The sequence below is a fragment of the Esox lucius genome, chromosome 10 (genome assembly GCF_011004845.1).
Source record: "Esox lucius isolate fEsoLuc1 chromosome 10, fEsoLuc1.pri, whole genome shotgun sequence".
Lineage (NCBI taxonomy): Eukaryota > Metazoa > Chordata > Actinopteri > Esociformes > Esocidae > Esox > Esox lucius.
The window spans coordinates 19,549,666-19,668,562 of record NC_047578.1 but is presented as its reverse complement, the minus strand read 5'-3'; the positions used below and the strand labels follow the sequence as shown (position 1 = coordinate 19,668,562).

Sequence of the window (118,897 nt, the reverse complement as noted above, 5' to 3'; positions counted from 1 at the left end):
GCATCAACAAAATCCCCTAATCTAAATACAGCATATATATTGAGCACATGAATCACCTCAGCATCCTTCAAACCATTTAAGTTGGAAAACAAGACAGAGGTGAGCGATATGAGGGAAATTAAGGTGGGGAAGGTGGGAGCTGGGAGGAAGAGGGCAAGTCATGGAAAGGTACAGGCAAGAAAAATCATAGGAATGAATAGTAGAAGAGGGCGGGCAGGCTACAGGGGCATGCAGGGGGAATGAATGAGGGCCATTGATGAACAGAGAGAGAGAGAGTGGGACTGGGGGATCAAACAGTATTTACACAGGGAGATTCCAGCTTTTTTTTCGTGGGGAGCAGAGAGAGGGGCAGGCGATTGGGGGTTCACTTCAACTGACCTGGTGACTACAGGATGGAACGTTGGTGACACTGTCCCAGAGATGAGTGTGTGTATGTGAGAGAATGTGTCCATCAAGATGATGGTGTACATCTGACTCTGTAAAACCCCAATGGTTTCATGTTGGAATAATGATTGAAATGGTTCCTTCAATGAGCTCCCGTTTCTGCACTGACAGAAACACCAACTGTGACGGGTTCTAGATCGACGTGTCATAAACCACACCCTCAAGGAAATAGGCCATGACGTAGCATCCTTCTACGTGACGGCTTTAGGGTGACTGGGCCATCTTGAAGGATTTCCTGAGAAGAACCTGAAATGGCACGTGTTCTTCAAAACATTTTACATCTCGTTTTCACCTGGGTGGCCGGAGTTTGCTCTAAAATAGGAGCCTGATGGCAAACGGCAAATGACCCACTCAGATGGTGAAAGTGGAGTCAAAAAACAAAGCAATGACACTTGAAACATACAGTGAAGACTTACACTTCTGATCATTGATTGACAGACAATACAACAGCCATTAACATTAGAGACAAATGTACTTTACGTTTTAGAGTGGACACTCGCAAATCTTACATATATGTTAATATTATCTTTGACAAGACAGTGAGAAAGGAACACAGATGAAGACCATACAGCGTTGTGACAGGTAAGGAATTACATTTCTGAAGGGATTTTCTTGACTCATTGTAGTCTAGTGACTTTTCAAGTAGACCTATGGTAATGTCCTCCAAGTAGTCCTGTGGTAATGTCCTCCAAGTAGACCTATGGTAATGTCCTCCAAGTAGACCTATGGTAATGTCCTCCAAGTAGACCTATGGTAATGTCCTCCAAGTAGTCCTGTGGTAATGTCCTCCAAGTAGACCTATGGTAATGTCCTCCAAGTAGTCCTGTGGTAATGTCCTCCAAGTAGACCTATGGTAATGTCCTCCAAGTAGACCTATGGTAATGTCCTCCAAGTAGACCTATGGTAATGTCCTCCAAGTAGTCCTGTGGTAATGTCCTCCAATTGGCTTCTTGCAGGATTTGCCACATTTCTTCTTTTGAATTTGTCTGATTTTGTTTCTCTCAACAGTACACTGAGTTGGCCAATCTAATATCATGAGTGTTCATTTGCAGATTTAAACTCAAAGTAGAGCAGTGTGTGTGGTTATTATCATCACAAAAGATAAAGATTTAGACCAATCTGTAATTTTCCAGGAAGTACAAACCGATATATAAAAGTCTGTTTATATTTCTCAGAATAGAAATGTCATTGATTTTGACCACACCCCAACACTGTTGGATGAAATGCAGTTGCTGATCATGACAGCTGCCAACATGTCTAAAATAAGTCTGCAGACTGGCATTAATGTACTTCTCAAATATTATTTTAAAATACAGGTATATGAACCAAACGTTTTCAATTTAGACATAATTGACACATGCAACATTTTCACACTGACTGTCACTCAATGATTTATAGTCTTTGTCATACTGCAATCTCTATCCCTAAACTTAACCAAACCATAATGCCTAACCCACAATCATTACCCTTAACCAAAGTTTTACCCAAAACCTAGTCAGTAAATATTTTCTTTCCTAGTGGGGACATCCATAATTACTTATTTTCTGGGGACTAAAAGTTAAACACGCTCAGTCACAAACACACTTCAAAAATTATTCAGAATCCCTCACTTTCTACATATTTTCTTATACTATAGACGTAATTTATAATTGATTAAATATATTTAATATTAATAAAACAGGGTGTAGACATGTTATAGAAATCTGTGACTATTTTAGAAAGAAAAACTGAATTATTGAATTTTGCATTACAATCCAAATTCAGCTTAGATCAATCTGACCATCCTTGTGAGGTGTCTAGAATTTAAAAATTTTTGGCAAGTACAAGTGATGGGACATGATTTAGAAAGGAACTCAAATGTCTGTAAGATCCCACACTTCACTGTCAGAGCAAAACCCAGAAGTCTCCAACATGGTGAAATAGAAGAAGTTTGGTACTCCCAAGACTCTTTTAAGAGTTGGCCATCCAGGCAAACACTGTTTACCTGACAGGCTACCTGTCAGGTAAACAGTGACCAAGAATATAATTTGTTATATACTTACACATTAAGTCTATAACAAAAAATATGGATAACTGTACTTACCAAAAGACTTAAAAGCTGTCATTTTGTTATTACATCAAAAGATGTCACAACCAAATATAAATGTGTTGGGGTTGAATACTTGAAAAATGAAAGCAACATATTTCTGTTTTTACACCTCCTACAAAAATTAAGTTATACCGTTATCCCATGAACTGACATACAATTACAAAACTGTTTAGTTGTAACTGTTGAAAAAATAAAGCAGACAGTAATTAGTTCATTTGCCTGTGTTGGAAGTCAACCCCTGCTCTTCAGAGGCCATTCTCACGGTAAGTCAGGGCAGGTGGAGCACACCGTCGTGCTAATGTCAAAATGACCCGCCTGACCTTCCCTCAACCCAGAGGCCAGCTGTCCACTGAAGCTCTGGCCTGGCTGCTGTTTTGGTAACCTCACCACCCACAACCAGTAGCATAGCTTCCAAAGTTCACAAAAAAGCTATATCAAATCATCCATCCTTCAGAATAGAAACTTCAGTTGATTTTTCAGTAATGTTTCACTTATTATCACTGCAAGCTAAAATGATATGTAACATGAAGGGGTCTACACCAATAACAACATAATTGATAACAACAGCGAAGTTATGAAATAACTACAAATGCAACAAGCAAGGATTAATGCTGGGCCTGTTTTTCAGAAGAGGTACTGTTCTAGCAGCCATTTGTCAAAGTGATGGAAAAAATATAGAGACTGTTTGATATCATGATAATGTTTTATAATCTGATATCTTGTTCTTTCCCATTATTTTACCAGGTGTGTTGACTGAGAACACATTCTCATTTACAGCAACAATCTGGAAACTATTAGGATAAACTTATTTGAACAGGGACAGAATTACAGATTTCTTTACCTTGCAAGGCTCTGGGATTTGTTCTAGCAACCTTTCATTTACTGGTCAGATTCTCTACCCACTAGAACAGCCAAGCCAAATATCAAATTGTTCATAAAATTTATATTCTATTTATATTATTAATAATATTTTTTTTGTGCTAGTATGCTATGTGCACCAAAACAGTATATTTCCTTCATAACTTACTCTCAATCTTCTAAAATGGGAAAGAAAACACTTTATCAGCACTTTTTTATTTTCTTCCACGACTGTTTAAAACACATAACTCCCTCTTTTACATCTGCAGTGGTCACGGTGAGCAAAACAAAAGTGTTTGTATAAGATTACAGTAAAACCACAAAATCGAATCACAACAGAACAATAATCATGAGATTTGCAGTAGCTATCGTATCATCCTTTAAGTAGGGTGGTAAATACTGTGTGATGTGGTCCCTGACCATTCCCAGTTCTACTGATACAACCTGAACATCCACCACGCTCCAGAATGGACCACTATGGTTCTGTCCTGACTGAGGTAGAAGTGGTGCTCCGCAACGGGACAGGTCAACACGGAATGCAACGGGGGGAGGAAGGGAATGTACCACTGGGGTGTTGAGGAAGGGGGTGGGGAGGCAGGAGAAACACAGGGGAAACAGAAGGGCCTTTTGTGAGACAGGAAGCAGCAGAGACAGGCCCATTGGTACAGTAGAGCCTTGGAGGAGGGCGAGGGCAGAGGAGAACTGTGGAGACTTCATCCTATGTAGCCTTATCCACAACCAGCTGTGCACCGGAAAGGTTTGGAATTTGTCCATTTACATTTTAATAATTTTAGAGATGCCCTCATCCAGAGAGGCTCACAGTTGTGAGAGCAGACATTTCTTAGCTATTTTCTTTTAGTACAAGTCCCCCATGACTATCAAACCGAAAACCCAGGCTTTATAACGCCCTGCTCCACCAACTGTTAAAACCAGTTTTCACTCAGGTGAAAAATGTTCTGTTATTACCATATGGGACTTATCGCTAGCTAATTGAAGGGGAATTCCATGGAATGTATGCAACTTAATAGTGTGTCCCAAACCAATCAGGGGTGTAGTACCAGAGAAAAGATGTCAAATACTTGTCAGTTTGTCCTTTACACGATTTGAGGAAACAGAAAAATAAAAAGTTGGCAAAAGTATTAGAACTGTTATACCTGGTCAAATAGTAAATATACAGTCCTAAGAAAATATATTTTTTATGAGACCAGGTAACATCCCTAACGTATACAAAATAACATACTCAGTACCACAAGCACCTGAGGTCCATTAGTTTCAACACTCCTTTTCAATCGACAAGACATTCCACTTCCCATAGATCTCGTCCTCCGTCGATGACCTGTCAACAGGATGGGATCCACAGCTTATGATTGAGACTGATGAGGTGTGTAAGCAATTTTACAACTTCTGAAAAGGCTAGATGGAGCAATAACAATGTTTTTTTATATACAATATTACGCCAGAAATCTTTAGGGGTTGTGCACATATGGGCGTTTGGATTGCGCTCAGAAGCTAGAAGATTTAGCATATAAGACGAATCTTGGTTAGTGATCATCATATACACACTGGTCATTTTCAGCAGCGAACGCTACATAGTACTTTTGCCCATGCACAAGAAATGGCGCCCTTTCTCATTGATTTCTAGTTACAGTTTATTCTCCAGTTACAGTTTCTTCTCCAGTTTTCTGATTGTCTCAGAGCTCGCAATTAGCGCCTAGCGGTTGAGCAAGGCCAAATGCTGAAGGTTAAGCGCTAGCTGTGGGTGGTCAACAAAACGCAGCATTAGGCGAGTTAGCGATCTGAGGTAAAGTGAACGCCAAGTGATCGTAAAGCCTACAATTGCTACTGTGTGCCCCACTTACAGGCCACCAGAGAAATGTAAAACTATGTATCTGGCCACAAAGTGTTTATTTGCTTGTAAAAACACTACATAACATTAGAATACAAACACATTAATACAAATTAAAAATATTTTCTTGCTTTCACCAAAATAACTTGAAGACAGAAAATACAGGGCCCAAAATGGCCTTCCACTGTAATTCCCTGAGGGACAGAGGGGTAGGCTATCTTGTGAGGTGATTTCTCAGCAGCTTGGCACAGTCACCTGGCACCAATGTACATGTTTCAACTGTAAAAGGTCTTGCAAGAAATGCCTGTCTTTGTGACATTTTACCAGAAAGCAGTTGTTATGGTTTATGAGGAAAATACATTTTCCTGGTAGTACAGTCCCAGTGAAAGCTTTGGACACACTAAGCCATTCAATGGGTAAAAGAGCACAAAAATATTCTGCAAACTAAAGCCACGTTTGAGGTCAGAATTCCTCAATGTCTGCCTCTGGGGAGAGATCAGAAAGTATGTGATCAAGAACAAATAACTACAACGAAACAGAATAATAATCCCTCCACTTCCTTCCTGTCTGTGCTATTCCAATCCCTTCCCCATTTTCCCTAGGTTACATTTCATCCCTCCCACTTTAAATCCTGGTGAGTACGCCTTTGCAGATGCCCTCACTTACCTTATTGTGACTGTGCCAAAAGACATATAGAACAAAAATGCAAATGTTCACTTATTCAAATAAATCAGATCTGAAACAAAGACTAATGATATTTGGTTTCTCTTCAGAATTGTACTTTGTGAGTGAAGGTACATAAGACTCTAGAGATGTTCTAACTGCGATGGTGATCAAGTCAAAATCTGTCGGCCAGTGATGTTTTCCATTTTCTGTAAGAATAATAATTATGATCATAGCTTCAAGACATTGGACGGTACGGGATGTCTGATGTTCTAGTCAGCCTCTAACTACTGCTGGCTTTGTAATGGGTGTACTTTTCTTTTTGGAGCAGAACGTCTTTCTCTCAGATCTGGAATTACACACTATATGGACTATGTTCTATTCTCATTTTGCCCTCTTAACTATTTTCGGAGGCTTCTCCATGTCCACCAAGTATACATTTGAATAGATGTAGTTTACATGCTGCTGTGTTTACGATGAAATGCTGAAATCCCATTGTTTCCTTACCCCATCTAAATGCATCCTAGTCACTATGTCTCTCCTTACATAAACCATACAATACAACCTACTTTACATACTATAAAACCTACTTTATGTACTATAAAATGTACTTCACATGCATAGAAATACGACTTTACTGCTACAATTGTCCATGTATATTGACAACAGACATCAAACTATTGACATCAAAACAATGAGGCAACAGCGTTAATGGATTTTATGCAAAAATGGTTGCATGTCTTTGGTGTAGCTGTTATGACTACTGCATAATGCCCCCCGCAACAGCAGATACTAATCTTAATAACAGTCAATAACAACATAGTCATAATTTGTCACAAAATACATGAAAAGGGATTTTTATGATACATTATTTATTTAGAGCTTATTTTAAGTCTGTGAAAATTCAGGTCCATGGAGTTTGGTATAATGTAAATATTAGGTTTGCACACTTCTAGTAAACATGGAGAAGTGATAAGGTGTTTTGTAATCACACAGGCCTACCAACTCTGGGAAACACAGACATGCCATCCAACATCCTAAAACACAATCCTTAGTCTCATAACAACGGTACACATTCATGTGAGCAATAACGGGTTGAGTTTGGAGAAGAAAGACTGGGTTCAGGAAAGGTTCAACTCAGGGCATTTGACCAGACAGAATGAAGATGGAGATCAGAGAGGAGACACTTTCTTCAATGGAATCAGTCAGATGTGACTGAAACAACATGGAGGCTAAAAAACACAATGTAAAAGACTTAACACATAACAGATGAAAATTGAAGGAGCCTGACCTTTGAACCCACTGCTTTGCAATTTGTATGAATAACGTCTGAAACCCACTGTGCTCTAAGGTTTTAGAAATTAAGTGTTTTCTAGTTAGTGATTAAAGCACTTAAACAGTACGGGGACGGCTTGATCCTCTACATCTTTCCAGATGTGAATTTCTGCTGTGTTACAATAATCAGTACACAGGTTCAATCAGTTTCTGGCCACCTGCAGCTAGGAATGGTAGCTCTCACACCAAAATTGCCCAACAAAATATTGGCAAATCACTTCAAACACATATTTTAAGTTCAGATTCCCTAGCAATAATATTGAGAGAAATCAAACATTTGAAGCACGGGTTTAAAACAGAACTTGAAAATTCCATCCCTGCATAAGGGCGCCTTTATACCAGCCTCTAAAACGTAGGGGAACAGGCTGGGAGGGGGGGAGGGAGGGAGGGGGGGGACGGGGGGCCAGGTGGGAGGAGAGGAACAGGATTGGGGAGGGAAGGAGTTTGGAAAGAAAATGTGTTGAAAAGACCCTGAGAGAGATGAAGAAGCCATCGCAAGACAGTCCTACTAGGTGTGAACAGCAGGGAGCGAGGCTGACTGAGAAGTGAGACAATGTATATTGGGGATACTGATAAAAAATGAAGTGTCATTTTCTATAGAGGCAACTTCAGTCCTGGTGGGACAAAACCATTACACCTTGTTGTTTCTAGCTGCTTTCACTCTTCTGGTATCCAAGGTCTAATTTTGTCACTGATTAGGAGATGAAAACCAGAAGTGTTTGTCCTCCAGCCAGGACTATAGGTGTCAACCCCAAGTAAAACAATTTCCACTGATGAATGTAAATTATGTATGGACTTGAATAAAAGACATGAGTCCACACTAAAAGACATGAGCCTAAAATCCAACAGAACTACTGCTTGACATCAAGCTTATCCATGTCTGTTTCCATCAATAGAGGTCGTTGTATGTTCTCCCTCTGCTGGATACCACTGGAACAACAGACGTAACGTCTTAGGCGCTACAGTACACCGCTTGTGTTAACAGGTTCCGTTTAGGTCAACTTCCACTCACTGATAAGAAAGCCGCAATTAGTCGTGTGTATTCCATGTGTAACGTAAAGTTTGTTTCGGTATACGGCTGAATAACACGAAAATTACACAAGTAAAGAGGAATGCTTATTGTTTTTCTGCCATTATGCTATATGACAAAGTTACTGAGTTCCTACACTAACGTTAAGTGGCTACTTGCCATTTTTCAATAAACTAGTGTTGTCACGTGGCACTAACCTACCCAAACTGAACTCTAAACAAGAACAACTTTAAATGTTTTACCATTTAAAACTATTTTCTATCAACTCAAAACGTACTGTCCATTTTCACAATTCAGGGAAACGTACACAAAATGTGGACCGTGAATAAACCAATGAGTCAGACCTGGGGGAGGAGACATGGGCGGGGTGAAATAACAAAAAACTAACCAGCAGAGAGAAACGGTCATTACCAGACAGCGGCGACCGACGGACGGACACTCCACAGTCGGTACAGCGGGCTGGTGGAAAATACACAGTGCAGTTCAGTGAATAGGCAGACATAAGTCGGCGCTCCCTCTGGTGGATTGATCGCTAAACTACAGCGCCACTGGTCACTCGAGGCCCGGGGGTCCTGCTGGACTGAGGACCAAACCATTCCATTCCTTGGCACAGGGGACCACAATGGCCAGTTGGGACATTCCATTTATTGGAAAACAAGTAATTATTTGTACAAAGCCTGAAGAATGTGTAAACGGATTTATGTTAACTCAGAGCATTAGAAAGAATAATGAAATAAAAATGAATCCAATATTTGCTGATATGGCGGTCAAACAAGTCTGTTCTTCTAATGCCTATTTATACATGGACTGGAAAGCATAGATACAAACAGAATCCACCGAGACAGGAATTGGTACAGTATTAAAACCTTTACTCTGACATAGTACAACAAACAGAAACAGATTACGAATTAATGAAGAAAAAATTATCATTATTTATATTTTTCTTGCCTTCCCCAAAACACACAAAATAGTCAACCATTTCCACATGTATTCTGTAGTCAGAGATAAAAACTTGACAAAGTAGACATAAGAAAAAGGAAACTGAAGATCCCATGTGATAACAGTTTTTGCATGTTTAATACTCCTGAATACACAAAGATGAATAGCGCAGTCAAACAGACATAGAAGCAGTGTATTTTGGTGGGAGTTAATTACAGAAAATCTCTAAATCTAATGAAAAAGAAAACAGACTTTCTTGATCAACATCTGATCAAGCAAAAGTTTCCCACCCTAAGCAATTCCTCTTTTAATGCATTCTACCAACTGGAGCACAGTCCCCTCCTAAGAGGGTATGGTGTCTGCCATGTTGAGTTAGCCCCTCCCCTCAAGTTGAGGCGTGACTTCAGCTTGAACCATTGGGCTCTATGGCAACACTTTTTTTCCGAAGCCAAGATTTGCTGGCAGAGTTCCACGCATATTTTTCTACGTAAACACACTGTGCGCACTGGACACGGAAGACCGAACCCTGATCCAAATAGCAACTAGAAAACATTTTCCATGCAAGTCCCTAGCTTTTAACTCCGCCCTCTTGGCAATCACGCAAGGGCGAACCCTTTAATAAAACGTAAAATAAAAAAGCACCAATGCACAGAATAAGCACCCGAGGGACGTCTGGCCTCTGACCCCCTCTCGACCAGTGCCCTCCGCCCTTGCTGTGACCCCCTTGTTATAAGGGGCCCTCTTTTAGTGAGCAAGCATACCACTCTGAACACTCAACAGTCATGGGACCCCAGCGCAGTGCAGCGCTGACGCTGGCCTTCACACCTCACTGGCAGTGTTGCATCATCACAGGGGTGGCGTGAGGCCTTTTCATCATGGCACAGTGGACCGCTGCCTCCGGGCGCCTAAGTATCGCACCCCGCTGCACAACAACAGAGTACAGCTCACAGAGTCCCCAACAGTTGAAATAAAGTGTTTCATTTTATATATTTAAAGCAAGTGATTTCAAAACTAACCAAGAGGAGATACTGTATGTAATTAAAGGTCCAGGCTTCCGCCTTGAGTGCACGCGGTCACAAGGGACACGCATCTTTGGGCTGCACATGGGCAGTCCGCCTCCAGGGGGCGACGACTGCCAGCGCACTGCCATCAAGTAATACCAATAGGGACATTGCACTCCGCTGGCGAGGGAAGAGACGGGGCCGGGCGACGTACAGTATTTGCCAATTGACGCCCACCCTTTGCTTGCCCCTTACTCTCCTGTGCATCTTCTGTTGAAAACCTCTCCGTGCTGCAGCCAGCCAAGCTCACTGGCATAACCAGAGCTTTTGTTGTCTGTAGTCAATGTACTCGCATATAAACAAAGACAAGCACACAGGCAGAAGAAAAAAATACAACAATTGACCATTCTTCTGAAACACTGTCTGAAACAACTTCAAAAAAATGCTTAGCTTATGGAACCTGTAGAATTTGTATAGAGCTGTTATACGTAGAACGGTACTGTACTAAATAATCTCTGCAAAACTAAATTGTATAGGATAAGACACAGCATAGCAAGGGATTCACTGTAAATGCATTGTTTGTAAAGAAACGGGACATTGACAGGCATTCACATTCAACTGAGGAAGGTCCAAAAAAAAAATAATAACACCAACAAAGAACCATAAGAGGGAATTGCAGGACCTGCTGTTGCCAGCATGGAGGTGTGAATGGATCATTGTTCACATGGGGGGGGTGTTACACATAACTCTACTCTGTGGGACTACAATTTTTTTTTCCTTTTTTTTTTTTTTTTTTAACACTGACCTCGAGTTTGACTCGTGAATTTCATTCTGCAGCCGCTAAATCTGAATTAGATTCAGAGGTTCTGCTGCGAAGGCGTGACCGGCGGCCCATCCTCTTCTCTGTACATACGCCGTCCGGACACCGGAAGAAGGGCTGGGTGCCGCTCACATGCATAGACATAAACCCAGAGGTGTGTAACTGGTCTATGGCGTCGCCTTTCTGTACGGTTTGAGCAGGGTACCGTGTTAGACACGCATAATCCTCAATATCCACACGGGGGAGGCATTCCTCTCTTGCACAAGGGCTGACTACAAGTGACTGGGGGATTGGCTGAGGCAACCCTATTCTGAACAGACCTCTATTTCAAGAGGGGAGGGGCAGTGTGTACCTGCAACCCCGACCTTGTGTAAGGGTGGGCGTGTACGGAGTTTGAATGAAATCGGTTTTGGCGACAATTACACACGAGGTCCAGCCGAAATGTGACTTCCGCTTTTAATCCAACCCTTCCAAACCGGAGGAGCACTGGGGGGGCGGGGCTAATGCGTTAGGTGCCTTTGGAGCTATTAAGATTGATTGCCTTGCGCCAATGGCAGAACGGCAGTTTTGTCACCTTATGGGCTTGGGGATTCAATGAGGCAAATGATTTGGTTACTGGCCCAATGCTCCTGAGCGCTAGGCTAACTGTCATAACACGGTCTGCACTGGTGGAAACACGTCTGTAACTGAAAGGCCATATCACTCCAACAGGTTTGAGACAGCTTGTCCAGTAACTTTAAACAGCAACTTCTATTTTCCATCCTTGGTTTTGGTCATTTATACCAATCTCTAAATATTCAGAAACAACACACGTAAATCCTTCCATTCCCAAAGTATGGTCACAATTGCTACGCATTCTCCGATAATACTCACATTGCTTGTAATGATTCTCTTTATAATATGCCCTAAAGTTCGTGTCTAATGAGTTAAAGTCCAGTTCTGTTATGGGGAGTTAAATCAGCCCCTGGTGCATAGTTCTGTGCAAACGGACCACGCATTAAAGTGGCAGTAGAGGACTGGCACGTCATCCACTGAAGCCGGCCAATCAGCTGCACATTATTGTCAGAGGCTGGGCAGCCTAAAGGGGCGGAGTCTATCCCCCTACCCGTGACACTTCCAAGAGTGGGCCGGACGAACGGCATCACAGAGTGTGATAGCACCACTAGCAGTACTAGTGGGGGAGGGACAATGAGGTGGCTTTTCAAGCTTACAATCCAGTCAATTCGTAAAACCCTTCAAGTTTTTTTCATTTATTATTGTTTACAGTACATCTTGTTTCACTGTGTGTGCGCTAACATGCTAGCTAACCCCTGCGTCTTCCCTACTGTATGCATAGATTGGGATCACCCTGTCCTATTCTTCTTCTTTTATAGAATGTTAACGTGACTTGAGGCCGCGAGCCCCCGATTACGCAAAAAAAAAAACAAAGCACCGCAATCAAAATCTTGGCTCTAATAAAGACAACGTGTGCTTCGGGGAAGGGTTCATTCTGGCTGCCGCGGTTTCTAAAAGATGGGGTTTCTGCAACAAATGTTTACTTACACAGTAACGTTTCACAGAGTGCAAATATGACCATCAGATAGGGTATCAAATAAAACAAACCGATACAACAACACCTTAGAACGCAGTGCTCTCGAACAAGCTCCAACTTCCTATGCCCAATGGCCCTTGTTTGGACTTAAGACCAAACGCCAATATTAAACAAAAGAAAAAAAACATAGTCATTTTTTTTTAAAGCCTGGTGTGCGCTTTAAGAAGGGCAAACCAATGTGCCCCTTATGTGGATTTCAATGCCTTGAAAAGGTCTCATTTAATGAGTACAGTACTTTAAAAAGGATTGAGCATATTTAAGCGTAAATAAAACATTGCATTAAAATCACATTCCTATTGGTCAACTGAGAGCAGATAGAGGTCTCTCGAACCAACAGACGTGGGGGGACATATTTTTTTTTTAAATATTACATGATTATGACAGATTTCGGATTAACCCAGAGAGTAAAACCAAAAGACTGAGAAACCACTCGTCATCTCCATGCCTATGGCGATATATCTGAATAAACGAACCCAACAGAAATCAGGAAGGTTGACCGGATTGGAAGAAGCTTTAACACTCAAAGCGAAGGGCTAGAACCTGATAACTTATGATAAAATGTGTATATGTGGTTAAAAAGGAGATTTTCAATGTGTCTTAACCCCTATTTTGAAAAAGTGCCCGTTTGTGAGTGTGTATGTGTTGGAAAAAGTGTGTGTGTATTATTTATTATCTTTTTACAGCATATGGTCTTTCAGAGCTGTATCAGCTTATGGGGGAGGGGGGTTGGATACGAATGAGCTGGACACAGTGAAACCCCATAACCAGAGTACCGGTACTAGAACCCCTGGTGTAAGACCGGAGCAGAACCTGGTTCTTAGGTCAGCTGATGGGGCGCCTCCAGCATCTCCATGAGGAACGTATCGATCGGGGTGTCGCCAATCAGCTTGAAGAAGAACAGGTGCTCCAGGCACTTCAGGCCAATGGAGCGCAGCGCTGGCAGCCGGAGGAGGAGCTTAGCGAACCTGGAGTGGCGGGAGGGAAAGAGTGAGGTGAATTGCGGAAGTAACATTGGCGTAACGTGTGTGTTAGTGTGCGTGTTTCTCCTGTACCTGCCCTGCTGGTCGGGGTATCTCTGTTTACAGTAGGACTCCAGAGATGCGTACACTTTCTCCCTCAGCAGCTCCACTTCACTGGGGCTGGACAGGCCTTTGGCATCTGAACGGCGGAACACACAGGCATCGTACGACACCGGTGAGAACAGCTAGCACGTGGACTCTCCGACGCCATGCTACGTCGGGGCTAAAATCATCATCTGGTCTGAGACGGTCGGTCTTGTCGGAAACGGATTACCTGGGTTGAACAGAATGATGGCTCGAAGGCAGCCCAGTTCTGTCTTGTCCATCTGCATGTCTCTCATCTTACTGACCAGCTCGGTGAGGACTCTGCCGGCAGGGGGGTGGAGGGGGCAGAGATGAGAGGGCGGGAAAACAGAGGTTAGCGTCTGCTCTGGAGATGGCAGCAAAAACCATGCAGCAGTCTAAGACAGAATGTAACATCATTCCAGGTGCCTGGGATACACGCATTTACAATGTTACCACTTTATAGAGGAAAGAACGTTAAAAACACAACATAATCCATCTAATTACATCCAAGCACTAGCCAAAACCACACTTGTTATTTAAAGACAGAAGACTGCACTTTGGGGAAAATGCTGGGAGAGGGATATACCACGGTAAAAGACTAACACTGAGACTCAGATGTGTTTACTTTAAAAGTAAAAGACACCATACAACTACACACATGGACACCTTTAAACAATGTACACTTATTGATAAAACATATGTACTTGAAGGACAACAAACACTCCAACTGTGGTAAATGACTGACAACAACACACATCATACATTTCAAAGTGACACATCGGAGCCTCAGCGTATTTCCGTTAGCGTGGAATCCCCCGTAATTCAATGAGGACAGAGACAACACAGAGCGAGGAAAGAAAGCCGTCTATCTGTTTGTCGACGCTGCGCCGGTGACCAGTTGAGCCTGCGCTCCCAGACAGGAGAGGAGAAACAGCACACGACACTTTTCAAACCCGCGCAGACAAGACGCACACAGCCCGCACGCGGGGCAAATCACATGACTTTCATTTGACGGGATCTCCAGCTATACAACCGGGTTCATGTATTTCTCTTTCTGTGGCATTGTTTACTGGCTTTGTGTTTGTTTGATAGGGGAAGGTGGGTGTGCGTTGCGTTATTACCTGTCAAATATGGCCCCAACCTCTGCATTGTGCGCACTCTCCCTGTGTTCAATCACAACGTGTTATGACAATGTTATTACACAGTTACATTGTTATGACAAGTCTGTCCTGCGTGGGTTTGGGTCCAGAGGAACAGATAGGTTAGACTCCCTGGTGTATTTTGGTGCCCAGATCCACTTCTGGGAGTAACAAGCTACAGGCTCTTGTTAAATGACTTGGCCTGAAGAAAATGGTTCAGATAGCACTACGGCTAGGGGAAGTAAAGCTGGAGGTATGACAAAAATACAAAGATGTGACTGAATGTTACATGGAATCAAATAGGTTGAGACGTTTGACCACAGACAAGATCTAGAGAACATTTTTAAACTGGGTCAGATAGAAATTGTTTTATATAGTAATACCCAAGAATATCGCTCTTGACTACTGTAAGCGCTTTAGGCATATGTTATTGAGTCTGCGATAATTAACATACTACAACTTCCTGGTATGCATGTTTTAATGTACTCGTGTATCCAAATCAGCACAAAGGGGTTATGGGTATTAGCATGAGCCAGTGACAGGAGAGCAGATAAGCAAGAGCCAATAGAGCAGAATAATAGTATTCAATAAAAGAAACAATGCAGAAATATGATCAGGGCAGTTTAATCAGTTTAAGAAAATCTATTTGGAATAAATCATAAATGAATACTAAGAAAATAAAATTTGTTTCTGAAATGTGATGAGAAAAAAAAAAGAGCAATGAGAACAAAAAAGATTAAAAAAACATTAACTGGACCACACTGAAGCAAGGGTTTCTAGATTGCGATGAATCTGAAACAAAAGCCTGCAACTGGTTAATCCGAGAGATGCTGTAGTTTCTGTTGGAATTTGGAGTCCTGCAGCTCATTATCTACAACGCCGTTACTGTGTAATAAACAATGACTTCCCACCATGTGACATCAGGACCCAATCGCGTTGAGATGGGCACGTCCGTTCCCTGAGAGGGTTGGACTCAGGACAGGTAACCGCGCCATTTGGTTTAGACTACGCTACTCAAGGAAATACTGACGTTTGCCAATCCAAAATGTAGCGTCTATTGTGGTGTGTGGTTTGCGTGTGTGGCTGTGTTTGGGGTGGCAAGGGGGTTATCCTAGTGGAATCCACAGTGACATCTACATGAAGCATTAGTCCCCAGCATTCTGGCATGCCGTGCCCTTCTACAGGCAGACCTAGCAGTGAAGCCTCAGCCAATCACACCAGACAGCAGAACCCATCGAGGGGGGGCGGGGTGGGGGTACGTTAGGCTCGTCATTCTCACTTCAGCCAGACAAATTCAGAACCCATCGAGGGGGGGTGGGGGGGGGTGTACGTTAGTCTTGTCAGACAAATTCACCTCATTTCAAAGGACACCAACTGCCACCTCATTAATAAAAACCTAGTTGGCTACCAAAAAGGCCCAGCTGGCTACCGTCTCAACGCGGCAATGGATGACTATGACTGAAAATGTGAGTGTTTATGATCAAATAAAACGGCCGTTACAAAAACAACATGGAACGTGCTTCGTCTTCCACACACTTAAAACCGATGCAGAATGCCTAATTGCTCCCGGCGCTCTGAGCTGGTGGATGAACACGTGGAAGGCTGTCCTACAAGCGTCGCCGGGGTCCGTGGCACGCCCCTCTGGGTGTGGGAATTACCTGTCGAAGATTGCTCCCACGCCCGCGCTGTGGGCGCTGTTCCTGTGCACGTGCAAGCCAGTGGCCAGCAGGATGCCGTCCTTCACGCTGATGGAGCGGTGGGAGAAGGAGGCGATCAGCAGCTCGTTCCAACCTGGGAGGGGACATGGATTCAGCCCACTGTCTGATCTCATCTTTGTATCAAAATGTGGATTTTGCATTTCCCTGTTGGTACTGATGTGGCTGTCCTTGATAAAACAGAGAGGGTACTAGATACTAGCTTTTACAGAATATCAGGACAACGCTAGTTAGCTAGTCTTTTTGAGTTTATGAAACGATCACAGCTTCGGATGCATCCTCACTGAAAGAAGAGCTGGAAATCAACTTCACCCTTAAATTCAGGATATTGAGGGTTGCTTACAGCAAAGGAAATGCAGATGGCCCTTATCTACCAATGAAATGCAGAAACACTCTACATTTTCTAAATTTTGAAGGCACATATGTGAAAATTAGATTTGAACTGAGATATATTAATAAACTGACCAGCAGTGGAAAGTATCTTTAATGAGGTCACCGCTGAGTAGGGTCATGTTCAGTTGGACATGCCATAAAAACAGCTGCATTGGAGTGTGTTCATTTTTTGGGACATGCCAAGGTAACTCAGGTTCTAGAATTTTCTTGAGCTGTGACCCAATTTTGATAATTGAATAAATGTATTTAATAACCAATGTTTAGTTTCTTAATTTGAGCTACAATAGTGAATAAAACAAACATCTTAGACAGGTTAGCATTAACTCAGTCTGAAGAAAGCAAGGTTTGAAATGCATCAAGGAAGCTCATCAGGCATGTATGAGAAGACAATAACATTATGACTGATGTTCCTTCTCCCCCCGTCTGAAATATTGCCTAGTCCTGTCCAGTGTGTTCTGACACACACATGTTCCTGAGAGTCAAGTTTCAAGAATGCAGCTGCAACTTTCTTTTTTTTTATTACTTAAAATCGATAAAAAGTTAGTACCACAGCTGTAGGAAAAGAAAGAACCTATTTATTATAAACCATATTTGCAGTTTTCAGTGCAAACAACCTCACGTTAGGTCACAGGCCGGAGTTTGATTTGGCAGCCCGTCCCTGTGTTCAGTTGGGTCCAGATACACATGAAAGGGCAAGGCTCTTACCGGCACGTAGCAGGATGACCTGGTCGTCCAGAGCCAGCTCAGAGAAGTGGGGGATCCGCTTGGCCCACTCCACCAGGGTGAACAGCTGCTTGTCGGCCGCCTGGCAGATGTTGGTAACCGGGTCGTTGGGCTGTCAAGACAGAGAGAACAAGGGCCTCAACACAGGGCCCAAAACAGAGACCAGGCATTTGGATCCACTCAGAAAAACTGGTATTGTTACCAGTTTGTGTCACTTGCATGAATTGATTGTTGATAAACCAATGCGTCAGTAGTAAGAAGTCGGTACAACTGTGGGCAAAAGTATTGGCACCCTTACACTTACTCAAATAATGCACCACTTCCTATAGAGAGCATTTGATGTTCAATCATGAAAATCTCTCATTTGTTTGAATAGAGGAAAGCATAAAATATCTTGTTTTGGCACTGTGTGTACCACAATGAGCTTGGCAAAAAGCCTTGATCAACTGCCACATAGATTCAAGCTGACCTTCAGACAGAAGGTACGTCAGATTTAACCATCCATTGCCAACTCGGTGAAAGAAGGTTGTATGGCAGGAGAACCACTGCTGAGAGACAAAAGAAAGCCTGACTGCAATTTACCAAAACACACCTGAACGGGCCACAATCCATCTGGGTACAACCTCCAGTGAAGAGATGAGACCAAATTAGAGCTTTTTGACAAATAATACCATCTCAGTGTTTACATAAAACAAAATGAAGCCTTAAAAGAAAATAACACCTTCCCCACAATCAAACATGGAGGTTCGGTGATCTTTTGCTTTGCTGTCTCTGGGACTGGGTGCATTGAAAGTGTGTGTGGCATCATTAATCGGGAAAATACCAGGGCGCGAAGCCAAATCCAGTTTCAGAAAGCTGAGCCTCCGTCAAAGGTCATCAAACAGGACAACGATCCCAAACACTTCAAAAAGCACGAAAAGCTGGACTGTTCTGAAGAGGTAAGCAATAATACCAGAAGGATTTCTATTGAAACCCTGTGGAGAGTTGGCAGCACCCTTTTAAATGGAGCGGTTTGCACCAAACTGTGGTCAAAACAGCCAGTACAGAGGTGAAGGAGGCTCATCCATAGGAAGAGATGGCAGTTATTCTGGCAAAACACTACCAAATATTTAGTCTTAGGTCTCAACAATATTATCAATGCCACTTCTGCTTATTTTCTGATTTAAAAGAATACATTAGGTTCTGAATAGAAAATAAAGGCTCTCTAAAGATAACAGTGAAATGACAAATGATTTGAATGAAGTGCAGGGGGTGTGACACTCACTGAGCTGCCTCCGGAGCTCCCGTCAGCATGCAGCTCCGTCTTCTGCTCCACGGCCATCTCGGCCTCCAGGATCTTCTCGACGGGCATCTCCTCGTTGACGGCGCTGGTGGACTCCACCTCACTCTCCCGCTCCTTGTTCCTTTGACGCTCCTCCTGCACGGCTGCAGGGGCACAGGAAAGGTAAAGGGAAGGAGGAAGAGAGAGTCGGGGGACAGGGAGAAGGACACGGGGGGGGGGGGGGTTAGAAAGGGTGCCAGAGAGACAGGGGTAGGATGAGGGATGGAGGACGACAGAATGGGAAAAAAGTGCAGTAAAGAGCAGTGAGAGAAAGAGCATAAGGTGAGAAAGGAAGAAAATAAAGAGAAATAATACAAATAGGCAATGGGGAGAAAGAGGGTGAAGTAAAGCAGAAAGAGTGACGTATGAAACAAACAACGGTAGAGAAATAGAGACAGAGAGGTACACAGATATGTACATTTCCCAGTTAGTTCAAACAACTCTCATGCTTTCTTTACCAATCATACCAGGGATCTCAAACTCTAGGCTTGGGTGCCACAAGGATTGCAAAATGCTTTATTGTGGCCCCAAGACATAGTATCGGACTATGACAATAGTCATAGTCAGATACTATGTCTCAGATACTATGTCTCAGATACTATGTCTCAGATACTATGTCTCAGATACTATGTCTCAGATACTATGTCTCAGATACTATGTCAGACAATCCCCCATAATGACAAAGCAAAAACATGTTTAGAAATTTGAGCCAACTTATTGAAAATGAAAACCTGTAATGTACATAAGTGTTCAGACACTTCAAATGGAGGTCAGATCCATCCTGCGTCCTTTCTCTAGAACTTTATTAGAGCCCTCCTGATGTAAATTCAATTGATTGAACATGATATAGAAAGTCAGACACCTCTCTATAAGGCCCCACACATCACAGCGCATAACAGAGCAAACACAAGTCATGTTTAAGAAAACTCTCCCTAGTCTAAAGAGAAAGAACTATGTCAAGGCATAGATCTGGGGAAGGACAGACAAAACAGCTGAAGTATTTTAGAAAGTTCCAAGGAGCACAAAGGTCTCCTTCACTGTGAAATTGAAGAAGTTTGTAAGTCCCAAAACTCCATAGACTCCACCTAAGAAACTGTCCCTACGGAGAGCCATGACAGTTTGAACATTACTCTACTGGGATGCTTCTCAGCAATAGGGACTGGCAAAGATGAACACAACAGAATACAGTGAGGTCATTGAATAAACTGATGGAGGAGACACACCTTAGAATGGGGTGAAGACTCATCTTTCAACATGTCAACAACCAGAAGCACACAGCCAAGACAACGCTGGAGTGGCTCAGGAACAAGTCTGTGAATGTCCTTTAGTGGCCCAGCCAAAGACCGGACAGAAACCACATTGAACATCTGTGGCTAGACCTGAATATCACAGTTGGCTGACACTCCCCATCCAATCTGACAAAGATTGAGAGGATTTAAAAGGAAGAATGGGAGAAAGTGCTGAAATCCAAGTGTACATAGCTGGTAGAGGCAATCTGAAGAAGACTCAAAGCTGGGATCGCTGCCCAAGGAGCTTCTACACAGTACCGGATAAAGAGTATGAATACTTACGTACTGAAAACATTAGTTATCTAATTTTTATAAATTGGCAGACATTTCTAAAAATATGCTTTAGTTTTGCGGTGGGTACTATATTGATATATGTTTTTAAATTAAGTCTATAATACATCAAAATGTCTGAATATTTTCCAAAGGCACTGAAGATGGTGTAGATATTTGAGTCACCCCATACCGCAAAAAAAGGCACAACAATCCCAAAGATCGGTGCTCCACCATCAGATGTTAATAAGCCTCTATAACCACTGACATAGGACGATAATTCAATTTTCTTTTTTAAAGCAGTCAGATGTACTGAGAACTGCTGTTACCAATGGCTATTTCAGTTTGAGAACCCTGTTTCCCACCAATATTTTCTTAAAGTACCTCACAGAGAAATGGAACACCACGACAAAACAACAAAATCTTGTTGTTTTACCTTTTCACTACGATAGAAAATGTATTAAGGAAGACGGTTCCTGTCTTGCTGGCAAGAGAGGGCCATCTTCCAAGTGGTATGGTCCATTTCTGAGCACTGACATTAAACTAAATAACAGGTACTCATTCCTTCCCCACCAAATGCAGTGGCATTCTCTCCATCTTACTCGCACACACACCACTCCATCCCTCCCTCCCTCCCTCTTTTCTCCTTACATCTCTGTCGTTCATCTTGGACCACTACAGAAGAAGGGAGAGAGAGAACGAGAGGAAACAAAAGAGGGGAGAGAGGGGGACAGGGGTTAGTGTTGACAAGGCGCTCCCTCTCCCTCTCTCCACCTCTCTTTCTCGCTCTTTCCATCCCAGTGGATTGCAGTCAATAGTCTCCCCGTCGAAAAACATGTTACAATAGTCAAAGAAACTCCGTCACTCTTAGACGCTGTTTATTACACATACATATTCTCAGCACTGACATTAAACTAAATTGAAAACAGCAATTGGAAGTGAGCGACCAATTCACTTGTTTTGTCAACAACGTCAAAGAGTAGTATTTCATGAGGCGGTTGGTGTGGGTCTTCAGGTTGGGGTGCACCTGAAACCAGTGGGCCACCCCAGTATCCATCCTTAACCTTCTTCCCGTAAAATGTCTCAACCAATATCAAAAGGAAGCATCCTAGCCCTCCCTCACTAAGTCTTTCCCAAGCCTCTCCCTTCGCCTCCTTCTCTGGCCCTCCCTCCACTCCAAGCCTTACCTGATGCCGGGTGTTGCCCTGTAATAAGCCTGGGAGTTGGGAATAGCAGACTGCCCCCCCCCCCCACTTACCTTCCCTCTTCATGCCACAGGCCAGACACTTCTGGTAGCGGCAGTACTGGCAGCGGTTCCTCTGGCGCTTGTCCACCAGGCAGTCCTTGTTGTCCCGGCAGGTGTAGCTCAGGTCCTTGCGCACCGTGCGCTTGAAGAAGCCCTTGCAGCCCTCACAGCTGTACACGCCATAGTGCTTCCCTACAGAGGAACACGGGGAGGGAGGGAGCGCAGAAACCAGTGAGAGAGAGAGACAAGTGCAGAAAGACAACAGTAACCTTAAAAGCGACACGTTCAACAGAGACGAATAAGGAGATGGCGGGAGGAAAGAGAATAACATGAATAATAAAGCGCTTTCAATAATTCAGACACAAAGAGCAGTTGTGGTAGAGAAGACTCACCGGAGGAGCGGTCGCCGCAGATGGCACACAGGCGCTTCTGGGAGAGCATGGGGCCCCCCGGGCTGTGGCCCCCCAGACCCTTCAGGCCGAACGGAGGCTTGACGTCGTCAGAGCTGCTGACCGCATGGAGACCCGACATGGACACAGTTGAGTTGATCTGGAGATCACAGGGAAGAGGAGGGGGGAGTGAGAGGGGAAACCAGTTGTGCATGAGTCACTGATGTGTCCCGTGCAGACAGCACCTCGGTTCGGTTACTGAGAGAGATGCGCACCAAGCAGTCTTATTTCAACTGGTCACATGTTGCTGTACCTCCACAATCATGCATTGCATTTGAAGAGCCCCTGTCTGACCCGTCGATGCTGCATGTAATGGTAGATACATTTTGACAAGAAGTGTTCTGAATGCTAGTTAGTAACACTGAAAGAAGAAAACCAGGAGGGAAATCCCGATCTTATTTGGCCAGAACATTTTTTTATTTCATTGGTTTGCCGTGGTGCGAGGCTTCACTGATTTACAGAAGGCATATACATTTCATATGTACTTATTTTCATGCACCTGACAATCACACTTTGACAGTCATCTTTTGAGCTGTCGATTCGATAAGCATTATTAACGCAATATTCCATTTTCTGCTTGTGCACCCCGGCACACCTTCCTCAATTCAATACATGACCTGGAGTTCACTTCTAATTCACCGACGATCATACCACACACAAGGTTTATAAGGACACTCACTTTACAAATTCTAACATTCAAGTGAATGTAAATGAATGACTCTATGCCTGTCTGCCTAATATATCTAGAAGCAAGCTACAGCCATGTGACTCCTTGTCTGTAGGACAGATCTATTTTAGAGAACGAGTGATGCTACCAATAAGCTGGCCACAGAGTGTATAGTGGGCCTTTTCTACATACTTTTAATATGGTATTAGTTCATTTCAGTCTTCACTGCGGGAAACCTACCAGCAACCTGACTGGGACTGCAGTCCTTACAAAAGATGAGGCCATTCAGGCGAGGTAAAAAAATTTAATAACATTCACTGTGTGTTTCTGGAGGACCTTGGCAATTTCAGTGAGGTGATTATGTGACCGCAGCGCAACTCTATAAAATGACTCACCGGTCCGGCCTAAGCATTTACATGGCATCAGTCAGGCCACAAACACAACGTTCTAATTGGTTCTCATGAGCTACTATTGCAACGCAGCATTTCTTTACACGCAATGTTAACTATCCACCACTGAATGGCTGTAATGGGTAATGGATGATGGTTGATGCAGGAACAGTGGTACAACAGTGTTTAACTACCGGTCTGGAAGTCAGGACTCACCTGGGGGCTGCTGATGGGGCCGTAGCCAACTGAGGGTGTCCCGGGCAAGCAGGGTGACCCGAGGGAGGAGCTAATGACGGAAAAGGGTGAGCCCATGCTGCTAATGGGGCTGTTGACGGCCGAGGTGATAGGCGGCAGGGATGTCATGGCGGCAGCTGTGGGGGTCATGGGGGGTGAACGCTTGCCAGAGGGAGGGGAAGACACAGAGGAGCTGTCTGGGCTGTGGGAATCTGGTAAGAAATGACAGGGCAGTGTTATGACACCCCACACATATCAAGGCCCAGAAAACGTGTTCTTTGAAATAAAAAAGATCCCCTAGCTACAATTTTTCTAAATGAAGTTTATTTAGAGTGTTAACTTTTGCAAGGGTTAGGATTTATATCAGTTAGTTTAAATAATAACTGGATAATAAAGTAGGGACACCAGTAACTTATACCTTGAGCCAATGCAAAAAAAAAAAAAAGCAACCCCAATTCATTTGCTATGTTACCGAAAGTTAAAACGCTAACGTGCGTATCTAGCGAACGTACTTATTGAGAAAACATCGATGACATTCTCTTACCTCTGCTGTCGCCCATGACTGCCTCCTGGTGAAAATTACTTTCTGGGACACTGACAGACGTGCTGTAATCACACCCTGCTAACCAACTCAAGACCGCGGACTTAGGCCCGGGCCAGAGTCGCTTTAGATGACCAAAAACAGGGCTGAAATAAACAGAACAAAATAATGTATGAGTCACATTGTCTATAATGTGTATCAGGTCCGTTTGTTAAAATTCCCAGAAATGAGCCCAACATACTAATCTGTATTTATCCTAGCATTTTAGGCAAGACGCGTGTTGTTGTTTATTGCTTTGCCTAGCTGTTAGCAATGTAAGCTAATAAAAAAAAGCTAGCTAGCTTACAGTGGCTGGTTAGCCATCTTTCTAGCTAGCCTGCTATAGAACATTACTAACACACCAGCTAGCTACACCTTTTTTGGAAACATCTGTTCCGGTGACCAAAACACGCATTTTCAGTATAGCGCAGCTACAATTTGGCCACCTAGTTAATACGATTTGTACAAACAGTGTCGACAATATATTGGGCTGTTACGTTACCTAGACAGTGCAGCTACCCACCAAATATGTTTTATGCGTTACAGTACTGTACAGTAGCTCGCTAGCTCTTGCAACCTATCGGGAGCTAACGACGTTAGCAACAGCACTAGTTACAGTTGTTATGTAAAAGCCGTACAAAACTTGCTAATTATATTTAGTCATTTTTAATTTGCACAATGATAACATTTAATGATTAAAAAAAATTGTTTATGAATAATAATTATATTTAGCTACTAACGTTCTTGACGGTGCAGTTTCTTCGCATGAAAAGATGTGGTCGGGGCCCGAGTTCTGACTCCCCTGGTCTATTCGTCTTCCCACTCTGCCTCGTCGTCAGCCCTCCCCTCTGCAGCCCTACTGCGTGCCAGTAGTTGAGTAGTTGTTACTGTACATTCATGTGACCAACAGTGAATACATATGTATAGTTTCTGGCCCTGTAACACTCAACACATGTCATGATAGTGCGTGTGAAGAGGATGGGGGTATAATTTAGGTCACCACAGCAATTACCTGGATGGGCCTGTGTGTCTGCAGCCAACCAGCTAGGCAGTATTCTAACCAGCCTTATCACTGACTGAACATCCACATTTCAATGTAAGATTTCATAATACAAGAATAAACTACAGCTAGCCAAGCTCCCTTGTCGTGTTCCTCATCTAAGTCGTCAAGAGTCAACATTTCAATTTGATTCAAATGTACGCAAATGTTATTCCAAAATAATTGTTTTATGGTAGGCCTATTTATTAATTATAAAGATGTAGGGTTATTGCCTGCTTATGGATGAAGTTTTACACTGAATCCACCCCTACTGTGTGGCAAAAAGAGATAAATTTTCATGTCATCAAACAATGCCTGGAGTTTGTTAAACAGCATTGGCATTTGCATTGGAAAAAGATGACTTGTTAAACAATCTCTCTCTCTGAACAATAGTATAAGTATAAAATAATACTAGTCATATTAATTTCATCTTTATCAAAGTGATGATTCCCTTTCAATCTCATTATATTTTTCCCCTAATAAGAGTCTAACATAGTTAACTTTACATAACTTAACTATATAACTATGTATAAAAATGTCCTTAACTATACAAAGCGCTTTCGAAATGTAGAGTTCAGCTGGGCTATGCGCCACAGCAAACAAAGGATAGGAGAGGTGCTGAACAACAATGACAAAAAAGGCCTAGTTCGAGGCAAGGGAATGTATTGCCTTCAAAAGGTATTCACTTTCTCCACATTATGTTGTGTTAAAGTGTTGATTCAATATTTTTTGCCATAAATCTATATAAAATAAATTGACCCTATGCTATGACCCTTTGCCATGACACTCCAAATTGAGCTCAGATGCATACTGCGTCCTTTGATCATCCTTGATGTATTTCGAACTTGCTTGATCAGATATGATTTATATAATGTCCCACACCTCACAATGCTTTTCAAAACAAAAAGCTAGTCCAAGGATTTCCAAAGTGTTCTTGCTTTGTCATTATGTTGTATTGTGTGTAGATTGATGGCAAATATTTAAAATGTAATCAGTTATAAATTAAGTCTATAACACAACTAAATGTGGAGAAAGTGAAGGGGCCTGAATCTTTTGTGAAGGCACTTTGTAATACATCTCTCTATGATCTATATTGTTTAGAACATTATCCCTAAAACTATTGCATCTAATTTATCAACTGATGGTAACTGGCAGTAATCCTATTCAACTCCTATTACAATGAACTCTAGCTGCTCTACCCTTTGATACTGACGGGCGATTTTAGTACATTTGAAATAAGTTCCTGGAGAACATAATTTCTAGGAGGCTGACATTATGGCAATAACTAAGAAGATTACCACTTGTGTTGGTCATTGAGTTTAGATATGACACATTTCTGTCTCTATCATCATTTTAAAAGATCCCACTACCTGGACAATTTTTTCCTTATACTGTGGCCCTTGGAAAATAACTCTCTTGTCCATAGAGACCAACAAGGGTCTGCTCACCACATCAAGCCACCTCCAAACTATTAACTGCTAATACCTACTCTAAACCACACTTAAAATTACACTGGAATTGTACATTTATATAGTGGGGAGAACAAGTATTTGATACACTGCCGATGTTGCAGGTTTTCCCCCTTACAAAGCATGTAGAGGTCTGTAATTTTTATCGTAGGTACTCTTCAACTGTGAGAAACGGAATCTAAAAATCCAGAAAATCACATTGTATGATTTTTAAGTAATTATTAGCATTTTATTGTATAAGTATTTATAAGTATTAGATGCATCAGAAAAGCAGAACTTAATATTCGAACATAGCACACAGAGATGTCTGCTCAGCTGTAACTTCCCACATTGCATTACTGAAGTGCCAGCTTTTGGGTGACAGAAAAATGACGATGCTTGAGGAAAGACAAGACAACTGGTTCAAGCCTTGATTGGTTCAAGCCTATGATTTTTAAGTAATTAATTAGCATTTTATTTTATGACATAAGTATTTGATACATCAGAAAAGCGTAACTTAATATTTGGTACAGAAACCTTTGTTTGCAATTACAGAGATAATACGTTTCCTGTAGTTCTTGACCAGGTTTGCACACACTGCAGGAGGGATTTTGGCCCACTCCTCCAGGTTTCGGAGCTGTCGCTGGGCAATACGGATTTTCAGTTCCCTCCAAAGATTTTCTGTTGGGTTCAGATCTGGAGACTGGCTAGGCCACTCCAGGACCTTGAGATGCTTCTTACGGAACCACTCCTTAGTTGCCCTGGCTGTGTGTTTCGGGTCGCTGTCATGCTGGAAGACCCAGCCACGTCCCATCTTCAATGCTCTTACTGAGGGAAGGAGGTTGTTGGCCAAGATCACACAATACATGGCCCCATCCATCCTCCCCTCAATACGGTGCAGTCGTCCTGTCCCCTTTGCAGAAAAGCATCCCCAAAGAATGATGTTTCCACCTTCATGCTTCACGGTTGGGATGGTGTTCTTGGGGTTGTACTCATCCTTCTTCTTCCTCCAAACACGGCAGTGGAGTTTAGACCAAAAAGCTCTATTTTTGTCTCATCAGACCACATGACCTTCTCCCATTCCTCCTCTGGATCATCCAGATGGTCATAGGCAAACTTCAGACAGGCCTGGACATGCGCTGGCTTGAGCAGGGGGACCTTGTGTGCGCTGCAGGATTTTAATCCATGATGGTGTAGTGTGATACTAATGGTTTTCTTTGAGACTGTGGTCCCAGCACACTTCAGGTCATTGACCAGGTCCTGCCGTGTAGTTCTGGGCTGATCCCTCACCTTCCTCATGATCATTGATGCCCCACGAGGTGAGATCTTGCATGGAGCCCCAGAACGTGGGAGAGTGACCATCATCTTAAACTTCTTCCATTTTCTAATAATTGCGCCAACAGTTGTTGCCTTCTCACCAAGCTGCTTGCCTATTGTCCTGTAGTTCATCCCAGCCTCGTGCAGGTCTACAGTTTAATCACTGATGTCCTTACACAGCTCTCTGGTCTTGGCCATTGTGGAGAGGTTGGAGTCTGTTTGATTGAGTGTGTGGACAGGTGTCTTTTATACAGGTAACGAGTTCAAACAGGAGCAGTTAATTCAGGTAAAGAGTGGAGAACAGGAGGGCTTCTTAAAGAAAAACTAACAGGTCTGTGAGAGCCGGAATTCTTACTGGTTGGTAGGTGATCAAATACTTATGTCATGCAATAAAATGCAAATAAATTATTTAAAAATCATACAATGTTATTTTCTAGATTCCGTCTCTCGTAGTTGAAGTGTACCTATGATAAAAATTACAGACCTCTACATGCTTTATAAGTAGGAAAACCAGAAAAATCGTCAGTGTATCAAATACTTGTTCTCCCCACTGTAAATCAACTGTAAAGGCTGTATGTGATATACTCTGTGCTCATATAGCAATATTTTATATGCTTTCTGCCAATTCTAAAGTATGTAACTGCATGCAAACCAAATATTATGTGTATTCTTTATGTTAACCACTAAGAGTACTATCACACCAAATACATTTCTAGGTATGTGTACATTTACACACAGAGGAGACCAAGAATCCAATGAATACTCTGACAGAGCTCCAGAGTTCCTATGTGGTGATGGGAGAAACTTCCAGAAGAAGAACCATCTCTGCACCACTCCACTAATCAGGCCTTTAAGGTAGAGTGGCCAGACAGAGGCCACTCCAGTGTTGTCTGGTTGGTTAGGGATGTCCTGTGGGAAGGTGAGTGGACCTGCCAGAGCCCGGACTTAAACCTGACCAAACATTTCTGGAGCGACCTGAAAATGGCTGTGCAGCGATAGAGCTCAAGAGGATCTGTATCAAACCGGAGGAGGCCAGATAGAGGGTGCCGGAGCAACCACCAAAGCTACCTCCGGCACCCATTCCTCCCAAACTCCGACCTAGAGGCCACTCCAGAGGTGACGTTGCCTCCCCAAGATTAGGGTTTGATTTGATATACAGGTGCTGGTCATATAATATAATTTCATTCAAAAAGTGAAACTTTTGTATTATATTCATTCATTGCACACAGACTGATATATTTAAAATGTATTTCTTTTAATTGTGATGATTATAACTGACAACTAATGAAAATCCCAAATTCAGTATCTCAGAAAATTTGAATATTATTTAAGAATATTACTCAAAATAATTATTTTTTGAAATGTTGGCCAACTGAAAAGTATGAAAATGAAAAGTATGAGCATGTACAGCACTCAATACTTAGTTGGGTCTCCTTTTGCCTGAATTACTGAAGCAATGCAACATGGCATGGAGTCGATCAGTCTGTGGCACTGCTCAGGTGTTATGAGAGCCCAGGTTGCTCTGATAGTGGCCTTCAGCTGTTCTGCATTGTTGGGTCTGGCGTATCGCATCTTCCTCTTCACAATACCCCATAGATTTTCTATAGGGTTAAGGTCAGGCGAGTTTGCTGGCCAATTAAGAACAGGGATACCATGGTCCTTAAAGCTTTGGCACTGTGTGCAGGTGCCAAGTCCTGTTGGAAAATGAAATCTGCATCTCCATAAAGTTGGTCAGCAGCAGGAAGCATGAAGTGCTCAAAAACTTCCTGGTAGACAGCTGCGGTGACCTTGGACCTCAGAAAACACAGTGGACCAACACCAGCAGATGACATGGCACCCCAAACCATCACTGACTGTGGAAACCTTACAAGCAACGTGGATTCTGTGCCTCTCCTCTCTTCCTCCAGACTCTGGGACCTTGATTTCCAAAGGAAATGCAACATTTAGAGAACATAACTATGGAGTACTCTGCAGCAGTCCAGTCCTTTTTGTCTTTAGCCAAGGCGAGACGCTTCTGATGCTGTGTCTTGTTCAAGAGTGGCTTGACACAAGGAATGCGACAGCTGAAACCCATGTCTTGCATACGTCTGTGCGTGGTGGTTCTTGAAGCACTGACTCCAGCTGCAGTCCACTCTTTGTGAATCTCCCCCACATTTTTGAATGGGTTTTGTTTCACAATCCTCTCCAGGGTGTGGTTATACCTATTGCTTATATACTTTTTTCCACCACATCTTTTCCTTCCCTTTGCCTCTCTATTAATGTGCTTGGACACAGCTCTGTGAACTACCAGCCTCTTTAGCAATTACCTTTTGTGTCTTGCCCTCCTTGTGCAAGGTGTCAATGGTCGTCTTTTGGACAGCTGTCAAGTCAGCAGTCGTCCCCATGATTGTGTAGCCTATAAAACTTGACTGAGAGACCATTTAAAGGCCTTTTGGGTTAATTAGCTGATTAAAGTGTGGCACCAGGTGTCTTCAATATTGAACCTTTTCACAATATTCAAATTTTCTGAGATACTGAATTTGGGGTTTTCATTAGTTGTCAGTTATAATCATCAAAATTAAAAGAAAAAACACTTGAAATATATCAGTCTGTGTGGAATGAATGTATACATTATACATGTTTCACTTTTTGAATGGAATTACTGAAGTAAATAAACTTTTTGATGATATTCTAATTATATGACCAGCACCTGTATATACCCAAGCGGAAAATTATAACTTTCCAACTTCAAAAGTTGTAATTTTTCCTGCACAGTTGGACATATGGATATGTAATCTTCACTTCAACACTATTGACCGATAAAGGAAAACTAATTTAACAAATGACACGGAAAGTTTATACTTTGCAATCATTAATACTACAAAAATCTAAAGAGAAATGCATTTTCATAGGGTGGGGAAAAAAGTACACCCCAGCTTTTTTGAAAGATGGCCTCACATTCTCCTCAAGAATTCTCATACAATATGGAATTCATGGTTGACCAGATGATGGTAAGTTGGTCAGGCTACCAGGCAACGCCAAACCATAATGCCATTCGCCAAAAATTGCCATTACGACTAAACTTCCACTTTTGAGACCAAACTCCACTTTTGAGTTATTTTACCAAAGCCCATTGTTCCAGTTGATTTTCTTTCCCCTGGTGATGTCTGACAAATGTCCAACATGTCTTGACATTCTTTTTTGAAAGCAGAGGCGTCTTCCTTCCTGACCTCCCATGTAGGCCATCTTTGTGCAGTCTTTCTTATAGTTGACTCATTTACCTCAACATTTGTTGTGGCAAGAGAAAACTGTAGATCCCTTGATGTTACTCTGGGGGTTCTTAAAGACTTCAAAGAGCATCTTTTGGCCACATCTAGGGCTGAATTTGGCAGAACAACCTGGCCTATATTGATTGCCAGTGGTCTGGGCCTCACTCTATTTGTAGATCTGTTTTACAGTGGAATGATGTGCTTTGAAACGTCTTTGTAACTCTCAGTCATGAGCATTAATAATCTTTCTCCTGATGGCTTCGGATAACTTTTCACCTTGCCATGATGTGTTACTAGACACCCATATGGTTAAGAACAAAACACGCCAGATGTCTAATCATTACAGAAGGCCATCCCAAGTTATTTTCTGATAATTTGAAACTGATTCTATTTTTAACATTTTCATGTGGTGTAGGTTAAGGTGTACTAACCTTTCCGACAAAGAAATTGCATTTTTTCTTTTTATTGCAGAAAGGTTTATGTTTTGTTTAATTGGGTCGTCTTAATCAGTGAATGGGGATGGAATTTATTTCAAATATCCACGTGATCAAATATGTAAAGAAAAAGCCAACTTTCCAGGGGTGCACTTTATCATGAATAGGGTGAATATAAAACAAGTTTACTTGACGCCAAGATAAATATTATGACCCTATGTCATTATCTGATCATGATTCTTTATTTCCCCATAAAATAACTACACATTATTAAAAAGCAGTCCAATCAAATAAGAATGTATGTCAAACAATGTGAGAGAAATGAGACAACGTTGCACTGTCTTCTTAATTATTTTAATGAAAAATGAACCAAACCCAAAGTAACCAAGATTCCACCCACATTCTGCTTCCTCAATCAACCACCCACAACTTTCACACAAATCGTTAACTTGGTCCCTGTTTGACTCAAAGGACTGATTCCAAATCAAGCCATTGCACCCCTCTATAGGCCAATGTTGACACCCTGAGAGAACTGTCGTTTTAAGGAACACATTGAAAGGATACGTACCACATACGTCTAGGTAGCGCAGCATACTATACAACAGTCTCAGATACAAAAGGAGTCCACAAGGTATTAGGGAAAGGGACAATGAGTAATCAACTTGGAATCAGCCCAGAGAGGATACAGTTTTGTACATAAAGAATGGTTTAGGACGGGGCTATTCTACATTGGTCCTGAAGTGCTGAAACATGTCTGGTACAGACCCAGTTTTGGGAGACTAGGTGAACACACTTAACTACCATGCATTAACGTGTAAATGTATACCAGAAGTGTTTCTGGACTGGAGCTGAACAGCCCTGGTTTATGAAGTTATTCCGAACCACATCACTGAGTGCAAAAATACTTCTGATTTTCCTCCTCTCACACTCATCAGGTGAGGGCTACTACTCAGAAAATAGGCAATGGAGGTGTTTCAGCCCTTCAGGACCGGAGTAGACTAACTCTTAGCAAGAGAGCTGATTGTTTAAATGCGGTAAGGCCTACTGTATTCTTCAAAAGAGTGCAGGGAGAGCAGACACATTTGGTGCATGTTTGAATGCTGGACACATTTCAAAGCACTTGCAAATCTATTATATGAATAAACATTACAGTTAAACAAAACCTGATTTCACAGTGGCTTATGAACACTAAACAAAAGTGGTTCAACATTAATTGGTTTAAAGATAGATCAAACATTAATTCGTTCAGACAGACATTTAAACTATTAAGTAGGGTTGAATATTTTTGTGTCGTGCTTGTTTCCTGTCCCAATTGACAATCGGTTCAGTTTTCACTCGGAAAACCTGCCTTACATACTATACTGTACATTCATTTACTGTACTTCCAAGTCATGCAAGTAATTCATGTGCAGGGTGAGGAAAAGACCACATTCAAAGCAATGACTTTACTACCGTAAAGGGAACCATACACAAATGGTCCTCCAAACATAGCTTACCCCTTACCTTTGATTTCACAACTCATGAAAGCCTCCCACCATTATTAAAACCGTTTCAAACAAGTATATCTCCCCCTAGTGGCTCAGTCAGTAATTACGGTGTAGACATCTAGTGCAGCATACTCACCTAATCTAATAGTTGCCAATCTGGAAGCTGATGACTTTTCATGTCCGTATCAATGTCAAGTATCCAAAATGGCTGCTTGGGGACCTGCTTTATGGACTATACATTACAATGTCATGCCCTTTTTATTCAGGAATGTTAGTTATGTATCGATATACTTAGATTTTCCTAACTGGGCATTTTACTGGATTGAAAAGCGTGATTATAAATCCAGAAAAATGCGCTTAACCCCTTAAATGTCAGAAAGAAAAACAAAACATTATAAACATTGGTGCATACGCATTTCTTGATTTTGTTTCTTTAAAGTCTATATTTAACCCCTACTTAACTGTAAACTGTTTTCATTTACTTTTTTGTGACCAAACACTTAAACGATAATATACGATGGACTACAACTCCCATGTCACTGGCTCTGCTAGCCTCAGTATCTCTTTGATGACTTGGACTTTCACACAGCGACCGCCCTGCCGTTGAGGACTCAGTAAAGTTCAGTTCTTCCCGCTCAACACCCTCCGTTTGGTCAATGGTTAAATTCTACTCCCTGTCCTCTTTCGAACGTATAGTCCAGCCAAAGTCCTTCAAACCAGTCACTTCTCATCTCTCTCCTTTAAACTCCATCTGATTTGTTCCATCCAGTCGCAATTGTATAAATTCATCTCTATCATTCAGTCTGTCCTCTCACTCTCACACTCACTAAATGCCTCCCTCTCAATCCCTCCCTCCCTGCCTCCCTCCCTCTCCTACTGCTGACAAGCGGTCTCACTCGTACTCGGCTATCAGCACCATCATGTAAATTCCGACCAGCATGGCCATGATCTCCATCACCGACTGGCCTAGGCTGGAACGCCCCACCAGCAGCTCCGGCAGGACGGTCACCGTGGCGATGTAGACAAAGCCGCCGGCGGTGAATGGCAGGATCCAGGCCGTGGCGGCCGTGCCCACCCCCTCGGCCAACAGGGAGCAGGACGTGCCGGCGAGAGCCCCCAAGGCGGTCAGCAGCTGGAGACACATGGCCTGGCGGGGAAAGAGCGCACGGTCAATGGACGTCACTAACCGACAAGCACTTTCTCGCACATACTGTGGTCGGGACGAGGCGCTGAGCGTGCTTTCAGTACACACTCCAGAACGTTTCCTTTAGGACATCAAATTATACATTAACGTCGATAGTAATCCAATAATTCCACTTCTTTCCGAAAAGCTCCAGCACGTGCCCTACCTTCTTCTTAGTGCAGCCGGACTGGACCAGGATGGCGAAGTCGCCGATCTCGTGGGGCACCTCGTGCAGCAGGATGGTGAGAGTGGTGACTGCGCCTATTGCCGGGCTGACCAGGAAGGACGCCCCGATAGCCAGACCGTCTGTGAAGTTGTGCGTGAAGTCAGCAGCCAGGTTCAGGTAGCCCGATACCTTGATGTCTGCATTTGAAACGGGAGAGTGGACAGACGTCATTTAGCAGATTCCCTTACCCAGAGCCACTTACATGAGCGAGTGCAGACCGCTGTTGTAACATACTGCCCCTGTGTTCTAGGTTGTGTGCCCTCTGAGGCATTACTGGGATAAAATAAGAAGAAACCATTTTCAATAAAAACTAAAGAGATGAATTGGCATTCATTCAACCTGCAGTTTTCACCACCAATTCTTTTGGACACTTCTCATCTTTGCTTCCTTTTTCATTTTTATTTCCCTCCTTCTTCTTCGGCTTTTCCTCCTCCCCATCGCTGTCCTTGGCCTTAGTAGCAGCTGAATACAGAAAATGAGGGGAAAAAGGGCAAAATAAGGATTAGTGGATCCTAGTTGAGTGATGCCATACTGACGTCCTTAAATGAATGACCCACCATGGGAGTGAGAGTGCCCGTGTCCATGTCCTCCCTTCAGGAGGCGAACAAATTTCTCCACCATCAGAAAGGCCACGATTCCACCAAGGACCCACATCCCCACGGACATCATGTGACCGTGGGCGGCGCCTACGGGTTTGATAAGGAACAGGTTGAGGAACGCCCTGTTTGTCACGAGTGGCAGAGGAGGAGTCACTGGAAGTTTGACTTTCATTGTCAGCTTTCTTAAAGGCACTGGTATGTCAGGCACTGGTATGTCAGCTGGATAATATGAATACGGAGAATATTAGAGAACGAGATGTTGTAATACCATGTGAATGGCCGTGCTCCTGGGATGACTCCTCACTCTCATGTGAGTGGACAGGTACCTTGTCTCCAAGGGGAGAGTGGGGCTCTGTGGAAACAAACGAGCAGGGGTATAAGAGACAGACAATGAACAACAGACTGGTGAAACGGCTACCATTTAACGCCCCACTAGGGTCAATTATCACTCGTTCTGACAAAAAACTGAAGCCCACAATTATTCTGAGAACCATGAATTCTATGAATGAGAAAATATTCATTTTTGCAATAGAATAGAGTTGATTGAGAACTACTAATGGATTGTCTAGGAACAAGGGTTGGGGGAAATGGTTTGACATGCACTCCCTTCACTCAATCACCCACCCAGAGCGTGAGGAATGAGGTGCAGGAAGGCATCCCCCAGCAGGCCACCTGAGGCAAAGCTGAGCAGCACCTTCAGGAGGTTCTGGTGCTGGTCTGTATTGGACTGGACCGGGATGAGGAAGAGAATGAGGAAGGGAGCAGCGCTGATCATCAAAGTGGCACCGATGGCCTGACAGGGTAAGAGAAGGACAGAACACTGAAGTGATCGCGGTTCATTTTAACTGTGTTAAGGTACAATTCACACTTGAATCTAGCTGTGTTGAGTTCCAACGCTATCCAATCAATCCAAAAGAATCAAATAAGAACGGGTTATTCCCAGTCTACAAAAGCATTTGTGGTCTAAGACTTTCAATAACTGAATTGGATACCAAAATTAATACATTAAAATTTCGGTCCAACTAAATTGGCAGTACCTAAAAAGGAAACATGTTAATAAAGGTAATAGAGTGTCCTACCTAAAAAACGAGTTAATAAATATGGCAATTTAATAACAGAGACTGCAGTCAAATCCTACAGAAACTTACTGGAACCAGACTGGACAGAGGTAGTGCCAGACTGCAGTGAGGTCCAAAGCCACATTGGTCAATACACAGAACTCGACACCAAACTAATTAGCAACAGACTCACTGCTGGGACATTTTTGTTGAAAAGCAAAAGCAGCCATTTTGTTTGCTTGTGGAGAGAAAGGTAGCCAGTTTACACAGGAACTAAGGAGGAAAGTCAATAGCTGATTTGACTGAAGAGGAGGGACTGACAGGTGCCAGCTGACAATGATATAAAATCAAACATATTTGATTTAAAGGAATGACCACTAACAGTAGAATATCATATTGGTTGTATCAATATAAACACAGCCTTGTCCAGTCATTCATTCACACCCACTCCACTGATAATACCTGCATCCAAAGTTCCACTATGTCCCTCTTTTCCCCATTGACTTCCCTCTTCACCCTCTCCTTTCCGTGGGCGTGATCATGACCGTGTCCGTGGTCATGACCGTGTCCGTGGTCATGACCGTGTCCGTGGTCATGACCGTGGTCATGTCCGTGACCGTGGTCGTGACCGTGGTCATGTCCGTGACCGTGGTCATGTCCGTGGTCCGACTCCTTTTCTGTGAGAAGGTTGGCCTCGGCACTCCACTTGCTCGCCCCATGGTGCAGTTTCTGACCGCCATGGGAATGACCATGGCAACCGCCGCCACCCCCATGCGAGTGGGCGTGCCCATGGTCATGAGAGTGGCACTGAGACACAGTCAGAAGGGCAGCTAGCATCAGAACTGCTCCTGAGAACAGTGTGAATGCTAGTGGACGTCCGTGAATCATCATCTCAACTGGGACAAATACAGAAAGGGAAAATGTATTCTCACAACAGTCTGTTAGTACAGAAATACTACATTCCCTATATCAACCCTTATTTCATTGTATTGTACGTAGTTACAGTGGATTTCATTAGCTAGCTAGTTTAAATGTAATAAAAATTTGGCCAATGTAATAACTACGTAGCGAACTATCTAGACACAAATAGACGTGATGTACTACAGTACATTACAATTAAATACAATCCACTCCACAACCATAACATCTGCTACACACCTAATTAACAACATACCAATGGCATGAAACGATTGCCCTTTGCTAAAGCAACAGGCCCAACAATTTTCTACGGGAAATGTTGAATAATCACGAGGAAAGCTTTGCTAACCAACTTAGCTGGACTGTGGCTTGAAAGTGATGTTGATTGTTGTAACTAACGTTAGCTATACTGTAGCTAACGACGTTATCACCTGTTGTTGGCCAAGCAGCTAGCCATCGATAAACAACAATTGCCTGCGAATGGAGTTACGGCATCTACATCTACACGATATTTTCACGGTACAAGTAATTACAATAGAAAAGTACAAAAGTAAACAACAATGGTCAAATTAACACTAGCTGGTGTTGTAGCTGGCTAACGCGTTCTAGCGCCGGTGACGACAACATCCTAGTCTCACATGATGCATTGTTACAGTAAAGCGAAAAGCTTTACCGCCATAAACTATTTATGCACTTACCGGTCTGCTGTACTTAAGCAGCGATTAACAGTGTTTAATGTTGCGTTTCAATTACGATACTGTATTAGTAAAATGTCCCCCCGCCTGATGAGAGGGTCTGAAAGGTGTATGTTCTTTCTCAGACGTGGCATTTAGTCAAGTCATTTGAAACATCGCGTGATTCCATTCTCTGTTGTAAAATCAAGAAGACGGAAAATAATATCGCGATGGTTATGTTTTTGTAAACTCATCCTGCAACAAAGCAGGATGCTGTTTAAACTTTTTTTTCCTGGGGATGATTGCAGTTTACTTGGCAAAGGCAACCACCAACACTGGCATTACGATGTTTAGGAGAGGTTTCAATGCTCTCAAACAATCCACTAATGCTCTCAGACAATCCACTCAAAGAATGTGCAAATATCTGGTAATCCTTGAATAAGGATATATGTGTATAAGGTCAGGATTATTGCCTGTTGAAATACACCTGAGAAATCTAATGGAATTCCATGTAAAATGTGTAGAGATAGGAATAGTGCAACACTATTTAATAAACTATTTCATAAACAGTTATGAATCCAATTAGAAATGTAGAGATAGGATTTTTATGGTCCAATATACCACAGCAATCAGCCAATCACCATCAAAGTTTTTTATAATTTAGATTAAATACTTGTATTAGGAATTCAGAGGATAAGCCCTATGTGAGTGGTCATCCAGCATGTCTCTTTTCCTATGTCCTCACCCAACCTTGACCCTAACAGTAACCCAAACCATAGTTTAATGTCCACATTCTGGTTCAACCCTGTCCCTGGCCTCAAACACAACTCTTAGCATTGTGTCCACACCCTGTCTCAGTCACAACCCCAAACCTAGCAATAAGCTTAACCGTATGTTCAAACCCCAGCCCTAATTTTGTTTTGTTGTTCACTACCTTTCTCTTTGGACACACCCAGGGCTGGAGCTCAGCACTGCCTGTCTCTCCCAAGTTGCTGAAGGCTGGCTCTGGATACCTCTGGTTCAAGTTAACTACTGCAACCATACAACATCCCCTAATCTAGTCTGGGTATCTTCAGCCTCTTTAAGCTCTCTTTAGTTATACATTTCATCCACTGTGCTAAGTGAAATATCTCTGGTGTGAAAGGAGTGGCAAAGGGCAGACAGTTAGCTGAAGAGACTGGTACTCTATGTAGACCAGCCGCTGGTTAGTGATAGATAGAAAATACATTCAATTCTATGCAACATACAGCATATCACATTTCAAGAAAGTATTATGTATTCCCACCAAAGCAGCCGGCCGATGACTTCAGATTCACATCGTTTGAGATGCTGCTTCTTCCATGCAAGGGAAATTCGGTTGACCCGTAAGCCCAAAGCAGGAAGGAAGGCCTATTGTATTGATGCAAATCAGGGGCACCAATTTAGCATTCCACAATTCGATTAGACATCTGCATATTGAGCATCTGCCCCCCAAATCTGCCAATACCCCCCTGACTCCCCGGGTAGCCTCTACGACCTTAGGGCAGCCTCTGTCCCTAGTTCCCCTCCCCCCTGACCCTGTCAGACCCTGGCACAATTGCCGACCCCGCCCAACAGACAGAGCAGCCGGAGTTCAAGGTAAACGTCCTTTTCTATGACCGTCTGCGGCCTGCCCAGCCCTGCCCTTGTCCATAATCATATGCACCGCTCTTTTTACTTTCTCACAGTTCTGTCACCCTTTGGGCTAGACATGACTCTGCCCTGAAAACGAAGCTTTTCAGTTCTAAATCAATTCCTAAAGGTCTTTTTAGTGATCTCAATGAAAGGTTTTTCTTTTCTAATTTGGACCTCACAGATTCCTTTTGAAAGGTGGGGAATGATACAAAGGTATGTCAGAAGTTTAAGGCATCTTGCAACACATAGTGCAAATTGTCATATTAAATCATAACTGCCACAGTAAACACATATAGAAATAAAAATATAAGATATAATATAGAAAGACAGTTAAACAAATGATCTATTAAAATATCTTTGTTGTACAACATTTTATTGTTGTTACTGTCATCACTTTTCAAGTGGTGGGACAATTCTCTCTCTCTCTCTCTCTCTCTTTAATATGATGATCTTGAACTGATTAGTTGTCTGATTCACTCTACAACTTATATTTCTCAACCCTCAACATGCTGGCTGTTACATTCTGGTTAGAAAACTGACCTTTTTCCCATCAGGCAAGCATGAACACATTAAGCGTGCAATTTAAACAAGTGTCAAACATAGGTATTACTGATTTATATAATATACCTAAAAAATGACCAGTGAATGGATTACAAATGTAAAGCTTTATATACATTCTGTGCGGTAACTTATTTTCTAACAACCATCTGTTTATAGTATTTAGACATGTTTTCATGAGCAGGATAGGATGAAGAAGACATCAAAATAGCAGTATGCATTCCATGGAAGTTCACACATGTCCCAGGTCTTTAAAGAAGATTCTATAGAACTACTATAACGTTTGTTTAGGCTGTTGTCAAGTGCACTTTTTCTGTCCAGGTTATTAGGCAACTTGATTTTCTGACCTTATTACAGTTTCACACACACACTTAAACTGGTTCTATAAGCAATATCCAAACAACTATTTTGTAAAGTTCTAGAAGGAAGACCATTTAATTTAACCCATAAGCAACTCAAATCATTGCACTTCGAAGACAGTTGTCAAGATATAAATGCTACAAGCAGAATTAGTGAACAAGCAACGAGGAAGTAGCTATGAAAATAACCACAGGTAAACTCACCTGTGTGTTGGAACGGTGAATGACAACGTCAGAGAGAGCGGTTGAGGAAGAGTATGAATGAGGAAGAGGTGGGTTAGGGAAAGGAACAGGAAGAAGAACAACGGTCTCTAATGAGATTTGTAATACTGTACTTAATGTTATTTTATGACAATGAGGGAAGCCGGGGTGTGGGTACCTCCAAACCTGTGGTGCTTTTCCCTGTAGAAAATACTTAAATTATGGAGTAAAAAAATTCATAAATTGAAATACTATGGGTAAGTAGGTGAACATTCCATACAATTGAGGTTTATTATTCTGTGTTAATGGCTGGGAAATGTACTCTCCTTTAGATTGTGTTCAATTGTATTTTCATGCCATTTAAAATCAACTGTCAACACAAACTGTTAAGCTTCAACAAGGCTTGCAGAGGTACTGCATCCAGTCACTTAAGCATGATGAGACAAGACAACTAACATCAGCAATGAGCTACAACTCCATTCCTCTGATAGGCTGACACCTCAATATAATATTCAAAATATAATCGCTCCCATTAAAAAGGGTTCCTTAAGCAGTCGCACTGAACTAGCAAAACCAGTCCATGATGACCAGGATGACCATGATGACCGTGGTGACCAGGATGACTGTGATGACCAGGATGACCGTGGTGACCAGGATGACCATGATGACCATGTTGACCAGGATGACCATGATGACCATGGTGAATATTAGTCCCAGAATGCCCCAACACCTCACAGAAACAAATTTGAATAACTGCTAAACCAGTAAGATATTCAAATGTGTACACCAAAAGTATGTTATTGTTTTGACATTACACTATAAGTTAAACTAGACATATGGATTCATCACCACAAAATTACTGTCTTCTGTAACAAAAACACATATCATGCCAGATATCTGCAATGAGGAATGAAATTGGCTTAAAGGGTGGAAAGAACTTGGGACACATTTTTTTTAAACTCTTTGGACACAGTGCTGCGGTCAACATCCACTAACAATTTATTTTGGTATGTTGTGTCATACCAATCCAACCAGTACAATGTGTTATAGCCTAGAGTCAACTCCAACTCAGTAATCCTGGCTACAGATTTATTAAATGGGCTTTGACACAGAGGAAGATAGCCAATCACTTTGAAGACTGTCCGTTTGTATCTTGGCAGCAAGCAATATCACAGAAGTGTAAAATTAAATGTTTGGTTCTTTTTCCCAGCCATCATTATGTGCGACTACAGAGGATCAGAATTGCTCTGTATGGCACTTTATTATAGCAAGAGATTTATAGTTATTGCCCAGGGAACCATTTTGGAGAGAGGTATCTCAATGGTATAGGAACAATTCATGTGGTAATGGAATGCTGCATATAGCATGACCAGCAGCCAATAAAGGGTCATCTAACTTTCACTCCACTCAGATCTTAACTGAGTTTCCATTTGATATCAATGCATGTGCTATTTACAACAAAAAAGTATATAGTGTGTTCTTATGAAATTCCCTTTTTAGAATTAAGTAAAAGTACATTTGAATATTTTACTTCAAATGGTAATCATGTGACTGGAGATGTACTACATCCTGCCTCAGGTATAATGAAACTAAGATGAGACTCAATCTATTGATCTAGCAACTTATTGAATGTTAGTTGCTCTGTACATCAGCTGAATACCTACAGTAGATTGTCAAATAAAACATATTGCTAAAAAACAAGTTAATTGAGTCCTCAAACTACACAAAGGTGTCAAATATGAATATTTGTCAATTAAAATGTGATGTGGCTAAGAATGAAGTGAAACCGGAGATTGAGCTGTCAAATCTCAGGATCTAATTTTGTCTGTCGCAAATCTTGTGCCCCCCCCCCGCTTTCCATTTGGCTCTATCTGAAGCTACAGCACAATGTTAAACGCTTTTGTCCCTTATCTTCTTGCTCTAAACATTGTTTCTGGCGACTGACAAAAGGTGTCAAACGGGGGCATTGGACTTGGTCTGCCATGTACTCCCATGGCTGTGTTTAATCCTATTACTATCGGCCACAGCGCATGGATCATGGCCTTTTATCCTCCTCCCATTAGGGTCTGTGGGCTGTGCAAGCTGTGCTGTTTACTGGGAGAGTGGTGGCGTAGCTTTAATTTCATTGTGAGCTATTCACCCCATCCGTGTGTCATAAAGTGTTATCCTCTGATTCAGTTATTACCCACCGTTTGGATCGCAGGGCTGAACGGTTCTGCTGTTGAGGCGCTGGGGCCATTTCACTCTTGATTTCTTGCCATGTCGGTATTGACTGTTTCCAACTTAAAACTTCCGTTCTGTAATATTTATATCAGAAATACGGGGTCAAAAGCAGCGATTAAAATGATGGAAGGCGTTTGTTTTTTAGCGAGGTGGTTGGATGGTAACCAACATCAGAACTGTTTCAATAAAAAAAAAAGTCACCAGAACGAAATGTCTCAAATATGCAATTGTCACTGAGTATCACTGATCTAGGCGCACACACGGCCCACCATGGCTCTCAATAGCCACATTTGCGTGAACATTGACCAAAGTCAATTGCCTGTCAAATGTTACGCACGATTAGGCACCAGTGGATATTGGGCGTAATGCGGGGAGCGTCTCCTATAGCCCCGATAGTGGGGCCCCTCGCCCTCCTCTTCCCCTCCTCTTTCATCTCCCTGTTCAGTTCAATGTTAACGTCCAGCTTGGTCCAGTCGGACGGCTCCCGCGCAAAACCCTCTCCTACCTCGTTTCTCACCGTCGTCTCCTCGTGTGCTGTCCAGCTGGCTGTGACCTCTGACCCGGAGACCCTCACTCCTGACCCTTGGACCCTTTCCCACGCCACACCCTATTGTGTGGACCGTGCCATGGCAACGCCCCGGTCACTGCTGCCACGGTAACAGATGGACACGGCCCTGGAAATAACTTCATTCAGCCGAGCCGCGGACAATCTGCCCCGGGTAAACCCCCCCCCCAAACACACACCCCAAACCCCCCACAAGATCCCTCCTCACCTCCATCCCTGCACTCTGTGCCCCACAATTCCTTCGATTCATTCCACTGCAGGGCTTCTGGTCAAATGATCAGATAAAGTCATTACCACAGCAATCTCAGATTTATCCTGGCATGTGCATTGAAAATGTACATAGGAACACGAACAACATCTTGTCGATGCTGTAAGCCACTAACGTCCCTAACAAGATAACCTAAATATCCTATTTCCCAGTGCTGGTATTTATGGTTGGGTGTGGGTGTGGTGTCTTTACTTCATTAGCTAGTTGTAATTATTAGCTCAACCTTTTGTTTTGTTGGCCCCATTGTTTTCTCACCTTCTCCAAATGGGAGCTTAAAGCAGAGTTGTAAATACAGATTGGAGCAATAGGGGTTTGTTTGCAACTCAAGGACAAATAGAAAGAACAATGGTGTCATTAACATACGCAATAAGGTGCTTGCAAAAATGAAGAGAAAATGAAGTAGCAGTAATTACTATTTGACTTGGCCAATTCAATTCATTCTGTGATAAAACACTATGTGTTGAATAGGCCATAGCCATGTTGCAGTTGAATAGGCAGTTGGATCTTCAGTGCCATTTCACCTCGAACACAGAGTAAACAAACAAACAAAATGGAACCTATTAAAATATTGTTGAATCCCTCTAAAACCATCAAATTAAACTTGAAAAGTATGATTTTTACAATATATCTCATCTGGTCTGCTAAGACACTATGCAAAACAATCAATTAACTACACAAGAATGAAACATTTTATTAGTTCGTTTATACAGTTAGTTGGAGCTTGAGATTCAAAAGTGTGAGTCGTTTTCAGCTCAACCCAAGGGGCGCCAATGGTGACCCCTAAAAGGCTGACCATTGAGACGAAATCACACAAGCGCAGCCACTTATTAAATCTTGGATTTTTGTATCCCCCGTCCCGCATCAGCATCACTATCTTTCCCTCTCAACCCCCCCCCCCCTTGCTGCCCGCAGCCCCCTCACACACACCCCCCCGCCCCCCTGCCTCTCGCCCAGTTCATTGTACCAAAGGAGATTTTCTCCATTGAGGCCCTGTCTCTTAGGTAACCCCAGTGCTGCATGAAATGAGGAGAGGGAGAGAGGCAGAGAGAGAGAGAGAGAGAGAGAGACAGAGAGATAGACTAGAGAGAGAGACTGATAGAGAGAGACTGGTAGAGAGAGAGACGATGGGGGAGGGAGTGAGCGAAGGAAGTAGAAAGACAGAAGAAGGAACTGCCAGAAAGGGCCGGAGAACGCGAGGGAGAAGGACGCAACAGCATTAAAGGCATGAGCAGAGGTGCTAAAGTAGGACAAGTCATCAGGCTCAAACCAGAACCCATCTGAGGGGAGATCAGACTGAAAACCATTTCAGGACAAATTTCCTTTGAGCAGCCGTGTTTGACGTTTTGAATAGTTTTTCTGCGGTTTTAGGCCTCAACCTGGCCTAATCGTTTTTTGTCTTTAAGGTACGCTGGTGTATTTTAACACGGCTGGGGCACATTGGTGCGCCAATATGACCACAGCTGCGCTTTAGGTGGTCAGCAGTGACCTGCCGAGGGCAGTAGGCAAGGCTGAATTCAGGGCTAGAGGTCGTAGGGCATCTGTGGCACGGAGCCATGTCATACCAGATGCATCGGGGCTCACTGTGGATTCCTCGCCGTGTCACTGGGACGACTTAACTGCGGTGGCACCACAACTGCTGCTTTCAAGCCACTTCTCAAGACGAATGGGTAAAATGGGTTACTTGTGTTTTCTATCCATGGTTGAAAAATAAATAGGGAACAAGCTTTATCAAACTTTGTAAATAATTTCCATGGGGAAAAGTTGACAAAGTACTTATTTACTATTTCATATGTAAATAGATGGGATTGCTGTATTTTCTTTTGCTAGCCCCTTTCTTTCCTGTAATGAAATGTTTCACTAAAAGACCACATTCTAAAGCAAAGCTTTGAGCAACTTTTAGCGATACTTAATTTTATACTTCAGATATTTTTTGTTAAATGCTATCCACAGAAGCAATTACTCTGTACTTTAACTTCAAGGATATGGCCTCCATTAAATAATTTGAGGGGCATGCTGCCCTGAGCTTCAATAGGCAACAGCAAATGGAGACTCAATGAAAGGCTGAGGCCCATATCATTTGAATTGAGACAGCTCACATAGAGACAAATGTTGCATAGAGCAGCCCAGTTCGGGAGGGGAGGGGTTGGCCACCTTTGTTTCAGAATTCTCACTTCTTTCCTTGCGCCTGCTTACCTTGGCTGCTCATGTGTTAACACTCGGCTACACTAAGTTATCATGGGGAGCTTTTGTCTCTTCGATCCGTGTGACCACGGGGACCCCTTGTCCTGTTGGTCACATTACCGCTGCATCGGGATGCTGGCCCGCGACGTGACCCTTCATTCATCACTGTGTCACCCACGCAGAAAAGGTGGATGAGTCAGTGTTTCGGAGGACTTCACGCCCCTCCATGTCCATCCGTGCCCGCCGTGACCTGACCCGTGGGGGGTCCGGAGCTGATTGTCCAAACGCAATTCTTGTGTCTGACTCTGTGAAGCCAGGAGTTGTGGATGGACATCAAGCCCCTGATCTCCAGAAATCTCCGGTAAAAGCTGACATGGAAGGAGAACAAGGAACTATTTAAGTGTGAAGGGCGAACATAGGAGCTTATAGCACGTTTGGTTAATTCCTCACAAATATTCTTTCTGAGGTGTGACTCGCGATGTCTGTAACAAACATTGTGAGAGGACAACATGACAACATAGTACTTGTAATAGCCGGTCAGTGATGTTGAATGGGCTGGGCTAGCACTTCATTCCTTGTTTTCAAAGTTGTTTTCCCTCACAAGATATGCACTGCTAGCAAGAAAAGGAACGAGGGCTATGCGTTTTTTGGCAATTGTTTGTGTTCGGCAAAGTTCAGGGGCCAGGCTACGAAGGTAAAGGGAAAACAAGAGCAAATGTAAAGCAAAGGACTGGAAGATTTTAGGAAGAGAGGAGGCGTTGGGCGACAGAGGAGGATTATCAGGGAGAGAAATATAACAATGGAATGAAGGAGGAGAAGAGGGTAAGGGGACATTTTGGGGGGGAAAGACCAGAGAATGAGGAAGAGAGACATTTGTAAAGACGCACCAGGCCCGAAACTGAGCGCAGAAAGAGAGGGCGAGATGTGCAACATACTGAAGTTGAGAAAAGAAATGGCCGGGGAGGAAGTTGGAGGGAGACTGGGGAAATATGTATAGAAAGAAAAGAGAAAGAGTGAGCAGGGGGAAAGGAGAGCGGCAAAGAGAGAGAGAGATCAAGAGGGAGGCAGCATTAATATGCTAATGGGCTGGCTGAATGCACACCAGGCACACTGACCAGGCTAATCACGGGTGGACACACACCGAGGCTAATCCTTCATGCAGCCTTCTCACACACGCCCCCCTTTAGCACACACACACCCACGCACATATACACACCACAGCACATACACACATTTAAAACCGCCCACACATATATTTGCAATGGCCGAGAATCACACTTTCTGACCATGCTTATACAACAAATTTTTCTCACACACACACACACACACATACACACGGTTGTCCAGCTACTATCACCATGGTTATTGAGCTCTCTGAAACCATGATTGGACTCTGTGTTCAGAATGTGTCCTCTGATGGGGTTTCCAGCAGTCGTTTTGTGAGGGTGTTCTCTTCAGTGCCCTGAGCTGATGTCAATGAAGCCACTAATATTTACTGAAGAGATTGGCAGCCATCTGTGAGTCTAACTCAGACTAAAGAACCTGAAGATTTCAGGGGTGCTCAGGAAAGTGGTTCAAACAATGCCTGTCACACATTTCTATAAAAAATACTGTGTTCATGCTTGTTATCCTTTTTAAAGTTCTGTAATATTATGTTTTATTGTTAAATAAATTATTAAATGTAGGTGATGATATGTCATGTGTGGTCTCCCACGGTCATTAGCGGTAACCAGATACAAATGGAATAAAATTTCAATTGTATATTCACTTGTGTCTTTGTTATCCAACCCAGGACATTTAACAGAAAACACAATCACACTAGACTAATATGATAAAGCTGACGTGCTGTGACAAAAACTAGGGCTTAGATATTGTAACTTGAGCGGCCAGTTGGCTACTGAGGGTAGGAACTAGGTAGTCCTCCAATGTTTAATATTAGAGCAGAATACATGTTGTTGTAGCATGTCTTATATTGTTCTGTCTGCCTGGTTCAATTAAATAATATTAGGTTACCTAGCCCTACTCTGTCAACCGACCATAAGGCTCAGCATGGCCCTAATTTTGATCACAAAGCTAAGTCTAGCCCTATTTTATCATCTGGTCATAATGCTCGGCAACATTACACTAATGCTAACTTTGCTCTTATTAACTCCTCTGTCTGGGAACAATGACAGCAACGACTACAGGAGAGCAGGCAAAGACATCTACTTAAAAAGTCTGTTATTCCATATTTTGCTTTCAACACTCTCTAGATAATATGATATTACCCTCAGAAATAAAATGCGATACCATCAGAAATATCAAAATGCAGTTAAATCATCATAGTATTAATGACAATAAATCTGGCTGAGTCTGGATCTGGGTTGTGTCGGGATTCGGAGAACGCGTGGAGGAATGAATCTCACAGGGACTGTGGCTGAGAGGAGCAGGTGATGGTGAAGCTGTGTCTCCTGAATACCTCTAGAGAAACCTGGTGGCCCCCAGAGACACTGTCCTTTAAACTGCTAAAAGCGGTATCAGGTTCAATTAGATTTATAACCAAAATGTTATTAAGTTATCTACTCTAGGCATAATTCTCAGAACAATGATAGTTAATAGGCCTTGTCAAGTTTTGGCACTGCCTTCAAGATAAAACATTATATGGAATTTACCACATTTGAGGAGAAAAGGTGTGTTGGGAAGCACTCTGCCAAAGGATGATTATTTAACACGACCACATGAACTCCGTCCAAACAGGTAGGCCATGTGATTCTGCTCTGCAATTTTGTTCATTGGTTATCATTGGCTTGGTTTATAATCACAGTTTATTTCTTTCATTTGCGTTTTTAAAATCCATCACTGGTGGCCAAAATAATCGCAGGTTACGTTCGCGCGGGTAAATCTTATTTCTATACGGGTGTTCAGATGTTCAGATAAAAAGTCAGATTCTGGAAGATCGAGGTTTATTGGATTAATTGGAATGACTGAATATCTGACAGACTTTTAGTGTGTAATGTAGAGATGTAGCCTATTCATATTGAAGTAAAAAGCAATGGTTTAGAAACCAATTTCCAAAGACACTGTAGCCTACACAACCCATAAGGTAAAATGTGAATTCCAGTTTTGGCTAGCTTTGTACACTCTAACATTGATTGATCCCGCAAAAGGTGTTCAATTGGTTATAATAATTACATTACTGAGTTTGAGTAATCAAAAAGTTACGTTACTGATTACAAATGGGAACAGGTAACTTGTAACTAATCCTGGTTATTAATAAAAGTGGAATAGATAACTATTGCAATAGTTATAAGTAACTAAAGAATAAGTACTAGTAACTTTAAAGTAGTTACTAGTACGTTTATTGGATTAAATGTTAAAAGTTTTGCATAACGTTTGGCGCTCTGTTACAAAATATTTGATTTCAACTTTTTTTACTTTGACGCCTCGTTATTGCTTTCAGAACTATTATTTTTGATTGAAAAGTGAAAAGTTTTGCTCTCAGCATAAAGACACATAGGCCTCCATAGGTCTCGTTTATGCTTTGGATTTAACTTTTGTTGCACTGATAGCAAACATTAGGAAAATAGCACGAACTGCGCATCACCAAACAACAGGGCAAAATGACTTTCTGAATTTGTAGATGTCCGGCAGGATATATCAAAAAATCTTATTATCGGATACATCATCTGAAAACGTCGTAAAAACCGTTGGGCGTCGGATCAAGCGTAGTGACCACAGATCTCGGAGTGTGTCAATCAATATGTGAAATATCTACTGTATCCGACATTATATAACCAGAAAAAAATTGCTGATAATATACATGATATTTCACATTTGCTACTCTTTGCGGATGCTTTGGTGAAATTTTTTTGAGCACCCATCCCTTTTTTCCGCATATCTTCTGGTTTGACTGCCCGAACTATAACAAAATGCAAGAGAAAAGGTAACTTTCATTGCCAGACAAGTTGAAAAAATGTTGGCGGGCCTGCGCGGGAGTACAGTAGAGCAGGCATTTTCTGTACCGTACGAATTAGTGGACACTTTATTTGTTATGTCAAGGGTTAGCTTTTCTATAATTGTCTACCTTATCGTCTTGTTTTATTGTTTTAAATAATAAAAAATCTGTTTTGACTTGTTAGAGCCAGGCATATATAATATCAATTTAACAAATATAGGCCGTATAAACAAAGCATGGAAGTCAATCACCTGCCAGTACGCAATTCAGAACAAAAACAAGAATAAAAAAAGTTACATTTATTCTATTTTATCTTAACATTTTCCGGAATTCCGCAGCTGGTAGTTATTATAGTTACAAACATTTGATAGAAAAACCCAATTGTCTACATCAGAGGCGTTTCTATGGTCACAATATAAATGTCAGCGAGGTAAAGTTAGTTTTATAATAGATATTTGGTGGATATTCATTTTCTCTTGTCAAGTAGCTATGAATTATTATATGTTGCCCTGACTATGAAAATTACAGATTTGGAATCGGAGAAGAACTGATTACAATTCACGGCTTTCAGTTTTTTTCAAATGATACATTTCAGAATTTGATAAACAATTGAACATTCATAGCTGGTACAAGAAGTGTGCCAAGAACGTAAATAAGACATATCCTTTACAATGTGATTCTTGAGTACAAAAAGTAAATTTAAACTTATAAAAAACGATATACTGTCAATTGTAATCCATCCTCCCCTGATTCAGAAAATGTATTTTTTGTAGTCATGACACACTTCCGATAGGAGCTATAGAATTTCAAATGTTTTACAAAATTCTAAAGTCAAAGCTGTGGATTGTAGTCAATCCTCCCCCAAGTCAGATTAGGCACTTTTTATAGTCATTACACACTTTTTCTTGGAGATATTGAATTGCTTTCAATATAAATTCTATTGAATTTAATTTCTTATCACATTTTGAAATATACAATAAAAAAACAGCCCTGGATTGTAGTCCATCATTCCCCCATTCAGAATATGTATGTTTTATAATTACAACAATATGCAGGAGCTATTGAAGATTGAAGTCAGAAAAATAAGAAATGGCGTGGATTGTAGTTCATCCTATTCCAAATCCAAATCTGTAATTTTCATAATCTTGCTGATAAAGTCACGAAAATATGGGGAAGGCCGCCAGGTAACACAGAGCAGACAGAGGTACAATGTGTTTGATTTTCAGACATTCAAAAGACATTTGCCAAAAGCCAAAAAACAATTAACTAACTAATTCAGTGATTGTCCAATAAACATCAAACTAGATCTGATTTATTTTAAAAAGGTGTGCCCTACTTTTACAAACTTTGTTTTGAATCACATTTCTACTTAGCAACGATGTTGGAGTTTGCTACTGGGGCGAAGATGGTGCAACTTCTGGGATTTTAGGAAACCCCACCATTGATTTCCTCCTCCTAACAAGAGGGAGCCTCGCTGGACAGCAGAAGTACCCAGACGCGAACACGCATGACACTAAAGCCCCCTCTTTACAGTACCTACACACATTTTTGGTAATTCATGGCCTCTGATATATCCAGGTACACCTCACTGTTGATGTCTATGATCTGCTCGCTCTCTAAAGTGAGCAGGTCATGGAAGACATGGAAGACTCCATGCCAGGCGTCCCCTTGCTCTATCCTCTGGTTGTAAGTTATCCTCCTGCTGGAGCTACACCTCTAACCACCCCTGAACTAGCCTACTCTGCGAAGGCACCAATGTTGTTATTTTCACCATCCAGTTCACATCCGCCCTCCATAGCTAGCTCCATAACCACCTCAAATAACTGCATGACACTGGCGCTCCTATTGCTGTCAGACGCCTATAGAAACGCCACAGTCCACCACCTAAAAATTAAGAGAAACTTTAAAATTCATGCTATTCTGTCTTTTAGCTTGTAAAATAACATAAGTTTCATAATTCGTTTTTATGACTGTAAAAATTTGAATGAGTATATGCACTTACTGGATAAGGTTATGGCTGCCATCAATGAGCCACCAAGAAGTTGGGCCGGCCACTCCGTTTTGCCTCCGTTATACCCACTGCTGCATGGATCGCTTGGCAGCTCCCTAGGGGTTGACAAGGATAAGACTACATCTGATCCTCCCTTGCTGTCCTTGAAGACCTTCTCCGCTTAAACACAGATGCGGCACGCAGCTCTTCACTGTGCCCTATTGTATCTTTGATCACCTGACCAAATTCAACATCAGACAATGATGAGAAGGAGCTCTTAATTTCTGTATGTGAATAAAAATGACATCAGGAATGTTATCAAACCTAGGGAGTCTAGTTGGGGGTGTGACAAGTCATACGGCAAAAACATACACTTCTGTAAGTACCTGTGTAAAAATGCTTTATTAAGTAACAACTTATCTCATGCATCACTTGACCGCAGGGTGAAACACAGCGAGAACATTTGCACTTTCTCTGATCTATAAAGAACACAATATGCTCATTGGTGACCTGGTAACACCTTTCCAACAAAGGCACTTGAAGAAAAAATAAATGAATTTACACCTTTCCAACAAAGGCACTTGAAGAAAAAATAAATGAATTTATGACAAAACATCCTCTAAAAATAGGAATTATATTCTTATTTATTCATTAACATCAAAGGAGAGTTGACAAAGAGCAAGCACATCTATTGTTTTTTAATGTAATAATTTACCATTTTGATGTTCCTTCTGTTGGATATCTTTTGCCTGTTTCAGGTACTCCTCTGCAACAGCAATTAGACTGCCACCCTTCTCTCCATCTATTAAATTACCACTTGCCAACTGAAGACTCAGTGGTGTTAGAAACTTTTCACTTTTGATCCATGAACAAAATAATTAAACTGGAAAATCAGGAGACCTCTTCATTAGTATTCCAGATGTTACCTTCTTTAGATATTACATTGTTCTCCAATTGACAAAGGATGACATATTATTTTATGCCAAAATAAATAGGGGGGCGGTCAATGATCATATCTATTGGTTCTCCGACCTATGGTCTGGACATCTTCCAATTATATACAATGCAATGCACGTCATTGTATGGTCCAACCTCCCTATGGTCTTGTATAGTGCCCACTTTGTGGAGCCAATTATTGGCTCCACAAACAGGAATTATAGACAGGATGCATAGACATGACCTACACCAATCAGCAATTCAAGTATGACCACCTGCCTAATACTGTGTAGGTCCCCCTTTTGCCACCAAAACCGCCCTGACCCGTTGAGGCATGGACTCCACTAGACCGCTGAAGGTGTGCTGTGGTATCTGGCACCAAGACGTTAGCAGCAGATCCTTTAAGTTCTGTAAGTTGTAAGGTGGGGCCACCATGGATCGGACTTGATTGTCCAGCACATCACACAGAGGCTCGATTGGATTGAAAGCTGGGGAATTTGGAGGCCAAGTCAACACCTTGAACTTGCTGTTGTGTTCATACCAAAGACAAAGAAAATCATGCTCACGTATACAATGTAGGCGCTTTCGGCAGTGGACAGGGGTCAGCATGGTCACCCTGACTGGTCTGCAGCTATGCAGCCCCATACGCAACAAACTGCGATGCCCTTTGTGTTCTGTCACCTTGCTATCAGTACCAGCATTAACATTTTCAGCAATCTTAGCTATAGTAGCTCATCTGTTGGATCGGACCACACAAGCCTTCGCTCTCCACGGCATCAATGAGACTTGGCCGGCCATGACCCTGTCACCAGTTCACCCCTTTTCCTTCCTTGGGCCACTGTTGATAGGTACTGACCACTCCAGACCGGGAACACCCCACAAGGGCTGCAGTTTTGGAGATCCTCTGTCCCAGTTGTCTAGCCATCACAATTTGGCCCTTATCAAAGACGCTCAGATCCTTACCCTTGCCCATTTTTCCAGATTCTGACACATCAACTTTGAGGACAGAATGTTCACTTGCTGCCTAATCTACCCCACTCACTGATTGGTGCCATGATAACAAGATTATCTGTGTTTTTCACTTCCCCTCTCATTGGTCTTAATGTTATGGCTGAACGGTGTATGTGTCAGCTATAAAATAAGTAGGACAACTAGATTTGAACTTTACAAGTAAAGTTACTGGGGCTTGCTTTCATGCTTTCAAAGTAATTTTGGCACAACAAAAAGTGATCAATCATATGTTATTAAAATATAAGAGGTCTTTGAGGGCTAATATTAAAGTTTGTGCAAAAGTTGCAAAAAAGTCCAGTTGCTATGGTTACTTGCCGTATTTTGAGTTTGGTAAAATACTCTTTTGTAAATTATTTCAGATATGAATAGCTGAGAAGAATAGCTATACTCTAGTGAATCTGTTTTTGTGTATGTCATTCAAAAGTACAGAAATTTACAATCTTTTTTATTGATCACTGGTTAGTTTTGAATTCCCTTTACCTGGTTACTTAGATCTTAATTAGATATTTCCCTATAGTGGTGAACACAGCCAAACCCAGTTGAGTACTTTTACTTTGTACACCTCTACTTCTATGGGATTGCTGTGATTTTTATTTCAGTTGCCAAGATGCACTGTTGACCTGGGGGATGCTTTTGCCTGGGCAAATGCCAACATGGGCCTCTTCTGAGAACGGTCCTCACCCCTGATTGATGAGGAAATACAGGGTGCTGTGGAGATGCTCAGAGAGGCCTCAACTCTAGAGGAAGAACAAGAAGCTTTCTCCCCATTCATGTTTTTGTTTAATAATTTTGAAGACACTGAATCATTCATGGATGAAATAAACAAAAGAGGACTTAGTGATAATTTTGAGCTTCTCTGTTAATTATTGTTATTGATGAGGATACCTATTAACTGCCATTAAACCACCAGCTAATGCTGGTTTCCACACAACAAAAATGACAAGATCCAGAAAACACAAGAACCGAGACAAAGAGATAAGAAACATCAGTTGTTTAGCAAGAGTAAACTGGACAGTGTTTTGGAAGTGTTCACATGACCATACAACATGATAGGATGAAACCAAAGCCTACAGAATCTGGGCAAAGCTGAATACACAGTACATGAAGAAACAGGTTAGTTTTGTCAGTGTTGGAATGTAATGTTTTGAATATTTGATCGGGTGATTAAATGTTTAATTGTCTAACTGGCATCATCATTACATTTTTTCTTTTTAGGTTATGCCATAAACTTCATGCTTTTGGACTACATTAATTGACTTTCAGTAATGTGGAAATATTATTACTGTAAACAGATGTTGAACATGATGCAAATTGAAACGTGCTACCTTTCTGCAACAGGCTATAGAAAATTCAACACTTCCAGTTACCAATTTCAACTTTCTAGAAGAATGCTGTCAAATAGAACAGTGCAAGTCAAAGGAAGGAGAAACCATTATAAGGATTTGTATGAAAACTGGTCAGATCTACACAGCAGAACCGACAGGTCTCCGCAAAGGAGAATGATGGTGCAAATCATTTTAGCAGGCGTTCTTCCTTTCAAATCATTCACTATCACTTTTTCACACGATAGGAACTAGCCAGTGTTAGCCAGCAGGTAAACATTATATTTACATTTAAATAATATAAAAATAGTATTTAAATTAAATATAAAGGTAAAAATATATTTAGCTAGAAGAAAGCTTATATTTTATCACGTTCGTTCGTTGAATCGTTATGAAAATGTGCTGACGTTTATAGTCCTTATTGAGAAAACGTGTAACTACAGTAATCCACTTAGCCAGCCTATACATATTGCTTGTCATGGAAGAATGAATGACAATGTTGAAATTGCTCGCGACCAAGACGTCCTTTTTTCAAAATAAAGGTATTAGAAAAAAGCATTTCAGAGGGTGACTATTTAATCCCGTTTCTAATATTGAGGGGAACGCGTCCCCCCAGCTCCTGTCCTTGGTAACAACAACAGCGGATCCGAGGGGTGGCCAGGGGTGGCTGTGCCCAATTGCCATTGCATATTCAGGGATTTTTTTCATCTGACTGAAACATATTACAAGTGGAACCATTTTAATGCAACAGGAAAACGAGTCCCCTCGACTTTCGAAGTGGTACCGCCCATTTGCTGCTGCTGCTGAGTGGCTGGCATCACAACTATTTTGCTGAATGCTGGCTCACATCGTAGATCACGCTTGTATTCACGTTACGGAACAGCTGGTTTGTGAAAACCAGTGAATACAGGTGAGCAAATAAAATAAGAAGGTTTCCATTCCACGAATGTATGATTTTATCGAATGTAAATTAGTTAGGTTTGTGTTACATTTTTTAATTTTGACTATCTAGAAAAACACGTTCAACACGTGGAAAATGATGTAGCTAGCTAGCTATCTAAAACAAAGTAGTTACAGTAGTTACCTAACTTCGTAATTCACCATACATTTTAGTTTTGTGCATAATAAAATACAACAGCACATGATTTTAATAAGCCCAAATCATTTCAGATTTCGACTGACGTTAGCAAGGATTTTAAAACGGTAAATTTCAACAGCTTTGGGATTCTATTTTGATATATAGTTAACCAACTAGCTAGTTTCTACAGTAGCTAGATATTGCTTTTTTTTTTACCACATGAAGCTATGTGGCTAGATACATTATGATTAATAAATCATGTGCTTATTTATCAAACTGATAGGACTGGATATAGTCACGGTAATTTTAATATATACTGCGTGTGTGTATGTCATGGATATCAGACAGAATGAAGAGAAAGTCTGCAGACATATCATCCTTCAGTCAGAAGTTGAACAGCAATAAGCCAAATGAAACGGAGCGGAGTGTTGTTAAGACAGAAGAGAGAGAACATGATGAGGCAGACTCAAAGAGTGAGATTGAGTTTCCGTCAGTGAGCACTGGCCCGAGTGGACCTCCAGGTATACCAACTCCCACACAGCCTACACTTGGCCATTCGAGTGTTACATTATGCAATATGTCACTGCATTTTATCTTGTATGTGCCTTAAACAGAACATTTATACAACCTTTTATAAAAAATAAAAACAGATTCACTGCCTTAAAACCAGACTTTTTTTTTTTTTAGGCATTTCCCAAATTAATGGACCTCAGCTAGAGCAACAGGCAGACTCAAAGATCACACAAGAGGAGACCTTAGTGAGCATTGGCCCAAGTGGACCGTCAGGTAAGCACACAGTAAAATTGTCCAGTATCAGCCTAATCTGATATCTCCATGAATGTTTAGAGTTTTGTTTAACAAGAGTACGCATGTACTGTTCTTCGCTAAATGGATCCAATCTAAGGGCCAACAGGCTGTAGAAATGGGAGGAAAGGTTTAACCTAACAGCCAAATTGTTTTCCCCCCAAACTTTATTTCAACAGACCTGGATCTCTGGTATGGCTGTGCCCTGTGTAAACATGTTGACAATGTACAGTTCTAGGCACATAAACAAAAACCTTTATAGAAAGAGAATTTCAAAACATACAAAACAAAGACATACAAATGAACAGAAATCAATCACAGACATCATAATGATCCTCTATAAAATTATTACACCAGAATGTCTATCTTAAGTTAGATCTGCAGTTTGTTCCATAAATAATGTCAAAGGAACTGAATGGCAGTCCTACCAAACTATGTGGCGACTGCAGGAGTCCTTACAGTAATCCATGTCTGTGATCTGGTTTTGAAATTAGGACGTCTGGTGGAAATGAATGGTGATATATACGGAGGGAGTTCTAAAATAAGTGCTTTAGAAATGAACAAGAGAGCAGTTTAACTTGTCTCTCTTAACTTGTCTCTGCTGAGTGGCATAATGAAGTAGCTTTTGACAGAGTTGTTTGACAGTATCTCCTTCCTACTTGTTTCCGCCAGACATTTCCAAATCTAGAGGAGATGGACCTATGCAGCCACACCTGAAACTCTTCCCCAGGACACTCCAAGGTGACAGGCGGAGGAGGTTCAGAGCCTTGTGGTACACTGTTCACTCATGGCTAGAGTATTCTCACAGCCAGGACTCTGCCTACTGTTATGCGTGCAGGCACTTTGGCCCTCTGATTTCTAAATCTGTGTTTACTTCAGGATTGGGGTATAAGAACTGGAAAAAGGCCACATTCAGAGATGGGGGGTTTGCTGCCCATGCAAAGTCAGAGGCACACACAAATGCTATGATTGCATGGAAAGAATTTGAAAAAGAGGAACAATCTAAAGCACCCTTGATAAGTACCTTACCTATAGACCACAGCATGTGGACACAGGAGAATAAACACTATATTAAAACCATAGCTGATGTGTTACTGTTAACCGCAACCCAAAATATTTCTCTAAGAACACATAGGGAGACAATGGAATCAGACAACAGGGGGAACTTCCTAGCTATATTAGACCTAATTGGAAAGCATGATCCAATAGTTCAAAAGAAATTGACCGGAGATCACAACTCCAAATACACCAGCCATGAAATTCAGAATGAAGTATTGGATACTTTAGCAGAAATGGTGCGCTCCTCCATCATAAAAGAGGTACAGGAAAGCAAGTTCTTCAGCATTTTGGTAGATGAAATGACAGATATGAAGAAGAAAGACCAGGTCTCATTAGTCCTTAGATACTATTACAATGGAGCTGTGAAAGAGAGCTTCTTGCACTTTGAAGCAGCAGGTTGCCTAAATGCTGCAGGACTGACTGAGAAAATTACCCAAATTCTTGAGCGATATGGCTTGGAATACAGGACAAATCTTGTAGGGCAGGCTTACGACGGTGCTAGTGTAATGAGTGGGAAGCACTCTGGCGTGCAAGCCCACATCAAGGAGGTGGCCAAGCAGGCCTTCTGTGTCCATTGCAATGCACACTGCCTTAATCTGGTCCTTGTTGACACCGTTAAAGCAGTCCCAGGAGCTGAATGCTTTTTTTCTTTTTTGCAGGCAATACATGTATTTCTGTTAGGTTCTTATGTTCACTCAAGGTGGTTAAACATACAAAAAGAAATGTATGCCGGGCCACCCATGGAGCTGCAAAGGCTGAGTGAAACAAGATGGGCCTGCACACATATGGCTTACCATACTATAATGAATCGATTACCTGCAATTGTCCGTGTCCTCCAGGAAATCATTGATGAAAAGGGGGGAGAAATATCTGTTGAGGCTTGGGGCCTGCTTGCCCAAATTGACCTTCAATTCATTGGGCTATTAGTGACCTTTGCTAAAGTTTTTGGTGACACAAGAGGTCTCTCTGACCTTCTTCAGTCTCCATCTCTCGATTTAGGTTCAGCTGTAGATCTTGTTGAAGCCCTTGTGAAAGGTTTTCAAGATTATAGGGATGAGTCCTACTTCAAAGAACTCTGGAAAGAAGTGTTAGATATTGCGGAACAATGCAATGTTGAAACAGAACCTGCTCCAAAAAGGAAGAAAAAACTGAGCTCAAAATTAGATGGACTTAGTGTGATGTCCCCATTAGGTGAGAGACCTGACAAGAGCAGGGACACCTTTCGAACCAGTATATTCTACCCTATCCTTCATAACATGCTTAGTGAGGTAAACCGAAGGTTCTCCAAACTAAATTGTCAAATAATGAAGGGTATCCAAGCCTTAAACCCTAAAAGTACCACTTTTTGCCAGGAGGAAGTCCTCTTTCCATTTGCGTCTATTTATGAATGCAACATTGAAGACCTCAAACATGAGATGCATCAAATGAACAGAATCCTAGAGAGGAAAATGGAAGCTGGCCTACAGAAACCCTCTTGCATAGTAGATCTCACTCTGTTCATTGAGCCATATAAAGAGGTATTCCACGAGCTCTTCAGATTGTGCAAAATTGCTGTTGCTATACCTGTGAGTACTGCTGCCTGTGAACGCAGCTTTTCGACTCTCAAGCTTGTTAAGACTTACTTGAGATCCACCATGGATGATGATATGCTTAACAATCTGGGTGTTTTGAGTGTTGAGTCTAGACGAGCCAAGTCAATAGACTTAGATGATTTTGTAGATCGCTTTGCTAGAAACCACAATAATCGCAGAATACAGCTGTTTTAAAAAAATTATATGACAGGCATGCCAAGAGAGATGAGATGTATAAATGTGAATGTTCACTATAGGAAAATAAATCTTTTTTTTTAAATTAAATACACCCAGTTGTCTATCTTTCATTATTGTGATTGGGGTGCACTTTTAAAAAAACAATTTAGCCCAAAGCCTGTTTGGATGAAACAATGACTCTGAACATACCATTGTATTTATTGGTTATAAGGTTGACAATCTGATAGGGACTCCTTTATATTATCTGTTTTTCCAACTGGCTGTCTTCATCTCTTCATAGAGTAGAAACATCTCATGGTCCACCAGGAGTAGTAAGTGACCTGAACATCAGTGTTACCTATGAAAACAGATCTGTTGTAGTTGAGCTTGTTATGTCTCCAGGGATTGGGACTGTCAGATGACACATTAAACCACTGTTCTAATTGATTAAATAGGTTCTTAAGGGTGAGCTTAAGTGTAATGATTTATTTGAATGGTGGGTGGTAATGGCTTTTTTGGCATCCTAAAATAGCCCTTGTTTTCTAGTTGAATACATTTAGATTTTCATATCTGTGCCATCCCAACATGACTACTTGTCCCATCTCGGTCACCCCATTGAAAACTTCTTGGCTCCGCCACTGTGTAGCAGGCTTCTAGGTCCAGAGTTGAGTTTAAGGCATTTAGAAGGTTGGCAATATGGGCATGGTAGCCCTACATATGGCAACAAACAGTTTTTGACTGCACACGATAGAGTTGATGCTGCATCCATCTGTCTTTAGATGCACACGAACATGGGGTCAACGAAACATAGATTGCCAGAAAAAATGTTTAATGTTTCTGTCTTAGCAGAAAACATTGAGATTGAAATTGAGCTTGGAGCAAAGTGGTGGTGATATTTATTTTCTGGTTTAATTCCAATAAAAGGAAAATATCATTTTCTTCACATTAAAGAGTGTCCTAATGTAGAATGACAATCATTGGGCAATTTCAAATCACAAAGGTCTACTTCATAATGTAATTATATTGATATGATATAGTAATTAGTCTTATATTTATTCCACAATGTATGCTATAACCTGACAATATATGACAAAGTGTTGAAAAAGTGGAAGAAAAAACTTAAGTTGAGATAATTGGCAAAGGACAGATTTTGTTGGCTTTAAGATGTCCAAGTGCACATGATATGCATTTGGCGGACACACTTTTACACACTAATAATTATATCAAATATTAATAAATTATCTATACAGGTGTGTGAAAAATGGAAATTGGTCATGCTGCTGACCTGGATTATGGTTTACAGACTCTGGACACAGCCCACATGCATTTATTAATAATTACAATTTGTACTCATGTTCACCTGGCACAGCCAGAAGAGGACTGGCCACTCCTTAAAGCCTGATTCCTCTCTAGGTTTCTTCCTAAGTTTCAGCACATTCAGGGCGTTTTTCCTAGACACTGTGGATCAACCCTGTTGTTTCTTGCACTTTCGGGTTTCAGGCAGTGTTTGGTAAAAGCACTTTGTAACAACTGCTTTATACAATACATTTGATTGATAAATATGATTTCATACGGTCTCGGTGACTGCATTACCCCTAATAACTACCAGGAGGCGCTATAACAAAGCTATTTGCAAGGGAAATTGAAGTTGCTTCTTCCACACATATCCGGCAAAAAAGATGGCTACAGACGGATTCAAAGGCTGTCGTCTTTGATTATTGTGGTTATTCTGTATGGAAAATAGCGGTAGTATCACCCCACCAACATACATCGTGGCGGAAATAAAACTCCGTCACACAGGTTGTCATAGTGGCACTTTGAAAGTCTATCGTTAAAATCCAGTCTTCGTAGCAAGCTACAATAGTTGTGCTGCGTGCGGCTAACCTAGCCTCCAGCCAGCTGTCCGTCAAATTTATAGGTAAGTAGCCACACTAGCTAGTCTAGGTATCTAGCTCCCTAACTAGACTCGCTAGGCTAACTACACAATTGTAGTGTGATAACAGTGAGGCATTACAATTCCACCGAGGTCTGACAGTTTGCATAATGCATGAATGTCATTATGACTAAAAACTCGTTCAGAAAAGTATGATTAAACAAAGGACATGCATGGACACTCCCTCAATGTTCATGACATCAAGGAGAATGTAGCTATAGATTCTCTAAATGCATTCATTAATTTATCATACTGTTCATAACGAACTAAACTCAATTAAATTCTTAAAATAAACTCGAATAAATTCCCCTGTGTTGTCTGTTAACCAGTAAATACTTGATTCTCATTTATTCATCACTTGTTGTGACGGCTGGGAAACTGGTTTGCTCGGTGTCAAGATGTCAAGGTAATTTAATAAAATCAACTACAGGCAGTGCTTGACTGGATTGCCAAAAAAACAAAACAATAGCCAATTACAATTAAAGAGCTGTGGAATTTTTGGGCATTTGCTCTTAGAATTCAGATATTGTCAGATATTTGAGAGGCACTTAAATATGTTAGTCTCTCAGACCAACTGTTTTTTATTTTACTATTTTATCCCCTCGGTTTTGATATTTTACTCTATCCGTTTGCTTGCTTGATTGAAATCTGACATTCACACCAATCTCACCAGTCTATGAATGCCTAATTACCTGAACTGAATGTATTTTGTGTAATATTCTTGTTCAACAATGTGTTTTTATAGGTAGGTGTCTTAAAAACAGAAAATGGCAACTCCAGTCAACATCCAAAACCCCAGTAAAACCTGGGAGCTGAGCTTATATGAGCTGCACAGGAGCCCACAGGTAAAGGCAGTAACATTCCACATAGAAATTCCAAGTCATGCATCCCAGTGAAAGGTTATAACTGCATTGTTTGCCAAACATAATTTCAGTCCTTTTAGAGCATGTAACAGTGGATGTATTGGTGTATTTAAATGGTGCCATGCATAATCAGTTTAAAGAGTCATGAACTCACAGATGATTTTTATCTGGTTTTATGTGGAGATGGCTACTGCACCTGGAGACTTTATACAAGTGTGACTTCCAGCAAGTGTATTAAGCTCACTTAAATGATTTTCAATTCACTGAAGTTTTATATGCATGGACATCAATATTGGATCCATGAGTCCATAAGTCTCAGGAGTAGGTTAAGTAGAAAAACAGCCTCACAGTATCTCTTAGGCCACTGCTATTAAATACTGGAGTACCGAAACACTTCATTTTTGCTTTTACCTAGTAGTTAATTGCAGTCGCTTAGTGTCCCAGGTCTAAAACAGTCCCTTATTAAAAATGGAGAATGAAAGACTGAAGTTTTTGGGTTCCTCCCGAACCAGAGTTGGATAGCCCTGCCTTAGACGTATCTGAATTTCTGTTGACTTACTGACACATTCCCCTTTCTGCCTATAGGAGGCGATCATCGACAGCACAGAGATCGCAGTGTCCCCCAGGAGCCTCCACAGTGAGCTTATGTGCCCCATCTGTCTGGACATGCTGAAGAACACCATGACAACCAAGGAGTGCCTGCACCGCTTCTGCTCCGACTGCATCGTCACGGCTCTCCGATCTGGGTGAGACACACACACACACACACACACCCCCACCCAGGAGTGTAACCATTTTTCTACTGGAGTGTGCTCTGGGGAAAACTCAGAGGAAAACCTCCATACTAAAAATAGTGTTTCTGTGGAAACGGTCCGTACCAACGGTATGAGCACACCCTCGTTCCTCTCCTCAGTAACAAGGAGTGCCCGACGTGCCGAAAGAAGCTGGTGTCCAGGCGCTCGCTGCGCCGCGACTCCAACTTCGACGCCCTCATCTCCAAGATCTACCCGAGCCGGGACGAATACGAGGCCCACCAGGACCGGGTGCTGGAGAGACTCAGCCAGCTGCACAACAAGCAGGCCCTCAGCTCCAGCATCGAGGAGGGACTCCGCATGCAGGCGCTGCACAGGTATGGTAGGAGACGAGTGGGGAGTGGGGGGGGGGGTCTGATGTTTGTCAGACATCCCAACTGGAAGATTCCCGGAACCAGGAAGTCTGTCAGACCTACTGTGTGGACGACGGAACGACCAACAGGTCAGGGGCAGTCCCTTTTGACCAGACCTGGGCAAGATAAGGCCCCCGGGCTGGATCCGGCCCGTTGAGTCATTCTATCCGGCCCGCGATACATCCAAAACCTTCAAAATAATAAAAAATACCTGACGAGGCCCGCAGATTACGTTACTTTATTTACTGTGGCATATTTATTTTCAAATTAAAAGTCCCATGGCACTCCCAGTAATAAGTACAGCAGTATCATACTGTCTGTTTAAAATACCTTTAAGTTGAAACAAGGTATTTGCGTTGCTATGATACGTAGGGACCAGCACCACAATCCACGCGCGGAAGTTATCATTTGTACGTACTATACGCAACTGATGGCTAGTGATCTCTGGAAATGAGCCTAAGAAAAGCTGATAACGAAAGCAGGGTATTTAAAAAACTATTGACAGGAAAATATTTATATTGCATGTCGCAGGTAAAGCAACTTGCTTAATATGTTAAGCTAACGTACAAGAGTACAATTTGCAGAGGCACTTCCAGAGCAAGCATGCAGCGAAATACATAAACTGTGACCCGATGCTACAATTCAACAAGTCCAAGCGTAGATGCAGCCTCACTAATGAACATTTTGCAGTAGTACCGCACACTTCTTCATCAGAACCGCACACTGCTTCATCAGAACCGCACACTGCTTCAACAGAAATGACTACTGACTTCACCTCACTTGTCAACGCCCATACGAGGCTCTCCTGTTCATATTGAGTGAGTAGCCCTAAAAGTAGATTTCTTGGGTCTGGGCTGCTGGAAACTGTCGTTAAAAGCACGTAGTACAAAAAATGTACTGTATGAAGTTAGATGATGGCAATTATAGCAACATTTGCTTTGAGTGGAAATCTTCAGAAGTGATTTAATTGACTTATGTCTGTCCTAATAACTATTATAACTGTTATACACTATATCTTATGTAATGTAGCTTACTCTGTTGAGTTGAAAGTTAAGTTTTAAGGCAAATATGTGTTGCAACATTTCTTTTGAGTAATAACCCAGAAAAGGGATTTTTTTAGGCCTTTGCCTGCCATAATAACAGTTGTTAACAGAAAAAAAAATACAAATACGTTGTTAAAGTAAATTAAGTTCAATTATGAAAATGGTGTTGCATGGAAAATAAATATGCATAAATATAATATACAAGTTAACAGAGTTAGGTATGTTGTGTGTTTTTTAGGCATGTTGGTTAAAAAAGTAATCTGGCCCCCCAGTGAAAAATATTGCCCTCCCCTGCTTTAGATGAAGGGTTGGGAGTGTAACATTGCCCCTCGCTCTCTGCTCACCTTTGACCCCTCAGAGCCCAGCGGGTGCGCAAACCGGCGCAAGAGAGCGACAACACCACATTCAGCGGCGGCGAGGAAAACGGGGACGCACGCTCGCACCTCTCGCACGACTCGGCGCCCTCCCACGCGCCCCTCCCGCCAAGCCACACGCCGTCCGAGGCGGGGCCCAGCCGGAACCCCAAGCGGCCCAGGGTGTCGGACGAGTCGGGCCCGGAGGCGGACAGAGGCAGTCCCACGCCCCCTCTCAGGCGCCACAAAGAAGGACCCGGCTCGGAGATAGAGCTTGTGTTCCGCCCACACCCCCTGCTGGTCAACACGCAGGACTACAGTCAGACCAGGTAGGAGTGGGTGTGTGTATGTGTGTGTGTTAATCCAGAGGTTCCATAGTTTTTGCTTAAATTTCAGATTTTCCCAACCTTGGTCCAGTCTTTTTTTATTTAATTTTTTTGTCACCCCCTCACATATCCTTGGTTTCCCGACGTTCTTCAATATTTCCAGACAAAATTCCATGCAGCTGTAAGGTGTTCAGTTATGGCTTTAAATGATGGAAATGTCAAGTCTGAATGTATTCTGAAAGGTTCCTGTTTTTGTTGTCCTGTTTTTCTCATGCGTGGTTCAGGTATGTGAAGACCACAGCCAACGCCACAGTGGACCACCTGTCTAAGTACCTGGCTCTGCGCATCGCCCTGGAGGAGAGGCAGAGAGACACCCAGCCAGACGCAGTTGAGAAGGGGAAGGATGGAGGCGAGGCGGGGGCCAAAGGAGAGGAGGCGGCAGGAGAGGGACCCAGCCTGAAGAACGTCAGCGAGAAACAGTACACCATCTACATCACCACGTCAGGGGGACAGTTCTCTGTGAGTACACACGCTCACCAGGCCTGTGTTGTCAGGGTGGGAGCCATTTTCAATGACCGTGTTTACATGCACATAGTAATCGTGTAACCGTTCCTCTCCTGTTTCTTTCATCCTGTCTGCCTGTCCGGTCTGCCACTGTGTCAGACTCTGAACGGCTCCCTGACGCTGGAGCTGGTGAACGAGAAGTATTGGAAGGTCAGAAAGCCCCTGGAGTTATACTACGCCCCCACCAAGGACCAACAGCCTCAGCCTGCCCAGCCGCCACAACAGAAGTCCCCCCAGCCCAAAGAGGGGTGAAGACGAGTCCTGCATCTTCAGCCTTCAACAACCCCGTCACTGACTAGCAACTGATTATTTGAGACTTCTAGATCTTTCTGTGTGCTGAGTGTAGCAGTTAAGATAGTTATGGGAAACATTCCATATATAGGTCTCAACATAGTCCTTTCCTGTTTTCCTGTTTTCTCCCCCCTTCGTAGCTTTAAATCAGACCTGTTTTATCTCCAAGAGTGATTTTGAAGGTTATTTATAGAGTTCTTACACATTTGGGTCCGGTTTTCCCAAAAGCATGAACTTTTACAACCTTCGTAGGAACGTTGCTACTGTGAGCTGTTTCTAAGAAAAAAAACAAATTGCTGAAGTTGAACCTAAACAGTACCTGGACCACCCGTAGAACAGTTCCGTGTGTCACTGTAGCCTCCTTGCCCTTCTGCGTGACTTTATATACCGAAGATTTCAGATGGCCATAGAATCAAGACGTTTGTCCGTCTCTGAGATCACTTCTCGCCATTCTTACAGGAGAAGTGATAAAAAGGTGCTTGAAACGAAACCAGAGACATCTGTCTTCAGTGAAAGATACTACAGCACAGGATATTGGCTACTAAGACCTACTGTATATAGTTTAATCATATTGAAAGCAATGCAATTATTTGCTTCCTATATTTAATGTCTATCAATAGGTTGATGTAGCTTAGCATTAGAATAGATATCCTCAGTATTAGCAGCCCTAGACGGTAAAGGCAGTCTAGGACCTAGAAGCTCAATGTCATTGGACATGGCTTCATTTAAATGCCCTCGGTATCGCATGCCTCAACGATGCAGTTGACAGACTTTATCTCTGTGGGTTTTGGGAAGCACAGGAGAGGTTTTTCAGCAGCGGTATGAAGGACGCTTCATTAACACACTTGGGAGTCTTAGCCCAGGTTACTTTGATCCTTATTCGTTTTCCTTCAATCGAAAATGTTATCCGACTCATGCGCACCAGCAACCCCCAGGCTCGCGTAGTCCACAGCCGGCAATCCCATTGCATTGTTCCTTCTGACCTTTAAACCACCAAGTATTGATGCTTGTCGTTACGTGACGTAATGTCGCTGGCACATCGTTGACACCTACTTGATTTTACATTGAAAAATGTTTTGTGGAGATGAACCTAGTTTGACTGGAGATGACCTCTGGTTATAAAGGATGGTTGAATTGAAGATTATGCAAGAATATACTGCTATACAGCGGTAGTAGATGATTAGAACTTTTCTATTCTGAATATGGCTTGCTTTGAAATTAGATTGTGACTATATAAATCTATTATTTAATTTCTCTTTGAAGATGTGACTGAAGCACAATGCCGCCTTCAGAGGATGTCTGTAGCAACAGCTGTTCTGGCTAATGAGTTATTCTGACTTTGACACACTTGCTGAGATTTAAAAGGCACTAATTAGATTTTTGTCAAAGTAAAACTGGGCTGCCAGTTTAAAGTCATAGCGGATTTTTCCACGTGGCTTTTTCCTAAAAGTAGCCTCATCATAGCTTTCACTCACTTTTATCAAGTTATACCTGATGCACTTTATATGTTCTGCTGGCATAATGGGTTTTCTTACCTGTTTTTTGTATTCTCTTTCTAAAATGTAAGGCAATGTAACTCACTTGGAACTATGACTCAGCTAATGTTTGTATATATTGCTTTTCCTCTTGATGTTTCAGAGCCTTATGACCCATTCAGCACAATAAACCGCAAGGATGGCATTGGTATAAAATGGATGTCGTGTGATTAATGGCTTGTTTTTGAGTACTTTGTATATCTGACTAGTCATCAGAATAAATTGTTAAAATAATTTGACCCATGAAGATAAATGTTAGTTTTTTTCTTTTAATGATACAGTTTGTGGCTTCATTCTCACATTTTGGACTAGATGTGTAATGTCTGTACAATCACCTGTAGTCAGTCATTAAATTCCAAGTTTGAAAGCAAGTGTTTTTGATGACACAGCTTATAAAAACATACATTGGGATATTGGTGCTGTTGAGCCAATCTATAGCATTAAATCCCAGAATGCATCAAGAGAATTTGACTGACTTGAGTTAACAAGCATAAGGACATGTGGGCTGTTGTAATGCACCACACTAAGGTGGTGCTTTCATGCAATTAAAGACTGGTCAGGGACCAGTTTCAAGTGTATAAAGGCTAAGTTAATTGTTAACCTGAATGGGTGTTTAGTCCCTTACAAAAGCAGATAAATTAACTTTCATTTAAGTATTTAAATTGCAAACCCTAGGCTTATATGAAGTAATATTCAGATCTAACTCCATTTTGCCAATTGTAAGCCATTTGCTTCAATACATTCCACATTCTTCTGAACTTTATTGGATAATAGTGAAGTATATTTTGGACTGGGGAACACTTAAATACAGCATTGACCTGTAAGCAATGAAGGTTAGCTTTTGCTCAGGAACCGCAGGTGTTCCACATTGTTGGCTCACAGATTCCCATCTAACCCAAAAAAACTATTTGAAAGTGTTGATCCTTCGCTTCATGTGCTGAGCCCAGAAAAGAATACACATTCCCAGTCACGTGAAATCCTTACATCAGTGCCAAATTCCTTAATTCCTTATGTAAACCTTACTCAGGAAAATGTTATTGTAATTTCTCTTCAGTTTTAAGTTCACTTATTGGTCCTATGGTAACTGCTAGGCTTACTGTTGGGCTGAATGGAAGACATTGACACCTGGAAACTTAAGTTCCATAATTATTAAACCGTACCAAGGACAAATCCATGTACCATGAGCAGAAATTAGAACCCAAAAACGGCCTATTCACACAAATGTTGAAATGCTTACTAACAGGGATGTAAACATCTCCAAGATAACTCACCTGACAACTGAGGAAAGTGCTGCATTTGTCATTGTACCCAAATATAAGAAATACCAGAACTTTCAGACAAACCACTTGGTTTAGAAGACTAGGGCAAAAGCCTGTCTACTCTATGAGGCTTGGATCAACGGAACCTCAAGCTCAGTGAAAAATACCTTTGAAACATTAAACTGCTTCGGACCAAGGCGGCAACCGGAATAGACCATGCAAATACAACTGTACTAAAGCTAGAAAAAAAAGAGATTAGAAGCCAGGTGTGTGAACTGTAGCATTTATTGACACAAGGGGCGAAGGGAGACAGTTTACTTCTTCTTGGACACACCCACGGTGCGACCACGGCGCCCGGTGGTCTTGGTGTGCTGGCCACGCACACGCAGACTGAAAGAGGGACAGCAGAACAGTCAGGATTAACGAGTGGGTTTAGTACAGTAACTTAAATGTTAACCACATTAATCGCCCACAATAACCGTGCTAACAGGGCATAATTACAGAGGATTTGTGCAAATCTGTTCTACTGCAAGACCACCAATATTTGCCAAGATCCCCTCACAACAACTACACTAACATTTCTGTACAGAGCATTTAGGACTGCTTCATAGACATGGCTTCCAATCAGAGATTCTAAGCGGACAGGGCTGTTTTTGGAAAACCTTCCTAAAATTCAACATTCAGTATGCAGCATTTTTCACACACCATCAACCAACCAAAAAGCAGCATCTTCACTAACAAAACAGCCCTTGACTGAAAACTGGGATTTGCCTATAGAATATCCATGCAACACAGCTACACAATGCTTACCCCCAGAAGTGCCTGAGACCACGATGGGCCCTGATCTTCTTCAGCCTCTCAAGATCCTCTCTCAGCTTGTTGTCCAGACCGTTAGCAAGGACCTGTAACACCACAAGGACAGTTCTAAGGATGGACTCTGGAGACAAACGCACATTTTGCTTTCCCGTGTGACCTCGATTGGTTGACAAACTGGTTCATATGAATAGTAACCAATAAATGTGGTGGGACTTCAACAGAAACTGTAGACAGGTCTCGAATAAGGGGTGTTAGTCTGCTGCAGGCATACCTGGCTGTACTTGCCATCCTTTACGTCCTTCTGTCTGTTGAGGAACCAGTCAGGGATTTTATACTGGCGAGGATTCTGCATAATTGTCACCACCCTTTCGACCTGTGGAACAACATGTACACATCAACCAGTGACACACGAAGCAGATACATGTTCCCAACCAGTGTTTTAGTTAAAAGCTTTTCTTCAATGGAAGTGACAAAACAGTGAGGGACTGTTTCAAGCAGACTGCTACACAAAACACAGGTGGACCCCTTCCCATTTCATTCGGTTTACCTCAATTCAGTGAACATTCTGCAAAAAAACATCTTGATCAGCAGGATTAACTGACCCCAGTTGTAACGCAAATAACCATTGCACGACCCAGTCTCAGATAGGACTTGATGTTAAGAAAAACAAACCCCATTCAAGCTAATTATTCCTGTTACACACCCATCAGCCAAATCCAGATACGATGGTCTCTGGCGACTGAGGGTGCTGCTGTCGGACTCACATGTTGATTTATATCACTGATGGCGATTTCTAAAGAGATCAATGGCATGTTGGACAGCAGAGATGTTGTCCATCCACCTTTAGTGATAAAGGCCAGATGAGGTGAACTTTTAACAGGCCAGGAATTAGTAGCACACTCCTTGAGTGCACACTGACCAAAACGCAACCGTTCACGAACTTTGGTGCAAAACGGTAGATTGTGGTTGGCGTTCATTAGAATGAGCAATCGTAAAAGGCCAGGATTGGTTTGTTTATAAAGCTCCTTATACAAACAGCTCCCACAGTTAACTGCAATTTAGAATATGCATTATTCCCACCTCATCATCGGTCAGTTCTCCTGCCCTCTTGCTGAGGTCGATATCAGCCTTCCTCAAGACAACATGGGCATATCGCCTACCGACACCCTGTGGAGGAAACAAGAACCATTACTTTGTTACCTAGCTAGATTAAAGGCTAACAGTGACGTGACTGCCTGATCCAAATGACCCCCCCCCCCCCAAAAAAAAATTTAGATTACATTTGCAAATACGCAGTATATTTTGGAGGGATAGGAGAGACTGCTGTCTTTTTCAATGGATTTAAGTCATTTGCCACTTCGGCTTTTAAATCAATGATTTGTTGGTTGGAATGAGGAATTCTCATGTGACTTGTTCCCATCAGAGGAAGACATCAAATGTTACATAATTCAGCAAAATGAATGTAGGATAAACTTACCTTGATAGCTGTGATGGCAAAGGCAATCTTCCTTCTTCCGTCAATGTTCGTGTTAAGAACACGGAGGATGTGCTGGAACTTCTCAGGAATGACCAGAGACTGCAGAAAAGCGACAACATGGAACATGATCAAGAGTCATTTCGCAAACCAATCTTCAGTACATTGTTGCAGGCTATTTGGTATTGAGGCCAGGTTGGAAGTGAAAAGTTTGATTGAGACCAAAAACGTCTGCTTCTACATAAGCTTATAATAAACTTATTTCACACGAATCAAGAGTTTTATACTAGGTTGGAGACAATCAACTGGCTAAACTATGCGTAACTGAGGCTAGTTCTCACTTAGCATTAGCCATGGTTAGCAGCAATGTTTATTACCCGTTAGTGGTTACCAACGTTGACGCAAGATTGGTGGGCTAATACCAAATAAAAGCCGAACAAACAGATGGAAACCATCAATTTTGATGACAAAATTCTCCAAACAAAGGCTATAATAGCCAAGACTTCACCTCCATGCAGTGTAGCGTCTGCGCGGAATATGGATTTCAGCATTGGCACTTGGACATGTACATCAATATATGTAACATAAATATAATAAATACAGACAAAAATGTCTCGAGTATAATGTTACAAATAATGTCATAGTTGCACAAATTACAAACCGCCCTTAACAGCAACGATGAAAGCAGATACTTTAAATAATTTTGGTAGCCTAATTCGGTACTCACCATCTTGGAAGCAGGTTCCGTTCAAAGAGGAAATTCAAGGGCTCTCGCGAGGACTTTTGCGTTCTTTTCGAGAGTTCACTGAGGAAGTTGTTCCATTGGTTCAACTTGTCCGCCTAGGAACATGGACTGCAATTAAATAGATTTTAACAATACACTGAAAAAAATAAAAACGAATTAGATGTGCAATTGTGTTAGTTAGTTTTATTTTCGTATTCAATTATTTTCACCTAAAATTATCAATAGTATTTTTTCCTAAGTTGCATAATTGCCGGAGACAATGCTGAAACTGGCTGCTTTGATGGGGAGAAGCACACACACGGACTAGCTAGTTTTTTTGGTTTGGAAGATATGGCGGAGGGAGCTGTGACTGGAGCTGCATCTGATGTAAACACAACTGTCAACTCGACGGCGAATGCCATGGCTTACTTACAAGATGAGGTAACTAGCTAATGACTATTGCATATCGTGTATGATGTAGCTACCGCCATACAGTCGATTGTTCGACCCGTTCCGTCCCCATCTGCGTATAGCTTAGTACTAGTTCTGTAACTAGCTATATTGTTAACACAACGAGCTAAAGGGAGGCAGCTAAATAGAGCTTTGGAGCTTGCTTCCTTTCCATCTGATCTGTTTAGTTCTTGTTAGACAAGCTAATCGGATCTAGCTACAGCTCAATGTATGATGATATAACAACGTATAGTAACTCTATTGGTTGCGGTGTGTTTTGCGGTATTGTTGTGTTTGCGTTATAGATACAGCTAGATAAGGCTAGCTAACAAGAGTCTCTCTTGTCTAGGGGCTTCGTTCCTGCAGTAAAACAGCAGAAACAGCGTTTTAGGACCGTGCTTATCTGGCAATGCCGGATGTATCCAGTACTTAGAAAGAATAATTATGTTTCTATGGATGTGTTTTGTCTTCCTTAAACCAAAATAGCAGTATGATTAGCATTGTAAGACAATTAGCAAAATTGTCATATTACTAATGTCATTCTGCAACAGATGAAGCCGGACTCAGATGCCATGGCCCCCCTTAACCTGGGAGACTTGGATTTGACCACAGATGAGTTCATTTTGGATGAAGTGGATAGTAAGATCTTCAGCTTTGTTTTTTTCTTTTTATTAATTCAGTCGCTTTATTAGTCGAGTACACACCAGGAATGTGCACACACCAGGAATTTCACTTATTGAACACAAGGCACTGATGCCCAAATAGAATGTAGCTGTAGTTGGCATAATAGCCATACAGAATATGTAAATACAGTACAGTACCATATCTGACCATAATATTTGTTTAGTCAGATCTGGAAGAACCAATCCGTATGTTTTCAAAACTGTTTTGCTCTACTTTCTCAAGTTCACATCCAGGCTAATCTTGAAGATGACTTGGTGAAGGAGGCATTGAAAACGGTATGGTTTCTATATTAACCACACCTCAATCTGCTCTGAAAATAACTTTAACATATACAATTTACACCACAGTGTTTATATAATTTAATTAATCATATCACCAACTACAGTGTTATTTTCTGTGAATCTTCATTTATTATCAGGGAGTTGACCTCAGGCAATACTCAAAGCAAGTTGAGGCTGAACTCCAGCGGATTGAACAGGCTTCCATCAAAGATTGTATCCCAACATGCTGCATTTCTGATACTTATTTGTAAAAGTACCCCTGGGAAATTCCAGAAAGATTTAGTTCACATTGAAAGGTAGTCCTTGATTTGGTTCACTCTGACAGGTAGTCCTTGATTTGGTTCACACTGACAGGTAGTCTTTGATTTGGTTCACCCTGACAGGTAGTCTTTGATTTGGTTCACCCTGACAGGTAGTCTTTGATTTGGTTCACCCTGACAGGTAGTCTTTGATTTGGTTCACCCTGATAGGTAGTCTTTGATTTGGTTCACCCTGACAGGTAGTCTTTGATTTGGTTCACCCTGATAGGTTGTCCTTGATTTGGTTCACCCTGACAGGTAGTCTTTGATTTGGTTCACCCTGACAGGTAGTCTTTGATTTGGTTCACCCTGACAGGTAGTCTTTGATTTGGTTCACCCTGACAGGTAGTCTTTGATTTGGTTCACCCTGACAGGTAGTCTTTGATTTGGTTCACACTGACAGGTAGTCCTTGATTTGGTTCACCCTGACAGGTAGTCTTTGATTTGGTTCACCCTGACAGGTAGTCCTTGATTTGGTTCACCCTGACAGGTAGACCTTGATTTGGTTCACCCTGACAGGTAGTCTTTGATTTGGTTCACCCTGACAGGTAGTCCTTGATTTGGTTCACCCTGACTGGTAGTCTTTGATTTGGTTCACCCTGACAGGTAGACCTTGATTTGGTTCATCCTGACAGGTAGTCCTTGATTTGGTTCACCCTGACCGGTAGTCTTTGATTTGGTTCACCCTGATAGGTTGTCCTTGATTTGGTTCACCCTGACAGGTAGTCTTTGATTTGGTTCACCCTGACAGGTAGTCTTTGATTTGGTTCACCCTGACAGGTAGTCTTTGATTTGGTTCACCCTGACAGGTAGTCTTTGATTTGGTTCACCCTGACAGGTAGTCTTTGATTTGGTTCACACTGACAGGTAGTCCTTGATTTGGTTCACCCTGACAGGTAGTCTTTGATTTGGTTCACCCTGACAGGTAGTCCTTGATTTGGTTCACCCTGACAGGTAGACCTTGATTTGGTTCACCCTGACAGGTAGTCTTTGATTTGGTTCACCCTGACAGGTAGTCCTTGATTTGGTTCACCCTGACTGGTAGTCTTTGATTTGGTTCACCCTGACAGGTAGACCTTGATTTGGTTCATCCTGACAGGTAGTCCTTGATTTGGTTCACCCTGACCGGTAGTCTTTGATTTGGTTCACCCTAACAGGTAGTCTTTGATTTGGTTCACCCTGATAGGTAGTCTTTGATTTGGTTCACCCTGATAGGTAGTCTTTGATTTGGTTCACCCTGATAGGTAGTCTTTGATTTGGTTCACCCTGACAGGTAGTCTTTGATTTGGTTCACCCTGACAGGTAGTCTTTGATTTGGTTCACCCTGACAGGTAGTCCTTGATTTGGTTCACCCTGACAGGTAGTCCTTGATTTGGTTCACCCTGACAGGTAGACCTTGATTTGGTTCACCCTGACAGGTAGACCTTGATTTGGTTCACCCTGACAGGTAGACCTTGATTTGGTTCACCCTGACAGGTAGACCTTGATTTGGTTCACCCTGATAGCTAGACCTTGATTTGGTTCACCCTGACAGGTAGTCCTTGATTTGGTTCACCCTGACAGGTAGACCTTGATTTGGTTCACCCTGACAGGTAGACCTTGATTTGGTTCACCCTGACAGGTAGTCCTTGAATTGGTTCACCCTGACAGGTAGACCTTGATTTGGTTCACCCTGATAGCTAGACCTTGATTTGGTTCACCCTGACAGGTAGTCCTTGATTTGGTTCACCCTGACAGGTAGTCCTTGATTTGGTTCACCCTGATAGGTAGCCCTTGACCACTCTTGTGTCAGATATCAAGGAGAGCCAGAACATTGCCTCTCTGCACAACCAGATCACCGCTTGTGACTCCATACTGGAGGTAAGTGGAGATGCCCTCTATTGTGTATCAAGCTTAAAGGATGCACATATATTTACTGCTGGCAGGTCTTTTAGTGTATATGCATGTAAACCCCCCACCCCTCTCCAGCGAATGGAAGGCATGCTGAGCGGCTTCCAGAGTGACCTCTCGTCCATCAGCAGCGAGATCCAGACGCTGCAGCAGCAGTCGGTCAGCATGAACATGCGGCTGAAGAACAGGCAGGCCGTACGCAGCCACCTCAGCCAACTGGTGGACGAGCTGGTGGTACCTGGAGCCATGATCCAGTAAGGCAGTGTGTTTGCTTTCAGATGTGAACCAATACGCAACCTGTATGTATTTATTGATTATTATATGGATCACATGTTATATTGATGTTTGTAAGAAGACATTTGCTTGAAAGAGTCTTTGTGATGATGTTAGTGTTCCTGTGGGTAAACGTGTGATCCAACGTTTGTTACCTTCATTTTCTCAGCGACATCTTCTCCCCTTTCGCAGGATAATCCTTGAGAGCCCGGTTACCGAGCAGGAATTCCTCGAGCAGCTCCACGAGCTGAACAACAAGATCAACTTCGCCAAAGAGCTCAGCTTCAGGGAGACTCTGGCCTGTTCTGACATCCAGGACATTGTGGACCGCCTCAAAATTAAGGTGAAGGATGAAACAATGGGATGAAACAGAGGCATAATCATTTGAAAGGTAACCAAGTGAACCTGGCTTTTATTTTGTTCCACAGGCTGTAACAAAGATCAGAGAATTTATCCTGCAGAAGATATATTCCTTCAGAAAGCCCATGACCAACTATCAAATCCCTCAGAATACTCTCCTCAAGTACAGGTAACGATGTAGGATTAAATAAAGCAGGATGCCTCAAAAGCACGGACGCAAAAAGCATAACCATTTGGATATATTAAAACAGACCAAAAGGTACTGAAAAATAATTTCTGCTAAGATCCATTCATGTTCTTCACAATTTAGGTTTTTCTATCAGTTCCTCTTGGCAAACGAAAGGACGGTTGCTAAGGAGATCCGGGATGAGTACGTAGACACCATGAGTAAGATCTACTACAGCTACTTTAAGTCCTACAGTGGCCGGCTCCTCAAAGTCCAGGTGAGTGAATGACAAGGAGCTAAGGGAGGTGGTTATATCTTTGAGTTGCCGAAGCTTGGTTCCTACTATAGGGCTGACATGTTCCACCACAGTTAATGTCGCCACTTTAAATAGTTTTTGGAAACCCATGCTTTTCAAAGTGCAGCTAGAATCTTTGTATAATTTTTAGCAGATCAGTCATTAATGTCAACCAAGTCAGGGGTGAATTCTGTCATTATTAGCATAATTTCTGCACATTTCCCTTTTTTTCCCTAATGCATAATTTCACACTCAGTCATACAAACTCACACAAAAAAATACAGACAGACAAACACAATAAGGTGTCCCTTGCTTTTACATCCAGGGGATATGAGGGAGAATCACAAAAACAATTGGCACATGGGTTGGTGCACCAATTTTGAGTGAGACTGTAACAATGTGTGCAGTTGGGAATCCAGTGCATTTGTCTGTGTGACACTCGACAACTTCCCCAGACCTGGAAAGCACCATATGTTCTTGGTCTAGTCATTGTGCCATTTGTTTAGCAACAGATCCTTTTTCTGGGTTACGTACACATGTGAATTGTGACCAGATGCACGACTGTGCCTGTCTTAGGTTGTGCCAATATCACAGTTGGGCTCTTACCCGTCATTGGCTAACCAGCCCTCTTCACTGGCCACACTTCAGGTCAGATGGGGGAGGATTGGAGGATGTAGTATATGTCACAAGAATAGTTCTCGAGCAGCCCGTGGCTCACAGCAGGTGTATCATGCGTTACAAGGAAAATAAAGGTGCACCACCCACACGCCTCAGCAGCCGAAGTCCCCCAGAGCACGAGCCAAAACCTTGGTGTCCCTGTTCAGACACACTTGCATAATGAAAGACTTATCTTCCAGAGATTACCAGTGGAATCTCAATGGGATGAATCCATCATTTCTATTCACACAAACACACATACATACATCTACACATATGCACTTATTTATACACTCACTCATTTTATTCCAGTAATTACTTTGTGCCACCTCTCTAGATTCCAAACAGGCAACCATTTTTCCCAGTAGACTCAAATCTTTTCATTATCAACAGCAATATATGTCTTACTATGATTCTTTACAACATATCTGAATCTGTCGAGGCTCAAGGGGTCCACTGATGCGGTCTTGAAAATGAATGTTTTACCAAGGAGAAGAATCATGTTTTCAATTGATTGAGCATTGCCTCTCAGGTCACACAATAGGACTCTCTGTAAACTAACTTCCAGGGTGCCTCTGGGACACAATAACCAATCTTGAACTTGAATTCCGAATTTTGCCACTATAGGACAGTACCAAAATAGATTATCCATTGTTTCTGTTTCGTCCCGACTGCTCAGTTCCCCATAATCAAAGCTTTTTTGGGTCACTAGAATCTTGGGGCCATTTTGTTCATGATGGCATTTTCAACAGTGCCGGGTTATCGTTAAAATTCAATGATAGTATTTCCTACTGTTTTTGTAATAACTTTCTTTGTCTTTATGTGGTCAGTATGAGGAGGTGGCAGATAAAGATGACCTGATGGGAGTGGAGGACACAGCCAAGAAAGGCTTCTTCTCCAAGCCCTCCCTGAAGAGCAGAAACACCATCTTCACCTTGGGCCAGCGGGGGGCGGTGCTGAGCCCTGCCGAGCTGGAGGGACCGATCCTCATCCCACACACGGCCCAGCGAGGGGACTGCAGGGTGAGTCAACAGACAGCGGCGTAACCGGCGCACCTACCCAGTGTAATCATCCAGAACCGTTCTTACTCCCTCCAACCGGCGCACCTACCCAGTGTAATCATCCAGAACCGTTCTTACTCCCTCCAATCGGCGCACCTACCGAGTGTAATCATCCAGAACCGTTCTTACTCCCTCCAATCGGCGCACCTACCCAGTGTAATCATCCAGAACCGTTCTTACTCCGGCCAACCCGCACAGCTTCGCGTTCAGTCTCACATGGGCACATTGATTCTGCAGAAGAAATTACATTTTAGTTGCACAATGCTTCTTTAAATTTACAGAACAGGGGCTTTCTTGAAAACATACAGAATTTGTCAAATAGGAAGTCTGTTTGAAACTTTGGGAAGTTGCATTATTTTTTTTGGCAGAATGAATAAGCTGACAGATTACCCGAAGCAAGCAGTGTCAGAGTTTATCTGAAATGATTATTGCATGGGAATATTGCACTTTATTTTTGTGTTACATGGTTGGTGATGTCACCCAGCCAACCCTCCCTGTTCTCTCAGTATCCCTATGAGACCCTGTTCCGAAGTCAGCACTACGCCCTGTTGGACAACGGCTGTCGCGAGTACCTCTTCCTGTCCGACTTCTTCATGGTGGCCGGAAACTCCGCTCTGGACCTCTTCAACAGCGTCATGGGGAAGACACTCAGCCTGTTCCTGGTAGGATAATACTCATGCACCCATTGCTGTATTGACAGCTAAAAAAAAAGCAGCCTATGGCGGGGTGCGTTTTTCGGCAAATTGATGATTGTGTCATTTCACGCCACGGTAACTCCTTCACCCACCTCTCCATCCCTCCTCTCCTCCCTCCCTCTCCTCCCTCCCTCTCCACGGTCCTCCTTGCCCCCGCAGAAGAGCATGTCCACGTATGTTTCGGACTGCTACGACAGCATCGCCGTGTTCCTGTGCATCCACATCATCCTGCGTTTCAGAGCCATCACGGCCAAGAGGGCCATCCCGGCCCTGGACAAGTCAGTGGACACAGTGACACCCCCGTACACGTTCAACCCAGAGCATATCGCTGCGTGCCGGCCAGGTCGTAAAATGATCAGCCTGTCTTAAAGACAAGCCCCCCAAAAAAAAGAGTCTATTAAACAAGGTAGACAAATTCCGAGTGTATGCTCAACGAATGGGACCGGTGTGTTCCCTCACTAAAAAAAATGTTGGGTGAGAAAAGATCTCGGCAAAACAAGGAAACTTTTCTTTTTCCTCACAAATCTAGATTTAACACAGAGTCGACTCTAATGGACGCTAACGTCCAAATCCTCATTGGTCATTGCTGGTGGTTTCTCTGTGGGGTTCCAGATACTGGGAGGCAGTGCTGGAGCTCCTGTGGCCCCGCTTTGAGCTCATCCTGGAGATGAACATTCAGAGCATTCGCAACACGGACCCGCAGAAACTTGGCCTGCTGGACACCAGACCACACTACGTAGGATGGCGCACGCAGTACACACAACGGATGTCTTTCGTCTACATGTTTCCGACAAGGCCAGTTGCCGACAAGAGTTGTTTTCATGTTTCAGATCACACGCCGATATGCCGAGTTCTCTTCTGCCATCGTCAGCATTAACCAGACATTCACCAGCGAGCGAACCCACACCCTCCTTGGCCAACTGCAGGTGCACAACATTAAAAACGGCCTACAATTAGTGTGAACATTAGCCCCGTCCTGAACTGTTGGTGTGCGTGACAAAGCTACCATGGTTGTTGTTGTTTTTTGCTCAGATTGAGGTGGAGAACTTTGTGCTGAAGATGGCGGCGGAGTTCCCTTCACGCCGGGACCAGCTCATTTTCCTCATCAACAACTACGATATGATGCTCAACGTGCTCATGGTGAGGAAAGCCACGAACTGTTAACTTATTTACCCACCAAAAGGGATTTTCCCATTCAGTCTTCTGAATAGGCCGAGCTGAGATATGTCATGCTGTTTTTTTCCAATAGGAGAGGGCAGCCGATGACAGTAAAGAGGTGGAGGGCTTCCAGCAGCTCCTTCAGGCCAGGAGCCAGGTAAATCATCAACTAATTTAAGTAACTAATGTAAGTAATGTAAATATTTTTGTCACGGAACCGGCAAGTAAGGTTTTTTTTTTAGCTATCCCACCTTGTGTAACTAGTTCATAAGACAAATACCACTTGATACTGTTTTATTTGACACTAGTAATTGTCCACTATTTTACACTTCAGGAATTTATTGAGGAGATCCTGTCGACTCCATTCGGCGGCATGATAGCGTTTGTAAAAGAGAGCGAGGCGCTGATGGAGAAAGGGCAGCTGGATAGACTGAAAAACGACGAAGGTTAGCAGCCCGAATTTTTGGCGGACTTTGCCCCTCGCCCCGTTTTTGCTGCTAATCATTTAGTTTCTCCCCTCCTGACTCATTCAATACGTAGCGCCGTGTTTTGAACTGTTAGGCTTGGAGGCTCCAGCGATATCTCTAACCGCCCTATTAACTGTCATTTATGTCTCCCACGCATTTTCACACCATGTTCTGTCTGCGCCTCTCTTACCTGCTCTCTGTACTTTTCCCTCATATTTACTCATTACATTCTCTGCCTCAACCGTCTCCTTTCCACCGCCTCTCTTCCTCTGTCTCTCAGCCCGCATCACCCAGTTAGTCAGGGGTTTCTCAAGTACATGGAAACAGTCGGTGGAGGCACTGAGTCAGGATGTCATGAGGTCCTTCACCAACTTCAAGAACGGAACTGGCATCATTCAGGTACAGCCCTCTGGGTTACTCACCCTAGCTGTAAACCAGTATTGCACAACTTAAGCCTGTAGGCGTCTGCTTCGTCTGAAAGGGGTCCCGTGAATTGACAGCCGTATTTAAATCCCTCCCGGTCTAAGCAAGCATAACCCATGAGCTGTTGCGAGGTTGTCTTCTCTAAAGCGTATGGTTTAACTTTAAATGTTTTACTCCCGTCCAGGGGGCTCTCACCCAGCTCATCCAGTACTACCATGGTTTCCACAAGGTGCTGTCCCAGCCCACCTTCCGCAGCCTGGCCGTGCGCTCGGAGCTCATCAACCTGCACCATCTAATGGTTGAGGTTAAAAAACACAAGCCCAACTTCTAACCGGGCACATCCAAGGCTAAAGAAAGTGGAATGGTAGGTATGTGACGGGTTGAACTCTTGGAAACACGTGGAAATGTGTCCACTTCAGCTTATGATGTAACCTCACTAATGGGGTCTGTGAAATCCGCTGTAAATATAGTTTGCGATTTGATGTTGGGTTCGGTCTTGGGGGAAAGTTCTACCTTTTACATGGGAACTGGGTTCTTTGTTTTTGGGGGAGGGGATGAATGAGGATTCTGTAGTTATGGTTATTCACAGGAGAGATCAAAGAACAAAACCTGGACAAGGACAACTGAGGAGATTCTAGTCCAACAGCCATCAAATTCACTTCACCCTAACACATAATTGATCAATGACTGGCGTATGAGGGAACTTGCCTGTTTTCCAGGTAGAATCCAATCTTTGTTAAAAGTCAGTGATAGACAAATAAAAACATACATTGAAGCCCTCAAGGACCAGAGCTATGCATGGGCAGTCTACTCCATTTTGAGACAGGGAACAGGTGGTGTCATGAATGTTCTGTGAGAAAGGAGAGGGGCTAGTATGTGTGGCTGACCCTTTTGTTTTCTCCTGATGTGTGTGTGTGTATATACTGTACAATATAAACATTTTCAATGTAGATCTGTACAAATAGTAAATCCATTATATTTAATGTAATCACAAGGCTGTAAAATGATCACATGGCTGTTGCTGTCATTTTTAATGCTTTAATGAACTTAATTCCACATTACAATTAAATTAAACAACAAAAACAACAATCACATCTTTGTCATTTTACATTACATTACACAAGAGTCTTAATAATTATATATTACTATTGTATGAGTCATATACTATTAATGAAGAACACTGCACATAACATGGTGATCAAAATAAATGGATTTCTAACCACTGGGAATCAATCAAGCTTCTTGCTCTTATTTGACTATGTATCTGTGAAAGCGTTTTCTGACAACTGCAGATGTAAAAAGGGCTTTATGAAATGCATTTAATTGAAGGATTAAAGGCCTAATTAAGAGTGTAGAATGTATTTGAAGCTAGGTGAATTGCAGTTAGAGCAGTTCACTTTCAAACTAACCCACCCCATCCCAAGCTATCCACTGAGGTTATTGCTTTACTTTCACTTTTGGTGCACCGGCTGCACAAAGCTATACTTCAAAGAGATTTCACAAATTTAGATGAGAAAATGATTCCCAACTTTTTTTCTTCGCATGAGAATAGTCAAGACAAGATGACGACCATGAGGGGGTTTTACGGTCACTGGTTAAACTTTGTCCCGGACTAGCAACTACTTTCAAAGGAGATTGTCCATTGACCAAGCTTTTCAGTTGAGGACTATAGTTAAACTGAATGCGGAAAACTGGTTCAAACTTTTATTTAAGGTTAAATATTTTGTTCAACACTTTCATTACCTAGACTACAACCAACCGTTAAGTATTGCAAGGGGCAAGCTCCATAGCACTGAGCGGGTTACTTTGCTCAAGTGTGACAAATAAATTGCTGAACTGTCACTGACTCTACTAACAACATCCTGTACCAGGGTACAATGGCTGGCGGGGTTCAATGGGCTGGCGGGGCTTTTGATTATAGTGGAATTATCTTAAAGTGCAATGAATGAAAAATATAGGTTTCATTTGGGGCTGGGATACAGGCTTCATAGGTTTGAACCCAGTTAGTGTTGATATTGAATCAGGAGACTGATTTGCAAGACAAATATGATGAGCAGAATGGAGGACCTGTTATGAAATGATTTACCTAGAGAGGCAGAGAAGATCAAAAGAACAAGTTCTTAATCGACTGTAATTAATCATCAATATTCTACAGTATTATGAACTTGGTACATCTTTATTGCACGAGTAGTTTTAAAATAAGATTGTCTCTTACCCACAGCTTCCTGTTTTTGATGGATCTGTGAGAGAGTTTGAGTTCCAGCAACTTCTGCCGGATACACAATTTAAAATGTTAGTGGTTAAACAGACACAAACACTGAACGAGAGACGACTAGCGCTTGAGAACAATGCATTACCTTCCACCATGAGATTCACAGTGTTCACCGACCCCCCGTGGAAATCCAGCACTTTATATGTCCCAGAGTGGTCCATCCTCAACCCCTTGATGACCAACACTCTCTCAGCCTCCTTGAAATGATGGTTGTTGGCCTTGTCACCTCTCACCCACAGGACCGTCCACTCTTTACTGCTCCTTTTCTGAAAGACCACTCTCATTGCCTTGGGAGTGTAGAGCTTTAGATTCATGTCTTCACCCACGCCCAAAGACACCTTGGACTTGTGATCTGGAGAGGAAAGGAGAAATGCTGATCAGTCCAAAAATGTGACACTACCAGAATTTTCCGGTGATAGATCCACCCTTACCATAGACGGAGAGCTGGACGCTCTGCAAGAAAACCCGCCTCTTTGTCCCTGCACTCTCCACAACCACAAAGCTCTCATAAAGCCCCACATCTCCCAACTGCACATCATGCACGATCAGGGAGCAGTCACCTTCCTGGAGCTTTTCTTCAGGAACCTCCACCCTCCCCTTGAACTCAGGGGCCTGCCAACGTTGCTCCCCCTTCTGCTCAAACACGGTGTCATCGGGGGTCTGCCACTGGATATGGTGAATTGGTACATTGTAAAGCTGGGGCATCCAGTTGCATGGAAGGATGGCCTGGCTTCCCACAGGGTAGGAGATGGAGACAGGCTTTGAGGGAATGGAGGAGGAGACTGTAATAGAGACCATAGTTTAGCAAATATTTTTTTATTTCCATTGTTCATTTTCTAATTGTTATAGATGAGGATTTGCTCATTTATGCTCACCCACACTGCTGATAATAAACATACAATGGAAACGTATGAAATGTCTAAAAAGAAAAAAGAAGAAGCAACTTTTAATGGGCTTTTGAGACACAAAAGCCTATATACAGAGGCCTGCATAATTACACTGGTTGAATGGCTGGATGAATGGCACAACAATGGGGCTCAGGATCTACAGTGGATATAGAAAAGAATCACCCCCCTTTAAAATAATCACATTTTGGTGCTTTGCAGCCTGAAATGAAAACGGACAAAAAAAAAATGTTTTATTCAGCTGTATTTACAACTTATAACATCCAAGTGAAAAATATAATACCAACTTAAAAAACAGAATCACCCCCTACTAAAAATGACTTGTAAACCCAATCAGGTGTAGTTAATCACCTTCTCAATAGCACACAAAGCCAATTGATTTTCAACTGTGATCAGCTGTGGTCATTTTGATTAGCTCAGCATGAAACAAGCTTTTCCTGAAGCATTTCAGTCCTTGGTAGTGCAACTGAAGAACACAATCTACTATGGGTGGCAAGGCATTGTCAAAAGATCTCCGGGAAAAAGTTGTGCACAGGCACAAGTCAGGAGATGGATACAAAAATGTATCAGTGCCTAGAAGCACAGTGAAGTCTATTATTAAGAAGTGGAAGGTATTTGGTACCACACAGACCCTCCCTGGGTCAGGACGTCGCTCTAAACTGGATGAAAGAGTCAGGTGGAAACTGGTCAGAGAGGCTACCAAGACAAATGTGGCTTGTATGGGAGGGTTGCAAGAAAAAAGCCACTCCTCAAGAAAGGCCACATGCAGTCACGACTGAGCTTTGCCAAAACGCACCTTGAAGATTCTAAGGTCACGTGGAAAATGGTGTTATGGTCAGATACTAAAATTAAATTATTTGGCCTCAACGCCAAACGATGTCTGGCAAAAATCCAAAACAGCTCACCATCCAAATAACACCATTCCTACAGTAAAGCATGGAGGTGGTAATATCATGTTATGGTGTGGTTTCTCTGCAGCAGGGACTGGAGCACTTTTCAGGATAGAAGGAACAATGGATGGGGTAAAATACTGTCAAATTCTTGAGGAAAATCTGCTGTTCTCTGCCAGAAAGTTGTCAATGGGAAGAAGATTTACCTTCCAACATTACAATGACCCAAAGCACACAGCAAAACTGACCACACAGTGGTTTTAAGAGAAAAAGGTGAATGTCCTTGCATGGCCTAGTCAGAGCCCGGACTTAAACCCCATTGAAAATCTGTGGAAGGAATTGAAGACAGCAGTCCACAAACGGTCACCATCAAATTTAACTGAACTTGAGCAGTTCTGCAAAGAAGAGTGGTCAAATATTGCAAAGTTAGTAGAGACATATCCCAAAAGACTAAAGGCTGTATTTAAAGCAAAAGGTGGTTCAACAAAATACTGACACAAGGTGATCCTTTTTCCAACTCAGTGATTGTTTTTTTGTTTTTTTCTGTTGGTGTTATATCTTTCACTTGGATGTTATAAGTTGCACTGAGTAAATACAGCTGAATGAAACAAAAACTGCCTGTCGTCATTTCAGGCTGCAAAGCAACAAAATGTGAGGGGGGTGGTTCTTTTCTATACCCACTGTGATCACTTAGTTCGGCCTCACAATCGTCCTTTCAGAGCCGCAACAAAAAACTTTATTACTGTCCAAAAACGGACTGCACATAGCATTCTATACCACTCCAAGAGAGCAGCTGAGCCTTCTATAATGACTGATGAGGTGGGGTAACAGCAAGGATCTGAAACTATCAAGAGATCCAATCGTGATATTAAAAAAAAATAAGAAAAAATCCCCAAATAATTAGTTTTTTATTTAAACAATTTTACATAAATTCAACATTATATTTCATATTTTTGTGTGAAATGTTTTTACATAACCAGTTTTTGTCCAACATTTCTTAATTATATTCTAGTTAACATTTTGGTTAACATATACGTTTTAAATTGCATTTTAAGAATATATTTAAACAATATGCACACGACCCTTTTAACCGCATTCAGTTTCGTTTCTCATTCTGCAGGTCTTTTAAAAATCAAGCGCAGTGCGTCTGTTTAAAAGGTGGTCAGTGGCAAGGAATGACGTGAAAACGAAACTAAAGAAAATATTTACTTAAGTCATAAAATATTGGGGAAAATATTTTTGTACATACATGACATCCACCAATAACAATAAAGTATGCATCGCATCATTTAAATTAGTTAACCCTGAATGAAATTATAGAAACAAATACATGAAAACAGTGTCAGACTCAGGATACAATTGTATTTTTATATTTCACTCTCATAAAATATCATACAGCTTCATACAGTTCTACTTGCATACGTATCTGTATCTTACCTGTCTCTGGCTATACCATACATTGTAACACTGCGATGAGTTGACTCCACAAACCTCAGAGTGGGATTGAACCTTTAGTGGTGTCAGGAAGGAACGCAAGCCCAGCTGAGAATTCAGAAAATGAAACTACCCTGCTAACTCGTTTCAATATTAAAATCACTGTGACTTTGAGGACTGTGGGATGGAGCCATTTCAAATGAAGCCACAGTAACATATATTGAAACAAACTACATCACACTTGCTGGTGAACACAATTAAATCAGTTACCTAGACTTTCTTCTGTATTCTTGGCTTGTAACTTGTTAGAATCCTGCTGACATGAAGAAATTCCTGTACAAACTTATTTTCTTTTGTAAGTATATGCATGGGTGAATGGAGACAAACAGTAATAGATGGATAGATTGATGATAGTGTAATCTGTTGTTTTACAGGATAAAAAATGATGGCTTGCAAATTAATTTCCCAACTGTTATGCTCTGTTTTCTAGATGTTTCCGGGCTCCACATTTTGTCAGCATCACCAGTGGTCCATTTTGTTCAGTATGGGCAAAATATCTCTCTGCCGTGCAACCTCACAATCAGCCAAGAAGTGACCTGGTTCCAAATGCGCTCAGAGGAACATGTTACACTTCTAACTGCAAGGTTATCAAAACTAAACGGGACTGACACTGTTGTACACAACAAAGAAGACTTGAACCATTTCAATGCAAGTGGAGACCTCCTGACCATGCCCATCAATTTGACAATCATCAAGGTGACAGAGACTGATTTGGGACTCTATTACTGTGCTGGCCGGTATGAAGGCACAGTGCACTTTGGAAAAGGCATCCGTTTATCTTTTTCAGGTAAGTTAAATATGCCATTAATCCAAGCTAACAAATACCTTCATTAGTGCATATGCAAAATGTGTAATAGTGTCTCGGGACCCAGTTTCTGTTTAGCTACAGTACAGAGTATTTTCTGATTGATAAAACTAAGATGCCTTCATATTAACATTACTGGATATGTGATTTTGTTATTTTGATAATAATCCTATATAATATGGAACCGTAGAATTTAAGAAAACACAAAAGTAAATATTTGGCACTAACCTGTCAGCACTCAAATGTACGTACAGTGGGGAGAACAAGTTTTGATACACTGTCGATTTTGCAGGTTTTCCCACTTACAAGGCATGTACAAGTCTGTCATTTTTATCATAGGTACTCTTCAACTGTGAGTGACAGAATCTAAAACAAAAATCCAGAAAATCACATTGTATGATTTTTAGTAATTAATTAGCATTTTATTGCATGACATAAGTATTAGATACATCAGAAAAGCAGAACTTAATATTCGAACATAGCACACAGAGATGTCTGCTCAGCTGTAACTTCCCACATTGCAGTACTGAAGTGCCAGCTTTTGGGTGACAGAAAAACTACGATGCTTGAGGAAAGACAAGACAACTGGTTCAAGCCTTGTTTGATGGAAGACATATTTAACATGTAGATTTAAAGGGGCGCTGCATAGATCCCTGTCTCCAAACAATAACACAACAATCCTTCTGCCTTACCAAACTAAATCTGGAATAGTATTACGTAGTCCAGGATGGTCTAGGTTGGGATGGATAGTTCTGTATAAAGCGATTATAAGGAGATTACAAGTCATGTAAGACGGAAAGACGGACTGGCGAGCCCCTTTAAATGGAGAATATCTCAGGCACTTGGATCAGTTTTATAGAAAGAGATTATTTGAAACATAAACTTCAAAGATCCACTGCAGATGTCTACTAGTCATTTTTTATTGCGTTAATGCTAGTATCACAGTAAAAATAGTACATATTGCTCCTTTGAGTTATTCAGCAGAGGCTGTTATCCATAATGACATCAACGGGGTCATACATATTCATACTTATTGGAACCCCCTGGGAATTGATTCCATGACCCCAGCATTGCAAGTTTCTTGTTCTAACAATTCAACTACATGAGACCAATCAGTGATTGGCCTACTCAATAAGTAGGATGACATCCTTTACAATATGGTAAATGTTAAATGATGTCTTGCTTTTCAATAGAAACTGTTTTTTCTAGAGAAATGCATTTTGTGACGGTCACATGAGACAACAGAGAGGGGCACAATGACAGTTATAGATCTGGTGGTTTATACATCAGACAGAGCTGAGTCTGGAATATGCACTTCTTCACAGAAAACTGTTGAATGTCAGTACAGGCTAAGCCCATCTTCACGGTTCAAGGTTTCAATTTCTTTTCAGCTACTCTCCCACAAAGACCCAATCTGTGGGGCTTGTCGGCAGTGTTGGGTAACCACTGTGCAGTTCTGTGTTTTAGAAATGGAGGTGACAAAGGGGGAGGTGGTGTTGTGTTGGACTCTCCTGGCCTCTGTCATCTCAGTGTCCGCCTTGTTCAGCACTCTGTGTGTCTTTGGACTCTGTTACCAATTGGGTAAGTTTCCTGTCTTAATTTTACAAATTCAATAGGACACTTATACTGATTTGTAAGCAATGCATCAAACCAAATTGATGCACATAGTGCATAATATTCATAACACTAGAAACCATAGTTTAACATAAATAAAACGTATTACATACTACACTTAAAATATAGAAACACTATGATACTTATTAATCATCTTAGTCAACGTTTGGAAAATAATTACCCTAAGCATATCACTGGGTGGCAGTGTAGTACTGTATATGGAAACAGTAGTGCTGTAAAGAGGCTGTGACTGTCCGTGTTCTCCAATGTCCAAGTCGAATTATGGTATATGTGCTTAAAAAGCACTCCATTACCAACATACTTGAAAATATGTTGTTGGTTAAGGCAGAGGGAATGAAGTGATAGTAACATGTAAATAAACAGTGCCTTCTTATTTTGAGTTATTTTAATGGGTTTAGAGAGTGTACAATTTTCGTCAAATAATTGGTTGTGCTTCCTTTATCACAATAAAATAAAAACGATTTTAAACTTAGGACTGAAATAAATGAAACCAGACATTTATTGACCCTCCAGTTCCCCTTTTCAACAACCATCCACAGCTGCTTATTTCATGTTCATTCATTACCCTTGCGCACATGCATAATAGATCTACTTAACTCTACATTCACACTGCAAAATCTCGGCCTATGACAATATAACATACTCAGTTGATAAACAATCGTACGGCAGTTGTCACTGTAAAAACTAATTTATTATTTATTATTATTTCGATCATAACATGTACATGTAACATTATAATAACATATTCATGCCTTCTTATATTTTACTTTCAACATTATCTGCTTGAATTACAACACCTCCTTAAGCAGCAGACCGTATGGGCGGATGGAGTTTTCAATGATAGCCCTCTCCTGAACAGGAGATGATCCCTCAGGCACATAGACCAGCCAGTAACCCTCCCTGCGACACTGGTGCCTTCTCTGGGGGTTGATTCGATTCTGTAGCAACACCTTGTAAGTCTTGTTATCGAATTTGGACGTGAATGTCTTGGAGAACTTCTCTGCTATGCTAATGTCCGGTGTTGAGTAGACTCCTCTCCCCAAAGTACCCGCAGATCCATTTTCATCATCATCATATCTGATGATGCCCTGGGATCCATCCATAGCAGGCCCATGGTAGGACACTGGCCAAGCTTCGTCTCCGGTCTCCAACCATCCATCTCCATCCCTGTACTTTTTTAAAACCTTCAGGGCAACGCGGTTCCAGCCACAGGGTCTAACGTACGGCTCCTTTCCCCGTGTAAACACTGCTTCCCCATCCTTAACGTTTGTAAAATCGTAGTCATATCGACTATCAAGGAAATCACTCAAATTGACCGAAACAGTGGTTTGTGGTATGGGTGCCGCTGATGTTGCAGCTGGTAAAGCTAATGCACTTGTGATTGAAAGCTTCCCCAAGCTTGGATATTCCAACTCCAAAAGGCCCTCTTGCGCGTAGAACTCTTTAAGTGCAACGACATTGACAAAGTCTTGTGGAGTGAGTGAAAGTGTTCCGGTGCCGGCTGATTCCACATTACAACCCGAAACAGCCGATAAAGCTTCCAATATTAGATTTACGTGTGGCATCTTGTATTAAAAACTTTTTTTTCCAAAAATAGTCAACCCCACAAAAAAGATGAGATCCCAAGTAAAAGCGTCGACTCTTTCTCTTTCGGTTGTGTTAAGTTGTTTGTACTTTTACTTTCTGTTTGCACTGGAGAAGAGTAATGGCTGTTTCGGCTTTCATTTTTCCAGGAGATATTGGCTCATACGCGACTACAAAGATTCGTAGACAATATTTTGCTGCATGGAAATAATGTTCTTATATTCAGAAGGGCATCTATAAAACTGTCAATCTTTAGTTACATTATACATCAGAGGCGTTGATAGGAACACAATATACATTCAGGGCTTAGCCCAGGCCTAACGACGCCACTGTTGTACATTATCCATTTGAATCCTATATTTTACAATAATTTTAGCAAGCTAACCACAATAGGGTTATTTTAACCTTCAAAATAAAAGTAACCATTTAAAGTAATCAACATCTATTCAAATATATTTGAAGCATGTTTTAATCAATTTTACTAGATAATTGTAAACACATTTGGAATTTGAGTAGGATATCAGCCTACCTGAGGAATGTGTAGTATATATTATTTGTGGTAACCTCTTGAATTCTACATCGGATCGTTAAGTGTCTTCCCTCCCGCTTGCTGTAGCAATGTTTCTGTCAGCAGTGAGGGAAATTAGTATATATTTGGGTGTGTGCTGAATCACATTACATTATTGTATTTTTCACTGAAACAACGAAGGACTGTATCCATTCTAGCCATGACGGATGAATACTACATATGCATATCTTTGATCAAAATAATTTGTTTCCCCATATTAATTTTAATGTCACAAAATATAGTTTCTGGGGCTGTGTAGAATACAAGTTTAAAGGGTTTAAAAATATATTACTATTTAAGCTAATTATAGGTCTTTGAAATGCTAGTCCACAGTACGCATTTTGTTATTAACATACATGAAACTGTACACTTTCATCAAGCACAACAAATTAGGTTTATTTGATCTTGTACACCAACGAAATTTTTTTTTTCCAGAAATTAAATCACAAATACACTGACACAGGATGGGGATCCAAGCGCAGAGTGCTACAAGTTTTAATAAACACACACTCCACAATACAAAGACAGGGTCCCAAGGCGGGCAGTTGATCGGTACACAGGTGAGCAATCAACGGAAGCAGTAGTACACAAAGGGCTAGGCAGAGACGAGGTTTAAACAACCAAGAAATAGCAAAAGTGTGATACACTTTGGCACGCCACTGAGAGTAGTAAACTGGAGAGCTTAGTAGAGTCGTAGAGACAGAACTGAATATAAAGGGTAACCAAGGGACAGGTGATAATCAAACACAGGTGATCAATATTCGGGGGATGAGGGGTGTGGTTAGACAGGTTGGCATGAAGGAGTGGTGACTGATGGCAGGGAGCCAGTGGACGGCATGACAACTACATGGCACATTTCAGTCGTCTTCCATGTACAGGGAATCTACTGTGTAGTTGATTCAACCAGAAATATAGAAAAATCTGAAAGAGAAAATGTGTTAGTATTGAACAAAAAAAGAAGAAAAGATTCCCTGCAGCCAAGGGCGTAGGAGCAGAGGGGGACAGGGGGGACGTTGAAATACACCATTAAATTATTAAATCTACTGAAATAATGATAATTTTCCATTGGGAAATACAATGTATTACTATGAATTATCATACAGTTATTTAAAAAAATGGCATCATAAAAAAATGTCATAAAAATTGACCACTTAATATGATATAATACATCCTGTGGTCCTCGATTTACAGTTGTTCTCATAAGTTTGCATACCCTGGCAGAAATTATGAAATTTTGGCGCTGATTTTGAAAATATGACTGATCATGCAAAAAACCCTGTCTTTTATTTAAGGATGGTGGCTATTCAGGCAGTGTGGGGAAGTGCCGGCTTCTCTCCCTGAAGAACTGAACTCTTTCTATGCTCGCTTTGAGAGTATCATCCCTGGCATGGATACTCAAATGGACCAGGATGGCTGCCCTTTACAAATGACCAGGGCAGACGTTTGCAAAGCACTAAAAAGGATTATCACCCGTAAGGCTCCTGGACCAGACAACATCTCAGGCCGGGTTTTCAAGGTCTTTGCTGACCAACTGGCTGATGTCTTTACTGATATCTTCAACCTATCGCTACATCAGTCAGTGGTCCCAAGCTGCTTCAAAAAGTCCATAATTGTTCCTGTGCCAAAAAAAGCAAAAGGTCCTCTGCATGAATGACTACCGCCCTGTAGCACTCACACCAATCATCATGAAGTGCTTTGAGCGGTTATTTAAAACTCACATCACAGACTCCATGCCTGTAACACTTGACCCGCTGCAGTTTGCCTACAGACATAACAGATCTACAGAGGATGCCATTGCTCCTCACTTTCTCACCCGGACAAGAGGAACACATATGTGAGAATGCTGTTCATTGACTACAGCTCAGCCTTCAACACCATTGTCCATAATTCCACCTTATCAAGCCAAAACAACTATTGCCTTTACCATTAGTTTCAATCAGAAAATATTTGACAATACTGACATAACGATTCTGAATATTAACAAATACACTTACCATTGCGACAGTGCTCACTAATCTCTGTTCTTGTCACTGTCAAATATTCCTCATACTTTTTACTGATAGAGTGAAGATAAGAAAATGAAGTTCATAATTTCTTGAACTTTATCTTAATGATATATGAAAGGGGGGAAACTAAAACATGGATAGCCACTTATTATGTATAACAACTCAGTCACCATCTAAAGTCCAAACCAACTGTGGAATGTGTGTTTGGAAAATAGTTTTTCTTGAAATAACAGGCAGCCCCTTTAAAACATACCTAAAATAATATTTTCTACTTTTTTTCATTCTTTTAGGTAAACCCACATCCATGTGCACTTCCTGTGTGAAAAGGAATTCCAGTTTAACGGTAAAATAAATGTTTCCCTCCATAAAGAAGCTGAGGTTAGACTCAATGATCTGGAGTCTTGATTGCTTTACATCAGGTTTAAGAGAGTTAAAGATTGTGACGTTTCATCTGATCAATGTCTTTCCAAACTGTTCTTCTTATTACACTTATGTTATCAAATTAAAGTTGTCTGACACTTATGTCTGTATTAATGGTTCAGGGTGAACCTTACCTTACATAGATCATATTTAATCTTTACTGGTCTAGGGTGATCCAGTGGTTGAGGCCGCTGCCTCCAGTTCATATGTACTGCTGCAGCATAGGTTCGAATCCAGCCCACTACAGGCTCAGCAAAAAATCTCCTCTTTTCCCACTTTCCTTTCAAATAAAGCATGAAAATATCAGACTATAAATATTGAATATTTACTCTTTAACCCTGATATGTTTTTTTTATAGGAGGATAGTCTGCACTATGCCAGTCTGAAGCACATCAAGGGGCGTCTCACCACCCAGGGACTGCCAGGATTGGCCCAGGGAAATGTTACCTCATAGATGGTTATATATCTGAGTAAACATGTTCCAGAATGGACATCGTCATTGATGGCATTCACCATTTTATTGTAGTCAGTTGGGTAGGCTTTAAAATTTAATTGGCCCTCCGGTTAGTCAAGTGAAAACTCCAAATGGGTAATCAGGACAACCCTGCTGTTGCAGGAACAGATGGAACAGATACTCTTTCTGTCTCTATGTGTTAACTTTATACATGAATGGAAAATGACTAGAACAGAACCAATTGGGGTAGCAGGCTAGGTCTGCATGTAATAACTGAACAGGAGTGTGAGAATGGTGAACTGTTGTCAGATTGGCTTCCCTTTTGCCAGTCACTCAGAAACAGGAACCACTACATTTTCTGAATTCCAATAATAAATGTACAGTTGTGCTCAAAAGTTTGCATACCCTTGAAGAATTGGTAAAATATGTAAAAACATTTAAGAAAACATGAGTGAGCAGGCAAAACACGTCTTTTATTTCATATAGGATTAATATTCAACTGCAGGTTATAACAGAATGGCACAATCATAAAAAAAAATGAACTGACCCCTGTTCAAAGGTCTGCATACCCTTACTTCTAAATACTGTGTATTGCCACCTTTAGCATCAATGACAGCTTGCAGTCTTTTGTAATAGTTGTCTACGAGGCTCCAAATCCTTGCAGTTGGTATAGTTGCCCATTCGTATTGGCAAAATGCCTCCAGGTCATGCAAAGTCTTTGGTCGTTTTGCATGAACCACGTTTGAGATCTCCCAAGAGTGACTTGATGATATTAATGTCAGGAGACTGTGATGGCCACACCAGAACCTTCTCCTTTTTCTGCTGTGACCACTGGAGGATCAACTTAGCCTTGTGCTTAAGGTCATTCTCGTGCTGGAACGTTGTGCAGAAGAATGCAAATTGCATGCCAGTATTTTCTGATAACATGTTGCATTCATCTTGCCATACATTTTTCCCAGATTCCCCATGCATTTAGAGCTCACACCCCCCCCCAAAACATCAGTGAGCCACCACCATGCTTCACAGTGGGATGGTATTTTTTTCAATAATAGGCCTTGTGACCCCTCTCCAAACATAGTGTTTATGATTGTGACCATAAAGCTCTATTTTGGTCTGGTCAATCCAAATTACAGTGTGCCAGAAGCTGTGAGGTGTGTCAAGGTGTTGTCAGGCATATTGTAACCGAGCATTTTTGTGGTATTGGTGCAGTAAAGGCTTCTTTCTAGCCTTTTTGTTAAGTATCGTCATATTGAGCTCCTTGAAACAACCACTCTTTCTCCAGAGCAAAACCTGTGGCAGTTTTGGCTGAAACCTTTCTTGGTCTACCTGACCTTGGTATCAAGAGATCCCAGAATTTTCCACTTCTTAATAAGTGATTGGACAGTACTGACTGGCATTTGCAAGGCTTTGGATATCTTTTTATATCCTTTTCCATCTTTATAAAGTTCCAATACATTGTTACGCAGGTCCTTGACAGCTCTTTTCTGCACCCCATGGTTCAGTATCTAGCCTGCTCATCAGTGCATCCATGTGAGAGCTAACAAATTCACTGACTATTTATACACAGACACTAATTGCAAATTAAAAAGCCACAGGTGTGGGAAATTCACCTTTAATTGCCATTTTAACCTGTGTGTGTCACCTTGTGTGTCACACACAGGTTAAAATGTATACTTACCCAAACATTCAAGGGTAAGTATACTTTTGATCCGGGCCATTTGGGTGATTTCTGTTATCAATATGATTTAAAAAGGAGCCAAACCACTATGTGATGTTAAATGGCTTCATATGATCACTATCCTTCAATAAAAGTTTTTTTTGCTTGATCATATTTTCAAAATCAATGCGGAAATGTCACAATTTCTGACATGGTCTGCAAACATATGAGCACAACTGTACATATCAATAAAACAAATTCATATTGCAAATTTTATAATGTAGTTTACATGAAAAGGTAATTTCAATGTGGGTCTACTTACCCATATCTGTTAATACAGTATTAACATACCATATGGGACATAAAAATTGTACATTTCTATTGTAGTAGAAATATCTCAAACAGCAAAAATTGGGTTTTGAAGCACTTGAGCGAACGTACTGTAGACGGACAACTTACCATTATTAAGGTTTCTCTCTCTCTTCTTTCTCTCAACAACACTTGAAAATATGTTAAGAACATTTGTTTTGGGAATTACGTCATAACATCATACAGTTAACACCGCGGAATATACAGTGCCTTCGGAAAGTATTCAGACCCCTTGACTTTCTTCATGTTTTTGTTATATTATAGATAGTATAGATAGTAAACTTGATCAAATCCAGGTATGTTAAGTGTGCGCTCTTCTGAGAAGAGATTTGTGCACAACGTTGTACAGTTTTGTTTGGCAGTTTCTCCCATGGAATAGCCTAATAGTCTCAGAAAGAGAATAGACTGACATCGTTCAGAAGAAAGTTCTTTGTTTCTGGACATTTTAAAACTTTGATTGAACCCACAATTGCTGACGCTCCAGACACTCAACTTTTATAAAGGCCAGTTATTTTGGTTCTCTAGCTGTGTTAAAATGATGACAAAAGGTTTGTCTTATGATGAATTAGCCTTTTAAAATGATAAACAAACACATTGGAACACAGGACTGATGGTTGCCGATAAAGTTGAAATAAAGTTGTATGTATTGTCAAAGAGGTTATAACATTTGCAACCAAGATGAACTAGTGATGCAAAGGTTTTCTGGGGATGCATTTATTGATTAATTTGGATGGATTCAAAAGAACATTGTAAGCTTGTAAAAATGACTGATTCTCTTCAATGTGTTGGAGCTCATGCAGGAAAATAAATGGCTGTATTGAAGAAACTATTGAAAATTGTTATTGATAGTAATTTAGATTAAACAGCTTTAATAAATTAAAGGCAAAACTTTTTTATTTACCAGTACAAAGATCTAATTTTGCTGGTGGATTTTCCACTGAATAATAAAATGTTCACACATATTTTCTCGAACAAAGTTGAGTACTGAATCCTTGTAGTAGAACCCATACACAACAAACTAGATTCATTTCATCTTGTACATCATTATTGTGCGCCACCTGTGTGAAATGAAACTCTGTATTACATGCTGCCAGCGGTAACTAACATGGTCCACATGTTTTTTTATTTAATACTTTGAGTAGGATAGCAGCCTACCAGAGGAATTTGTAGTATGTCATACTGTTTGTGGTAACCACTAGATATCTACTCGGTGTGTCTTCCCTCCCACTTGTTGGAACAATGCTTCTGACTGCTAAATCACATTACATTATTGTATTTTTCACTAAAACAACAAAAGCCTGTATCCGTTCTAGCCATGACCGGTGAAAAGACCAGTGTGAGTTTGACGTCACTTGGACTAAAAGCTGTATACTTTTGATTCATTTTCAAGTATTTAGTTCCCTCAAATTAATTTAAAGTCTTCAAAATAAATATTCTTTCATGCTACTTCTGGGGCTATGCAGAATACAAGTATGAAGGGTTTAAACAAATAATTGTATTTTAACTCTAATTACAGGTCTCTAATTATAGCTAGTCCACAATAAGCATTTTGTCAATTATTAGTTATTAACATACATAAGACTGTACACTTTCATCAATCACAACAAGCCAGGTTTATTTGATCTTGTTCACCAACAAAAAACATGAGTTCCAGAACTACGTGGCAGATTTCAGTCGTCTTCCATGAACAGGGACTCTACAGCGCGGTTGATTCAGCCAGAAATATTGAAAAATCTGAAAGAGAAAAAGTGTTAATATTGAACATGGAGAAAAGAAGCCCTGCAGTTGCCTCTACAAATACTATCTTATCCAGAGATGTACCCTAACTGTATCTCAACACACATAAGTGCATAGCTGTGTAGTAACAATTACAAGGACACCTGCGATAACTATGTATGTTCATAATTAAGCCCACTTTCAACTTTGGATACATATGGTTCTGGCAGAGCTACACAGTAAATGAATAAATGCCGTTTTTCTTAGTTTCTTAGTTGCCCTCAGCCTTCCTCTACCTTTCTCCCACATTTACCTTTGCATTTGGCTGGTTTTGTCACCTTCAGTTTAGGATCTTGAAATATCTTTAACGTTGTGAAAGCGTCTATTTCTTGCTGCTTTTCCATTGGCGCATTAAGGAGTTTCAGATGGTTTTCTATCCTTTTCTGCTTTCGTCTGGATTTGTGTTGGTTAATTGTATTCCTCAGTTTGTCAAGAACTGTTTCAGACTTACACTGCCTGTCAGGCTGGTGCTCAGTTTCCGGCTTGCTTAAAAAGCCTGAGTTGATAAAGTCCTCACTGATATCACCAAGGAGTGCTACATTTGTCCTCTGCATCTCCTCTTTGCCATCTTTGTTGTCAGGGTGATCAGTCTTGTATTTTTCTTGTGTGTCTACTTTTTTCTTTAACTTGTCATATGCTTTTGTTTCCTTCAGATATTGCCAGGTTGTCTTTGACTTGTGTTTGGTTTTAACATCTGATCTCCAGTTCATTATACCCACATCACTACATCTCAGTACTGGTAGTGGTAGGGTAGACAAATCCATGTCAGTCTTTTCCTTCAATAGTGTGCTTGTGTTGTTAACATACACTTTGGCATTTTGTTCCTTTTGACGTTGGTCTATTGTGTTCTTTGGTTTGTCTTCCTTTTTAAAATGTCCTTTCCTGTTTATTATTCTGACATTCCCATTTCGCAGAAGCGGTACCACTTGAATTGACAAATCCTTGCCCCCATCCATGTCATTTTTGGGGTGCTCAAGATCTTGTGGTAAAACTTTAAGGTCAGCCTCGTTACTGGTGGGGTCCAACGTTGTGGAATGATTAACCTCTGGGAGTTCTTTCATAACGTCTGTCTGTCTATCTTTTCCCTTTGTTTCTCCTACACTCTCTGGCTTCATTCCGCCATCCATGTTATTATCCAGATGCTCTAGGTCTTGCATTAAAACATTTTCATCCACCTGTTTAACTTTTATGTCCTGCTTTTGGGAATCATATTCCTTTGGACACTCTATTTTAACATTGTCCCTAACTCTTTCCATAAGGCCATCTTCTCTCATGCTCTGTTCAAAGTCTACTTTCCTCCTCTCGGCCTCAGTCTCTCTCTGCCTCTCTTCAAGGCTCTCTTTTCTCATGCTGTGTTTACTGTCCACTTTGTTTATCACAGAAGCTCTCTCAGTCTCCCAACTATCATCTCCGATTATTACTTTCTCGGTCTGAGTTTCTTTACTCCTCTGCTCAGATTTTGTCCTCCTTTTCTTGTCCTTGCTCCATTCCTTGTGAAATCTAGAGAACCTTCGATCAAGTTCATTCATTAAAACCTCCTCAAGGTTATGGAGTCTCTCCTGAATCCAAATCCTCTCCCTTAAGAACATGTTCTCCACTGCCTCCCTGTCCAACCGTGTTGTCATTATGAACGAATTCTGCAAAAGAAAATGATTTGATTAGCCACCATTGGTTTAAAATATGTCACTCATATTAACATACTGTACTATCTGTAAATCGACTCGCCCAAGGCCATGTTTGCACGCACAATGTAATAAAAAATAGCTAAATTTTATGGGAAATGGGAAACCATCCCACCTGGCAACACTCGGTGAAGCTATTGTCGCTGGATTTGCCTATTAATTTACAAAAGATTGCACCCCGACCCGGCGTCACCACGCTACGCCAGTGCTCTGCCGTGTGCAGGATAAACGTACTTATTACATAGTGGATTTGCGGCCTTTTACATTATTATATCCCGTATATCAGAAATGAATGTCCATTCTACTGTCCCGATATCAGAAACCAATACGCATTCTAGAACTCATTCTAGCTAATCAGAAAAGAAAGATTTCAAAAGAATCCTGATGAATCCACATGAAATACATTCTGTCTTGCACGCAATATAACACCTGTTAATTGGGAATTCAGACAGCCACCCCTTGGATTATTTTGGAACTGCTTTAATTTACTTTTACTATGGGATTGCAGTACTTAACGTGGTGAAATGCAGAGCTCCAGTATAGTTCAGTTGAAAAACGTTTCCAAACACTCAACTACTGTACTGTCAAAAACTTCGTCTCATTGACTCATAGCTAATACTCTACTGTACGTTAGCTATTGTATGTTAGCTATTAAAAAAACTAGCAAAATTTGCAAGTAGCCTACATTATAGCTAGCTAATTAGCCCAATGTAGATTAAAGTCAACATGTTGAAATGTTACTTGATTCTGTCTTGAATGTTAATATGAATAGGCTCTTCGTAAGAATAAAAACAGTTTTTTAACATAATACTGGTGAAAATGCGTACCCCAGGATCTTGTTTTTTCTCTTTCTTGTCCTCTTGTACAACAATGAACAAACTGCTATTCTCCCGTGTGCGCCGTTATCATTGGGAGGAATCAAAAAAGATTTAAAGAAATCAAATTCGACTCGACCTAGTCGCTTATTAAAGACTTTTGAGCTTCATTTTTCAGAAAGTCGCTTGGAAATATTGGAATATATTTTGGGCTTGTTTCCAAACTGCACATTCTTATTTGGGCTAGTGTATTGTTATGATCACGATGCACACTAAAACGAAGAGCGAGTTTAAATAAAAGCTGCATGGGCGATATTTTTGAGCATAAGTAGAATGATAATTACACTATAATCATGAAATTAATAGTTAGAGAATTATACATTTTTAATTGTTGTAGGCAACTGTAATACATATAGAGCAGAGCGAATCACTTTTCTTGACATAATTCCACTTTATCAAGCCAAAACAACTATTTCCTTTACCATTCGTTTCAATCAGAAAATATTTGACAATACTGACATAACGATTCTGAATGTTAACAAATACACTTACCATTGCCACAGTGCTCTCTAATCTCTGTTCTTGTCACTGTCCAATATTCCTCATACTTTATACTGATAGAGTGAATATAAGAAAATTAAGTTAATAATTTCTTGAAGTTTATCTTAATGATATATGAAAGGGCGATATACTAACACATGAATAGTCACTTATTCAGTATAACAACTCAGTCACCATCTAGGCTACAAACCAATTGTGGAACGTGTGTTTGAACAACCAAGCTCTTGAATGCTCCTGTATTTGTGACGTCATAAAGACTCAAAGATGTCCAAGTTATAGCCTACTGCAGCCTTTTATGACGTCATGCCATCTCCATTAGGGGCCATAGCTGTTAGAACAGCACACCAGTAACCAAAATGGAAAATGTGTCATTCATGGTTCATGTAGAAGGGATATTTGCCCAGTTGTGAGTCTAGGTTTGTATTGCCTGCTACAGGCTGTATAACTCAGAAAGCCCCGAGTTTGAATGTATTTCTTCGCCATGACCCTTCGCTAAGCTACATACCGTAATGAATGTGCGTGCGCGTTCACGGTTCACGAACAAAAACCTGCTGAGGACCTGAAAGTAGCGTTCTATAAATAGGACTATTCAGTCAAGAGTCCGCGCGCCTGGGAGCGGAATATTGATTCGGGCAGGGCTGGGCAATGCGATTTGATCTTTGAAACGGACAGTTTGGTTTCTTTTAGGCCTATCATTATTTGATATGGAGGACATTAACTTAGGGGGGGGATTAGTCTGTAAAATGTGAATTCAATGGTTTTCTGTGAATATATTCTTTGTTGGGAAATACGTTGATGTAGTTGTGTTAGCATTCTCAGCCCGCCAACATAGTTGGGCCAACATAGTAATGGGCCAACATAGTAACCCGCGATATTTGCTAGCTCTGTAAATAGTACTCTTTTGGGTATATTGGAGAGAAACATCACACTCATGCTGCAATTTCGATTTAATGCAAGTGTTTTAGAAATGTTATCAACATAATGTGAAGTAGGATGGCCCATGTGTTTAGTCACAGTTATATAGGTTATACTTCATGAATGCGTGTATAAGATCAAAGTGACCGCATTCGAGCTAATACCTTTGGCATACAGTACGGTGTTATGGGTAGTTTAGTTTATATCCTTATCCACCTGTCATGTAGGGCTATTATTTGTTCACTTGTCCTGCAATTCATTTTATTTGAAAGACAAGTAGTTGACATTTCTGTATGCATCTTTTATAGAAAAGCTTAATATTGGTGCATCAAAGAACTTCTGCTTGTTCCTATTCATATGATTGCAGGTACTGACATTTTATTGTGACATTCTAATTGATATATTTCTGTATACCCTTTGTACCTTTTTTAAATGCTCAGTCAAGTCATGATTGAGAGAAATCGAAAAGCTTAATATTGGTGCATTGAAGAACTTCTGCTTGTTCCTATTCATATGATTGCAGATTACAAATTTCACAAATAAAAGCACCAAAAGGGCAGTGGTGTCGTGTGGTCTCGTAGCAGTCCAGAAATCACTACAATTGTAGTGGGTATAAACAAAGCACTTCTACTACTAGTATCAAGTATGTCCTTGGTATCCCCTAGGAGGTTTTTATGAATGTATTTATTGTATAAGTTATGTACCAATAAAGACTATTGTTATTCCATTGTTGTTCTCGGCCTGGTGGTGTGTATGGGGAAAAGCAGTCTTTTACACCGGACCAAACCGGGTTTATCAGAGGTGGTGGCAGCTACGCTATCCTGTTATTCCAGTGGCCTTACCACCATCTACGGTTGGTCAGGAGGGTTTTATTACACCAAATGAAAAAGTGTCTCTCTGATCTCTTTTTGTTGTTGAAATAACAGGCAGACCCTTTAAAATGTAGCTATGACAATATTTTCTGAATTCTTTCCGTTTGGGTAACCCCACATCCTTGTGCACTTCCTGTGTTAATAATTCCAGTCTAAAGGTAAAATAAATGTTCCCCTCCATAACGACGCTGAAGTTAGACTCACTGACCTTTTAGTTGTGCATCATTGTTTGTGCCAGTAGTGTTGTGCCTTGGTTCATGGTTTACCTCTCCTTTTGTTGTTTCTTGTTATAATAAAAGGATGTTTCCTTTTTTTGCCCACCTATGACAGTGACACTTGTTATCAAACGGAAGTTGTCCGTTGGTTGCAACACTTTCATAATGGTTCAGGCTGAACCTTACCTTACATAGATCATATTTAATCTTTACTGGTCTAGGGTGAACCAGTGGTTGAGGCCGCTGCCTCCAGTTCATATGTACTGCTGCAGCATAGGTTTGAATCCAGCCCACTACACGCTCAGCAAAAAATCTCCTCTTTTCCCACTTTCCTTTCAAAATAAAGCATAAAATACCAGACAATATATATATTATTTACTCTTTAACCTGTTAGAAATACACCGATTAGAACTCTTACTAAGGAAGGTAAGACAGATCAAATGCTCTTAAACACAAATACGTTTATTATATAATATTTGTAAATAGAGACAGAAAGACACTAACTAATTTCTATAACAAACCCTGATATGTTTTTTTATAGGAGGATAGTCTGCACTATGCCAGTCTGAAGCACATCAAGGGGCATCTCACCACCCAGGGACTGCCAGGATTGGCCCAGGGAAATGTTACCTCATAGATGGTTATATATCCGAGTAAACACTTTCCAGAATGGACATCGTCATTGATGGCATTCACCATTTTATTGTAGTCAGTTGGGTAGGCTTTCAAATTTCATTGGCCCTCTGGTTAGTCAAGTGAAAACTCTAAATGGGTAATCAGGAGACATCAGCCAATGTATTGTAACAAAGTTACAAGGAGTGTGAGAATGGAGAATTGTTGTCAGATTGGCTTAGCTATTGCTAGTCACTCAGAAATACAGGCGCCACTGCCAGTGAGTGATGAAGCACCCAAGGACATGCGGTCAAGTCATGGCAGAGTAGAAACTTTCAGGATAAGTTGGGTGAATGGAGGAGAGGAACAGAAAGAGGGATTGAGCTGTTGGTATAATGGTACACATGATGTATTTTTGATAGTTTTTTGCAATCCTTCTCTATTTTCATAGATTCTGTATGTTGGTGTGAACAATTGCCTGCAAGCTTGTTTTAAAATAAAACTCCAGAGTTAAGGGAAAAAGACAAAATCTTATTATGTGCAGTTATTGTGTGTCCCAATGTTCTGACTCGACCTTCTGACCTAGGGCACGAAGTTGGCCAGAAACTTAATTATGTAAATGTGATATCTCTTTTTGAAATTGTTTAATAAGTTTGCAAGGATTTCTGAAAACCTGCTTTTGTTTGGTTATTAAGGGGTATGATGTGTGGAGTGATGAGTAAAAAATAAATGTAATTCATTTTAGATAAAGGTTGTAACATAAGAACATTTGGAAAAGGTGACGGGGAACTGAATACCTTCCAAATGCACTCTATTTTTTGCAGTAAAAGGAAAGGTTTCAGGGGAGAGAATGCCTCAAAGCAAAAACAAGTTGCATGGGACATTTAATAGAATTAAAGTAGCTCACATATACTATGTTGTAGTTTGTTTTAGCTCCCTGTTTTGATGTCAGCCCTAGATATAATTTAAACTTTATCTCAACATTTTTATTGTGCTGCTGATTAAATGTTTTGAGCGTTTCGTAAAGCCTCGACACAAATGTTTCGATTGTCTCAGTGTTTTGGAAAGCGTCGTTCTGCCTATCACTAGTAAGCCCTAAAGTCATTGACTATTTATACAGACATTAATTGCAATTTAAAAAGCATGAAATTCAAAAGTGGGAAATTCACCTTTAATTGCCATTTTCACCTGTGTGTGTCACCTTGTGTGTCTATAACAAGGCCAAACATTCAAGGGTAAACGTTTGATCCGGGCCATTTGGGTGATTTCTGTTATCAATATGATTTAAAAAGGAGCCAAACAACTATGTGATGTTCATATAATCACTATCCATCAGTAAAAGTTTTTTTTTGCATGATCATTCATATTTTCAAAATCAATGCGGAAATGTCACATTTCTGCCATGGTATGCAAACATTTGAGCACAACTGTACGTTATAAGACAAATTCATGACGGACAACTTACCATTATTAAGGCTTCTCTCTCTCTTCTTTCTCTCAACAACACTTGAAAATATGTTAAGAACATTTGTTTTGGGAATTACGTCATAACATCATACAGTTAACACCGCAGAATATACAGTGCCTTCGGAAAGTATTCAGACCCCTTGACTTTCTTCATGTTTTTGTTATATTATAGATAGTATAGATAGTAAACTTGATCAAATCCAGGTATGTTAAGTGTGCGCTCTTCTGAGAAGAGATTTGTGCACAACGTTGTACAGTTTTGTTTGGCAGTTTCTCCCATGGAATAGCCTAATAGTCTCAGAAAGAGAATAGACTGACATCCTTCAGAAGAAAGTTCTTTGTTTCTGGACATTTTAAAACTTTGATTGAACCCACAATTGCTGACGCTCCAGATACTCAACTTTTATAAAGGCCAGTTATTTTGGTTCTCTAGCTGTGTTAAAATGATGACAAAAGGTTTGTCTTATGATGAATTAGCCTTTTCAAATGAATGGAACACAGAACTGATGGTTGCTGATAATGGGCCTATGTGGATATTCTATGAAAAATCTGCCAATTCCACCTACAATAGTAATTTACAACATGAACAATGTATACACTATATTTCGGATCAATTTGATGTTATTTTAATGAACAGAAAATGTGCTTTTCTTTCGAAAAGAAGAACATTTCTAAGTGACCTCCCTCTTATGAAAGGTAGTGTACATTGGACCTTATGGATTCAAGAGAATCAAGTACACATGAAAGGCTGTGTATTTCTGATTGGTCTGTATGAATGTAGGATAATTATGAAGTCTTCTGGTTTCCCCTTTCTCAGTCCCTTCAGAAACATCCAGTGTTTGGGGTCAATGCACTTTGTTCGCCCTATGCCTTTAGAAGTTAGGCATTCATTTGCGTGAGCCATCTTGATGCCACCGAAAGCAGTGAATGTATCAAAGTCCTACCTTTCTTTTATTTAATTGCTATCGCCAAGAAATAGTTAACAAGAAGCCAAGAAACCAGGCATTGTTGTTGAAAATTGTTCCCCTTTTTCCCGCCAACATTTTCAAACAACTCAGGAGTTAAGGTAATAAAGCCGTGCTGATCTGCAGAGCAACCAACCCAATCTTCCAATAACCCTCTGGGATCCGCCCCCCCCCAAACCACTGTTGGAAATATTGGTGGTGTGATGTGACGTGATTTCTCACATTCTGCCAAGAGACTCAAGTACAAGCCACAGGTCCTTCTGTCCTCAATATGATATAACAATAACCACTCATTGCACTGACCATGGGAACAGTAATTGTGCACATTTAACAATTAAATGTGGAAAAATCTAAGACAATTAGACTGTATGGGAAAATAATATGAGTCCTGGTTAAATGTTTTATCAATTAACACTCAATTAATATACAAGTGATCACATGAGATGTTCTTTCTACTCTTCATCTGGTTAATGTGAAAAAACAACATTTTATGAAAGTATCCCTACAGCAAGCCTAGTTCAGCCGGACCGCAATAGAAAGTATTGCCCTCTTGAGATTTCGAACCTGGGTCACCCACAGGAAAGGCTGTGTTGCTAAACACTACACCACAGAGCTCTAACTACAAAGCATCTCAGTATAGCCTCTATTCTGAACAAATCCTTGTTTGCCACTGTCAGGACTCAGCCCTCCTGAGCCCTTCGGGACGTGTTTTTCCCTTTCCTTTTGTGTCTCTCCCTGCCTCTGGTTGCTTATGTGTGCGTTTTGTTTGTTTCTATGTTTGTCTGTCATTACATCTCCCCGAGTACCAGTCTCCTTGTTCCCGGCACTCCATGAAGGCACCCCTGCACCAGAGCACCCGTAATCACCACTGATCCTGAGCACCTGCACCAGTCTACACACCTGGGGGGCTGATTGCCACTCTCCCTATAAATGGGAGAGGTCTGCTTTCAGTCACTGCCGGATTATTGTACAGCCACGTAATTATTACAGTGTTCTCTACTTAATTAAGCAAGCTATCTGCATTCCCAGAGTATCCTGTTTTTGTTATCTTCTGCTCACCGTGTTTTTTCCATTAGTTTCCAGACCCTTGTTCCAAAATCTGTCCTACACCTCCCTCCCAACTACCTGGATCACCTATCTGCCTTCCCGTTGTCGACCTTCACCTGGACTGACTCCCCGCTCTGTTGACCGAACCCTGCCTGACCTTCTGACCATTCTTGCCTCCCCGACTTCGTACCACTGCTACCCACTATCCACCCTCCAACAATATATTTATACCCGCCTACGTAATTCTTACGTATCTCCACTGTCATCTCAAACTACTACAGTAAACATCATAATTGTCCTTTTACCCCTGTGTCTGTATCTGCTTCTGGATCCTACCTCTGTCCTGAGTCCCGGGAGTCGTGACAGCCACTGGCCGTTTTAGCAGCTTATTAGCCAGAAATTGGCTTTACTAGTATCGACTAAATTACTGTAATAGTCATAGGAATCGAGCAATTGCTAGCGAGTCTGCCAAAGCTATTTCATTTCAGGGCATAAGAACGTATTTTTTTCTTTCATGGCATAACAACATACATTTTTCTTTCATTCGTGAATGACGTTTATACAATAACTATCAATAAAGGTGACGATAACTAACTTTTCATCAAGTGAAACGAAGAGAGAATTGTGTTAATAAAATGAATAAATGTCTGTGTTCACAACAGATTTGAACTTGAGCCTTCCATGTAAGAGGCACTGTCTTTGACCATAATGCCATGGCATTACGCATTTCACCAGTCGCTAAACACTATTGAGCATTGTGTTAAACTGACTAACGTTTCTTATGTACTTTACCTAGACCAGAAATTGTGTCTGAGTTGTTAGCTTTTGCCACTGGCCGTTTAAACAGCTTATTAGCCAGTAATAGGCTTACTAGTATCTACTAACTTCTTAGGAACAATCATAAGAATTGAGCATTTTCTAGTGAGACTGAAGATGAACTTTTCATTGCCAGAAACAGTCGCAATATAATCGTATACAATTTCAGGTTTCGATATTAGCCAGCAGTCTTCGTCAATACGGAATAATTCACAATGCGTACTTGCTTTGGGACCTATAGTTCACAAGTCCGCTTCTCTAACCACTACGATATTTAACAAGGGGTAGTCAATCAGTCACTCAGTAAGAGACATTCACTCTTCTTAACTCTGCTTACCCGGTCCGGCAAAAACTATTACTGCTATGGAGTATTCTTTGATGTGTGTCTATTGTGGACTTGTAGGAATGCACACAACACAATAAAACATCATTTATATACAAAAATGTAACAAAGTAATGCAATTTATTCATTGAGAGCCGAGACTTTTGAAATAAAGTTGTATGTATTGTTTTTTTCAAAGAGGTTATAAAATTTGCAACCAAGATGAACTTGCATTTATTGCTTAATTTATCTGGATTCAAATTTCAGGCTGACCAATCCTTAGCCCACTGGGAAGCACTATATAAACATTTATTACAGACTATCAGTTCATAAAAAAACAACATTGTAAGCTTATAAAAAGTACTGATTCTCTACAAACACTGTTATTGTGTGCCACCTGTGTGAAAAGGAACTCTTTATTACATGCTGTTAGCAGTAACTAACATGGCCCACATGTTTTTTTATTTAATACTTTGGTAGTAGGATAGCAGCCTACCAGAGGAATTTGTAGTGTATTATACTGTTTGTGGTAACCATTTGAAATCTACTCAGTATGTCTTCCCTTCCACTTGCTGGAACAATGCTTCTGTCTGCATTGAGGGAATTTAGTATAGCAAATATTTAGGTGACTGCTAAATCACATTACATTATGGTATTTTTCACTGAACCAACGAAAGCCTGTATCCATTCTAGCCATGAACGGTGAAAAGACCAGTGTGAGTTTGAAATCCCTTGGACAAAAGCTGTATACCTTTGATTCATACTCAAGTATTTAGTTCCCACAAAATAATTTTCTGTTCCCTCAAACTAATTTTAATGTCACAAAATAAATATATTTTCATGTCACTTCTGGGTCTGTGTAGAATACAGTCCCTGACAAAAGTCTTGTCGCTTGTGTACAAATTGACCAGAAGTGCCGCTGAAATATATTTCTAATCAAGATGTCTTTACAAGAAATGGCTCATTTTAATCCCAACAGCTTTTGTAATAATGTTTCAGTGCAAAACGAAACTGTCAAAAAGTATTCTAATATTCACAGCTTGGTAAAGCCCATCGAGTCAATTTTTGCAAAGACATAAGTGTTGTCGCCTTGTCATATGAGCTTCACCTGTGACTAATAATGGATCAATTAGGTCTCAGGTGTGTATAAAAACAACCCCAGTACACTAGACCTTCACATCAACTGAAACTAGACCTCTGCAAACATGCCTAAGATTCACCCTGAGACCAAAGTTTTGATTATCAAGAGGCTGAAGATCAGATCCACTGCTGATGTGGCAGACACCTTCAATGTGTCTCAGCATCAAGTACAGAGGATAAAAAAAACATTTGAAGACACTGGAGACGTTTTTGAGAAGCCCAGGTCAGGCAGACCCCGCAAGACAACTGCTCGAGAGGACCGTTTGTTGGCTCGAAAATCCAAGGCCAGCCCCTTTTCCACTGCAGCAGAGCTCCACGAGACCTGGTCAGCTGAAGTCCCTGTGTCAACCAGAACAGTTTGTCGGATTCTGTCTCGAAATGGCCTCCATGGTCGAATCAGTGCCCAGAAGCCAGCACTAAACAAAAGACAATTGAAAAACCGTGTGGCATTTGCCAAGGCCCACAGCCTGCTAAAAGGATGGATGCTGGAAAAGTGGAAGAAGGTGGATTTTTCAGATGAATCTTCTGTTGAATTACACCACAGTCGCCGCAAATATTGCAGGAGACCTACTGGAGCCCGCATGGATCCGAGATTCACCCAGAAAACAGTGAAGTTCAGTGGCGGAAAAATCATGGTCTGGGGGTTACATCCAGTATGGGGGTGTGCAAGAGATCTGCAGGGTGGAAGCCAACATCAATAGTCTAAAATACCAAGAAATCTTAGCTACTTCTTATATTCCCAACCATAAAAGAGGCCAGATTCTGCAGCAGGATGGTGCTCCATCGCATACTTCCATCTCCACATCAAAGTTCCTCAAGGCGAAGAAGATCAAGATGCTCCAGGATTGGCCAGCCCAGTCACCAGACATGAACATCATTGAGCATATGTGGGGTAGGATGAAAGAGGAAGCATGGAAGATGAAACCAAAGAATATTGATGAACTCTCGGAGGCATGCAAGACTGCTTTCTTTGCTATTCCTGATGACTTCATCAATAAATTGTATGAATCCTTGCCAAACCGCATGGATGCAGTCCTTCAAGCTCATGGAAATCATACAAGATATTAAATTTGGATCTCACAGCACCACTACTTAATTTGCTGACATATTTTTGTATTTGCAGTAAATATGTTAAATTTCTGTATAGGCGACAAAACTTTTGTCTTGCCAAAATTTGACCTTTCTGTCTTGATTAAATGATAAATCTTTTTTCAGTGAAACTAATTTATTTCAGTGCATTAAACATCATTTGGGAGGGTTTTAGCTTTTCATATGAGCTATTTCTAACACCAATTGATTAATTAAAAGTCAGGTTAATAGCAGGTGTTTCTAAAAAATAGATAAGCGACAAGACTTTTGTCAGGGACTGTACACGTTTGCAGGGTTTAAACAAATATTAGTATTTTAGCTCAAATTACAGGTCTTTGAATAGCTAGTCCACAATAAGCATTTTGTCAATTATTAGTTATTGCCGGACCGCGTAAGCAGAGCCAGCTAAGAAGAGCGAATGTCTCTTACTGAGTGAGTGACTGACTGGCATTATGAATTATTCCATATAGACGAAAACTTCGCTGGCTAAAACTGTTAGTATCTACATTATAGTAAGCCTGAAATAAAACAGTTTACAGTTATATTACGATGGTTTCTGGTGGATTTTTGAAGTACGCATCTGTGCATGCGTTTTGGGTCAGGTTTGAAAAACACATTTGCTGGCTTAATATACAGTAGTTACGTTATACTATGCCTTAACTGAAACTGTATACGGTTAAATTGCAACTGTTTCTGGCATGGAAAAGTTCTTCTTCAGTCTCACTAGCAATTGCTCAATTCTTATTACTATTCCGAAGAAGTTAGTAGATACTAGAAATCCTGTTACTGGCTAATAAAAGCTGTTAAAATGGCCAGTGGCAAAAGCAATACAGTTCATAGACGCTATTTCTGGTGGAGGTAAACTTAATATGAAAGGTTAGTCAGTTTAACACAATCCTCAATGGAGTCAAGCAACTGCTGATATGTGTACTGCTGTGGTGTAGTGGTTAAAGACAATGCCTAAGCTCGAATCTATTGAGAGCAACAATGTTTATTATTTCTAGTAGATTCCACGATTCTCTCGTCTTTTCACTCTATGAAAGTTAGTTATCGTCACCTTTATTAATAGTTACTGTATAAATGTCATTCACAAATGAAAGAAAAAAGTATGTTGTTTTGCCATGAAAGAAAATAAGTTATTCTGCCCTGAAATGAAATAGCTTTGGCAGACTTGCTAGCAATTGCTCAATTCTTATGACTATTCCAGTAAATTAGTAAATAGAGGTAAGCCTATTACTGACTAATAAGCTGTTAAAATGGCCAATGGCTTAATACATATAGTTCATAGACGCTATGGCGGAGGTAATCTAAATAAGAAACGTTAGTCATTTTAGCACAATCCTCAATGGCATCTAGCGACTGCTTAAACGTGTAATGCTGTGGCGTAGTGGTTAAAGACAGTGCCTCTCGCGTGGAAGCCTTAAGTTCGAATCTATTGAGAGCCACAACAATTATACATTTTATTTTTGGGCTGCAATAAAATTGTTTACAGTTATACAGTATTGCGACTATTTCTGGTAGATTCCACGATTCTCTTATCTTTTCACTTGATGACAAAGTTAGTTATTGTCACCTTTATTTATAGTTATTGCATCAATGTCATTCTCGAATGAAAACAAAAAGTACGTTGTTATGCCATGAGTGAAAAGAAAACGTTCTTATGCCTTGGCAGACTCGCTAACAATTGCTCAACCCTTATGACTATTCCAGTAAGTATTACTGGCTAATACACTGTTAAAACGGCCAGTGGCAAATGCCACACAGTTTATAGACGCTATTTGTGGTGGAGGTGAACTTAGAAAGGAACATTAGTCAGTTTAACTGTATTAATAAAATTCACGAATGGCCAATTAGCTGTTAAAACGGCTAGTGGAAAAAGAGGATTTTTTCAGGGTAGACACAAAAGAGTCTAACTGAAACCCATCTAACGTACAGCTCTGTGGTGTAGTGCTTAACGACACAGCCTTCTACTTGGCCAACCTGACTTCGAATATCCAGAGGCCAACGCATTCTATTGTGGGCCGGCTGAACTAGGCTCGCCTGTTCAGGATGTTTTTATGCGTTTTGACCTTTCATCCACATGCAAACTGGGTTTTAGCCATCCTGAGTTTGTGGGACTGCAGCTGGATGCCTCTCAACAGTGGTGCCATTTTTCTTAGCCTACTGGAACCGGTAATCACTTTTTCAGGTTTCCGATTGGCCAACATGGCTTTCGTCGCCTGTTGGCTTGGCATGCTCTTGATAGCGTGTGATAGTGTCTGACAGCGTGTTTTGGGGTTTTCATGTGGACACCGATTCTTTTTAAAACAGTGCTTGTATGGAAGGGATTTTTAAGAGCGAAGGAGAAAAACACCTGTGTACGCGTGGACTAGGACTTATTCAGGGTTTCAGTTTTGAGTGGACAGCTGGAAAACACCAAGGCCCTTCATAGGAACAGCCTGGTTAGTGCAGTCCAGCAGGGAGGGAGATTCTAAACTGGAAGAAAAAAGATGAAGGAGGTCCAAGCAACTAGGCTGACTTTGCAAAATAAATGCCACCGGCTGAGAGAAGAGCAGTCCATGGCCTCTCAGATGAATTGTTCTATAAAACAGATGGAGTCAAAGCATAGCAAAGAGGAGGCTGAGACCAGAGAAGTTTCTGACAATGCCAAGAACAGAGTGGACCATGATGAATGCAGGACCACTCAGTTAGCCAGTACTCTGGAAAGGATGAAGAATGCCCACGACCAGACAATAAGTAATCTGGTAAAACCATACTGCAGAAGATGGAGCTGGAAAACCACCTGGCCGAGGTAAAGCTCGATTTGGAGACCTTTAGGACAGTTTGCGAACAGCTGCGACAACTTTGTTTGACCAGCTCACGGCGGAGCTGGAAGGAAAGATGGCTGCCTTGGATAAGGAGATGTTAGCCGAGAAGACTTCCTGCAAGAATGAGCTGGCAGAAGCTGAAGAGAGAAGGCTGGCTGAGAAAATTGCCTTGGAAAAAAGCAACACTGAGTTGGCCAAAAACCTTTCTGAAGTGGAGGAAAAGCTCCGGCACTGTTGCAGCCCAGCGTCAGGCTGAGGAGGAGCGGGGACAGGCCAGGGCCAGCCTCCTGGATCTGGAGAGGCTGAGCAGAGGTGGCAGAAAATGGAGGTGTTGCGGGCAAAGACGACTTCGTTTGACCAGCTCACGGTTAAGCTGGAATGAAAGATGGCTGCTTTTGAAAAGGAGATGTTGGCCAGAATGATTAATGGTTCATTGCTGAATGAGTTGAATGGGCAAGAAAATAGATTATTTTATATTTTGATATACCAAAGTTAGGTAAATACTGTATATTGCTGTATGTTTTCATTAATTCTACATTGAAAATAGTTTTATATTCTCTTCCAGATGATTGACAGTGGCAGGGGATTTTTCAGCCTAAAATGAAAAAGAAGATGAAAGAGAACAAGCTTAGGATCAGCAACTTGGAATTCACTGGCCATGGTTGTGGCTGCATTCCCCTTGCTGGCACTGGGTTGCTCAGTCACACTCAGTCAATTACTAATGTCTGTAGTTATTCCACAAAGGTTCTATCATTCAGTCGACTGCTTACTCACAGTATTTTTCATGGAGGCCAACTCTACACTTAGGCGATCAATCATACTAACCAGACAAGAGACATCAAGGCTATTAAAAGTCACTGATGGTAAATCATCCAAGTAATAGGACACAAAGTGAGGAGCATTCTCACCAACCTCGTTCATTAGTTTTAGACAGCTCTTAACATTGTTGACATCTTTCAGTTGCCCTTTGTGGGCTACACATAGCTGCCCCATACCAGGACACAGTTCAAACAGGACCTTCTTGGAGTTTTCAATCCACTCAGATCCAAAGTGATTTACAGCCATCAGGATAATGTCATCCTGATGCACTGTCTTCAATTTGACAGAAAGGAAGCTCAACAGTTCATTTTCTATAACTATAGTTTTGCCATCAATAGTGGTGTAAATCTCAGGTTTAATCCTTTGTTTGATAACATGCCATGCTGCTCTGTCATCGACGGCCATCTTGAGATTACCAAGACAATAAATTGCATGAACTAGATTTATTTTTATTGTCTTCTTCAACCGGAGCTTGCTGGTTTCATGTTCTACCTCATCATTAATCGCACCCACCTGGTGTCCCAGGTTTAAATAAATCCCTGGTTAGGGGGTTGCAATGGAGTGGAACTGGCTTTGAGGGCCTGAGTTGAACACCCCTGCTCTACCGCACACAAATGAGCAAAACAGCACCAACATTCCGTTACAAATATTTTCTTCTGTTTAATTTTGAAGTTTATTTTTAATGTAAGACCAATTGCTTTTTCCTTCACAGTAACCGGTTTATTACATTATAGATCATATCAATTGTCACTTCACTGTTTAGATTTAGCTTGAATTTGAATATCATTGACCTCTATTGTTTTGTGAGATTATTTACAGATGGGTGACAAATGAAAGGAAAATCCTGAATGCTTGACCCCTACAGTGAGCGGGTCGGAGGCTCCCTTATGCCGTGGGGACCCAAGCCTGCCATGGTGTGGGTCCACTCATCCCGTTAGAGGGAAGGAAGTGTCACAGCATATAATTACACAACTGTGATCACCTTTATACTATGGTCATACATTTCTATCCAGATGGGAGTGTCTCTTTCAGGTTGACAATGCCCCCATCCACAAGGCATGAGCGGTCAGTGAATGATTTGATGAGTATGAAAATGATGTAAATCATATTCTATTGACTTCGCAGTCACCAGATCTCAACCCAATTGCACATCTATGGGAAATTTTGGACTGACATGTTAGAGTACTCTCCCCCACCATCATCATCAAAACACTAGAGAATATCTTTTGGAAGATTATTCCATCCCTTCAGCAAAGTTCCAGAGACTTGTCGAATCAATGCCAAGACACTTTGAAGCTGTTCAGGCTGCTTGTGGTGGCCCAACACCATACTGAAACACTTTGTTTTTTTCCTTTAATTTGTCAAACGTCTGTATGTAAATATTTTTAACAGTTCAGAATTTAGATCCTCATTCCTCGAAGTAGCTAGGACTTCAAGCACTTTTCTGGAACAGAAAGATTAAACAAATTAGTGATATCACAAAATGCCTCAGATATCATCCAACAAAACTAGTTCTCTCAGGGCCAATCAATTAAATTATTCTCAGAATGCTGAGATTAACACGGATGTCTACTGGTTGAGTCAGCACTGTCATTTATAATAATTTAGCTTTATGAGATTCCCAGATATTGTATATTCCCTTCCAACATAGACACTGACATTCATTTTATTTATTATCTATTATTTATTCAACCAGGTAATTCAACTGAAATCCAATTTTAATTTACAATGACAAGTTGGGGTATTCAAATCTGGCCCTTGAAGCCTGTTCCACTCCATTTTGCAACCCTCTAATCACGGACTTATTCAGATTTAAGACACCAGGTGGTTCGGGCATCTGGTAAGGATGCCCCCAGGACGTCTCCCTAGGGAGGTGTTCCAGGCACGTCCAGCTGGGAGGAGACCTCGGGGTAGGCCCAGGACCAGGTGGAGAGATTATATTTCGACACTGGCCTGGGAACGCCTCGGGATCCCCAAATCAGAGCTAGCAAATGTGGCTCGGGAAAGGGAAGTTTGGGGTCCCCTGATGGAGCTGTGTGCTCAATGCTAAGCAATTTACATAATTACATAATGCAAAACCTTTTCCATCTGACTCTATACTTTTTTAAAAACTGTGTCAAATGCGTAGGTCACCAACCATCTTGGTTGGGCCCACGGTGGTTCAGCAGTGGCTTACAACCAAACTGAATAAATGACAATGGTGGCACCAAGGCATCAATGTAGCTGGAATGTGCTAAATTGAATTTATTTGTCACTTAATTTAGAAATGGATATAAGACAAATTATAGATTTCCCCATTGATTGTTGTAAAGCATACAACTTAATGAAATGCTGAAGTTCAAGATCACCATTACATAAATGAGAATATAATAATGCAATTAATTAACCAAAATGTTTGTTGATACTTTAAGTCAACACAACTTTTCGTTGGGTACACGTTATACTGCCAACCGATCTTTATGTCAACACATACATTAACTACAATGCTGCGACTTACACTCAGTCAGGCCAACGATGGCAAGACAGTGGATTTCCAACCGCAACTCTTACAACCAATGCAAACTTACGTTGGGCCAACACATCATTGCTACTTGGGAATGGAGTCTAACGACTACTGATACGTGTAATGCTGTGGTGTAGTGGTTAAAGACAGTGCCTCTTATATGGAACACCTAAGCTCAAATCTGTTGAGAGCAACTATCTTTATTAATTATTTCTAGTAGATTCCACGATTCTGTCATCTTTTCACTTGATGAAAAAGTTAGTTATCGTCGCCTTTATTGATAGTTATTGTATAAATGTCATTCACGAATGAAAGAAAAGTATATTGTTTTGCCATGAAAGAAAAAAATATGTTCTTATGCCATGAAATTAAATAGCTTTGGCAGACTCGCAAGCAAGTGCTCAATTCTTATAACTATTCCAGTAAGTTAGTAAATACAAGTAAGCCTATTACTGCCTAATAAGCTGTTAAAATGGCCAGTGGCAAAAGCAATACAATTCATAGACGCTATGGTGGAGGTAAACTTAATAAGAAATGTTAGTCAGTTTAACACAATCCTCAATGGCATCTAGCGACTGCAAAAACGTGTAATGCCGTGGCGTAGTGGTTAAAGACAGTGCCTCTCATGTGGAAGACCTAAGTACGAATGTATTGAGAGCAATGATGTTTATTAATTATTTCTGGTAGATTCCACGATTCTCTCATCTTTTCACTCAATGAAATAATTAGTTATCGTCTCCTTTATTGATAGTTATTGTAAAAATGTCATTCAGGAATGAAAGAAAAAAGAATGTTGTTTTGCCATAAAATAAAAAAATACATTCTTCTGCCATGAAATAGCTTTGGCAGACTTGCTAGCAATTGCTCAATTCTTATGACTATTCCAGTAATTTAGAAGATACTGGTAAGCCCATTACTGACTAATGTTAAAGTGTGACCTACACTTCCCCGAGATGGTTGATGAGAAGAGACACAAAGGCGACAAAGACCATTAATACAAGCAATTTACCTTTACTTGCCCTTCACAATCAGATACATGTACCTGGAGACACTGTGGCACTCAGTCCAACAGAGTCTGAACACTACTTTAGTAAGCAGTATTTATACCTATTCTCACTCTATGTTTGGCTTGCGTTATTTACCTAATTCCTGTTTGACTAGTTCAAACTGGTTCTGCGTAACGACATACAGCCCCTGAGGTTGGGATGAGGTCAGCCTAACTTAAATCGTTGCCTCCTACACACTTCCCCTATATCTATTCTTGCCCCACTAACAAAGCTTCTTGTTCTGCCCTACTCTGCTTATCTTGTTACGCAGCGTCTTTTACACACATGAATCTTATAGCATATATTGTCTAGTGCATGCCCCATATCCCTCTTACACTTAAACCCCATATCATATAATGCATCATATGTATCCATCTCACACTAATAAGCTGTTAAAATGGCCAGTGGTTTAAGACATATAGTTCATAGATGCTATGGTGGAGGTAATCTTATTAAGAAATGTTAGTCAATTCAACACAATCCTCAGTGGCGTCTAGCGACTGCTGAAACGTGTAATGCCGTGGCGTAGTGGTTAAAGACAGTGCCTCTCATGTGGAAGGCCTTAGTACGAATGTATTGATGGCAACGATATTCAATTAATTATTTCTGGTAGATTCCACAATTCTTTCGTCTTATAACTTGATGAAAAACATATTGATCGTCGCCTTTATTGAAAGTTATTGTATAACGAATGAAAGAAAAAAGTATGTTGTTTTGCTATGAAAGAAAAAAATAGTTATTGTGCCATGAAATGAAATAGCTTTGTCAGACTCGCTAGCAATTGCTCAATTCTTATGACTATTCCAGTAAATTAGTAAATACAGGTAAGCCTATTACTGACTAATAAGCTGTTAAAATGGCCAATGGCTTAATACATATAGTTCATAGACGCTATGGCGGAGGTAATCTAAATAAGAAACGTTAGTCATTTTAGCACAATCCTCAATGGCATCTAGCGACTGCTTAAACGTGTAATGCCGTGGCGTAGTGGTTAAAGTCAGTGCCTCTCGCGTGGAAGACCTAAGTAGGAATGTTTTGAGAGCAACAATGTTTATTAATTATTTCTCGTAGATTCCACGATTCTCTCGTCTTTTCACTTAATGAAAAAGTTAGTTATCGTTGCCTTTATTGATAGTTATTGTATTAAAGTAATTCACGAATGAAAGATTTTTTTTTTTTTTGCCATGAAAGAAAAAAATACGTTATTCTGCCATGAAATGAAATAGC

At 41.3% G+C, this 118,897-nt stretch overlaps 8 protein-coding genes across 21 annotated transcripts; 3 read left to right on the top strand and 5 right to left on the bottom strand.

Moving 5' to 3' along the window:
- Nucleotides 1-9,117: 9,117 nt before the first annotated feature.
- rxrba (retinoid x receptor, beta a) lies at nt 9,118-25,065 on the bottom strand. 4 transcript variants are annotated; one of them, XM_010863740.5, is made up of 13 exons: nt 24,857-25,065; nt 24,081-24,223; nt 23,519-23,748; nt 22,190-22,346; nt 21,810-21,989; nt 21,203-21,226; nt 18,936-19,096; nt 17,654-17,783; nt 16,499-16,631; nt 14,823-14,864; nt 13,910-14,001; nt 13,669-13,774; nt 9,118-13,581 (listed from the first exon to the last, which is right to left on the bottom strand). In XM_010863740.5, the coding sequence occupies exons 2-13, from the start codon at nt 24,094-24,096 to the stop codon at nt 13,434-13,436; spliced, it is 1,419 nt and encodes a 472-aa protein (XP_010862042.1). In that variant the 5' UTR covers nt 24,097-24,223; nt 24,857-25,065; the 3' UTR covers nt 9,118-13,433. The 4 variants fall into 4 exon arrangements, with proteins under 4 accessions (XP_010862042.1, XP_010862043.1, XP_010862044.1 ...); XM_010863741.4 differs by lacking the exon at nt 21,203-21,226; XM_010863742.4 differs by lacking the exon at nt 14,823-14,864 and having other exon boundaries at nt 24,857-25,064.
- Nucleotides 25,066-31,937: 6,872 nt separating this feature from the next.
- Nucleotides 31,938-37,918, bottom strand: slc39a7 (solute carrier family 39 member 7). Its single transcript, XM_010863739.5, has 8 exons — nt 37,772-37,918; nt 36,618-37,051; nt 35,722-35,890; nt 35,366-35,449; nt 35,056-35,184; nt 34,838-34,960; nt 34,439-34,635; nt 31,938-34,236 (listed from the first exon to the last, which is right to left on the bottom strand). Exons 2-8 carry the CDS (start codon nt 37,044-37,046, stop codon nt 33,982-33,984), a joined length of 1,386 nt encoding a protein of 461 aa, XP_010862041.1. The 5' UTR covers nt 37,047-37,051; nt 37,772-37,918; the 3' UTR covers nt 31,938-33,981.
- A 17,779-nt stretch (nt 37,919-55,697) lies between these two features.
- LOC105005653 (E3 ubiquitin-protein ligase RING2-A) lies at nt 55,698-67,884 on the top strand. 5 transcript variants are annotated; one of them, XM_020050132.3, is made up of 10 exons: nt 55,733-55,858; nt 56,371-56,547; nt 56,714-56,812; nt 57,503-57,571; nt 62,316-62,415; nt 63,019-63,179; nt 63,347-63,562; nt 64,991-65,323; nt 65,605-65,839; nt 65,984-67,884. In XM_020050132.3, the coding sequence occupies exons 5-10, from the start codon at nt 62,338-62,340 to the stop codon at nt 66,134-66,136; spliced, it is 1,176 nt and encodes a 391-aa protein (XP_019905691.2). In that variant the 5' UTR covers nt 55,733-55,858; nt 56,371-56,547; nt 56,714-56,812; nt 57,503-57,571; nt 62,316-62,337; the 3' UTR covers nt 66,137-67,884. The 5 variants fall into 5 exon arrangements, with proteins under 5 accessions (XP_019905693.2, XP_019905690.2, XP_019905691.2 ...); XM_020050133.3 differs by having other exon boundaries at nt 55,734-55,858; nt 65,000-65,323; nt 65,984-67,883; XM_010863736.5 differs by lacking the exons at nt 55,733-55,858; nt 56,371-56,547; nt 56,714-56,812; nt 57,503-57,571 and adding an exon at nt 61,211-61,555.
- Nucleotides 67,885-69,237: 1,353 nt separating this feature from the next.
- rps18 (ribosomal protein S18) lies at nt 69,238-72,015 on the bottom strand. Its single transcript, NM_001303824.1, is given in 6 exon segments — nt 69,238-69,359; nt 69,780-69,871; nt 70,057-70,158; nt 70,866-70,952; nt 71,263-71,361; nt 71,987-72,015. Coding segments are annotated over 6 exon segments (459 nt in total). The 5' UTR covers nt 71,990-72,015; the 3' UTR covers nt 69,238-69,283.
- A 157-nt stretch (nt 72,016-72,172) lies between these two features.
- On the top strand, nt 72,173-82,231 carry vps52 (VPS52 subunit of GARP complex). The gene is made up of 19 exons (XM_010863729.5): nt 72,173-72,424; nt 72,985-73,072; nt 73,340-73,392; nt 73,536-73,611; nt 75,490-75,557; nt 75,666-75,841; nt 76,053-76,203; nt 76,289-76,389; nt 76,531-76,663; nt 78,169-78,360; nt 78,906-79,061; nt 79,254-79,372; nt 79,707-79,830; nt 79,925-80,020; nt 80,127-80,234; nt 80,344-80,409; nt 80,587-80,698; nt 81,000-81,118; nt 81,327-82,231. The coding sequence occupies exons 1-19, from the start codon at nt 72,335-72,337 to the stop codon at nt 81,471-81,473; spliced, it is 2,175 nt and encodes a 724-aa protein (XP_010862031.3). The 5' UTR covers nt 72,173-72,334; the 3' UTR covers nt 81,474-82,231.
- Nucleotides 82,165-86,750, bottom strand: lgals17 (galectin 17). 4 transcript variants are annotated; one of them, XM_034294745.1, is made up of 6 exons: nt 86,647-86,750; nt 84,290-84,333; nt 83,975-84,196; nt 83,500-83,766; nt 83,358-83,411; nt 82,165-83,228 (listed from the first exon to the last, which is right to left on the bottom strand). In XM_034294745.1, exons 1-6 carry the CDS (start codon nt 86,667-86,669, stop codon nt 83,146-83,148), a joined length of 693 nt encoding a protein of 230 aa, XP_034150636.1. In that variant the 5' UTR covers nt 86,670-86,750; the 3' UTR covers nt 82,165-83,145. The 4 variants fall into 4 exon arrangements, with proteins under 4 accessions (XP_034150636.1, XP_034150635.1, XP_010862033.2 ...); XM_034294744.1 differs by having other exon boundaries at nt 83,358-83,408; nt 83,846-84,196; nt 86,647-86,749; XM_010863731.4 differs by having other exon boundaries at nt 83,846-84,196; nt 86,647-86,748.
- A 127-nt stretch (nt 86,751-86,877) lies between these two features.
- LOC105005652 lies at nt 86,878-94,708 on the top strand. Of its 2 annotated transcripts, none has more exons than XM_010863735.3 (5): nt 86,878-86,998; nt 87,134-87,490; nt 88,963-89,089; nt 93,592-93,644; nt 94,080-94,708. In XM_010863735.3, the coding sequence occupies exons 2-5, from the start codon at nt 87,443-87,445 to the stop codon at nt 94,173-94,175; spliced, it is 324 nt and encodes a 107-aa protein (XP_010862037.2). In that variant the 5' UTR covers nt 86,878-86,998; nt 87,134-87,442; the 3' UTR covers nt 94,176-94,708. The 2 variants fall into 2 exon arrangements, with proteins under 2 accessions (XP_010862037.2, XP_010862036.2); XM_010863734.3 differs by having other exon boundaries at nt 86,908-86,998; nt 88,976-89,089.
- Nucleotides 94,709-97,795: 3,087 nt separating this feature from the next.
- Nucleotides 97,796-101,257, bottom strand: LOC109616184. 3 transcript variants are annotated; one of them, XM_020050136.2, is made up of 4 exons: nt 101,226-101,257; nt 101,027-101,088; nt 98,231-99,614; nt 97,796-97,935 (listed from the first exon to the last, which is right to left on the bottom strand). In XM_020050136.2, exons 2-4 carry the CDS (start codon nt 101,027-101,029, stop codon nt 97,898-97,900), a joined length of 1,425 nt encoding a protein of 474 aa, XP_019905695.2. In that variant the 5' UTR covers nt 101,030-101,088; nt 101,226-101,257; the 3' UTR covers nt 97,796-97,897. The 3 variants fall into 3 exon arrangements, with proteins under 3 accessions (XP_019905695.2, XP_019905694.2, XP_019905696.2); XM_020050135.2 differs by lacking the exon at nt 101,226-101,257 and having other exon boundaries at nt 101,027-101,211; XM_020050137.2 differs by lacking the exons at nt 101,027-101,088; nt 101,226-101,257 and adding an exon at nt 100,487-100,622.
- Between the last annotated feature and the right edge of the window lie 17,640 nt (nt 101,258-118,897).

Excerpts from the sequence above, each read along its gene's own strand:
- rxrba (XM_010863740.5), bottom strand. Across the intron at positions 22,347-23,518 it reads GCCCCATCAGCAGCCCCCAG|ATCAACTCAACTGTGTCCAT; the intron begins GTGAGTCCTGAC and ends TGTGATCTCCAG. Across the intron at positions 14,865-16,498 it reads GTGGGAGCAATCTTCGACAG|GGAGAGTGCGCACAATGCAG; the intron begins GTAATTCCCACA and ends GATTGAACACAG.
- slc39a7 (XM_010863739.5), bottom strand. The coding sequence starts at position 37,046 with ATGATGATTCACGGACGTCCACTAGCATTCACACTGTTCTCAGGAGCA. Across the intron at positions 34,961-35,055 it reads CGGGCACTCTCACTCCCATG|CTGCTACTAAGGCCAAGGAC; the intron begins GTGGGTCATTCA and ends TTCTGTATTCAG. Across the intron at positions 34,636-34,837 it reads ATTGGTGGTGAAAACTGCAG|ACATCAAGGTATCGGGCTAC; the intron begins GTTGAATGAATG and ends TTTCAAATGCAG.
- LOC105005653 (XM_020050131.3), top strand. The coding sequence starts at position 56,376 with ATGAAGAGAAAGTCTGCAGACATATCATCCTTCAGTCAGAAGTTGAAC. Across the intron at positions 56,548-56,713 it reads TGGCCCGAGTGGACCTCCAG|GCATTTCCCAAATTAATGGA; the intron begins GTATACCAACTC and ends TTTTTTTTTTAG. Across the intron at positions 56,813-57,502 it reads TGGCCCAAGTGGACCGTCAG|ACATTTCCAAATCTAGAGGA; the intron begins GTAAGCACACAG and ends TGTTTCCGCCAG.
- vps52 (XM_010863729.5), top strand. The coding sequence starts at position 72,335 with ATGGCGGAGGGAGCTGTGACTGGAGCTGCATCTGATGTAAACACAACT. Across the intron at positions 73,073-73,339 it reads CATTTTGGATGAAGTGGATA|TTCACATCCAGGCTAATCTT; the intron begins GTAAGATCTTCA and ends TACTTTCTCAAG. Across the intron at positions 80,021-80,126 it reads CCCTCCTTGGCCAACTGCAG|ATTGAGGTGGAGAACTTTGT; the intron begins GTGCACAACATT and ends TTTTTTGCTCAG.
- lgals17 (XM_010863731.4), bottom strand. The coding sequence starts at position 86,669 with ATGTATGGTATAGCCAGAGACAG. Across the intron at positions 83,412-83,499 it reads TGTGAATCTCATGGTGGAAG|AAGTTGCTGGAACTCAAACT; the intron begins GTAATGCATTGT and ends TGTATCCGGCAG. Across the intron at positions 83,229-83,357 it reads TCAAAAACAGGAAGCTGTGG|GTAAATCATTTCATAACAGG; the intron begins GTAAGAGACAAT and ends CTGCCTCTCTAG.
- LOC105005652 (XM_010863734.3), top strand. The coding sequence starts at position 86,965 with ATGAAGAAATTCCTGTACAAACTTATTTTCTTTT. Across the intron at positions 86,999-87,133 it reads GTACAAACTTATTTTCTTTT|ATGTTTCCGGGCTCCACATT; the intron begins GTAAGTATATGC and ends TCTGTTTTCTAG. Across the intron at positions 89,090-93,591 it reads TGGACTCTGTTACCAATTGG|GTAAACCCACATCCATGTGC; the intron begins GTAAGTTTCCTG and ends TCATTCTTTTAG.
- LOC109616184 (XM_020050136.2), bottom strand. Across the intron at positions 97,936-98,230 it reads AAAACCAGCCAAATGCAAAG|ATTTTTCAATATTTCTGGCT; the intron begins GTAAATGTGGGA and ends TTTCTCTTTCAG.